At 47.0% G+C, this 121,896-nt stretch overlaps 1 protein-coding gene and 1 non-coding gene across 6 annotated transcripts; both read right to left on the bottom strand.

Annotated features, from left to right (window-relative positions):
- Window positions 1-204: 204 nt before the first annotated feature.
- On the bottom strand, window positions 205-65,641 carry CHD4 (chromodomain helicase DNA binding protein 4). 5 transcript variants are annotated; one of them, XM_085619808.1, is made up of 40 exons: window positions 65,559-65,641; window positions 63,233-63,438; window positions 53,120-53,244; window positions 50,607-50,795; window positions 49,455-49,573; window positions 46,893-47,134; window positions 46,583-46,707; window positions 46,168-46,303; window positions 45,867-46,048; window positions 45,405-45,638; window positions 44,079-44,282; window positions 43,665-43,867; window positions 43,295-43,426; window positions 43,021-43,117; window positions 42,535-42,726; window positions 41,775-41,975; window positions 41,271-41,408; window positions 41,035-41,156; window positions 40,479-40,652; window positions 40,023-40,164; window positions 39,752-39,883; window positions 35,003-35,120; window positions 34,598-34,722; window positions 34,195-34,432; window positions 33,327-33,505; window positions 27,232-27,415; window positions 27,032-27,118; window positions 20,845-20,933; window positions 17,774-17,907; window positions 17,390-17,534; window positions 17,072-17,234; window positions 16,513-16,622; window positions 16,301-16,427; window positions 15,497-15,559; window positions 3,404-3,565; window positions 3,202-3,310; window positions 2,622-2,754; window positions 2,304-2,499; window positions 1,599-1,777; window positions 205-903 (listed from the first exon to the last, which is right to left on the bottom strand). In XM_085619808.1, the coding sequence occupies exons 2-40, from the start codon at window positions 63,315-63,317 to the stop codon at window positions 883-885; spliced, it is 5,736 nt and encodes a 1,911-aa protein (XP_085475934.1). In that variant the 5' UTR covers window positions 63,318-63,438; window positions 65,559-65,641; the 3' UTR covers window positions 205-882. The 5 variants fall into 5 exon arrangements, with proteins under 5 accessions (XP_085475934.1, XP_085475937.1, XP_085475936.1 ...); XM_085619811.1 differs by having other exon boundaries at window positions 3,404-3,562; XM_085619810.1 differs by having other exon boundaries at window positions 27,232-27,412.
- On the bottom strand, window positions 15,738-15,874 carry LOC146812705 (small Cajal body-specific RNA 11). Its single transcript, XR_014967103.1, has one exon.
- Window positions 65,642-121,896: the final 56,255 nt, after the last annotated feature.

Here is a 121,896-nt window from a genome sequence, read left to right as displayed (position 1 = left end):
CGACACCTCCATCACAACCAACACAAACACAAACCATGCAACTCATGGAAGACCCGATAGTTCTCAGCTCTGGATAGGTACATTGGACCAACAGAGAAAGCCTTTCTGGAATAGCAATTCAACCTGGGTACTGCATAGGCAGGCCCAGTGATCTGCATGAAGCCCCCCACTTCACACCACAATTTGCCCCACCAGAAGCCATTGTAACTGTGTACAAGTCTCTTGTTTTATTGATTACTTTACAATCTGCGCAGGGTGTATTAAAAAGCACGACGGAGGTAGCTGTGTCGTTTCTTCAGTTTGATTTTTACAGGTCTCATTTTTTTCTTCTTTCCAAGAGAGAAAAAATGTCTCAAGTGCTGATTCCCACATTTGGAAGAAAGAAAAACACTAAAAACTTTGCGTTTTAAACGGATAGTCTGGGTAACTGGTGTGTCTCCTCTTTATATCCGAAACTGAGAACTGTACATTAACCCCAAGAGCCGGGACAGGAGAACTGGCCTGGAAACCTCTCTGTCGCCTCTCCACCTGCAAGGGCCAGCTTCTGCCACTGGACATGTGAACTATGTACAAATGTTCCGTGGCCCACATCTTCGTCATTTTAGTTCAATGTTAATTATTTTTAAAAAAACAACAAAAAAACAAAAAAAAACTGAAGGTTGCAGTTTCTTGGTCTCTGCACAGGGGCAACTTCTCACGCCCGCACTCTTTATGGAACCAATAGCCGAGAGGGAAAACTGGGAGTTTGGTGGCAAGGGCGCACCTTCCACTCCACCTTTGCCAGAGGGCCTCCTCGGTTTTTAACCAGTAGGAATGTGTCGCCGGGCGGCGGATGCGTTCGGACCTTCAGTCGGCGTAACTAGCAGGAAGAATCCAGGGTCATCACTGCTGCGTTATTGCCTGCTGGTAGAGGAAAAAAAAAAATGAGACACACTGAACCCTAAACAAAGGCTGCATGATGGACATGGCAAGTTTTAGTAGTCTGATCAGTTTGCTACACAAAAGGTAATGGGAAGAATGCTCGCAATTTGTCTGATCACTGGCACTCACCAGAGGTAGCAACCCAACCCACTGTTCTTTTGCTCACCATGCTACCTCAGTTTCGACCTAGCCATTTGCAAATCAGTTTTGATCCAGCTCCTCATGGGAACAGTTCAATCCAAACGGCCAGACCAGGCCCTCCCTAAACCAGAACGCAAGCAACCCAGGACCGGCTTTGCCCATGTGGGTTTCATGAGCTAGCCACAGAAGTTACAGATGTTGGAAGTTAAAGTTTCTGGATGATATTCCCTCCTCTCCACATATGCCCAGGCCTATATTCAGGGAATGCAGAATCACATCATCACTGTTCCGCAGACACTTTAGACACTCCTGGAACAGATAGTTTAATCTGATGTTTGGTAGCCTAATGTTTACCAGGGCCTTCCATTATCCATCCTATGAAGATGTGGAAAATCCCTTTCTACCATCCAGATGGCTTGCACAAGTAGCTCAAGGCAAGGGCCGTTTTTGATCATTGTGGAAATGCAATATGTTGGATAGCATATTGTATCAGAAACAGTGGCACAGCCACTTGCGGCAACGGCTTGAGCACTTACCTGTGGTGGTGGGGGGGGCGGCGGCGGGGGCTCACTGCTGCGGTTGGCCAGTCGGCTGAGTATGTTCCTCTCAGACATCTGTAGGCGCACTGCTACAGGAGGGATGCGAGCGATGGTAGCAGGTAGCCGGGTCACATCGGCTTTCATGTCGCTGAGAAGCTCCTCCAACTGCTTCAGCACTGAAATAAGAAGAGGCAGGGGTCTTCAGGTACCCAAGCATAGACATGGTATCTATTCAAGAAAAGCATCCATCACTGGGCGCTTACCAAACTGAAGCAAGCAGCAGAGGGGCCATGCCAAAACAGAAGCAAGACGCACCATCCCCTTCATGGAAAAACCCATCTGGACTCAGTGTGTCAGCCCAAAAACAAGACAGTAATACTTAAACACACAGTGCCGTATGACCCAGGCAGTAGCTCAGAGTGCAACAGAACTGACCTTACCCATTACCCCATGAAAAAAAATAATGGGTAGTGGCAGATCAGCAACAAAGCCAAATCAGAAATCTTAACCCAACAAGGTAGTTGAAAGCAGGAATGTCCACACTAAAACACTGCACTGCAAGGTAGCAACAAAACTCAGCTCTGCTGTGAAAAGCCCAGTTAACATTCCGTTCATACAAGATGGTACAGCACAGTGCTAACACTATTTCGAGAACTCGAATCCCTTGTGCAGGCCTCATGGATCCTGGGTTGCAGTACTTACCTTTATGGAGTACTGCATTTGCTGGCTTGTTCCCGGCCATGGACTCTTTGGAGAGGTGCTGGTGGCTCTCTGCCAAACACTCAACCTCAGCGAACCTGGTATTGAGGGCCATGGATGGGTGGGAGGGGTCCTCGGACATGTTCAAGTAGGCAGCCCTCCGTAGCTGCTCCTCGATCACCAGGGCCTGCTCAAGCAGCTATTTCCATTGGAGGGTGAAGAGAAAAAGGAGTAGTAAAGGAGGAGGACTCACTACAGAGGCAGAATTAACTAATGAGGCATGACATCTTCATGGCAACCAAGAGGAAAAGGCCCACTTACCTTGAACCGACGTGCCAGGAACTTGTTCTTAATTTCCAGGAAATTGCCGCGGTTCATCTCCCCCTTAAACGGCTCATTGAGGATTGCATAGCGTGCATCGTTCTGGATATCCTGCCAACGGGCATATCCATGACTAGAACGAAAAGTTAAGGAGTCACAAGATAAAGCACAAGAGATCACACAACATAGTCCATTACGGGGTAAACCAAAGCCTTGCTCGATTACCTAAGGGGACTAAAGAGTCCTGTTCAGTCGCCTGTACTACTTAGACACCGTAACATGAGCTAAAGCTTTCCTTGAATACTAAAAATTCCTCGTCAACTTACAGCCCATTTTTATGGTGATCCATTGCAAACATGCAGCTTAGGAAAATAATCCTTTTGAGGCTCAACTTGGAAACAAAGACATTCTGCATAAAATCTAGTGCACATTGCCAAGCACGCTTAACATTACTACAAATTGGATAGCATACCACTAATGTGCAATGTTCTCAGAACCACTCGTAAATTGATTTGGGCGGCACTGCACACATGCACAGCAAAGGCGCTTCGCCTGGAATAGGGCAATGCAGAAAGGATACTTGATGATACCAGCCAATAGCCAGTAATCATGCCGCCGGTGCCAAATTTCATAGGTCTTCTTGGTCACTGTGGCCGCCCGCTCCTCATTCTGCCACAGCGAGTGCAGCTCTATCCAGAAAGAAAAAGAGGGTTATCGCGTAAGAAAGTTAAGCTTTATAAAATGTATTCTGTCCACACATGGTACCCTTCTCATGCACATACCTGTGAAGCCACCATCTGCAATGTTGAACATAAATCGCTGCTTGGCTGCAGCAGCAGCAGCTGCTGCCTTCCTCTGCTTTTCCTCAGCCACCTCCTTGGGTGTCTCGCCATTGGGTAGCTTGAGATCCTTGTCCTTCTCCTCCTTCACCTCCAACTTTTCTTCTGAAACACAAATGTCTGATGGTCATGCCCTGGTGTGCAGATCTACCCTCATCCCAGAGATGAAAATAGTTGCTGCACTGCCTCTTCCAGGACAAGTCTTATTGTCCTCTGTTAGACTAAATAAACTACTTGGCCATAACTAGGCGTTAGCAGCCTGATTAACTTAGGGTACATCTCCCACCATCTAGTAGGCAGAGTCCTAAAATGCAACTTGTTTTTGTTAAACAAACTTTTGGGCCTTGCAAACAGTCGCTTCTAAACCCAGACACTCCAAGGCTAGGCTACAAAAGCCTTGTTGTGTGAACAATGCTACTCATGCTAATCATGCAGCAGACTAATCCAGTCACTCGTACAGTTACTCACAGGTCCATTGCGTACTTGTCAAAGTAACTTCCGGACCAGAGCAATAGGCCAGTTCTCATGGTACAGCAGCCAGCCACAGCACATTAGTATAGCAAAGGTCTGTCTCCAATTTGACATTCAACACTGACCAACACTCAAATCCCAACCCCTCCAGCATTCCCCCTACCGCCACCAGAGCAGTCTTGCAAGGCAGAACTGTAAGTACATACTGAGTAAGGATAACCTATCATTGCTAACAAGGTTACATTACAGACACACCTAGAAAATAAACCTCCCCTTTTGCCTTTTTCCAGAACAGTCTGAACATGGGAATAGCTGTGGTGCCATCTACGGTGATCTAGAAAATGGCAACAGTATTTTACCATTCCCAGTGCAATACTGTAGCTATGGATCAGTACATTACCCGCCAAGGCAGCTTGGAAGAAAAAAAAGCAGCACCTTTCGTATAAGAGCTCATAACGGCATAGCTTTGTCTAGACACAGAGGACCATGCAGTAGAAAACGTATGCAAAACGCGTTGCAATCCTAGGGTACAGATGCTACCTTGGGATGGACATGCGTGCACATAGTAGGTAGTATAAGAAGTAGGCCAGGTCTGTAAAACAATACTTAAGAAAAATGCAAGCACGCTCAGCAGAACAATAATTATAAGGATTACTTTTGCATTACCCAAAGAGGAACTAAGACGACTACTCCGGGGTGACTTAGTTCTGGGGCCCCCGCAACAATAACTACAAAGCTAATGTACTTAAGCTACCAAACACTAGAGATAAGAAATGAAAATGAGGGAATAGTGACAGAACAAGTTTCATGGTTCTCCAAGACCAACAAGTCAGCAACTGCATTTAGATGAGCAGTTGTGCAAAAGTCTCTAGGTAGCTCCGGTACCCAGATGAGTAATGAAAGGCCATCTTTAAAAGAAGCAGCTTGGTAAACAAGAACGCAACCGAGATCTCTGTAAGAGACGCCCTTTTTGCGGCGCTTTTTTTTTTTTTTAAGGATTAGGACGACTTTTACCACAAATGTAATTGTTAAATCAAATTGTTACCAATTCAATTTAACAGAGTTTTTTCTCTGGTTCCAAGCAAGTTCATGCAATTCTAACTGTGATCACAAGCATGGACGATCTCGCCAATTTTACTTGAAGATGTGGTCTTTCAGTCTACAGAACACTCAAGGATTGGAGGGTAGCCTTCCCTAAAACAGCAGTAGCAATGGTCAAGGAAAAGGAGAGGATGTGTGAGACGCTTACACTTTGAACAGTCACATGGGGTGACAAGCTAAGGGACGTGGGAGGAAGCACATGAGGTGATCTAGCCATCTGGACACAGGCAACAGATCTGCCTAGGAAGACGTGCAACAATGAAAAGGCAGACAACGAATAAGGGTCTTATGATGTAATCCATCAACATGGACTTGACTGACAGAGTGAGTGTGACAGACTGCCACGGCTGTCGGGACACACAGAAGCAGCTATTAGCAGGTTTGGGGACAAAAAGTGCTCTGCATGGCTTGAGGAAACCATTCTGCCCTCCACTCCATTTTCTGCCTTGGCCTATGGAATACAGATCAGACTTTTCCTCTGAACTGCACTACTATATTGCATGGCCTCATCTCTATAGAATGACCCATGAGAAAGAAGTTGGGCGAGGTGCAAGAGGTTCAGGAACATCCTACAATAGCGTAGCATGCACTGCAGAAAAGCATGCACTGCAGCGCTTCAATATGTAATGTTGTGAAAGTTATGAGGAAAGGTGCAGATAAAAACCTACATGCAAGCTTATTTGTACAAATTATATTTGGATTATTTTTGTTGAAATTATGAACAAGAATATGCTTTCTGGAACAGAAGGATGTCATGTCCCCTTATTCGATGAATGTGGAGTTCCAGAGTCTAATTGTATTGTATTGTATTGTAAAATCACTTGTATAGCGCATGGCTACCCGTAAGCATCCCAGCGCTTTTGGTACAAAGTGAGCCTAGGGTTAATTCACATCACATTGTTTTACCGCATTAAATTCTGGGGAATAAAAATGTTTTAAGTTGCTTCCTAAACTTAAGGAAGGTATGTTCCAGTCTCAAATAATCCGGGAGGGAATTCCATTCTTTTGCTGCTTGCAGAGAGAAGAGTCGGCCGCCTGAGCGGGCTCGTTTTATCCTCGGGATAATTGCCAGATTATGTTCGCTCGATCTAAGCTTACGTTGGGGCCTATAAGGACTTATCATGTTTTCCAATATGGAAGGACCTTCTCTATGTAGGATCTTATGTGTAATGCAGAGCGATTTAAATCGCACCCGCTCCTTCACCGGGAGCCAGTGGAGCGATCTCAAGGCTGGCTTCGCCGACATATCTACTAGTGCCCGTTAAGATCCTAGCAGCATAATTCTGGGCCACTTGCAAGGTTTTAAGAGTGGAAGTTGGGGCCCCAAGATATATAGCATTCCCGTAATCGATTCGTGATAAGACCAACGCCTGGACTACGGTCTTCCTTGCTGTTTCTGGAAGTTGGGGCAAGATTTTGCGTAGGGATTTCAGTATCCCATGACAGACTGCAGATGTCTTTCTGGCTTGATTCTCAAAAGATAAAACATTATCAAGCCAAAAGCCTAGGCTCTTTATTTCTGTCTTAGGTGATGGTATAGCACCCATACTGGTAGGCCAGGCAAGATGGTCGGGAATATCCTGTCTGCCTAAGAGCATCAGCTCCGTTTTTCCTCCATGGAGTCTCAATTGAGACAGATTCATCCAATTTACCACCGTCTCCAGAGAATTTGCCAGGTTGTTCGGCGGGGACTCTATTTGTTGCAGAGAAAACACCAGCTGGGTGTCGTCAGCATAACTTATTAGCTGGATGCCAAACGGGGCAACCAGTTCTGCTAACGGGGCCATGTATACGTTGAACAGTGTGGGGCTGAGGGATGAACCCTGTGGTACCCCACACTGTAACGGTAACAGGCGAGAACAGCTATTGCCCTCAAACACCTGGTAGTATCCATCCTCCAGAAAGGATCTAAGCCACTTCCAGGCTTTTCCGGTTATCCCAAGATTCCGAAGTCGAGTCAGCAGCAGCTGGTGGTTAACTGTGTCGAAGGCGGCGCTGAGGTCCAGAAGGATAATGGCAGCGCTGCCACCTGCGTCCAAAATCCTTCTGGCCTCTTCCACCACCTTCAACAATGCTGTTTCAGTGCCTTGTCCCCTTCTGAATCCTGTCTGGGATGGATGGAGGAGATTATGCTTCTCCAGAAATGCCGCTAATTGGATGTTTGTCAGTTTCTCAATTAACTTCCCCATCCCAGGTAACAAAGATACCGGGCGATAATTCGCTAAGTCTTCGGGGTCGAGGTTCGGTTTTTTAATTAGAGATCTGACCATGGCCACTTTCCATACCTTGGGAACCGTAGCCAACTCCAGAGAGGCGTTAACCATCTTGGTTACCGGTTCACTAATGGCAGGGAGTGCCTGATTGAGAATTTTCATAGGAGCTGGATCTCGTGGCGATCCACTTTTTATGCTCCCCATCAGAGGGAAGAAGCTCTTCCGTAAGGGGGGCAAACTCTGAGAGTGTTGGACATTCCCTTCTTTCCTCCCAAGGAGGAACCGGGTGGCATACAGTAGAATCTACTACCGGAATCGTCTCCAGAATCTTATCTATTTTAGTCTGAAAATAGTTTGCCATGTCCTCACATCTTGTATTCAGCTCACCTGCTATTACAGGAGGATCCGGGATTTTATTAAGGAGCTTCACGATCTTAAACATTTCCCTGGGGGCATTGGCGGCGGATTCAATCTTGTTTGCAAAGAAGGCCGTTTTAGTAGCGATAAGAGCATTTTTATATTTCTTCAGTAGGATTTTATAACTGAGCTTCCTGTCAGTACTAAAGTCCTTCCTCCAATGACGTTCTGCCCTTTTGCATTCTTGTTTTAGCAGCCTTAATTCTGAGGTGAACCATGGGTGTTTCAACTCTCCCTTCCTGATAGTTGAGGGTTTTTTAGGAATAAGTTTGTCCCAGGATTGGGTAATCCATTGATTAAAGTTGTTAGCAGCCACCTCCACATTGGAGTTATCCAGAGGCTTGCTGCCTTCTAATAGTCCCCTCCAGTTGTCCACATCAAGTTTGGACCACGAGCTTATTAACACTCTGAGGAAGTAGAAGTACTCATTCTGGGTATTTTCCAGTGGAAAGGAATCACCGAGTGATCCGACCAAGGGACACGATAAGGCTCCGAGACCTTTATGGTCTCAACATTAGTGAAAATGGGGTCAAGGGTGTTTCCTGACTTATGCGTGGAGCTCCGCACCCTCAAATTGAGGTCATAACTCTCTAGGTCATTTTCTAGATCTTTCGCTGATCTATCCTCTGGCTTGTTAAAGTGGATGTTAAGATCTCCCAATAGCAGGAAATTCGTGGCCGTACAGACCCCTCCTATCACTGCCTCCAACAGGCTTTCCTGAAATGAGCCAAGAGGGCCTGGTGGTCGATAGATCAGAAGCCCTGTTAGTGAGCTCTCATCTGAGGGGTGGAGAGTAAAATGAGTGCTCTCACATCCCTGGATATTCGTATTCTGTAGACGGCAACTTATGTTCTCCCTGTAAATAATTGCGATCCCTCCCCCTATTCTTCCTGGTCGGTCTTTATGCTGTACTCTGTATCCTAAGGGTAGTGCCTCGACCAGATCTGGGGCAGAGTGTTCTCCCAGCCAGGTCTCCACCAGAAACAGGACATCAAGGTCACTAAAAGTAATTAGGAGTGAGATTTCCTCCTTGTGTCCAGGCAGGGATCGGCAGTTAAGTAAAGCCATCCTCAGGTTTTCCGACGGTATATTTTTGTCGGGTACCTGTTCCGACGTGAAGAAAGGACACCGATTACATGCATGGTGGCCTTTCGTCAAGTCTAACGAATGTAAACATCGGGGAGAGGTCGTTCCCTTATACCCTAGCAACTCAGTGCGAGAGTATACTCTTACCTGCCCGGAGCATCCAGGCCCGAGGCTCGATCGTGCGCGAACGGGCGCAAACGGGCTTTCCTCTGGCGCTCCTCCGGCGCTCATCAGGCGCTCCCGCTGCGCGTAACCGCTGCGCGTCCTCATGGCCCGGTTATGAAGGCTCTCCTTCCAAGCGTCAGAGCGCTAGAGCGCTACAACAAAGATGGCGCCGACAAACGGCGATCCTCCCCAGATCCTCACCAATGATGGCGTCCTAAGTGACCCGGGACCCGCTCTAGAAGCGGTGAGTAACTCGCCAATGCGGTATTTTACTGTGCAAGTGGGGGGCAAAGGGTGCGCTCGCGGCGCGATTAAAATCCAGGGAAAAATAAACAATATTCAACCTAGATACAAAATAGGGATTATTATTTTTAAAAAGTATGTTTCGCTAGCGCAATGCGCTTCTGTCCTGCAGTGATCAAAATAACGCAGTTGTACAAATGTAGCGCGTCAGTGCCCCAGCGGGCTCCTTGTTCCAGGTTGCACCTACCTGAGTCCTCGGCTTATGAAGGCTCTCCTTCCAAGCGTCAGAGCGCTAGAGCGCTACAACAAAGATGGCGCCGACAAACGGCGCTTCCTCCCCAGATCCTCACCAATGATGGCGTCCTAAGTGACCCGGGACCCGCTCTAGAAGCGGTGAGTAACTCGCCAATGCGGTATTTTACTGTGCAAGTGGGGGGCAACGTGTGCGCTCGCGGCGCGATTAAAATCCAGGGAAAAATAAACAATATTCAACCTAGATACAAAATAGGGATTATTATTTTTAAAAAGTATGTTTCGCTAGCGCAATGCGCTTCTGTCCTGCAGTGATCAAAATAACGCAGTTGTACAAATGTAGCGCGTCAGTACCCCAGCGGGCTCCTTGTTCCGGAGAGGCAAATGCTACTTACCAGTATGCATCTGTTCTGGGCATGTAGAGCTGCAGATCTACACACTGTGCATAGATCGCCATCTGGTGTTGGGCCCGGATGTTTGCAGTTGTTTTTCCTCTTGGAAAGTCTTTGGAAGTCACGAGGTCTGTGACTCCTCCTTTGGATCGTATTGCGCATGGCCTTCGGCTCCATCCTCAGATTGTTTTCCCCCAGCAGGAAAAGATGGAGCGTAGTAATAACAGTGAAGATGCCCATGTGTGTTGTATCTAAATAAGATAAACTGGAACAGATAAAGGTAGCCGGGGAGGCGTGTGTAGATCTGCAGTTCTACATGCCAAGAAGAGATGCATACTGGTAAGTAGCATAAATATAGGGAGTAAACTGCCATATTTTGTTGATTGGTAGGCACTGGTTCCATCGCACCCTTTCGTAGGAGGGAGATTACCCCCTGCTTTAGTAGTGCTAAATGTTCCCGTGACATGGGGCGTTGTTTGGGTGGAATGTTTGGGGGGCCGTAGATGTTAGTTCGAGGCAGTATTCTGACCAAATTATTTGAATTACCCATTTGTCTGAGGTGATAGTAGTCCATCCAGTCAGGAAGCAAATTTTGGAGTCTGCCCCCGACCGCAGTGGAATGGTCTGGGGGGGGGGGGGGGGGGGGGTGAGTGGAGGGAAGTCATTGGGTAGGGGTGGAGGCAGAGCAGGAGATGTTTGTCTTGCCTCTGCCTTTGTTATTGTTGCCCCTGTAGCCGCCTCTTTGGCAAACCCTTGTAAAGGTGGATTGGGTAGGGGCTTTATAGGAAGTGGAAACTGTCAGGAGTAGCCTCTGGATGTGCTTCGAAAGGAAGAGCGGCGAAAAGAGCGCCTGGAAGGGTGCAATTGTAAGGCTCCCATAGATTTCGCCGTATCAGTGTCTTTCTTCATTTTTTCCAGGGCCTCATCTACTTTTGGGCCGAACAGATGTTCCTGGCCAAAAGGGTGGTTCAGAATGGAAGCTTGCACCTCTTGTTTGAAACCTGAAATCCTTAGCCAGCCATGTCGGAGGAGGATGCTGGTGTTAATTGCCCTAGAGGCGGTGTCAGCTGCATCTAGGGCACAGCGGATGGAGGTATTGGTGATGGTTTTGCCCTCCTGAATTAACTTATTGGCTCTATTTTTAGATTTGTCAGGGAGGTGTTGCATTATGGCTTCTAGTTGGTCATAATGTGCCCTGTCAGATCTTGCCAGAAGCGCTTGTGTATTTGCGATGCGCCATATGTTGGCAGCTTAGGATGCAGTGCGCTTGCCCGATACGTCCAAGAGTTTTGACTCTTTGTCAGGTGGTGGTGCTTCGCCTGACGCTTGGGAGTTTGCCCTCTTTCGTGCTGTAGACACTGCTAGGGAATCTAGTGGTGCCGGCCCTCTGATGTAGGCGGGATCTGTGGGGGCGGCTTTATATTTTTTTTGTCTATGCGAGGGTTAATGACCCTGGCTCTGACTGGGTCTTTAAAGACCTCCGGCTCGTGTTTGATAACTACTTTGAGCATGGGCAGTATGGAAGTGGCCCTATGTGTGGTGTCGAAAGTATCAAGGAGGAAGTCCTCCTCCACGGGGTCGGTATGGAGATCCACACCGTGGTAGCGTGCAGCCTTTTGGAGTAGGTGGCTGAACCCCAATGAGTCCTCTGGTGGGGATGGTCTCGAAGAGTAGAGATCATCTTGCGGGACGTTAGGAATGTCAGGAATGATAGTCGTCCCATGGGTCTGGGGAGCCTGTAGGAGTGGGGTCCCCTGCAGGTTGGTCATGGGGTTCGTCCCCTATGTCATCATAGACATCATCATTGTCATCTGGAGAGGGTGTGGGGGAATGATGAGGTGGGGGGGGGGGGGGGGGGGAAGGGGAGGGAGGTGCTGGAGGAGGGGGAGGGGGGGGGAGGGGTGGAGGAGGTGGCGAAGGTATTCTTAAAGGGGAGGTAGCAAAGTCTTTCCTCTTTGGAGGTGGGGCAGCTTGTCCAGCTGCCTCTTTTTGATGCGGAGCATCAAAGGTCCGGTTTTAGGATCCTTGACCAGCGTTTTTTGCAATGGATCAGGCGTAAAAAGTTCTTCAGAGAGTGGCTTGTCCGTCGGCGCCGAAGGCACTGGGGCCGTTGGTTTGTTTTAGAGTCTGCACTAGTCCGCTGTTTCAAACTATGTGGTTTGGAAAGGGCTGGTTTGTTACTCGGTTCAGAGATTGTTTCCAGCTTCGCGATATGGGTGTCGGTGGCCTTGTGTTTTTTGCTCGGTTCCGGGGGACGGGGTCGGTACTGAGGAACTGGTGCTGGTTATCGGTGCAGAGTGTTTCGGTATGGAGCTCGGTGCCGAGGAGGAAGCCATTTTCTTTTTAGGCGCCGGTGCGGAGGAGTGTTTCTCGACACCGACTGTGGGCTGGCTCGAGGCAGAGCCACCGGAAGGCTTAATAGGCTTCTTTACCGGTCCCGAAGGTGCAGTGTGGGAAGCAGTGTTCTTGGTCGTGCCCAGGCTCGGAGGCGTGACCCAAGCCTTTTTCGATGCTGTCGAGAGTGTGTGTGTGTGTGTATTTCGATACTCACGACCCTCTGTGCCGGAGTGATGTCCTCCACATCTGAATCATCTGCTTCGGAGGCGCTGACGAGGCCCTCGTCGGTGTGTTGTCCTTCTGGAGCGTCGACGCCTTCCCCGAAGATGTTGTCTGGGATCGCCGTTGACGTTTGTGCCATAGTTCTTCGTGCCCTTCGGTCTCGAATGGTTTTCTTGGACGGAAGGATTTGCACACCGGACAGTCTCGAGCCTCGTGTTCAGGGGAGAGGCAGAGGTTGCATACTTTGTGAATGTCGGTGTGGGGGGGGGGGGGAATTTGGACCCACATCGAGGGCACTTTTTGAAGGGAGTACATTCCATTAGCCAGGACCGGAGCTTGGGTAGGCCCGAAGGCAGTCGTCGATGACTAATCGAAGGTCTTGATCGATGAGAGCCGTGTGGAGATCGCGATCGATAACAATACAGCGAAAAGGGGTGAGGATTGCGCGTCGATTAGAGAACTGGAAACTGTTCGGAACTGGAGCGCGAAGATCACATCCGAGCCCGATGGCGGAAAAAAAAACAATCTGAGGATGGAGCCGAAGCCCATGCGCAATACGATCCAAAGAAGGAGTCATAGACCTCGTGACTTTCCAAGAGGAAAAACAACTGCAAACATCCGGGTCCAACACCAGACGGCGATCTATGCAGTGTGTAACCTGCAGCTCATATGCCTCGAACTGAATATGCTACTTACCAGTATGCATCTGTTCTTGGCATGTAGGGCTGCTGACATTCATATCTGTGCATAGATCCCCGCCTAGTGTTGGGTCCGGATGATTGCACATTATTGTCCTGGAAGAGTCTTCGAAGTATCACGAGATAGGTGGCTCCTCCCCTGGAAGTTTCTTTCAGGGTGGTGCAAGCATGGAGTGTTGCCGTAGTCAAGTCTGCTGCTGAGGAGTGCAAGGGTGACCATTTTCATGGACTCGGTGGGGATCTACTTAAAGATCTTTCGAAGGAGGCAGAGCGTGTGGAAGCAGGACGACGAGACTGCGTTGATTTAGCGGTTCATTGAGAGCGAAGAGTCCAGGATGATGCAGAGGTTTCGTGCGTGGTCCGTGGGGAGATTCAGAGAGCTGCTGGCCACCAAAAGTTGTCCCAGGCAGAGGGAGGAGCAGCCCAGGATGAGGACTTCATTCTTGTCACGAGTTGAGCTTGAGGCAGCGGTCCTTCATTCAGGTGGTGACTACCTTCGTCCAGTCATGGAAGTTGCGCTTGGCGGCTGAGGATTAATCTGTGAGGGGGAGAATCAGCTAGGTGTCGTCAGCATAGGAGACTATGTTGAGTCAGTGGTTTGTGACAATGACTGCAAGCCGGCCATGTAGATGTTGAATAGGGTGAGGCTCAGGGAGGATCCCTGTGGCACTCCGCACTTGATATCGGTCGGTTCTGATTCAAACGGTGGAAGTCCGACTCTGCGTTCAGCCAGTGAGGAAAGAGCAAGTTCATTCTAGGGCTTTGTCCCGGATGCCAGCATTTGAGTTTTGCAGGGAGGGTGTGGTGGGAGACTGTCGACAGCGGCTGAGAGGTCCAGGAGGATGAGGGCTGCAGTCTCGCCTCGGCCGTGGAGGGTGCAGATGTCTGCTGTAGCAGCGAGGCGAGCGGTCTCAGTGCGGTGGTTGCTTCTGAAGCCAGATTAGGAGTGGTCCAGGATGTTGTTCGTTTGGGCAAACTCAGAGTTTGGCATTGATGGCTTGCTCAATGACTTTGGCTGGGAAGGGAAGCAGAGAGATGGGTCAGTAGGTTGGCTTGGTCAGAGCAGAGGTTGCTTGCTGAGATGTTGGCGTCTGTGGTTGGGTCTTACTGAGGGAGGTGGTGAGCCGGTCTTTAGTGACGTTCCAGCTTCTGCGAGGATCGCAGTAGGCATGGGGGCATACGGTGGGTTTGGTGAAGGAGCAGTGGACGCAGTGGTGGTCGGTACGTCCAGTGTGGCTCGGGGGTGTGGCTGGCAGAGATGTTGCTTGTGGAGACGATAGGGTTGAGTGTGTCCTGCTGCATCAGTTGGTGGTGTGACCAGTTTGAGTCAGATGGGGTTGCGGTCTTGGAGGTCGCCCAGGTGGAAATAAGGAGGTAGCCAAGGAGGGAGGCGAAGGATGTCTGTACGATGGCGAGGAGTCCCCCCCCGGTCTGTTGATACAGTCCATGTGGATGATTTTGGACCAGTCAGGGATGGCAGTTGCGAAGTACGGGGCTGAGCTGGAGTTCATTTATTTCTGTGAAGGAGACTTCGGGGGGAGGTGGGGATGAGCAGGTTTCAAATCTCCACGGCATGTCTTTTGAAGGCGTGGGTGTTCAGTAGGATACATTGGAGGAGGTCGGGTCCAGTTCTTGGGAGTCATGCAGTCGGTAGATCTGGTAAGCAGAGCCCGGCCAAGGGGCAGCTGCAGCAGGTGAACGGGCCATTGTTGTTCTTCGGCAACACAAGGCGGCATCCGGGATGGAGGGCGTGGAGGGTGCTGGTGTCGTATTGGTGGATGGCACAACAACCAGCGCCCGAGGTAATAGGCACGGTCCAGGTACAGACAGGCTTGCCTTTAGTGCGTCAGCGACTGCCATTAAGTAGCGTGAGTGGGGGCGCAAGGGACAAGTAGCGGCGGGGACAAGGAGAAAAACAAAAAAAAAACAAAAAAAAAAAGGGTGCAGAAAGAGAACAGATAGGCAGAAAAAAAGGAAATTAGGAAAAAGAAATCTGTGGAGAAAAGGCAGAAAGCCGAGAGACAGAGGGCAGAGCAGAAATGCTCCTCAGAACTTGCGGACCTGCAAGGGTCCGGGGCAGCAGCTACCAGAGAAAGCTATGGGGAAGGGAAGCAGTTCACTGACAAGGCCCTTACGATCGGCTGACCCAAATCAACGTAATCAAAACTCATGAACTTTTCGCAGCCCACTCCAATTGCAAGTATAAAGGCTTATAAAGTAGATACTGCCTTCTTATTTCAGACCAGCATCATGACTTTCACTGGTGTTTAAAGTAGATCAAATTCAAAATAAACATCAAATTTGTATAGTGTAGGTCTAGAATATCCCTCCAAAACTAGCATAGCACTCAGCTATAGAGCAGACTGAATGAAGGCAGTCACACTTGCGCACACAGACAGGGCCACCTCTAGTAGTTGACACTTGAGGCAGATAACTCACCTTTTTTGTCATCTGGGATCACAATGGGAAGCTGTGCAGCCTTTTCATCGGTTTTCTCCACTTCTACCGTAGAGTGCGGCAGGGGAAGGGTGGGAGGAATGGAGAGGGAGAAATGTTGGCATTAATATACAAGTACACACACATGGCCCAAGCTCAGGAAATGGGTCGGAAAAACTTCTGTCTCAGTCTAGGGTACAGCCAGGCATACATAAAGCCCTCTACCAGCAGCCACTTCAGACTACATGTTCCATCATGCCTTTAAGAACTTGCCCACAGCTCAGTGCAGCTCTCCGAACCAGTTGAAATTTCTCTTTGTCCGTCTGTCAGCTCTGCCCACCATGAGTAGGGTGGGAAAGTCAAGCAATGCAGATCAGACACACTCCACCACCCTCTCCTTCACCCAATACTTTTTGGTACTGAAAGGCCATAAAATGTTCTACTGTTCAAGTCCTCCTCAATAAAGCATCCACTACTATAAATGACCTGGATACTTTTATAGGAAAACTGGCAACTGTAAACAGTGATGATTTTGGCTAAATTCTGAGTCATGATCTGCCCCACAGCTCTATAACACACTTTGCATTGCTTGAGAGAAGTTGCTTTTCGTTTCAAGGATGCCTTTATTGGTCGAAGCACATTTACCAATCCCTGCCTCTTTAGTAAAAATTGAAATGTAGATGCTTCAGCTCAAACAAAGTGAAGGTGTCCTCTTGAAAGGGAGAATGATACATTGACTGTTGTAGGGTACCAGTAATGCACCCATGCTCTGTAATGCACTTATTCTTAAAATATTCAGGCTCCTACCTTTTGTCTCTACCTCCATAGGCTCTGCCTCACTCTTCTCCTTCTCCTTCTGCTCCACCTCTTCTTTTTTCTCCTCCTGTTCAGACTTCACAGGGGAAGCTTTCACATCCTCCACGGCTGCGGGAACCTACATCAACATATGGAAGTGAGCATGGAGGTCGCTGTAGGCTTATTGAATAGACCAGGTAGTATAGAAGCAGAGGCACTCTTACCTCTGCTGCTGCCTCGGCAGGAGGCTTTGCTTCCTTTTCAACCTCTGGTGGATTAACTGGGCTCCCTTCCTTCTCTTTTACTGCCACTTCTTCCACCTTCGTGCCATCCTCTAGAATAAAAACACAAAAAAGCACACAACACAAAAAAAGTTAAAGAACATGTATCACCACCAAAACTTGAACCAGTCAGAGTTTAGTTCTCACTCCCCCCTTTCATCTCCTATGGCAAATCTTACTGACTAAATTGATTGTAGAAATCATCTCACAAAGCCTGTCCCAGTAACCAACTCCTCTCCACCCTACATAAATGCAAGAGGAAAGACCATGCATTGGTGCATGGGGTTCTAGAGCAAGCAAAAAACAAAGACAACCCAATGTTATAATGGGGAGGTTCTGCTGTACATCAGGAAGTAGCCTTCTGTAAACACCAGTATATACATGTAACCAGATGAGTAGTTGTTCCTCAGCGGGGGAAAAAGACAGACAAGGTCAAAAGCAGTCACTACAGAGCAGAGAAGTGCAACGTGCGCCATGGCAAATAGAACAAAGTTCAACTCACCAGAAGTGATAGGTGCAGGAGTGTTAGGCTGCGTGTCACCTGGAGTTGAGGGAGTGGGTGTTTTCGGTGATGGGGAATCTGGATTTGCAGCTTTTTTACTCTCCTCTGCTTCAGCCAGCTCTGGCATGCTCCAACGGCCATTGACATGCTCAAACTCTTGAACCTGTACCCAACAGTGTGGATAGAGGGGCAAAAAAAATAAAATATATATATATATATATATATAACTGGGATGGACACTACCTCAATGAAGAGTTCCTGTATCATAAAAACAGTACAACACAAATCCATAAAATGCCACCAGAGTACCACACCTACCTTCTTGCGGATGAGAGACATGACACCAATTCTGGTTAGCACGTGTTGCCGAGACAATCCCTCACGGGGGACACCATCAGCAAAGGTTTCCGCGCCATCCGCACCCGGCTCGCACAGGTGACGCATGAAGAGGGAGACATAGGCCCTGGTTTAAAGAGGGACAACAAATAAACATTGTAGTGCTTGGAGAACATTTAAACTCCCTTAAAAAAGCATAATTGCACAGCTTTCACTATTTAAGCAGCAGGGTTCACTCAAAGATGTGAACCCCCCCCCCCCCCAAAAAACACAGAACTGCCAAGTCAGATTCTCCCATAAGGCAATGCAAATGTCCTCATGAGATATGTATCTCCTATGATAGTTCACCTAATTATCAGCACTTACTTAAACTCCTTCTCGGATTTACCGCGTAGATCCCGCACCAGCCACTGTGTGGTAAAAGCGTCTTGTGGCGGCATGCCATATCGCATAATGGCATTGAGGAAGGCCTTACGTTGACGGGCATTGAATCCTAGAACCTAAATGGAGGAAGGAGGGAATGAGACTTTCACACGTGGTGAAACAGAGATAAAAGGTCACACAGGCTCAAAGCAGAGCAGCACTGAGAAGTCAACATGCTGCCGCAATGAACAACCACACTGAATCAACCTTTATTGTTCCTACCAGCTCTCTCAACCAGCAGAGGAAAGAGCAATTCTAAAGTAGAACTGGCAGCGGAGGGCTTCCTGGCTGCATTGAGGGGAGGAAGGGACAGTTGGTAGACTGGCCTGAACTACATAAGGTACGTGGGGGGAAGGGGGGGGGGTAGAGGGGGGGGGGGGGGGGGGTAGAGGGAGGGAGTACTGGGCGTGAGGGTGTGTGTGTGTAAAAATGATAAAATGGGGTGGCAAGTTGCTACGTATGGCTGGTTAACACATTCAGTAATCAGGCACGGTGGTCTTAAGCTAACGCAACACATACTGTTCTATTTACATTTCGTGGCATAGGCGTACCCGCCGTCGCCACTACATCTCCCACAGTCCTTTGGGGCAACTTGCTGGTGTGACGAGCAGTGTGCGACCTACTTTTCCTCAATTTAATCGGCTTCCTTAAGCTAACGGGCTGACGAGCCTTGAGTCTGCACCTGCGCGCCAGGAGAGGTACTTGACCTGCTTTTAATTACATTTTGGCAGTCCACACGGCACCCCTTTACACTGACCTGCTCCCTGCTGACGAGAGGCAACTACCTCGAAACACGTGTCCAGGGATGGCTAACGCAACACATACTGTTCTATTTACATTTCGTGGCATAGGCGTACCCGCCGTCGCCACTACATCTCCCACAGTCCTTTGGGGCAACTTGCTGGTGTGACGAGCAGTGTGCGACCTACTTTTCCTCAATTTAATCGGCTTCCTTAAGCTAACGGGCTGACGAGCCTTGAGTCTGCACCTGCGCGCCAGGAGAGGTACTTGACCTGCTTTTAATTACATTTTGGCAGTCCACACGGCACCCCTTTACACTGACCTGCTCCCTGCTGACGAGAGGCAACTACCTCGAAACACGTGTCCAGGGATGGCTAACGCAACACATACTGTTCTATTTACATTTCGTGGCATAGGCGTACCCGCCGTCGCCACTACATCTCCCACAGTCCTTTGGGGCAACTTGCTGGTGTGACGAGCAGTGTGCGACCTACTTTTCCTCAATTTAATCGGCTTCCTTAAGCTAACGGGCTGACGAGCCTTGAGTCTGCACCTGCGCGCCAGGAGAGGTACTTGACCTGCTTTTAATTACATTTTGGCAGTCCACACGGCACCCCTTTACACTGACCTGCTCCCTGCTGACGAGAGGCAACTACCTCGAAACACGTGTCCAGGGATGGCTAACGCAACACATACTGTTCTATTTACATTTCGTGGCATAGGCGTACCCGCCGTCGCCACTACATCTCCCACAGTCCTTTGGGGCAACTTGCTGGTGTGACGAGCAGTGTGCGACCTACTTTTCCTCAATTTAATCGGCTTCCTTAAGCTAACGGGCTGACGAGCCTTGAGTCTGCACCTGCGCGCCAGGAGAGGTACTTGACCTGCTTTTAATTACATTTTGGCAGTCCACACGGCACCCCTTTACACTGACCTGCTCCCTGCTGACGAGAGGCAACTACCTCGAAACACGTGTCCAGGGATGGCTAACGCAACACATACTGTTCTATTTACATTTCGTGGCATAGGCGTACCCGCCGTCGCCACTACATCTCCCACAGTCCTTTGGGGCAACTTGCTGGTGTGACGAGCAGTGTGCGACCTACTTTTCCTCAATTTAATCGGCTTCCTTAAGCTAACGGGCTGACGAGCCTTGAGTCTGCACCTGCGCGCCAGGAGAGGTACTTGACCTGCTTTTAATTACATTTTGGCAGTCCACACGGCACCCCTTTACACTGACCTGCTCCCTGCTGACGAGAGGCAACTACCTCGAAACACGTGTCCAGGGATGGCTAACGCAACACATACTGTTCTATTTACATTTCGTGGCATAGGCGTACCCGCCGTCGCCACTACATCTCCCACAGTCCTTTGGGGCAACTTGCTGGTGTGACGAGCAGTGTGCGACCTACTTTTCCTCAATTTAATCGGCTTCCTTAAGCTAACGGGCTGACGAGCCTTGAGTCTGCACCTGCGCGCCAGGAGAGGTACTTGACCTGCTTTTAATTACATTTTGGCAGTCCACACGGCACCCCTTTACACTGACCTGCTCCCTGCTGACGAGAGGCAACTACCTCGAAACACGTGTCCAGGGATGGCTAACGCAACACATACTGTTCTATTTACATTTCGTGGCATAGGCGTACCCGCCGTCGCCACTACATCTCCCACAGTCCTTTGGGGCAACTTGCTGGTGTGACGAGCAGTGTGCGACCTACTTTTCCTCAATTTAATCGGCTTCCTTAAGCTAACGGGCTGACGAGCCTTGAGTCTGCACCTGCGCGCCAGGAGAGGTACTTGACCTGCTTTTAATTACATTTTGGCAGTCCACACGGCACCCCTTTACACTGACCTGCTCCCTGCTGACGAGAGGCAACTACCTCGAAACACGTGTCCAGGGATGGCTAACGCAACACATACTGTTCTATTTACATTTCGTGGCATAGGCGTACCCGCCGTCGCCACTACATCTCCCACAGTCCTTTGGGGCAACTTGCTGGTGTGACGAGCAGTGTGCGACCTACTTTTCCTTAACAATTATGGGGAGACCTTCCACACTACCATCTACACAATAAACTTTAACCTCTACCACTGCCCTCCTATGGTATAGATTGAGACAAGATTGTACAATGGAAGTGCTGAGCCTAGTGACCACAGGCCCTTCAGATTTAGTCTCGAAGCCACAGTTGGTGTATAGACTTGGGAAACCATTAGAATTGGGGTGTGCTTTCAAGCTGCCAGTGGAGGGTAGGATGGGCTAGAGGGATACTCACCTCAATGTTGCCTCCAACACGTGCCAGCAATGGCGGCAGCGGCTTGTCCTTGTCGTTCCTCAGCCCCTTTCGGTTTGGCCGCCGAGTAGCTGGGAGGAAAACAAAGTAGCTTTAGCAGAGCTAGCTTTCTTCTAGAAGGAATATGCTACTTACCAGTATGCATCTGTTCTTGGCATGTAGAGCTGCAGATCTACACACTTTTGTATAGAACGCCATCTGGTGTTGGGCCCGGATGTTTGCAGTTTGTTTTTCCTCTTGGAAAGTCTTTGGAAGTCACGAGGTCGGTGACTCCTCCCTTGGATCGTATTGCGCATGGGCTTCAGCTCCATCCTCAGATTGTTTTTCGCCAACAGGGAAAGATGGAGCGTAGTAATAACAGTGAAGAAACCCATGTGTGTTGTATCTAAATAATATAGACTGGAAAAGATAGAGGTAGCCGGGTGGGCGTGTGTAGATCTGCAGCTCTACATGCCAAGAACAGATGCATATTGGTAAGTAGCATATTCCGTTTGAGGCATATGAGCTGCAGATTACACACTTTTGCATCGACTATATAGCAGTTCCCAACCTTAGCGGCGACCACCGGTATCTGTTGCAGGGTAGTGTTTAGTACAGCCTGGCCCACACTAGCTTGTTGCTTGGTTTGCACATCTACACAGTAATGTTTAGTGAAAGTGTGCGGTGTTTACCATGTAGCCGATTTGCAGATATCATCTAATGGGATGTTCCCTAGAAAAGCCACAGAAGCCCCTATCTTTCGTTTAGAGTGGGCTTTAGAGGGAACAGATAGCGTTTGTTTTGCTTTGTGGTAGCAAATCTGTATGCATTTTACAATCCACCTAGCTATCCCCGATTTTGAGATGGGGTTGCCTTTGTGTGGTGGAGAGAAAGAGACACATAGTTGTTTGGTCTTTCTGAAAGGTTGTGTTCTCTGGATATAGTAAAGTAAGGCCCGTTTAACATCTAGCGTGTGTAGAGCCCTTTCTGCAAAAGTTTGAGATTGCGAGAAAAATACTGGTAATTCTACCGATTAGTTTAGATGAAAGGGGGAAATGACTTTGGGTAGGAATTTTGGGTTGGTACGGAGAACAACCTTGTTCTGGTGCATTTGGAGAAAAGGTTCTCGTATAGTAAGTGCTTGTATCTCACTGACCCTTCTAAGGGAAGTGATGGCTACAAGAAAAGCTGTTTTCCATGTGAGAAATTGCGGAAATTGCAGTTCGCATTTATGCAAAGGTTTGAAGGGCGGTCCCATTAGCCTTGTGGGAACTATATTTAAGTTCCACACAGGTGAGGGTGGTACTCTGGGGGGAATTATTTGTTTAAGGCCTTCCATGAAGGCTTTAATGGCAGGCCCTCTGAAAAGGGATAGGTGTTGTCTGTTCTGTAGGTAAGCGGCAATTGCTGCGAGGTGTAGCCGAATGGATGTATATGCTAGGTTACACCTTTGTAGATGGAGCAAGTAGCATATGATGTGCTGTATACATACGTCTAGAGGATCGATTGTGTTGTTATGGCAATAAACAACAAATCTTTTCCACTTGGCAGCGTAGCAGGCTCTAGTGGTAGGGCGTCTAGCTTCTCTGATGACGTTCATACGGTCAGGGGGAAGGTTAAGGTATCCGAATTCTAGGATCTCAGGAGCCAGATCGCAAGGTTGAGCTGAGCTGGGTCCGGGTGGCTGATCTCTCCATGGTTTTGGGTTAGGAGGCATGGTGAGAGGTGTAGCTTTTGGTGTGGTACTACCGAGAGTTCCAGCAGCGTGGTGTACCACGGTTGTCTGGCCCACGTTGGAGCTACTAGGATCAGTGTGAGGGAATGCTGTTGTAGCTTTCTCACCACTAATGGAATTAGTGGGAGAGGTGGAAAGATGGACGCAAATTTGCCTGACCAGTTCATCCATATCGCATTGCCTTTGGACAATGGGTGTGGGTATCTGGCGGCGAAGCTTGGGCATTTTTTGTTTTCGTGGGTGGAGAAGAAGTCTAACTGTGGATGCCCCCACATCTGAAAGAACCTGTGGGTGAAGTTCCCACTCGTGGATCTGCTGCGTCTGTCTGCTGAGCAGATCTGCCATGGTGTTTTGGACTCCTGGGACATGTTGGGCTAGGCGAAAGATTTAGTGTGGAATTGCCCATCTCCATATGCTCTGTGCTAGTTGAGAGAGCTGTGGAGAGTGTGTGGCGCCTTGTTTTTGAATGTAGTACATGGCCGTCATGTTGTCTGTGCGAACGAGGACTGCTTTGCCTAAAATGTGTGTTTGAAAGAATTTTAGGGCTAGAAAGATTGGCAGTAACTCCAGATGGTTGATATGGAGTAACTTTTGTTGCGGCGTCCATGTGCCCTGCACTGTGAGGTGTAATAGAGGAGCTCTCCAGCCGGAGAGCGATGCGTCTGTTAGTATTATTTGTGGAACCGGGTCCAGGAACGGTAGACCTCTGGAAAGATTTGTGGGGTAACACCACTGCAGAGAGCGATGGGTGCGACCGTCTACTAACACCAGATCTGTCAGTCGCCCCTGGGCCTGGTTCCATTGGCGCGCTAAGCACTCTTGGAGTGGACGCATCTGGAGTCTTGCGTGAGGCACTATGAAAATGCAAGAGGCCATCATCCCTATCAGTTGCATAAACACTCTTGCTGGAAGTGTGTGTTGAGGTATGAATCTTTGACGCAAAGCCTGAATGCTTGCAATCCTGGCCGGATTGGGGTAGGCTATGGCTTTTGAGGTGTCTATGGTGGCACCGAGGTATTGCTTTATGTGGGATGGTGTTAGCTGGGACTTTTGGTGGTTCACCGTGAAGCCTAGTTGGTGTAGTAGTTGGATTGTAGTGGCAGTGTGGTGTACACATTGGTTGTAGGACGTGGCTTTTATCAGCCAGTCGTCCAAATATGGGAAGACGTGAATGAGCTGTCTTCTGAGGTGTGCCGCCACTACCGCTAGGCACTTGGTGAATACCCTTGGTGCGGTTGTGACCCCGAATGGGAGCACCTTGAACTGGTAGTGTTGCCCGTCCACTACAAATCTGAGGTACTTTGTGAGCATGGTGTACCGGAATGTGAAAGTATGCGTCTTTTAAGTCCAGTGTGGTGAGAAAGTCGTTCTGGGAGAGGAGCGGAAGTACCTGCTGAAGGGTTACCATGTGAAAATGGTCCGAATGTATGTATGTGTTTAGAGGCCGGCGATCTAGAATAGGTCATAGAGTCTCGTCTCTTTTTGGTAGTAGAAAATCTAGGGAGTAGACCCCTAAATTTTGCTGATTGGCAGGAACTTGTTCTATTGCCTGTTTTTGTAGGAGGGAGATTACCTCCTGTTTTAGTAATGTGGAATGTTCTTGTGACATTGGGCGTTTGGGGGGTAGATGTCAATTCTAGGCAGTACCCTGAGCGAATAATTTGGGTCACCCATTTGTCTGAGGTGATGGTCTCCCAGACCTGAAGGAAATTTTGTAGCCTGCCCCCGACCGGAGTTGGATGGTCTGGAGGGAGCGGGGGTCATTGGATAGGCGGTGTGGCAGAGCGGGTGGTATTTGTTTTGCCTCTGCCTTTATTGTTATTGCCCCTATAGCCGCCTCTTTGATAACCCCTTGTGAAGGTGGACTGGGCAGGGGATTAGTAGGAAGTGGACGCGCTGAGTAGCCGCTAGCCGTACCCCGAAAAGAGTAGCGGCGAAAGGAACGCCTAGGAGGGTGTGACTGCAGGGCTCCCATAGATTTCGCCGTATTCGTGTCCTTCATTTTCTCGAGGGCCTCATCTACCTTTGGGCCGAATAGTGTTCTTGGTTCAAGGGATGATTTAGGATGGAGGCCTGTACCTCCGGTTTGAAACCGGATACCCTCAGCCAAGCATGGCGACGGAGGAGGACGCTGGTGTTAATGGCCCTGGAGGCTGTGTCTGCTGCGTCTAAGGCACAGCGTATGGAGGTGTTATAGTCTTACCCTCTTGAATTAATTCATTGGCCCTATTTTTGTATCTTTCTGGGAGGTGGTGCATTATGGTTTCTAATTCATCATAATGCACTCTATCGTATCTGGCCAATAGCGCTTGAGTGTTGGCGATACGCCATATATTGGCTACCTGTGACACAGAGCGCTTTCCTGACGCGTCCAGTAGCTTTGACTCGGTCAGGTGGTGGCGCTTCGCCTGGGAGTTTGACCTCTTCCGTGCAGTGGAAACCACTAGGGAATCTAGTGGCGCTGGCCCTTTGATATAGGCAGGATCTGTGGGGGCAGCTTTGTACTTTCTCTATGCGTGGGTTAATGACCCTAGCCCTGACTGGGTCCTTAAAAACCTCTGGCGCATGTTTTACCACCCCCTTGAGCATAGGTAGTATGGAGGTAGACCTATGTGCGGTATCAAAGGTGTCGAGGAGGATATCCTCCTCCACTGGGTCAGTGTGTAACTCTACCCAGTGATAATGTGCCGCCCTCTGAAGTAGGTGGTGGAAACCTAACGAGTCTTCCGGTGGAGATGGCCTGGAAGGGTAAAGGTAATCTTGTGGGACGTCTGGAATGTCTGGATTATTGTAGTTGTCCCATGGGTCTGGGGATCCTGTAGGGGTGGGGTCTTGGGGCACACCCCCCCCCGGATCGTAATATGTGTCCCCCTGATCATCATCGTCTGGAGACTGGGTCGGGGAGCAATGAGGTGGGGGTGGAGAAGGCGGAGGTGGAGAGGGTGGAGGAGGTGAGGAAGGCATTCTGAAAGGGGAGGTAGCAGAGTCCTTCCTCTTAGGAGGTGGAGGCGGAGCCGGTTTGTCCAAATGTCTCTTTTTAGAAGAGAGTGCCAAATGTCCAGTCTTTGGATCCTTGGTAAGAGTCTTTTGCAAGGGATCCGGTGTAAACAGTTCCTGTGACAATGTTTGTTCCGTCCGTGCCGAAGGTTTCGGGGCCGATGACTTTTTAGGCTTGTCCGTGCAGTGCTTAGCAATGGGCTTGGGAACCTCCGATTTCTTGGGTCGGTGTCGAGGTGGGCTTCGGCGTAGAAGTGTCGGTGCCGAGGGCCTTATGGGGTTTGGTCGGTACCGAAGATGGCGTCGGTACGGAAAGGCTGGGTTTCAACACAGAGGACTTTGGTGCAGAGCTCGGTGTCGAGGTAGAGGCCGGTCTCTTTTTCGGTGCCGAAGTGTGTTTCTCGGCACCGCTGGAGGGCTGGCTCGAGCCCGAGCCGCCGGAAGGCTTATTTGGCTTCTTCACCAGGCCCGAAGGTGGGGTGTTTGAAGCAGTGTCTCTGGTCTTGCCTAGGCCCGGAGGCGAAGGCGTGACCTAAGCCTTTTTGGGTGTTGGCGCGGGAGGGAGTATAATACTCCTGACCCTCTGCGCCGGGGTGATGTCCTCCACATCTGAGTCGTCAGCTTCGGAAGCACCGATGAGGTCCTCTTCGGTGTGCTGCTGTCCCGGATCTTCGACGTCGTCCCCGAAGAGGTCGACTGGAACGGAGGTCGAGGAGTGCGCCATGTTTTGTCTGGCTCTTCGATCTCGAATAGTCTTTTTCGATCTGAAAGACTTACAGGCCGGACAGTCTCGAGCCTAGTGTTCAGGAGAGAGGCAGAGGTTGCACACCTCATGAAGATCGGTGTGGGGGAATTTGGACCCACATCGAGGGCACTTCTTGAAAGGAGTTCTTTTCATCAGCCGGGACCGGAGCTTGGGTAGGCCCGAAGGCCGCCGCCGAAGACTGGAATCGAAGAGAAGTGATTGAGGAGATCTGGATTTGAACAATACCGCGATGAGCGAGGATTCCGCTTCGATCGTCGAACTGGAAATGTTCGGAACCGGAGCGCGAAGTATTACATCCGAGCCCGATGGCGGAAAAAAAAAACTATCTGAGGATGGAGCCGAAGCCCATGCGCAATACGATCCAAGGGAGGAGTCACCGACCTCGTGACTTCCAAAGACTTTCCAAGAGGAAAAACAAACTGCAAGCATCCGGGCCCAACACCAGATGGCGATCTATGCAAAAGTGTGTAATCTGCAGCTCATATGCCTCGAACATAATTTTCCACGCATCATATGCCCTCCAAGAACCCTTCCTTCCTGCCATCCACACACCAACATTTTACATGTTTTTCTTTTACCTTGTCTTATCCTAATGCTTCTCTGAATCTTTCCTGGGATTCAGAAAGGGCAGAAGACTAGACACTCTCCTCCACTACACACCAGTTCCCACTCAGCATGAAACATGAACCAACCTTCCGTTCGTTCATCGAAGTCCTCATCACCTTCCTCAGAGGCCACAGAGTAGTCAGACTGGTTGTCGGACTGGTCATCTTGCCAATCTGAAATTAAAAATAGAGAAATTAGCAATATTGACACAATGTGGAGAGTAAAGGGCAGAACACTGGTGTTGCACACAAAGAATTAGCACTGCTGAGTCCAGGAGTGCACAAACCTCGATCTTCCTGAGAGCCATCGTTGTAGTTAACCTGCTTGCGGATCCTCTTCCCTTTACCAAGGTTGCGGGCAAGGTCCTCCTGTTGCTGCTCATAGTGGTGCCGGAGGAGCTTTTCCCAGTAGTCCGGATCCACACTCTCCTCCTGCTTGATAATCTCACGCTCCACTTCCTCTTCATCCTGCTGTGAGGTGAGAAAGAGAAAAAGAGCAGAGAAAAAGAGAAGGAGAAAAGAAAAGAAAAAAAAAAAAGACGTAAGAAGGAGAGAAAAAGAGACGTGTATTCAGAGAGAGAACTTTACCTGAAGAGAAGTAAATACATGTAATGGATAAAATAAGCTACTGTCAACCAAAAAAACAAATGCTACCAAAACAACCTGCACGAGGAAACGAAGGGGCCAAGTTACCTGGATGAATGTGGATTTATACCAGCCTGGTACATACATCTGAACTGCTAAGCCAAAGAAACCAATGATAGCTGCAGTTGACTGTGGATGCGTGCAGTCTATGAAAATTATTGAAAAGGATACTAAATAGGAAGGCTCCAAATGATTATTCTCACTTATTGGTCACATGCCGCTCAAGAAATGCAACGACGGATAAAAATGCAAAAGGCGACTCACTATTTCGTCAAGACTCGTTCACAAACTATCTTAGGCAGAAGTCTCGCTAAACAGATAGGTGGTTGGGAATAAAAAAAACAAAAAAAAAAAAAAAAAAAAAAAAACAGAAAGGAGTGGACTTACCCAGGTTACACTTTGTCAAAATATTTAGTTATTTTTCTAGAAGACACCTGGGGCAGAAGTCACCAAAAGGAGTAGCTGCAGTTGCGTTTCCTGTGAGACCTATGTATGCACTAAAGGACTTCCCTTGGGGGAAGAGGACTAAACGCAGGGGATGGAGCCCTCAGCTGTCAGGGTAGGAGTCTGTCTATTAAAACAAACATCTGGAGCCGTATGAGAGACCAGGCGCATTTTCATTTTTTGCACCGGGCGCACCTTTTAAAAGGTACTCCCGGGAAAACACTGAAAATGCACCCTGTTACGATGAATGGGCAGCCCCCAGGGCAGCCATGAACTAGCACTGCCCTGGGGCAGTGCATTTGGTGAAAAAAAAAATAGAGCAGCTGCTTTACAACTGCTCCGTGTTTTCACAGTGCAGGCAGCAGCCGTCCTGCACTTTTAAAGGGGATTAGAGATCTCCCTACAGGTGGGTGCACTCAGTGACTGCACCCGCCTGCAAGAGGATGTCTGGGGAGTTCCATTGGACCTCCTTTCCCTCCGCCAGAGGGCGGCTCTTCTGGGGTGGCACACCTATTAGGTAAATCACTGTGCGCGCCCAGTTAGAGCTTTTTTTTGTCTCTGCGCCAGCGTCTGTAATACGGCGTCGGCGAACAGGAAAAGGGATTGCCTCATTTGCATGGGGCACGCCTCCATGCAAATGAGGGAAAACCCCCTGAAGATAGCGCTTTAGGTGCGCCAGTGCTATCGTTACTACAGAAGGGGCTGCACATGCGTCTGCGGCCCCTTCTGTAATACCAAAGTGCTCCAGGGGCACGCAAAGTGGGCACAAACGGTTGGTTCAGCCCCCCCCCCCCCCCCCCCCCCCGTCCCCCCCCCCTCCTGGGCACTTTCTGAAATATGGCCCCCGATGTTCAACAAGCAAAAGAGGCCAACCAGACAAAGGGACAAGACAAACCGGACCTTGACAGGCCTTGGGAGTGTCAGGGCCAGCATGATATGAATAAATAAAGGGAAAGAAGCCAAGATTTTTGTGATCTCATATGGCTCTTCCCAATTCTGAGGCTCCTGTAAAATTTTGAAGAAATTTTAAGCCCAGATTAAGTAGCAGAGAAAGCTGAAGGGATAAAGGAAAATTAAAAGAGCCCTGCATCCCCCCAGCTGCAGTAAGCTTGAACACATGTACTGTCATGCCTTTAAGGGATTGACCATAGCTCGGTGCAGCCCTCCAATATAGACAGTGTTTTTCTTCATCCGCCTGCAGACTCCACCGGCCATTAACAGGTAAGGTAAGCTATGAACCGCAGGTCAGAAGCATCCAGTAGGAAAGTGATACATTTTGAATATGCTACTTACCAGTATGCATCTGTTCTTGGCATGTAGGGCTGCTGACATTCATATCTGTGCATAGATCGCCGCCTAGTGTTGGGTCCGGATGTTTGCACGTTGTTGTCCTGGAAGAGTCTTCGAAGTATCCTTGGATAGGTGACTCCTCCCCTGGACTACAGTGCGCATGGGCATCCCCTCCATCCTCAGATTGTTTTTCGCCATTGTGGCAGTGATGGAGTAGATACAGAAAATGATGACCATGCTTGCAGTAATTCTGAGAGCTGCAGCTGCGACAGGCGCCGGGGAGGAGGGAGGGCGATATGAATGTCAGCAGCCCTACATGCCAAGAACAGATGCATACTGGTAAGTAGCATATTCAGTTAGAGGCATGTGGGCTGCTGAATTCATATCTGTGCATAGAATACATAGCAGTGCCCTCTATTGGCGGCGGCTACCCGTGCCAGCTGCAGCGGTCTGAAAAAGTGTTTTGAGAACAGCCTGTCCTACAGCTGCCTGCTGTTTTGACTGCACATCTACGCAATAGTGTTTTGTAAACGTGTGTGTAGTGGACCATGTGGCTGCTCTGCATATATCGTGCAGGGGAATATTTCCTAGGAAGGCCATGGAAGCCCCCAACTTGCGGGTTGAGTGGGCTCGTGGTGGAATAGTTAATGTGCGTTTTGCCTTTTGATAACAGATTTGAATACACTTAACTATCCATCTGGCTATCCCTGCTTTGGAGATGGCGTTACCTTTGTGTTGTGGGGCAAAGGCAACGAACAGTTGTTTTGTCTTCCTGAAGGGTTTAGTCCTGTCGATGTAGTACATGAGGGCCCTCCGTACATCTAGTGTATGTAGTGCCCTTTCTGCAACAGTTTGTGGGTTTTGGAAGAAAACGGGCAGTTCAATAGTTTGATTCATGTGGAACTGCGATATTACTTTGGGCATGAATTTGGGGTTGGTACGTAGCACGAGCCTGTTGGCGTGAACCTGTATAAATGGCTCTTGAACGGTTAGTGCCTGGAGTTCACTAACTCTTCGTAGGGAAGTGATCGCTACAAGGAAAGCCACTTTCCAGGTAAGGAATTGAATCTCGCATGAGTGTAGAGGTTCAAAAGGTGGACCCATCAGGCGTGTGAGGACCAAGTTGAGGTTCCACATTGGAGCCGGTGGGTGACTAGGTGGAATGACTCGTTTGAGCCCTTCCAAGAATGCTTTGATGGCAGGTACTCTGAATAGAGAGAGGTGCTGCCTGGTTTGCAGATAGGCTGAGATCGCGGTCAAATGGACACGTATAGAGGTGTACGCCAGATTGCATCGGTATAGGTGTAAGAGGTAACAGATGATGTTTTGGATGGATGCGTCCAGCGGGTTAACGTTATTATTACCGCAATAAATGACGAACCGTTTCCATTTGGCTGCATAGCAAGCTCTGGTAGTGGGTCTCCTGGCCTCCTTGATGATGTCCATACAGTCAGGTGGCAGGTTGAGATAGCCAAACTCTAGGACTTCAGGAGCCAGATCGCCAGGTTCAGCTGTTGCGGATCTGGGTGCTGAATCTCTCCATGGTTCTGCGTCAAATGCGCGGGTTTGATCCGCAGCCTTTGATGCGGCACCATGGAAAGTTCGAGGAAGGTGGTGTACCACGGCTGGCGTGCCCACGTGGGAGCAACTAGGACGAGTGTCAGGGAGTGTTGTCGGAGTTTGCGAGCTACCAGCGGTATCAACGGTGCTGGGGGAAAAGCGTACGCAAATCTGCCTGACCAGTTCATCCATATCGCATTGCCCTGCGACTGCGGATGTGGGAATCTGGCGGCGAAGCTTTGGCATTTTGCGTTTTCGCTTGTCGCGAATAGGTCTATCTCTGGGTGACCCCACTGCTGGAAGTACGGTTTGAGTACCGATGGGTGTAACTCCCACTCGTGCATCTGGTGGCTGTGTCTGCTGAGCAGATCCGCCATCTGGTTGTCCTTGCCAGGGAGGTGTTCTGCCATGAGGAACATGTTCCTCTGAATGGCCCACTTCCACATGCTCTGAGCCAGATGAGACAACTGTGGAGAGTGTGTTCCTCCCTGCTTCTGTATGTAGTACATTGCGGTCATGTTGTCCGTCCGGATCAACACGACCTTGTTGCACAGGTGTACTTTGAAAGCCTTCATGGCCAGGAAGATTGCCATCAGTTCGAGAAGGTTGATGTGCATCTTCTTCTGTTGTGTCGTCCATAGTCCCTGCACTGTGTAGTGGAGTACATGAGCTCCCCAACCCTGGAGAGACGCGTCCGCTGTCAGTACTATCTGTGGGACAGGCTCTTGGAACGGTCGGCCCTTGCAAAGGTTTTGTGGATTCCACCAATGCAGAGAGTTGTACGCCCGACCGCTCACCAACACTAGGTCTTTCAACTGTCCTTGAGCCTGATTCCACTGACGTGCTAGGCACTCCTGAAGTGGGCGCATATGTAACCTCGCGTGCGGGACTATGAAGATGCAGGAGGCCATCATGCCTATCAACTGCATAAACACTCGCGCTGGAAGTGAGTGATTGGGTTTGAACTTGGAGATCAGCAGTTGTATGCTGTTGATCCTCACTAAATTTGGCTGAGCTGTGGCCGCCAGAGTGTCTATAGTCGCACCTAGGTACTGTTGTACGTGTGCGGGCTGGAGATGGGACTTTGGGTAATTTAGTCAGAATCCCAGACTGTGAAGAAGGTGAATGGTATCTTCGGCGCCAGTGGTGCATCGAGTCGAGGTGCGGAGACCACCGTCGACGTCTTCGACACGTGAGGTTTTGGTGTCGTCGAGGGAGTGATGCGAGGCGTAGCAGGCGGTACGGCCCTCGGTGTCGGCGGCGGCGAAGCCGGTAACCGAGCAGGTTTGTCGGCGCCGATGACCTTCTTCCGTTTGTCGACTCCCACGTCGCCCCTTTCGAGTTCGGCACCGAAGTCTCTCTTGGTGCGGTCGGTGCCGACACGGTGCGCCGGCGTCGAAGGTGTTGAAGGCTTCGATCCGACTTGCGCCACTTTCAGTTTCGGTTTCGTAGGAGCTTGAGCAGCTTTCGGTTTCGGTTTCGTGGAAGGGAAACCAGCTGATTTAAGCGGTAATGGCTGCCGCTGAACATCCGAGGCCGGGGCCGAGGGCGGGGCCGAAGGACTGTGTGATAGGTCTCGGGTAAGGCCCGAAGGCGATCCCTCGACCGGAGCCATAGTCTGTGGCACTGGTGAGTTTTCGGTTTGAACAGGTAGGCCTTGTTCATCATCGGCGCTACTCTCTTCGGCCCCTAAGGCCTCGTCGTCGTCTCCTACCTCGGTGTCGTCTTCACCTCTGTGGAAGAGTGACTCGTCGGCCTCGTCCGAACCGGGGTCGTGGTCGGAAACGGGACCGGAGGGTAAGACATCTACTTCTTCGACGTCGTCGGCTTCGTCGAAGATGTCAGCTGGGGCCGGTGCCGCGTGCTGCGCCTCGAGCCTCGCCGCTCGACGATTCCGCAGAGTCTTCTTGGAACGGAATCGGGCACAGGCCATGCATGTCGATTCGTCGTGGTCCGGCGAAAGGCATTTGTTGCACACCGGATGGACGTCGATGTGTGGGTACTTCGCATTACATACCGGACACCTTTTGAATGGCGTCCTCGATTCCATCGTCGAAGTAGTCGATGGACAGGTAAATGCGAACAAAGTCGGTGCTGAAAGTCAGTAAACTAACAGATAGTATCGAAACCCGATCGATAAACAGTACCGACGCGAACTAAAGGCCTTGTGGCCTCGACAAAAGTTTTTCCTAACTTGAGCTAAGATAGCACATCCGAACCCAATGGCGGAAAAAAACAATCTGAGGATGGAGGGGATGCCCATGCGCACTGTAGTCCAGGGGAGGAGTCACCTATCCAAGGATACTTCGAAGACTCTTCCAGGACAACAACGTGCAAACATCCGGACCCAACACTAGGCGGCGATCTATGCACAGATATGAATTCAGCAGCCCACATGCCTCGAACTCAGTGAACTTTTTAAGAAAGAAACAAATCCACTCACCGCATTGTCCTCCTCGCGCACCACATACTGAGCCACCTTAAAGGAGCTGAGGTACTCATTCATGCCCTGCACATCCAGCTCTGGCTCCTCAACTTCATCCTGGTTGCGGTCCAGTAGGCGGTCAATGGCTTTTTCGTCGTAATGGATAACGCTCAGATCATCTCCATCCTTGTTGTCTCCTGATACAATGGAATCAATGCAGTGGTACCATATAAATCGAGCAGAACACAAAGCACTTCCATGTATGCAAGCATTACAAGAGGTAATTTTAAGATGCAGAGCCCAAGTATAGCCTCATGTTGAAGAATTTCACATTTGTGCAACACTCTCACAATAGTGGGGAGTGGGATTTCCTAAGGGAGCCTGGATACAATGCTTGAAATTAAACCACGCAAAACGACCGCATGACAAAGGCGTTATCAGTTAGTGACTTAAAGAGCTTTTGAGACCTAAAGACAGTTAACGTGAAAAACATGGTTTAAGGCAGAGGTCTTCAAACTGGGGGGCCTTAATTCATCTCAGTGGGGAGTGCTAGGCTATGGCAAAATAATTATCATGCTGTTAAGTGTTTTGACCTGAATAGTATGTTTGGCAATCATGTATTTGATTGCATTTTCACGCGTTAACTGAACTTAACAGCAATGTTTAAATATGTTTAGACATTTTAACATTGATTAATTTAGTAGAATTGTGAAACTTTGGAAAGCCTGATGATTATTCATTATTATTATTTTTTTTACAAGGGGTGGGGGGGTGGGGGCATTAAAAACGTTGAAGACCATTGGTTTGAGGCCATAACCATGGACTGTTCAGCTAACAAAGGGAATGGAGAGAGAACAGGACTTCTCATAACCGCTCCTTTTCTCACCTTCAGGTTGAACCTCTTCCTTGAAAAGCTCCTCTGTCCCAAACTTAAGGATGTCATCCAACTCCTGTTTGGACATGGAGGCCGTCTTGGATCCCAGGCCAGGCCTCACCACCAAGTGGGTCAGCATCATCTTCTTCTTGGCTACCTGTGTAATGCGTTCCTCCACCGAGGCACGCGTGACAAATCGGTAGATCATCACCTTCCGGTTCTGTCCAATACGATGAGCTCTGCTGAACGCCTGAAAAAAGATTGGAGGAAAAGTGGTAAGCGGGGTAGATGGGTAAAGTAAATACGGAATGAGCAGGGACAGAAGTAGCACCAGTTCACCGCAGGTTTTAAAATCACAAAATATTTTTACAGAGAGCATCTAGCATCTTCTTTTCCTCTTCTCTCCACCACTTGCCTGGATGTCATTGTGCGGGTTCCAATCAGAGTCATAAATGACAACTGTGTCAGCTGTGGCAAGGTTAATCCCAAGGCCACCAGCTCGAGTGGACAACAGGAAACAGAACTGTTGAGCACCAGGAGCTAAAAACATGAGAATGAGGAGATTAGCTGTAGAGGAATGGCCCAGGCATAATATAATTACTTGACTTTTTACTATTTCTTCAACTGAGGTTCTTTAACTTTGGCACCACCCAGAGATTGGTAGCAATGTGTACATTACAATGTGTGTCCCTCCAAAGCACCATTATTCAGGGCTAGTTAACGTATGAGGAAAAACACTGTCCAACACTAAAGATACATTTCAACATATGTCCCATCACTTGCTTAATCCTGGCTGAGGCCCCTCTTTGAGCATACGTACCATTGAAACGATCAATAGCCTCCTGCCTCATGTTCCCTGTAATCCCGCCATCAATCCGCTCATACTTGTAACCTTCGTGGTCCATAAAGTCCTCTAGGAGGTCCAACATCTTGGTCATCTACAGGGAAAGAGAACGAGATGTGAACTGAGGAAGGGAGGAATAAATACAATTTGGGAATATATTACTAGTACAGGACCAGAATATCTGGACCAAACCCTCGCTGTAACCCTACTAGTCACTGTAATCAATAGCCCTGAAACCATTAACTATGTTGGCTTTGGGTCCAAGCAAAAACCGACATAAGCAAGATAATGAGTACAAAATATTAAAAATGTGTATTTCAAAAAGACAAATCTAGGCAAGTTGACCAATTTAATCTAAACCTAGGCAGTAGATTAAAAAAACTCTGCTTACTAAGCAAACATGTCGTAATTTTAACATCCATCTGCGTTTACCCCCTACATTAGGATAGGCAGCATGGTTCTGTCACTTCCATTTATGGCAAGTCATTAAGTATGTATGTTGTCGTTGGCATTTCTTGGTGGACCTTGGAATAGGCGATAGATTAAACAGGTTTCACTGCTGTGTATAGCCAGCCAACATCACAAAATAAAATGGATGGAGTGTTGAAACTTTTCAAACACTTAGTCGCAGATCGGAGTTTAATCTATTGTTATTTTGCTCGCTACGTCACCCAAGTTTGGACCCAGCCATATGTAAATTAGTCTTGACCCTGTTGGTTTGAGGGCCCTAAGTGGCTATGGGTTTGCCCAGACGTGACAGGAGCAAAGGGGTAAAAGGTGGTTACCAGTCAGGCAGCAACCTAGGCCTTTCTAGACAACTTACCTTTACAAAGTTTTACTTGGAAGCATCAGCTGCAGAGTTTTGCTTTCTCAGCTCTGCAGTTTGACAATTACTAAATTTTGATAATAATTGGCAACAGGGTGCCAGTCTCTGGATGCAAATCACCCTTATGCAAGAAGGGCTGTGACGAGAAAGGAGGAGCCAATGGTTGGCTAATTTTAATTGGAACAGTGGAATGTTTAGCGCTCCATTGAAGACAATGGAGTGCTCCCGGCTTCTAATGGCTGATAGAAGCCAGGAGCTCCAAAATTACAATGTTTGTTCACAGCTGTTGCTGTGAACCAAGGTCTCAGGAAACTGGAGGGGATTTCAACCCCCTCAGGCTCCGTGAGGACTTTGCTATACCAATAAGAACATTCTGCCCTCTAGGGGTGGAAGTACCAATAGCCTTAGCTTCCTGCAGCGATCTATACCAGCCATTTAAGGCCTGCCCGTGTGTTAAAGAACCAGAGCCGAAAAGGCTGGATCGGGCCTTTAATGGGCAGTAGAGCCCACTACGGAGGGCTCTAAGGCTATAGAAGTCTCCGCACTTATTTGAATTAAGACACAAATATTTCATCATAAGCAACACAGTGACATGTAGTGGGAGGGGATGATTAAGAACACAACTTAATCAGCTCCTCCCAAATAACACTTTAATGACAATACAGCAACAGCACAGAATTTAGCCATGCGCCCTTCAAGGCCTTCAGAAATTGGTCCCATATCTCGTGGACAGTTTTAATACCAAAATGCAGTAGCAGAGTTTCTCCAAAATAGAGAGGCCATAGTCTCTAATGAAACATTAGATAAGACACTTTAGGAAGGCTTCAAACGTTTACTAGTAAGGACGTGGCCACAGCAGCAACATTTACAAGCCATGTATTCTGAAACGGTGTTGGATGGGTAAACGGAGCAGTCATTCAAGATCGTCATTGATGGATCTATTGTGATCTTTTGATGTAAAACCAACAAGGCACATTCAGTAACACTTGTGCGGTGTGGCACGTTTACAGCATATGGGCGAGATTAGCTTAAGAGGACTCTTTACACAATGAATTACTTGGGCTTATCTGAATTGCTTCCATGCAGCCAAAACCTAGCTTGATGCCGAATAAAAAAGAGGTTAACCCAAATCCTAAATTAGAAACTGGACCTTTTTTTCTGATGAAGGCTGGTCTGCAGCCCGACAAAATCCCAAAAAGATGGTTTCAATGGCTTATAGAAAACAGGTTACTGAATACAGAAAAAATGGTAAAAGGTTCACTTCACTGTATGAAGTGAAACCCAATGATTAAGAGTCAATATATTCTACCTTGCAATGTTAAGGTCTATTTAACATTTTCACCCCATCACATTTGAAGCAATTACATTTTTCAAACATCCTCGCTAACTAGATTGAAGTATTGTTTTACCACGGCTCTAGACTGACTTATTTTTTAATCATTAAGTTTGATCTGGACGAATTATTGATCTAACCCGAAAATGAAAACAAACCTTTCCACAAGATATAAAAAGTGGGATTGAAGTTTGAGGTTCATAAATTGCTAACAGCATATAGTCTACTGAAAACACAACGTTAAATATTCATAAAAATTAACAACACTGCCTTTAATTGGGTCTGTTACTTCTAGCAGCGAGAACGAAAAGCTCTAGGGATTAACTGAGCAAGAGGGAAAAGCTCATCTCCATTTGTAAGGCTGCTTCCTCTGAGCAAACTATTGGCATGAATGGCAACTGTGGAGCATTCATAAAAATAAAGATTAGTGCAGCATGACTGTTCCAGGTTCATTCTTTTTTAATAATTCTTGATACTACCACAACCTACAGGATCACAAGCCTGTTCTGCAACTAACCACACCAACAGATCTTGCCTCTCGACAAATGCCGGTTAAGCATATTACGTGCATTATTGTTCCAGATCCCTTTCTAATAAAAGGCAGTGAGCTCTGTGCACCGAGTTACCGAGAGAAGCCAAAATTCCTTTAATTTTCCCCAGAGTACCCTTTGCGTCTCAATTCATTAATGGCATGAGCCTTCAGCTGCTGTAACCAAAGGAATCTTTATCTGGTTTTGAATGGCCGATTATCTGCACCTCTTTCATGGAATTTGTAATTGTAGTTCGAGAAAAGCAATCGTTGGACACTTTGACCAACATAGATGCAATTGCTTTCAAATTTTATGTACCGATTGGGGCAGAAAATGATTCAATCTACCCAGTTTATGAATATTACTATCTGAAACAGCTCAAGCTACTTCAGTTTCAGAATTGGTTTAGGTGATAAATTTAAGTTTGATCACTCAACCTAAATAGTTTTGTTTGTATGGTAATAATTTGTCCTGTTGATCACTTGGCAGCCCGGCGTGTCTGATCAACAGCAGGGTGGAGGAAGATATTGAAATAGAAGGTACTAGAGGTACAATGCTTTACTACCCCTTGCGAACTTTAAGAGTGGTCATGCCGCTATGCAGTCTATTATAGAAGTCTTGCTGGGTTCCTAGGCACCCTTCAGAATACATGGTTAGAAGTGGGTGGGTAGTAGTTTGGCCTAAATGGGACAAAGTTTGGTCAGGTGTGCAAGATTTGAAGACATGTAATAAGGAGGATGTTGCTGAATATTAGTGTGGATGTTGCACAGTGAGAGAATAGTTTTAGTAATGCATACTGGTACTCACTGCCTTTATGAATGGACTGTTCTACAAGTAAAAACCGACCACTGGTGTGCATCAGTGGGGTTCGCCAGAGTATGTATTTTATTGATTCCGCCTAGGAGCTCTTTGAAGGCACCATCAGATTCCTACATAGAGCATATGTAGGAGCAAAGCATCCAAATCCAGAGGGCACAGTAGTCTAACCAGCCTGCATGAACAGGGTGCCTACATACTTGGGGAACAGGTAAGCCACCTAGTATGTATTATATGTAGTCTACGCTGAAGAGGCCAGGGCCTAGCCTCTTGGAGGCATTGTTTTTCCATCAGAGAATACTTAGCAGATGGACAGTGGACAGTGGACAGTGGAGAAGTGTGGCTCAATGATTAGAGTGGCAGACCCCGATGCAGAGGTCTAGCCCGGGACCAGGGTTCAATTCCCCACCTCGGCGGGTCTTGGGCTCAAAAATTCCACGGACCTGATAATTCTCGCCTCGGTGCCTATTCCAATCATGGAGTCCCACTCTGCAACTCTGGGCAATAGCTTGCTTAATCTCCACAACGGCCCCCACAACGCTAAGGATGCCTGGCCTCCACCTTGGGGGTGCCCAGGAGTGGACGCCTCACAGGGAAAGCCAGGATGGGTTCCACAGCGGTATTCGTACAAGCGCCTTGAGACCCTTGCGGGTGAGTAGTGCGCTATACAAGTATCAAATTTACATTTTACATTTTACAGTGGCCTTGCCACTGGTAGCAGAGTTAAGATACCAAAAACACAGCCTGCGTAAGAGTTGGGTCAAGGTCATAAGTAGTGGTTCTATACACCTCAAATTAATAGAGGGATCAATCAATCAGGATTTATAAAAGCGTGGCTAATCACCCAATAGGGTATCCAGGCGCTTGCAGGTCCCAGAGGCTTATTCGAACAGCCAAAGGGATAGTAAAGAGGGAGCAAAGGAAAGAGGAGAATGAGGAGAGGATAGAAAGGAGGAGAGAGAATTGGGGGCAGGGTAGCAGGAAAACACATTTCCAGCCACTGACCATTGTAAGACCCTCCCCACCCCCACCCCACTGCCATCAAACATCTTTTCTATTTTTCCTATTACTTAACGCTCCTTCCTTTTGCTCACGCTTCTATTCTCGTAAGGATCTTAAATAGCCACACGGTGATGTTGTGTGATGTGAAACGGGGAAAATGAATAATTAACAGGTCATGTAAGGGTACTCTGCTTTTCACTAAAACGGCTTGGATTTACCTGAGAGAAGATGAGCACTCTGTGTCCATCGTTCTTCAGTTTCCGCAGCATTTTCTGCAAGAGCAGCAGTTTTCCTGCTCCACGAATAAGGGCAGTGCCATCGTACATTCCGTTTGGCATCTTTGGGGCCTCCTGCGGGGGGGAAAAAAAGATCAAATCATGGGGAAAAGTAATAGCACTTCACGTGAAAAGGAGAGATGCAGGTATAGATAATTCTAAGTCCTTTAGCTTGTCCCCCACCCAAATGGTAAACTTCATAGCTTAAGCATACCATAGCTGCAACTGGAAACAAGTAGGGGTGGTTACAGCACTTCTTCAGGTCCATCACCACATTGAGAAGCGACACCTGGTTGCCTCCTCCACGAGTGTTGAGAGCTTCGAAGTTTCTGGTCAAAATGAACTTGTAGTATTTCCTATGAAGAGAGATGGAACAAGATGGGGAAATGGGGGTAAGCAGCTTCCACAGCTGTTTCACAGGGCTCTGTAGAGCCAACAAAAGACCAAGAAGGATAGAACGAGTAGGCCCCATAGACCAGACTAAAGGCTTTTAGGGGGTACGCTTCAGAGAATCCCTGTGACCACCCAGTCCATTAACTATCTCCAGAGACTCTTATCCTTATTTCAGCTAGCCAACAGTTTGGAACTCCAAAGCCAAGTGACCATTTCATTCAAATACAAAGACTTTGCTGCCAAGTCTGAATGTTCAAGGAAAGAGATTGGGACTTACTTCTGCATAGGACTGAGCTCCACACGGACTATTAGCTCGGTCTTTGAAGGCATGTTCTTGAAGACATCAGCCTTCAGTCTCCTCAGCATGTGAGGCCCCAACATGTCATGGAGCTTCTTGATCTGGTCTTCCTTGGCAATATCTGCAAACTCTTCAAGGAAGCCCTCCAGGTTACTGAGGAATAAAAGAGCAGGGAGAAGGAAGTTTATATCAGTGAAAGCAGTAATAAAAGTAGAGAAGCAAAGAAACGTCTCTAGTACGGCCTAGCCATTAAAGGAAAGGAGATCAGATTCAAAAAGAAATGGTGAAAAGCCCTCCAGGTTAGGGGGAAGAGGACAATCGGAGAACAAAAAGTACACAGAGGAAGGGGGCGATGCATTATGGATAAAAGTCTTCATCAGGAGGTGCTCCAGATTACTGAGGAAGGGTAGGGGTGTGTGAACAAAACTTAAGGGACAGCCACCTTAGAATAGGAAAGGCCCCACCAGTTCAAGGACTGAAATTGATGCGAAGAAACAGAACAGGATGCACTAGGGCACAGAAACGATGGTCTTACTGAAATCTCTCTGGAGTCAAGAAGTTCAGCAGATGGAAAAGTTCCTCCAGATTATTCTGCAGCGGAGTGCCAGTCAGCAGCAACTTGTGCTGAAGCGGATAGCCATTCAGGACCCTAAAAAACTGCATAAGGGGGACAAATTACAATTCAGCCAGGCAACCACATACATTTTCATGTAGCCTATTTCCTGACATACAACCACGTTACTACCTGGGGTCCAAATAAGACACCCTTACCTTGGACTGGTTGTTTTTCAAACGATGGGCCTCATCAACAACCAGGCAGGCCCAGTCGATGGAGCCCAGCACCGCGGTGTCGATGGTGATCAGCTCATAAGAAGTCAGCAGGACGTGAAACTTCACGGACGAATCTTTCTGCATGTAACAAAGTTGAAACAAATTAAAATCGAGGCTGAGACGGCAAGGCAATTTCAGTTTTTTTAACAAAAAAGGACCCTTCTTAATGAGTTAGGAATTATTGGAGGAGGCTGGCTGTGTGCAAGGTTCAAATTCAGCAGCATTTTCAGCTAATGACAATGGAAATATCCTCCTCCTGAATGAGGACACTTCTCCCAAGAGACCGGGAACTCATTCTGGCAAGACACATCACTCTGTATCACGTTCACTAAGCAGTCTCCATTTCTCCCTCCAATGCAAGACTTGGCAAAGCAGAAAAGGTGTGGAGGATACAAAGACAAGGATGCTATGGAAGCGGTCTCCCGTCCCATCATTCGTACTCACCTTCATACGAGAGGCCTTCTTTCCACCACGGATGGCGTTGTCTTCAAAGGAGAACTCGTTCTCACGGATCACTGCACGGCTGTCCTTATCACCAACGTAGGTCACTACGTACATGTCAGGCGCCCACATCTCAAACTCGCGCTCCCAGTTGATGATGGTGGACAGTGGGGCACTAACCAAGAAGGGGCCCTTCGAGTGACCCTATGGGACAGAAACGGATGTCAACGACGGGCCTGCACAAACCTGTCAAGCATCCTTATGAACAAGTTCTGGTCTTAAATGGCCACGGCTCATCTGTCTCACTCACCGCGCCAGGATTACTTACTATATTAAACTAGCACCTGTGAAGAAGAGTCATTTGGCTATACTATAAGTTATGCTTGTTCTTCTCCCAGCACGCTTTTGTATTAGCTAAATGATGTTCTTTGATACCCCCCGTCACTGTTTTTGCCTGCATTCTTAAATGACTTTTTCCTTTCTTCTTTCCTAACCCCAAATTTTGAGGAGCTCCGATACCCATCGGGGTCTTCTTCGCGCTATATAAAACTTTATAAATAAATGCGTAACCCAAGAGGGAGCTCTTTGGGCTGAGTGGCCAGGGGTTCTGATCTGCTGCTCATGCATTTCAATTACACTTCAACTCAGAGACTGCTACAAGCTTATGAAAAAATGTGTAGCCCGAGAAAACTAAGCCTTTTTACAGCCAGCGATATAAAAAGTCTACCTTCATCACAAATTCCAGCTAGCAGCATTGCTTTACCTCTTTGTACAAGGAGTACAGAAACACCGCTGTTTGCACTGTCTTGCCAAGGCCCATTTCATCAGCCAGAATGGTGTCTGTCCCCTGTGCCCAGGAGAAGCGCAGCCAGTTGAGGCCTTCCAACTGATAGGGATGCAGGGTCCCGCCGGTCACGTCAAGATACTCCTGCTGCCGATCATATTTAACCGTTGGCTGAAAGAAAAGAGGGAGAAGAAACAACATTATAAAAAATAAAAAAACTGGCATTATAAAACGTGTCCAACCACAAGTGAAAGGAAGGCATTTTTGTGAATGACCTTCACTGGAGACACAAGGTAAGGGATGGCGATGTTCATCTCAAAAGAACACAAAAAAAAAAATCCAAATGGCTAAATCAATAGTAACAAAATAGCAGATAGAAGTCCTATTTTGCACATTCCAGTGACCGAATATTTGCTTTTCCCTCAGATGCGTAACAGTATGCACTACTTTCACCTAAAGACTCACATCAACAATGGGGGTCTCTGGGGGGCGTTCAAGCTTCTGCAGCTTCACCTTCTTTATCTTTTTCGGGGGTCGGCCTTCTTCACCAAGCATCAGCTCCCTGAGGAGGAAGTAGCCGGGTGTGATAAGCAAGGGTTCAAAATCAAGGCTGAACCAACAACAATTCTAGACATGCAATCTCCCATTTCCAAAAGTTCCTAACAGCCCACCATTCTGGTCTAATCAGCACCAGCATAAGAACAAAGGCTCTTAAGAGCAAGATAGACGGGGTGGGTACCTGTGAGTCCAGTACGACTGCTTGAAGATGTCAAAGTCTTGAATTTCTATATCCTCTAACTCCCAGGAGGCCTGATCATAGGCCAGGTCACGCCACTTGATCAGGTAGTGACAATTGCCTTTCTTGTCAATGCTAAAAAGGAAAAGAGAAAAAACTCAGAACCCAGAGACTATGGGAAGAGTTTGATAAGAGGCGGAAGCAGGGGATAAAGAGAGGAGATCACATCTAAAGAGACCAGCAACAGGTAGATAACCATGAAGCAGGACATAGGCAATAAGAGCAGCCTTACTACATAGAGAAGAGAGAGAGGTGGGTAGGCAGAAAATAAAAGCAGGCATCTGATAAACGATCAGGCAGGCATTGAAGTTACCTGTGGTTCAAGATGCGGTGAATCATCATCCACTCTGGTTTGATGCCGTAGCGGTAGAACCTCTCCTCCATGTCCACATATTTGGGGTCCTTGTTCTTCCTCTTGCGCGTTTTCTCCTCTTCGTCGCCGTAATCTACAGGTGGCTCATCCATGTCGTTTTTGCGTTGGTAGTTCCTGAACATGACCTGGCAGTGAAGCTCCAACTGCAGAGAGGCACAAGGCAAGCAGACTTGTCAGAAGGGCTCCAACCCTCAAGACCCTGCGACCCTCCCACCCCCCATTAAAGTACTGCCTGGATGATGCGGTCACATCCTAGCCTCTGGGCCAGTTCCACAGCTCCACCCCTGGATCTGTTCCAGGACATATCCCCCCAATTCACAGCCCCCAAACCTCCAGCCTTGCCTGGTACCTCACCTGAAGCTCTGTGACCCAAGAGCAGTGCCAGTAGGACATTGCGTGCCACTTCACGAAGAACTCGCGCTCTGGTCTGCCCTCTAAGGACTTCGGTGGAGGGGCGTCCGGATCATCTGTTGGAGGCTTTGGGACCTGTGTGGGTGGGGGGGGCTGACCCCACTTCCAGGTCAGGATTTTCTGGATCTTCCCCTTCAGAGGTGGGCACTGCAAGATTGAAAATACCATACAAGGGTCAACACAAAAGCCAAGGAGCTAACAAAAGGACCAACAAAATAGAAGTAGGACGCAGAACAGCAGATCTAGTTTAGAGAACGAGAAAGGCCTTTGCCTTCGGTTCAGGTCGACCTGCTTAAACTGAAAATGCAGTACAAAAATAATGTGGATCACAGGGCTTTCGCTGGATGGAGAGGGCAAGAACTGATCAAGAGGACCATCATGCTGAAAATAGTGCTGTATAGAAAGTGAAAAAAAACACAGGGTAACTGCCAGCCGCTATGTAAAGGGCAATCAGTGAAATGTTTGTTTACTTGCGAAATGGCTTGAGTAGATGTTAAAATGGGGGAGGGAGGATAAAACAGCCTTCAAAGTTTTTCTTTTTTCAAAAAAAGGATTGCATTGTAAATACTTGATTTAGTAAAACTTTAAGGAGACTGAGCTTCCCATAGCGTGTTGGCAATGGTGTTATATTGCAGGTGGAAATGGGGGGTGGAGAGGGCTGGGCGACATAAAAAGTTGGAAGACCACCTACGTAGACTGTAGGCTTTCACCAGTCTTGATCATGCTGAACCAAAAAGGGACTTGAAAAATCGACACATTCAACGCACTGGATAGCACAAGCAGATGAAAACTTGTGTAAAATGTTCTGCAATTGAGATTAACCAAGTGTGCTTTTAACATATTAAATAGAAACTTTGATTAGCACTATATCCGTTTCAATATCATATAATGGAGCCCTTAAAGGTTCTCTAGTTTGCATTAAATAATATCTGTTTCATAGGTTTTGTGACTGGTTTGTAAATCTTTTTTACAAATGGTCTTGGCAGAGACACTTTCATTCGAAGGCACAACTGCACTTCCCATCTCTCGTTTATACCTGCATGCTGCCACTGTACAACATCTCTGCCAACAAGAATCTCAAAAAGAAGAGCGAATTACAATGTTCAAAGGTTGCTGCAGTCTGAGACATCAAACCCAACAAAATGCCCAATACCATAATAATACAAGAGTATTCTGAAGTATGAATAGGGTGACTGCTTCATGTGAAATGTACAAATAAAACATACATTAAAGTTGCATGGCTTAGATGCTGTGAATGGAGGCACTTACTGAGCAGCGTGGGCAGTGCCACTCTCCATTGGGGATCTCTGGCAGAGGTGGGTTTAGGCAGTGGATGTGGTAGGACGAGGGGCAAATGTCACAGCACAGCAGCTCTCCCCCATCTTTGCATACGCGGCAGAACTCCATATGGTGGTCATCTTCCTCTGGGTCCCCTGCACCTTCTTCTAGGTCTTCCTCACCTTCAGAGTCTTCCTTGGCCTCCCACTGAACTCCCTCCTTTTCCTGATATGTAGGGATTGGGGGGAAAGTTTTAGATAAAACACTTGCATTCTGACCCAGAACCATGCCTCAAGCTTCCAAGAGGTCACCAAATGCCTCAACCAGTCTTCTGTCACACACTAGATTCTCCAAATTCACCATTCAGGTCCCCAGGAAACACAGCACCCAAGTTGTCATCAAGCTCACTTTGACCATACCATGGGCCTTAAGAGTATAACCCACAGAACTCACACAGTGCGGGCAGCTCCACTTGCCCTCAGGTGCCTTCTCCATGTCGGGGTCTAGGCACACCATATGATAGGCACGGGGACAAGTGTCACACAAGATGATCTCTCCACCTTGCTGGCACACCTCGCAGTAGTCCTGGTGGTCCGTCTCATAGCCATCAGGAGGCATGGGAGTGTCGTCATCTCCTGGCAGGGACGAGAATTATAAAGTAGTCATGTCGCGGCAGGGTGTGGTTGAGAAGCAGCCTGGGGTAGGTTTGGATACAAGAATGGAGCAACAGGCGGAGTGTGGGATCAGCTCTAACCTTTCTTCTTCTTCCTGCTAGCCCTCAGCTTCTTGCGACTCCGGCTGCTTCGACTCGTGGAACCGTCAGAAACTGAATAGCTGTTGATGCTGGCGTCATCAAAGTCAGACTCCACCTCCAGATCTTCCTCCTCACTCTGGAGTAGAAGATAACAAGTCAAGTCAATGGAAAGTCTTAACGCAAATAACCAGATATCCTCCATCGTGACCCCCCAAACCCCATTATCTACCTATCCATACTAGAAAACCAAACACTTGCCCACCCCCCAGGTCTTGCCTTATGCTCTGCCTCCTCAGGCTAGAAGCCACATGGGCAGACATCCTCCAGGTGCCCAGTATTAAACAGAGCTGGACAGCATCCCAAAGATCTCTGCTCCGGTACCCACTACTGTTGTAGTCTAATGCTGGCCTCTTACCGAAGAGCGTTTGCGCTTGGATCCAAAGGCTCCTAGTTTGATTTTAAGGGGGGCCACCTTCTTGGCTTTTGGCTTCTTCACCTCTGGCACGCGAGGGCTCTTAGGTTTCTTTCTGGCATTGGGCCCTGAGAAATAAGAGGTAGACTTGACTCTCACTCAACTAGGATTCTGATCATGTAAGCAAGCATTTCTAGGAGTGTGAGCACAAGACACCGGGGGGGGGGGGGGGAGGTGGTAATAGAAGGAGAGCGACATAGGTGAAAATTAAAAAAAAAAAAATGAAGTACAAACCACTCTTAAGCTGCCTCACCTTTGCCTTCCTTCGTCTTGGCTTTACGGAGAGGAACATCAACCGGCGGTGCTGGTGGGGGTACCTCTGGGGTAGACACCATGCTCTCGACCATGGCAACAGCAGCAGCTGCAGCAGCAGCTACTGATGCCCCAGAGCTCCCTTTAAAGGGGTTGTTTGTGCTGAATTCCCGCCATTTGGCCCCCAGGACCATCATCATCTTCGACACAGCAATCTTAGGGTTCTTGGCAGCTATTAGAGGCCTGGAGAAAGAGGAAATAAAAATATAACGTGGAGAACAGCACATCAGGGCCTCATGACTCAGTTTGGTACCCCCAAATCCACCCCCTTCATAAAACCCCATGGTTTAGACTCATAAGTGGAGAAATGTTTAGGTCAGTGGAGATCAAAAGGACTGTAGAAAGCAGAACGACTTTCACCTTCACCCCAGAAGAGCAGTCTATACTCAGCCCTTTGTCATTGGTGGAACCATACATGCAAGGGAGTGACAGGAGAAGGGAGGTGAGCCCAAGGTCATAATGTCAATCAAAGGCATGGTCGAATCAGTGGAGCAGCTTGTGAGACTAGAATATCAGCAAACATTAGCTGCGGAGCAAAAATACGCAGACAACCAAAAGGAGGAAGTGGAGAGTTGATGTCCTACACGAACACCTGGGGTTGATTTAGCTTCCCCTTACAATTATTGATAAACAAAAAGGAGCCACCCAAGAAGAAATGCAATTGATGAGGTTTGGTCATGGGTCAAGTGCGTTTCCTACATTGGTGGGAAGCACTTTGTGTTTCTTAAATACCCCTCATACACCAAAAGGGCCCTTGGTGTCATGTTTCATCATAGGGGTATTCGCATCCCTCTACGGGACGCAGCGTGCTACTACCAACGAATACGCAGGAACACTGATGTTCTCTCTATCTGTGGTGTGGGAGGTAGGGTCAGGAGTGAATGTTAAAAAACACCTAGCATCATAAGAGTAAAAAACTTTAATAAACCTTGGTGCCGGTATTATTACAAAGGTGGGAGGTGGAGGCATGTTGTATAAATGTACAAGATCTCCTGCGTGTGTCAACTGGTTTCGAAGCGTGCTGCTTCTTCAGGACGGGTACACAGATCCCTACCCTACTCACATAAATGAAATGATGAAGTCAACAGTTTAAATACTATGTGTAGATAGTACCACAATGGGACACAATGGTCTTGAAATTATATGCCAAAAGGTAATTCCTTAGTTGCAAACCTGAAAAAGAAACAAGGTATAGGAAGAAACAAGGTATAGGAAGAAACATCAGGTATACAAATTACGTTCCAGATGTGGCATTCGTGACCTGTATACGTGATAAACACAATGCCTATGAATGTAGAGAACTACATAATCATCGTGCCAGTGAAGTGTCCTGTAATAAAATGGACATGTACAAGACATACACACATGTAACAAAAACACACACTAAAAGGATTATATCCCAAGATAGTTCCTGCAGTGCCTAGGGAGTTTTTAGAATCAGAAATGAGATATAACAGCCTGGAATTTAAAAACATACTTGCTGTATTGAGGCCAATGGCATAATGAGCCTTAGAGCGAAAGGGACCCTGTGCTAATTGCACTCTGTAGATAAAAAAAGCTGCATTAGGTCGGTTTCCAAATTCGGTGGAGAATTAGAGCAGGTCTCTCTGTAGCGGCTATGCCGTACTCGCATATACCAAGGTGCTGCCTCCGATAATCACCCCCCTCGTGGCTCAGTCAATGTGGTTGTGCCGAGCGGACAGTTTATTTATACTGTACTCAAATTGACCCCAAAGTTCCCGCCACCGTCTGTGTCTACGTGCGCTCGCGGAGCACTTCATCCTTGCGATTAGGGAAAACGGGGATTGCAGTAAACCCGGAAGTTACACCACTTCCGGGTGAGGGTACACGCTGTAACTTCCGGGTTAACGGCAATCCCCAGTTTCCCTAATCGCAAGGATGAAGTGCTCCACGAGCGCACGTAGACACAGACGGTGGCGGGAACTTTGGGGTCAATTTGAGTACAGTATAAATAAACGCTCCACTCGGCACAACCACATCGACAGAGCCACGAGGGGGACGATTATGCAAGGCAGCACCTTGGTATATGCGAGTACGGCATAGCCGCTCCAGAGGCCAGCTCTAATTCTCCACCGAATTTGGAAACCGACCTAATGCAGCTTTATCTACAGAGTGCAATTAGCACAGGGTCCCTTTCACTCTAAGGCTCATTATGCCATTGGCCTCAATACAGCAAGTATGTTTTTCAATTCCAGGCGGTTATCTCATGTCTGATTCTAAAAACTCCCTAGTCACTGCAGGAACTATCTTGGGATACAATCCTTTTAGTGTGTGTGTTTTTGTTACATGTGTGTATGTCTTGTACATGTCCATTTTATTACAGGACACTTCACTGGCACAATGATTATGTAGTTCTCGACATTCATAGGCATTGTATTCATCACGTATACAGGTCACGAATTGACCCATGACCAAACATCATCAACTGCATTTCTTCTTGGGTGGATCCTTTTTGTTTATCAAAAAGATCAACAATACGCACCTGACGAACTGGCTAAAGGCCTTGTAGTTGGTAAGTGTCCGGTAGTCCTCTTCAGTAAATACATGGTCAATGTCCTCCATACCCCAGTCTTCCAATAGCTGGCCAGAAGATTTTGGCTCCTACCAAAAATTAAAGGGATGGTGAATGCTGAATATTTAGACATGGAAAAAGGGGCAAATACTCTAGATGAGCCACCAATTTAAACAGGGGCAAGAGCAGAGACAACTGTACACAACCATATGCAAAAAAAGATCAGCACCCACTATGCGTCAATATTCAAGATAATCCGTTCTATTCCGATATCAATTAATAAAATAGAACACTAGTTCTGGATCTTGTTCAATTTGCTAAATTCAGTTCAAATTTTCAGATGTTCATTAAGAATGCTGCAAACATGTTATGTATTCAAAATTCTTTACTGGTGGTTTATAGAAAAGTTCAAATCAGCGTAGCCAACGCGTTTAGTCTTTTCACAAGACTTCTTCAGGGCTTTGTTCTTCTAAAGATGCATTTATCACAGCATCAGTTTTTGTTGGTGTACACAGAAAGAACCTTGATTGTTAGGATAAGTGTCTTAGTTTTATGAGAGAGCTCAGCACCCAAAGTAATGCAAGTTTCTTATATGGACCATTCCGTCATGTAGGCCTACCTAGTCAGCAATATGCGGTGTGCATCGACCATCTCCGGGTTAAGAGTCCAAAAACCAACAAAACTGATGCTTTGAGAAGTGCATTTTTAGAAGAACAAAGTCACCAATAAAGAATTTTGATCACACAACATATTTGCAGCATTCTTAATGAGCCTAAGAAATTCTGAAGTGAATTTAGAAAATTGAACAAGATCCAGAACTATTGTTGTATTTTATTAATTGATATCGGAACAGAACGGATTATCTTGAGAATATTAACACATAGTGGGTGCTGATCTGTTTGTGCATATAGAGATGTGTGGATTGTATCAGCTTATGGGGACCCAGAAGGCTGCCTTCCCCTGATCTGAGCACCACTTATTTACATTAAACACTATGTTTTGATGGGCGCGGCATTAAGAGTAAAGGCCTCTTTCTTGTAAATCGACAACTGTAAAAAAAAAAATAAAAAAAAAAAAAGTCTGTTGAAACCGGAGGAACAAACTATGGACTGTGCAAAGTACCTTGGAGTCATCATCATCATCCTCGTCCTCCTCTTCTTCCTTGCGCTTTGGTTTGCTTTTTTTCTCCTTCTTGGGTGGCAGTTTCTTCTTCTTCTTCTTGCCTGGTGTGTAGTCACTACCTTCGCTCTCAGAGCGAATATCCTCATCCTCGCCAAATTCAAGGCCCTCACCAGAACTGTCACCAAGGTCCTGCAGAAAGAAGGAGGAAGATCATCAACAGAAGCCGATGATTCAGACTGCTGCAGGAGTCAGAAAGCCAAAACGATCAGGCGACTAAATCACTACTCACAAGAGGCATGCATCTCAAGGGAGCTTCACCTGTCCTGATGAGGACCACACACAGCCAAGAACACTCTTTCCAACACAGGAAGAGGGATGGAAACCACACAAGAGATACAGTGGAGTCCACACCCTCAGTATTGGGACGCCTTCCTTTGAGTCCCTTCGGACACAAGACCTGCAATACATGTGTCTGCGATCCTTCGGAGCAGCGGTTCTTAACCTTTTGACCCCACTGAATCACAAATGGAGGGAAGGAACCTCAAAGCAATTTCTACAGTAACAGAATTACACAAATAAAAAAATTGGCAGCGCCAACTGGTCTCATATTTGCCACCTACTGGTGCTGCCAAGCAAAGCAGGAACAAAAGTAAAATAAAGGTGCGATGATGTAGCCGCATATCACTTTGGAGGTGTGCACGCATGCATCATGACCCGTGTATGTATGTATGTATATATATATATATATATAAATAAAACAGACACCCCTCTGGGCTTGTGGTTTGGTGGTGTGCATCCAGACAGTCGGTGGTGCAAGCCTAAGGGCGATACCACCATGCCTTTATTAAACTTAACTCCAATTTTCTCCAAAGTAAAAAGAGAAAGCCTGCACTAATATATATATATCAAAATGAATTAGGGCAGAAGTGCCTTTATTTGGAAAGTGGAAGGGCTGGCAGCAATTTGCTGCCTGGCTCTTCCAAAAAATAGAAATCTGGGTGGAGACGGAAAGTAAATTTTAAACAAAAAAAGGCAGAGGAAAAGTAGCACACTAGGGCGAGCAACACAGGGGAAGGGGAGAAGCACACAAGCAAGAGACAGGGAGAGCAGTAGATGGGGGAGCATTCGAAAAGCACATAAAGAGATAAAGAGAACATTGCGTGCGAGGAAGGAAAAGTACATGACGGCACATGCCCTCTCATGGAGTGTTTAAGCAAAAAAAATAAGTAAGTTGGTCCCTAAAAAGTGGAAGAACATAAGTAAACAGACTTTGCTCTGTGGAGGGACAAAGATAGACATAGCAAGCTATTGAATAAGAAGCAAGTGGATTAGAACAACAATAAAGGCAGCTAATGGTAAACAATAGGCGGACTTTAAGCCCACTGTCAGTTATTGGTAAGCGAACATTTTTTGAACCAAACAACTAATAGGCTCGACCTAAAAATACACAAACAATACACTACATGAAAACAGCACATCTACTTTTCTCTGCAAATACGTGTTTACATACAAGATAGCCTACACATCCGTTTAAGACCCAGGACACATTCCTGAATCAATAGGTAAAATCAAAGCTGTAGTAGTGAAAAGTTTTAACTGGACTGACATTTGCCAGTGACAGACAAGGCAGCAATCAAGCTTGGTATGGACAAAGCGGGAGACCAGATGCCAAAGCACAGGCTGCCAACTGAAGAGTGGGATTTTGCCAGTGAAAGTATTTCAGCTCTGCTGAAAAATGCAGGCATGCACCCTTTTCAATACAGGAAGTTAAAGTCCTTCGAGTAGGTAAGGGCCTGCCTATGTAAAGAAGGGAGAAGAGCAGCCTGGGTGGGCTGTACCCACGCTCAGATCACAGAGTGCCAGGAGCCCTGGCTCTCCAAGTGTGCAGATGCGTATGATTTTTGAGAAAATCAAAAGAAATTTAAAATGGTTTCTAGTAATTGCTAGTTCATATCAGAGCAGTCAGTCCACACATACTCATCCTTGAACTAGGAACCAGATTCGGATTTAAAAAGTTTAAATGCTCATGATTTTTAACATATCTTCATTGATTTTATTAAGCCATTAAATACACTGGGGAGGCGATACAGTAGACTTTAAGTAATAATAATACTTGAAACATGTATTCTCATAGGAGGAACCATCTAATAATTACTTAGTGCAAAATGCTTACGATTGATAAAAATAATGTTGACGGTCGGTCCACAAAGCCCCTGAGGAGGTGCAGTGGATCCCCAGGGGCCCGCCGACCACGGATTAAAAACCACTGCTTCAGTGCATTAATACAAATACGGCTCACTTTTTAAACACTAATTTTTTCTAACTCTCCTTCCTCACTGTAGGTAAAAGGACCCCCAATGGCCAGAGACGTTTGGCACAGTTAGACACTATGCAGATACCATCATCTCACCGCAGTTATTACTCCTGGTGCAGCTCCTCTATAAACAGTTAATAACTTTGAAAAAGCAGAAAACATTTTATAAATAAACCAGTCATGCAACATTAACACAGACCTCCTTCTTCGAGCGCTTGGGCTTGGTGCTTTTGGGTTCTCGCAGTTTTTTCGGCTTCTTCTTCTTCTTGATCAACTTGGGCGTTTCTGGCTCGGATAACTCCTCATCCAGATCTTCCTCAATCTCTGCGGAGAGACGCAAGAATCATTACCACAGCCTGATGTACATCAGTGGCGTCCAAGCCATGGGCATGTGATTGATAAATCAAGAAACCGCAAATAAAAGGAAACTAATGCTCATAGTGGCCGTCCAAAGGCACACTCTGAAATTCTGCTCCTTTTCTTCTAAGTATTAACTGGCATTCCACCAAAAATACTGATATGGCATGCAAACTCAGATTCACAAACACCACAAGGTGTGCGACCACTAAAGAGATTTTACAGTGCAAACCAGCCTTTTAATAGGTCATAAATTGGGTTTTGAGCATTGCAATATGAGAGGGCATAAAGAGACTTCCAAATCAAAATTACAAGTTGCAAATGTGTGCATCAATAGCTTGTGAACTTTAACTGCGGCTCCAAAACCAATGCTCAGTTAGCAAAACCCACTGAGCTGGGATAGCACCTGATCTGCAAAGGAGAACTGTCGGCAGCCCTAGGGGCGAGCAGGCAGAGGCCGGTACGTCTCCCCCCCCCCCCCCCCCCCCCCATGTCTTCCCCAACAGACAACATGTTTGTTAAAAAACCAAAAGAGAAAAGAAAGTGGCACAAGGCAGCTTTTTGTTTTTAAAAACAAAAAAGGGTTTCTCGTTCCGGAAAACAAACTCGGGGATGTGGGCCTTGGCACGCCTCTATTCATGTATTTGAATATTCCTTAGGCAGGTCGTTTACGGCCCCCAGAGAACGGACAATTCGTAATGTGACCCATCAGAACATAGGTCGTGCTGCAAAGTGCACAACCATTTGCAAAATAATCGGTGTGCAAACTGGGATGTGCATAGATCCAACCCTAGGGAACTGACTCGAATCAGCAAATCATATCCAACATCCGCACCCATAGTTACCGCGATCAAAGCGTGTCTAGAGCCTGCAAGCTAGGCAGCACGTTTTCATTGAACAGTTCGTCCTAACCCAATGCTTCCCTATAGGAAACACCGGGCCTTATATAAAACGTTTTAGGCGAGAGATTATAATGTGCCACTTAAGTGAAGCTTTTATTTCAGTATATAGTGTTTGCAGACAGTGTTAAAGGGGGGGGGGGGGGGGGGGGGAGAGAAACGAAAAGAGGGAAACGCACACAAACTTATAAGATGCCCAAAAAGTACATCGCTAAAAAGGACAACATACTGACGCTCCAAATTCCGTCAGTGGTTCCAAGAAACTATTCCGCTGGTATCCAAGGGCTTCTTGGAGTGATGTCACTGATGTCCGCTTGAGGGGTACAAATCCTTCAACGAAGTCCAATGGTGGTGGTGGTGGAGGAGGGGGCTAGAGAGAAGCGTCTGGCTACCCTAGCCATGCTTTTGACTGGGAGAGGTGAGAAAGGATGTGCGTGGATACCCGTACTTCAAAACTTACTGGTAGAGGAACCCCCTAAAGAGAATGACTATTCCAGTGTACAGAGCCTATTGGCCTGGCAAGGAGAGGTTGACAGGCCTTCCAAACATCACGTATCCGGAACCACTGGGGATACAGTTATAATACAAATTGCCTCAGAATCAAGGCAGCTCCATCAACACATTAGACTGGTCCACAGGGAAGATGAAGTCCGGAGGATTAATTCCTCCCGGAATGGCGGGAGAGGTGGGATCAAGCACCTTTCCAGGAGGCATGAGAGGATGTAGGCTGTGAAGAAAACCGAGCAGCTCTACCATCCAGATGGTGCAGGAGATCCCTGTGCAGCTAGTTAGAGTGGCCATGTTGTTCTGGACAACCTCGGTCAGTCAAGATGTTCTCCACACGGGTCCCTTGAGCGAGCCGAGCCATTGCCGTTTACAGCCATGAGGACACTCTCCCTGGAAACCAATGGCCCCTCACACCACGATATACTAACATTCAGGAGGCCCATTTGAGAATCCCACACAGTAGACTGGGATGGGCTTCCACACGCTTGGCCTGTTACACAAAGAATCTCAGACAGCAGAGTGGTGTGGGTTCCACATACAGCGCAAGAAACTGCCAGGGGGAGGCGGGGCAATGCATCACACATAGGAACTTCAGACAAGTGGGTAAGGTTGGCGGGAGGTGGTGGGGGTTACACCACAATGTATGATCTTGTGGAGGAGACGACGCACATTAACGTGTCCTAGAAAGAAAGGGGCGGGTGGGATCTTACAGAGGGGGTGTGATATACCATGGAACCGGACACACCTTTAGAAACCCTGACCTGGCAGAGCAGGTGGGTTCCCATACAAATGGAATCTTAGGATAGATACGGGGACGCCGAGTGACGGAGGGATCTGCGGATGGCGAGGGGCTTGCGACCTCTTCCTCACTTTGACAACTCTCACAAGGTGCTTCAGGCAAGCACCTGCGCCATCATACGAGAGCAAACATCCCCGGACACTAAACTCGTCCCTTTCACGCCTCGGAGACAATAGGACAGGTGGGGACGAACACCTCAGGCTCTTCAATGTTACCAGAGCGTGCCCAGCCCTCAGCCCCCTCCAGGAGACGATGCCCTGGGGGCTGCTCACACGTCTCATTTCACCCGGATAAAGTCACGCCGTGGCATGCCGGGTTCTCGTCTCCCAGAACGCGTTATGTCGTAATACTGAGGAGCGACAAGTCACGTGCACTCGGTAGAGCCCTTGATGCGGGGGGGGGGGGGGGGGGGGGGGAAAAATCAGTGCTAGGCGCAGGGAGGGGAGGCTAGTGTCCCTCGCGGGGGCCGTTCAGACCACGTGGCAGGACCGGGGGTAGTGGGCACTGGAGCCCGCCTCCCCGGGAGTCTGATAGAGCTCTTTGTGCTGAATGGAAGCTGGGCACAGAATGACACCGCGGGAGGTGGGGCGGCTCAGCGTCCATTTTAGAGCCATTAGGAGCAGATCCTCCCCCTCCCACCCCAATCACAGCCGAGCCAACAGGAGGGAGAAAAAAAAAAAACACGAGGAATGAAAGGCAGCTCCGACCTGAGTCGGGAGCCAAAATGGACGCCAGCAGCAGGCCAACCTGTGACTGATTTCAAGTCAAACCAGGGGTGACGATTCCCACCGCACAACCCACATGCACGAGGACACCCCAGGAGTGAGGCCACATGGGAAATAGCCTCGTGTGGGGCAACAGCCCATCAACACAACCTGGAGATGGGCTGCCCAGAGAGCAGCATGTCTTTCCAGCAGAAACATGGGGTGCCTGAAGTGGCCACGGTCATGAAGCCTCAAGCTCGGCCCCAGGACCAGCAATGCCCACAAGACTAATGAAAGAGACCCAACTGAAGGCCCCACCTAGCAAGAACCCTAGGAGATTCTGGAATTTGATTAACTTTGGCCCACACAACCGCTAAACTCAGAAAAGATATAGGCGTGATGGACTTTCTGCCTTGGGTGGCCTCATGTGCTTTGTGAGAGTTCTTCATTTGTGTAAGGCTATGCAACTGGTCGTTCCCTGGGAATAGTCTAGGTGGCCATTCTAAGTGGTTCGCCACCGGGTATGCCCAGACATGGGTCTTAGGCTCTCTGTGCTACTAGATTCAAGCTAGCCTGGCTAATGAGGGGCGATACCCCGGAACTGGGCCCAGGAGGCTGGTTTCTGGTTCAGTAAGGACCTGGCCTGGCAGTTTGTGCTGGACTGTTCCCAAGAGAGCAGGGTCAAGACTGATTTGTTTATGGCTGGGTCTAAACTAGGGTGGCATGGTGAGCAAAAGAAAAATGGGTTTTACTCAGCTCTCGACTGGGGGTGGTTGATTTGTTCCGCATTCAGTCCATCAATTGTGTGTCTTTTGTTCCCTTTCCTGGTGGCAAAGAGATGGAATAGTCTTCCCCTACAGGTTTGTGAAACCACCAATAGTCTGTAGGTCATGACAGCACCACTAGCTGCAAGAGCCATCACAGGCTACAATAACAAATCTTTCCATAAATACAGAAAGGCTAGGTCAAAGCCCAGTCCTGCCAACTAGGAAGTTTGCTCCCAATCTATTTCATCCTTGAATACAATGGCAGTATCCAGATCACCCTGGATAAGTAAAAACAAAATCATTTGTACAGTTTGAGTGAAGGAACCCTACGCAGAATGACAGCTTCAAGCTAAAACAAACATTTGCAATGAGATAGGTCTCGCATTAACGAGAAATGCGTGACCTATTGCATTGCAAATATTAGTTTTTTTTTTTTTAAACTAGCGCCCATGCATCGCCTTCGCTTGTAGGGGCACAGCATTCATGAATGTGGAGTCTAAATAACAGGTTGTGACTGACATTAAAGTGAAACCGGGTCATGGGGGTTTCGACCCCCGCCCCCAAAAAGGAGGCACCCGTTTGTCAAGTTGACAGATGGATGTATTATTGGGGGAAAAGCACCCATGCAGCACTTTCACTTTAATGTCGGCCGCGTACCTTTCTTCAGATGTGGTTTGTGTAAAGAAACAGGTGCGGCCTCTATGAATGTGAAAGCGCCTCATGGGCAATAGTAAACAAAATAAAAAGTAAGAGCGGCTGCTAAATGCGGACGGCGCTACTACAATAATCCAAAAAAAGCAGACGCTATAATTAAAGCAGACTGCCATTAGTAAAAGTTTAAATAAAAGCGGGCGGCGTGCTGCGAGGTAGTGGGTGAAATAGGGGGAAGAGCATTAAATAAAAAGAGTGCTCGCCGACTTATAAAGCAGACCATCTAACAACACCAGTAAAAGGCCCAGTCGCTATGAGAGGTAACAAATGCAGACAAGGTGATACCAAGGAGGGACTAACAAGCCTAATAACGACTCGGAAGCCAGCAGTTATGAAGGAGAATGACAAGCCAATAAAAAATATGGGCCAAGTGTGCCATACACCAACTACTGCATGCCTCGCAGCAGCGCATGAGCTGCCCAGGCTCCATCTAAAAATGTGTTGGGCTAGGAGAGGTGTTAAGAGGAGAAAGGATCTTATTCATATTTAGTGCCCGCCCCCCATTCTTGAAGATCTGGGCACCATGATATTATGGCTCAGAAATCTAGACAGCACTTTTTCGAACACATTTGTACACTACTTCAAAGCATGTTAGAAGCAGCTAACACACAAGGGGCCACGTAGTAGAAGAAGCAAGACAAGTCAGGTGAAGATGTTTGGGTACAATGATTTTGTTATGCAGTGGGAATGAAAAAAACTAACCGTGCAGCAGGAGAAAGGCTTTGACAAGATATGAAGGCCATTCAGTTCAAATTTCTCCACAGGTGCTTCCAAAACACATGCATGTTCAAAGACTTTACGCCCTGCAACTCTGATTTATAATAATCGAAAGTTTGAATAATGGAGTGGAGATGTAATGGCTGTAGGAGGGAGACCACTTGACGTTTCATTCTTCTGGAATTGTAGAACAGCCCTATGACAGGTGAGAAGGCGCCTGGGAGAAGTTCACAGGGGTGCCCATATGTTCGAACTCCGATATGAAGCCACCTAGTGAACTACAAGACAGAGGCAGACAAAGCTTCGTGGAAGAACCCAATGTAAGCATGCTCGGAAAGAACCAACACCAAGACAGAGGCCAATCTGCCCAGAGGTGCAAGATCGCTACATGCACCTGAAGGCAAAACACAATGAAAGCACCCGAATGAAGCCTCATACCAGAGCCAAAGACTTAAGGTATCCTTGATTAAAGCCACAGACAATGGTTGTAAAAGCAGTATGGGAGGAGATCCAGTGCAATTGTTCATTAGCAGAGGTCTAGTGATAAAGAATGTTTACACCTCTTAGAAGAAATGTTTGATGTGGCTCTAACTTTTGCGAGAAGGACCATTCCCAATGTCTGGTTTTACCAGGCCATACATGTTTAATCTACAGATTATACTGGACAAAAAGGTTTTTGTAGTTTGAGCATGAGCAGCACCTAGGCATAGAGGAATGAAGATCTAACAACCAAGCAACGACAACACATCCTCAAACTTCATCCAAGGGACCCAATACATCTAAAGACAAGTCCAAGGTTACTTACCCAAGCAGCAGTACATACAAACAGTCCAGAAGTGAAAAAGTCTAATCTCCAACTCAAGGAATGCACGAAAGCAACACATCGTGACCATGATGATGAAAATCAAACTCCAATCCAGGACTGCCTAGCTCCAAATATAAAGAACAGCAAATCTGATCCAGACGGGTGCAACATTAACACATCTCACAAAGCACAGTCTACCTCGCCAGTGGGTGCAATTTCCCACTTTAGCTTCTGTAGTGTAGGTAGAACCATTTGCTAGAAGGAATAACCCTCATGGTGTAGATCAGATGTGCGGCACTTAGGAAAGTTTAAATAGATAGATTCACATAACGTACACCCAACATTCATGGCATCTGCTGATTCACCTTCAATATTCCAACTCCAGTTTAGCTGTACAGATACAATATACTAGAAAGGCTTTCCTTTGCTATCCATCTTCAGACCCTTACTCTGCAAACAACCACAAAAGTTCAGACAAACAAAGAGCAGAGGAGTAGATAAAGCAACCTAGCTCCTAGGTTTTAAGTACACCAGGCTGTAGACACATGACTAACAGGACAAAGTCTGCAACTCCTACCCGATACTCCACGGAAGTCTAATAGTCTTACCAGATAATGCTAGACTTTATTAACTGACTCCAATTCACTAGTGTGGCAAGGCAACTTCCAGCTTTCCTTTGGAGCCAGCTCAGACTCCCTGCTTTCTCAGAGCTAGACATTGGATCTGAAGGGAGTCCGATACTAGACAGTGCTCAGGAGAGGCCCGGTGATCCACAGCCCCGGGTCTGGCAAGAGCTTCCTGAAAGTCCCCCACCCAATTCCTACACAAATCGATCTAGCTTTAAATGAACCTCAGGTAGTTAAAGGTTCACCAATCCCTATAGGACAAAAATATGGAAATAACTCACAGATAAGAGCACTAAGGTACCACAGATGCTAGCAGAGAACGTGTTTCAGAACATTAGAAGCTCACTTCCAATGCACGGACAGAAAAGGGGTCCTCACCCAAAACACACCTGATAGGAAGATCAAAACATCTCACATGCTCCCCTAAAACCAGACGAATAAACGCCATTGGTTGTGTTGTACCGGACCATATTATGATTCTCATTGCTGCTCAAATCCTAAGTGGAACAAAAACATAGGAATGGTTCTATTCAAAAGAATAGCCCCCCTCCCCCATTTATCTTCCTCAAAAGAAGTTAATTCATCATACTTGGTATTTATGAACTACAGGAACTACTAATTTTAGAAGAGATGGACGCCCACATTTATTTCGCAGGGGCAAACCGTAGGCAGGTTAGCAGGCCTGGAGATATGTCCCTTAACTCCTCCTAAAAGCAGAACAGATATGACCTACTCGTCACCGGGAAACCCTTCAGGGTAGCTGTGCGCCCTACACATTTTAAATAGCTTCCAATCCCCTGGCAGGTGAAGCCACTACATTTAAGTGAGCTTTAAAAATTTGGGAGATGGAAGAAGAAGAATGAACAATTCCTAACTAACTCGATAAACCTTAAGTGGAATCACAAGGCAATCAAAATTACGCACCGTGGTCAAAACCAAGAAACATATCTATGCCAAAAATACATAAAACACACACCCAGTGTAGTGATCAAAATTACCCTACTACTTACAAGTGTAAAAATACTGCCAAGAACAGTCACTCTCCCTAATGTCTGGCAATTGTAGACCTCACTCCAATCATCTCGCAAGTCTAGACACAACCCAAACATACTCCAGGAAGTAAAGCTAGCGTCCACAAAATAGACTACTCACCCTATAAAGGGGATTAACAGACTGAAGACGACCATTGCGCTCAAGTCTAGATGCCAACATCTGCATTTAGACAGGCCCATTACAAAGTTTTCTAGAGTACCTCGAAGGCAACACAGTGACTAATATCCATCTTCAGTGCTGATAAAATATTTGTGGAATCCACACAACTCAGAAATTAACACAAGTAGAAAAGGCACACACTAGATGTGAATAAGACACCTGTCCAGCACACCTTGAACAAATCAATTGAACCAAACCTATCAGCCACTCAAACCCCACCACACTCAGTAATCTAAGAACCAGCCAACATTGTACAATACCTCTTTCAGCAACCATGAACCAACTGAAAGCACAATATTCTTGCCACCAGCCTATGGATCAACTGGCTAGGCACAGAGGTTCCCCCAGAATTTTATGAACCAGCTGACCTTGATCCATGTATTTGACATAATAGACCATCCCACCATCATACCCACCCTGGAGTCTCGAAATAGACCCAGCAGCAAGGTCTTTCATGGATTCTCCTCTTACCATTCCAACCAACACTAGTTTGTTGACATAGGCACCTCCATGTCGAAAAAAGATTCACATCACCTGCAGAGTCTCCCAGGGTTCCACACTTACTGCCACCTTTTTTTTAATAAACATTTTTATTGATATTTGGTGGAACAAACAGTTGGACACATTTTATCATTGATGAATGGTGTATATAGTTGACACAACAGGGCGTACAGCAGTGTACTAGTAGATACATCACAGTATGCGGTAGGCACACCGACTACATCTCGTGGGTCAGTGGTATATAGTTCATCACAGCACCAGTCTTATCTTGGGTCGCATCAGTCACTCTTACTGCCATCTTCAACCTTTACATGGAGCTGGTTGGTACTTTAGTCACAGATAACCGCACCAAGATTCTCCAATATCCCAATGACATAACTACTTGAAACTCATCTGCTTTAGATATCTAATGCGACAAACACTAATTTAGGTCACCCAAAACAAAACAGTTCAAACCTGGATAATACATGAACCTTGATGGCCTTGACACCCAACATTCACTAAAAGCCATGTCACATGGATTTACCCAGAACACCAAACTCACCCGCAAGGAACATTATGCCCCAAAAAAAGCAAAAAACATTGAAGGTGGCCTGGTACCAGCACTCTCTTCTAAAAGAAAGAGAAACAGTTTATTTTGGAAAGCGACTTCAGAACTGCTGTTCAAGCCCATGTACTCTGACACCTAGATGGTCGTAATGTCCTTTTCCAGATTCCTCGCCTGGCACAGCATCCCTTAGGGGTATCCCATACGCTACAGTATGTCTCACCTCGGTCTGGAATATGATCACACCACTCATGCCAATGGAACTTTAATGGCTTCACTTGCAGTCCCTCCCGATCTTCAAAAACTAGACGTACAATTTACAAAATCATCACGACCAGCACCCCGCTTATCTCACAAAAACTCACCATGTACGGTGGTTCTCAGCACACCCTGAGCAAGGAGGCCATGATTGCAGACTAAGAAGTAAAAGTAAAAACGAGACAGCTGGCCTTTTTCCATCTATACACCTAGTATCTGAAATAACATCATGCCACCCCAATGCGGCTCCAATTTAGGAAGGAGTTGAAGACTAATGTTTTTAAAGAATACTACATCACAATGCATTACCCTTCCACAACCCAGCATGGGTAACCCATGTTTATGCTAGTCTTTGACCAGGTACAGCAGACATAGGTTTGCACTATAAACATGCAATATACTAAACACATTCATTAAACCAATACAGAACATTGCAACACATAGGATAACCCTTTACAACCACTTTAAAACAGCCAGGTATTCCAGAACCCCGTGAGCAAGCCAACTGTGCTGGACATTCCTCTACAGAACCATGCAAAAAAGACCCTGCTGGGTCACATTGTAATTTACCGACCCAATATTCAATTGGCAAATGGAGCCAGACACGTGACATCCAATGACAGCCAACTGGGCCCAGAGTCTGAAACCACTCCATTTACAATCATAAACTGGAATCCCCTATACTAGCCAAGTAGGGTAATGTAGAGGATCAGCAGACCTCTGAATAAATCATCATGCCCAACTCCCTTTGGGCCACAGATATAATGCTCATCTAGCATCAAACACCCCCCAGACCCGAACTACTACTTCACAAGTCTGACGTAATTGAGTACTCTATAATAGGCCATTGACTAGCCACAAACACCCCTTGAATCGGAGAGTTTGAACACACTGCCTCTCACCTGGGAGTGGAGGCACACTGTGCGTCATGAGCAGGTCCATTTCTTCTTCCTCACTGCCGGAGCCTGTGGACAGTGGGGACGCCATATTTCTCCAAGATGAATCCACGTCTGCTGTCTGTAATGTCTGCAGCAATACTCAAGACCTGATAAGATTGCACGGCGAGCTAGGGTTCGTTCTCCTGGGGGGGGCGACTTTTGTTGCCAGGCTGAAAGAAGGGTCGAACAAGTTAGGAAAAGTTCCACTCAAAGAAAAAAAAAACGAACATAAAAAAAAAAACACCCGATACTGACTCCAAGTTGCCAGCTACCAAAGCGGACGGATGTCATCCCTTAAGTCAAACTGAAAAGGATGTTGCCATCTCAAATAAGTGGTATAGATTGCCGACCTGGGCCTTGGCTGAGGTGGCTGTCATCTCAAAATGTTGATTGGGAGTCGTCTCATGAGGCTTGTCAGTCTCTAATAAACGCTTGCTGGCCATAGGGCAATTTCAGTGTTAACTTGCATGAGATTTCCAGAGGGGACTAAAATCTTAGGAGTAGTATACTTGGGTGGTGTAAGTGATATGAAGGGGGCCTTCTTTGCGATAAAAGTTACTGTAATCGTTAAGAAGGCTGGAAGACCTGCATGGGTTTCTCACATGGCCTTAAAAGTCCATTGTCGGCTGAAGGTCAGTGAAGTCAGACAACTGAAAAGGGAGATGATGGGGGAATAAAGTGCTATGGTTATGCCCCAAAATAGAGCATTTAGCCGAAGACGATGGAGAAAATGTTTGGTAGTATCACCACTGCCCTGTTGTGTGAAGTAGGGAGTCTCCAATGTGGAGAGTCAGAATCCTCAGTGGTGGAAGTTGATAGGTTGTGTAGGAGACATGGTACGAGTAGTGTCAATATACACTACTTTCCATTCTAGTGTGGATACAGTGAGTGTATGGCGGCGGTATAGCCTTTCTCAACAACGGCTGGTGCTAGCATCTGCTTACCACATGATTTTTGGGGAGGCATCTACTTTTTTTGTCACCTGGCCGGGGGAAATAATTATTTGAGAGGACTTTTGGTGATACTATTACATAAAACTCAAAAGCCCCGGACGTCACAATTGGCGAGGTCAGTACGAGGCACTTTAAGCACTAGTTAATATAGGGTTCACAGCTGGCGGGGGGGGGGGGGAGAGAGAGAATACATCTTTGAGAGGACATTTTGTGATACTATTCAATAAAACTCAAAAACCCCACACGTCAGAATTGGAGAGGTTCGTGCGAGGCACTTATACGTGAACTATTTAATACATGGTTTACTTCTGTGGGGTACTCAGATTGGTTTGCAAAACTACGGAATGGGGCGGGCACCTTTCCTCAAAGGTTTTTTCCGATTTAGAGGATTTGGGTGTTGGGACGCCCTGTGGCAGAGCGGCTCCCTTTGGGGTGTCACTCTCTGTGGAAAGATGCACGTTGGGAGTATAAGGCAGCTATATGACAAAGACAGTTTGGAGTGGAGTGGGTCACCAAGGAGTGGGTTCCTTTAAAGGGGGCGGGGGGGTAATTGTGAATGGATACTGTGATTAATATTTCTTTATACTGACGGGGGTGCTCCTCTTGATGGGAGGTGTGTTTGAATGTGAGGGGGTTCTTTGTTCTCGGGTCTCTCCTGGGGGGGTTGGACACGTCAGTGCGGTACTGGCCCTGCAGGGGGCGCCCAGCAGCTCAATGTGTGTAGGCGGTTTGGGGTGGGTGGGGGCTCTCCTGGCAAGCCTTCCGTTTAGCTGGAGAGGAGGCATGGTCCTCTGGGGGGGGTAGGAAGGGAGGACTTCCTCCAGTGACTGAGGCCTGTCACCACCCCTCCCCTCTCGGGACTCCCCCACACACTCACACCCCCGCGGCCGCCATTTTGTCCCCCCGGATCTGCTGACAGGTGCGCCTCATGTCACCACAGCCCTGCCCTCGGTCACTGCTGACCCCCCGGCCCCGAGTCCTCACGGCGGCGGAGGCACCTCAAGTAACCCCAGGAGGTGCTCCGCTCCCGTACCCCTCAATTGTAGTCCCAGTATCCCCACTCCCAGGTCGGTCAGTGTCCCACGGGAGTCTGCCCTGCCACCTTCCGGTGCCCCCTTCATTGTCCCAGGTCTCACTTCTGTCACCCACCCCCGGGCCTCATCCACCTCAGCCCCGGTGCCTCGCTGCAGGGTCTCACTCCCTAACATCCCCCCACCTCCGGTACCACCGGAAGAGGTCTCACCTCTCCTGACCCCGGCGTGGCCGCTGGCCGCCCTCCCCGTGCCCGGCACCCCCTGCCCGGTCACCACTTCACCACGGTGTGGTCCCCCCCTCACCTCTTCGTGTCCCGCTCCCTCCTCTGCTCCTCGCCGGCTGATCTTCCTCCTCCTCTTCCTCCCTGACCCCCCCACTATGCCCCTCCCCCCCTCTGTAACCACGGCAACCGCCGCCCGTCACCCTGGAGACCGCCCCCTCCCTGCACAGAGCGCGCGCTCTCAGTCGGACATCCCATAATAGTCACCCCGGGCATCCCATAATACTCTCCCGGCTCTGGACATCCCATAATATTCAACACAGGAGGGAGGGGTCAGAAGGGTCAGCCTCGGGCATCCCATAATACTCATGCACTCCAGGACATCCCATAATACTAACACAGCAGCCTGGGGTGTGGGGGTGGGCTGAGGAAAGACTACTCCACCCTCTCGGCATCCCATAATATTCAACACACATAAGCGTGGGCACTCCAGGATATCCCATAATACTGACAGACAGGCGAGCCCCAGGACATCCTATTATATTCATACAGGAGCATGGGAACCTCAGGCTCACACACAGAAAGATGATGGACCCTAGGACTTCAGGTAATACCAAGGAAGAAGGGACACCCGGGGCATCCCACAATAGAAATAAAGTACCATGTACTACCCATACCAATACAAGAAAAGTCTGGGGTACCACGGATCTCCGATAATGCCCATACATTAAAGCATGGGACTTCACAGGTCAAGGCATATCTCTAATTTATGCATTTTACATTTGAATGTAGTGCTGTAGAACCATAGGTCAGGTGGGTATTAGAAGCACGAACATCTTATAATGCTGACAAGAGAGAATGGATCTGGGCTTCCCTGGACATCATTTGATGCTTACTTGCAGCAGCAAGGGAATGAAAGGGCTTCCCATCATATTCACACTCCAGAGGCTGGGTACCCGGGCAAAAACGTGGGTACTCCACGGAATCCTGCACCACTAACACACAGGAGCCTACGAACACTCAGGACATCCTCTAATACTAACACAGACGAGCATAGGGACCTAGTACACAAAATACTACAATACTCTCGCACACACATACACACAGCAGTATGGGAACCTTATGGCAACACATAGGAGAAAATATTTACACACAGGTGCTTTGGGTACCACTGAACATCACACAGCACTCTCCCAAAGGAGCAGAGCGGCGTCCCCAAACGCATCCCATAATGAGCACAGGAGTCGAAGCACACAAGGACGTTCCCTATTCAAACAATGGAGCATAAGCAGCCCAGGATATCCTTTAACAGAAAGGTATACGTACACCCACTACTTTAGAAGAACAACTTGGACCCAATGTGTGTTTCCTTAGCAAACTTATGAAAAGAGCAGCCTTTTGCCAGATCTCAGAATTCATAGAAGAAAATGAACTTCTCTCAGACTGGCAAACAGGATTCTACCCAGGGAGCAGGGCCGGACTGGCCGTAAAGGGCACCAGGGGTTTTCCTGGGTGGCCAGAAGGGTGGGGACCGGTTTTTGACCCGTGGGGGGCCGGTTTTGCAGCAGTGCTGCAATATCCTCCCCTGTGATAATGGCAGCAGTGCTTCCCCGGGCTGGTCAAGCGGAATTGCCAGGGCTGGTTCCTGTTCCCAGTCTGGCTGTGCCTGGGCGCAAGACAGAATCTGCCCTAATTGCAATTTGGGCCAGCTGCAAAAACAGTTGTCAAAATGCTGTCGATGCATTACTACTCTGGAACTTTCGGTAGCTTCTGACACAGTTCACCATGACACAATTACTTCTTAGACAGAAAGCAGCTGGAATAGATGGCATCACCCTTGTTTGGATTTTCTCATCTCTGCTAACCAAATAGATCATAGCAGATTCACACACCACTTTTCCTCTTCAAATACTTACTGTGCTAAAACGTGAGTTCCATAAGTACCTATCACCTCACCTCAAGTCTTTAACATATACATAAAACCATTACTAAATGCCATCAACAGTTTCAAACTTACCTGCTACAAATATGCAGATGATACACAGATAATTCTTGAACTGGAAAACCATAAGGACCTAAAAACATCAACACTTCGACATACAATAATTGATGACTTGGAATCACCTCAAGCTACATGCTTCAAAAATTGAAATACTGACCTGCAGTGACTGAGAAAACTATGGGCCTTTATCTTTCTGGCCAAAGGAACTGGGATCACTGCCAAAAATTGCCACAAACATAACACAATCTTGGAATTTTCTTTAACTCCACACGTTCCATGAATACATAAGTGGAGAGTCTTGTCCCAATCAACCTTCTACACAATGAATACATTTAGACACATCTTTCAACATCTTGTATTTGTACAAAAAATACAAGCAACATCACTCATCCTCTCAAAACTTGCTAACAGACTATCCCACAGCACTTCACTCTCAACTGTCAGGCGGCTGCAAACAATACAAAACCCAACATCAAGGCTACTTCTAAAAGTGAACATACAACCCCACATCTCTCCAGTCCTGAAAGGCACTACACTCACTCTCAATAGCATAACGTTTCTGTTTTAAACTACTGTGTACAACTCATAGAGCTATTAATGGCAAAGGGCCAACATTGATTCAAGTAAAAATCATAAAATATTCCCAACCCAGGAACTTTCATTCCAGACTGACATCTCACCCAATAAGTCCTAATTATCGGAAGAACACCATTGGCGGCATCATTTTCTCTGTGCAAGGAGCAAAACTGTGTAGGTCCCTACCTGCAAACATCAGAGTCACTGAGAATCACCTAGTGTTCAGAAGTAGGGTTAAGACGTGGTTAATCACAATGTAATCAAACAATGAATAAACACATTCTTATTTCCTGCCTACAGAAAGATTTCTTCAAGGAGCCTCTAAGTTTAAGTAAGTGTTAAATCAGCAGACTTCCTTAACAAACCCTCATATCAGGAAGAACCACACCCTCTAGAAACTCAACACCAATGCATGTTTCTCAAACACATAACCTTATGATCAATGTAAACCTTATTGATTGCCCACTCCTCAAAATCTCAATAGACATAGCTAACAGCCCACTGTACAGATATACTAACATAATTCTCTACCCCACATTGAAAACAAGTACAAAGTGAAACAAGTTCAGTAATGTTCAACATCTATGTAGGAAAGAACAGAGAGTATCAATGCCGTCAACAGGCAAACAGAACAACCTAATGCGGACCAACTTATTTCACCTGCCCACAGGTAATCAAATGTCAGCCTTTGTTTCTGCTCTTTATACTTCCTCACATTGCATCCTACCTCAACATTCCAAAAAACCCTTGATTAGAGCTAGAGGTTTTTCTGTCTCCTGCCTTTCAACTTGCATGATTCTCCCCTTAAACTCCATTCTCTCCATGCCATAGTACCTCTAAGTGTATCATACTCTTTCGCACGTCAACTACAATTCCTAGGTAAGTGTTTACTCCCTCCATGCTAGAAGTGTCTCTCTGTGGGACTTCTACCCAAGCGTAGGCACTTGCATAGAATATGCACAGGTGCAATTCCCTAAAAGCCTGATTTAGTGTCAGGTACTGTGTCTCAAATGTGACTGATATCCTACCGGCCTTCTTGCCTGTGTCATAGTATTTAATGCACTTGTAATAAGTAGGATTAGATACTCGGGCAGTTGTACTAAGCCGAGTGGGATATCTGTTACAAAAAAGTACCTGTCCGCCAAACGTTATATCAGGTCCAAGGACTCTACTCGTGAAAAATTGTGGAATATTGTGAAGTTCATTTCAACAGTTTGTCCCCAAAATGGGATTGCTTGAGTAACAATCAATGCACCAGAACAGGGTCTGCAAGTTTAGCTCAGTGTTTTGTGAGACCCTGTTACCTGCTCATATTGCTGAGGTTGTGCAACACTAGCAAGTGTTCTCATGGCAATGCTTTCATCAGTGGCGCTGTAGACGCGAGACCATGGTGGCAGCTTCACTCACAAATTAGGCCACAGTAGGTGAGTATGACACCAGATCTGTTCAGCGGGCGCCAATCCTGGCAAATGCAGTCTCCAAACTGGGATCCAAAGAGCGCTTCTTGCACGCAATTTTGGGCAACCATCCGAGACTGCACGGGGTGCTCATCTTGTATGGTATGGCCTCCAGGCTAGGACCAGGCTTGCGCTTCAGTGATGATGGCAGCTACTCTCCTGGATTCACCCGGGATCAGGCAGCAACAGCATTAGGCCTTCAGGTAAAATAGAGGGTGCTGAACAGCACATAGTTACTTCTTTGATTTCTGTACACGACCCAAAGTGGGGACCAAAATGAGAGACCCCAAACTAAATGGGTCAAGTCTGGCTTCATTCCCACGGGTAGTCAGCAACTTCAAGGTGCTCGCATGCTGGCAAATAGTGGGTTACTTCTCATAGACAGTCTTGTCCTGTAGGGCCAGTCACTCTTCTTCCCCCCGCCTCCAAGCTGGGAGGCATGCTTCTAAGAGCTAGGCAGACCTTCAGCTTCTCCAGCAAGTCGTGTACTCTTAAGGTAATGTCCATTCACCTCTGGAAGACTGGCTGCCAAGCAGACACCAGCCCTGGTCACATAGCAGTCCTTCAAGTACTCTTTGGGGTCATGAATAACTTGGCACTGAAATAAAGTAGGCTGGCTTAGATGATACTTTTATACACATTTTCCACACAGGAGATGTGGAACCACTTTCAAAAGGTTTCAGTACCTCAGACACAGCCTTTGTGCAAGGAGATGGCTTTCATACCAGATAGAAATGAGAATGCCTCCAAACAGTAGTGTCACAAGGACACAATTAAGTTTAAGATGTCTGCACCTGGTTGTCATCAGCCTTTCTCAAGCAGAAAGGCGGAACAGACAAGGCCTTACTCAGAAACCTTCTCATCTTGAACAACATAAACTGCATTCCCACCACATGCCTCTACCATCTGATAGCACTGCTCTGAAAGAAACAATCAGCAGCCTTTTGCTACCAATGTCCTCATTGAATTTTCTTCCAGCAGCCCCGTCTCCATCCTCCCTCCGATAAGAGTCTGGATTCCCAGCCAGAGGAATGAAGTCAGTACACTTCTGCCCTCTGGGGAAGCCGTACCACCCACAATGTGCCATGGTAGACCAGGGGTACACCCAAAATGGATCCCACAGGTCCCAGTACTCAGACTCATAACAGACACATAGACCTACTCTCATACATGTGTACACACTTACTCCACATCACATACTCGACAAGCACACAGAACTCAGTACAAGGTTCTTGGGTTTCCATAACAGTGGAGCTTACATAAGAGGGGTAAGTAGAACCTCCTCTTCCTAGAAGAATGTCTTGTGACACTGCTGATCAGTAGGCTGCTACCTTCCCTTTATGTGATTCAGCCAGAGCATGGGCAGTAGTCCTACTTCCAGTATGAGGGCACACTTTGTGTGCCACTCCAGGTCACAGAACAGGTTCTGGACCTTGCGTTACCTGGGGCAGGACTGGGCCTCTGAACACACCCAGATTGAGGTGATGCCAGGGTACCAGTTTCACATGTAATTGGCACTCAGGACAGGGGAACAAGACCATTTACCATGCAGGGGACATTCTCATCTATCATTTCAACATACACATAGGATCGTGGTGTATAAAGGAGATGCCATGGACTTATGCATCTGTGCTGCCTTTTTTTGGGGTACCGGGGCACAGGGGCAGTCAGTGGTAGCTGCGCAGTATCTTACATGGGTCTGTGATTTTCCACTGGTGCTGCATGGTCACAAAACTGGTGCATTTCAATTGGATAGCCAAGAGAATCCTTTTAAGGTAATGAGAACAAGTAGTTAAGGTTCACTCCAGAAAGATTTTCTGATGAGCCTGGCAATAGCATCGGAAATGCTGTGATTGCTGAGTACCAAGGCCTCCCAGTCCTGATACCCCATGTCTCTTTCTTACACCACTTTATTCTTACAGGTTCATTGGTGGTTTCTCCATTGTCACTGTTTTTCTATCTTTCTCTTCCTTTCTTGTTCTCCTTTTTCTATCTGTACCATGCCTTGGGACAAAGTCTGATGATAAAAAATAAGTTCTGGTTCCCAAAAATAAGTGCCTGTGCCCACAAGCATACATTGCATACAGCATATATTGTGCTCTGAAAGAGAGGGATAGAAACTCATATTTAGAAACTGATATTTAGAATTACATAGTAAAAACCCTTCAAATGCCAATATCCAGTCAGAACTCCACTTTGTATAAAGAAATGGACTTTCTCAACAAATAAATACAACAGAACAACTAAAATTAAGTTATACATATGAATACAGTAAGCACCTTCTGCTTACTAGATACAAACCCAAACGTTATTACAGCCATTAGCAGTACATTGCCCCTGGACTTAGACTCTGTAGGTTAGCAAAAAGGAGTCATTTTCTGGGAGGAATTTAGCAATAGAGAATTCTTTGCCCGAATTTGTTTTTTAATTATGAAAGAAAGCTCTCTCTTCCCTTCCTTTACACAAGAGGGTTTGATTGGTTCAGAGGAGCTATTTAAATTCTTTTCAACATACTTCTATGAAAAAATAAGTAAAATTACTCGAACATTTGGACTTGGGCGAAATGAAGTAGCAGAAGAACAAGATATTTTGCCCAGTATAGGGTCAACATTATCAAGGTTTGAGTATTTGACAACTGAAATGGTGAAACCATCTGTTTTAGCCATTAAATCCGGATCGACATTGGACCCTTGTTCTGCCTCCTGCTCTCTTATGGCCACATTTGTTTTTGTTCCAGTGATGATGAATTTATGAAATGCTAGCCTTAATACATCAACGTGTTTGCAAATATAGAGGGATGCACAGATCCAGCCATACTTTAAAAACTTCTGCAGAGCCTCAGCAATTGAGTAATTTTAGGCCTATTTCACAACTCCCCTTCCAAGTGAACATTCTGAAAAGGGAAGTTGATAGACAAGACAACTTCAAACACACATTAAAGCTAATAATGTTCTTGATAAGACTCAAGTAGGCTTTCAGCCTATGCATAGTACAGAAACTGCTCTGCTAACAGTACTCAACGACCTAAGAATGCTCTTGCATAAAGGCCATAGTGCTGCATTGGTACTATTGGATCTCAGAACTGCCTTCGATACAGAATCTCATACTGTCTTGATACGAAGATTATGTACAATGTGCAATCATAGGGAGTGCTGGACTGGCTTAACTCCTTTCTATCAAACCGTACCCAGACAGTAAGTATATAATCTTTCTCATCTAAAAATAAATTGTTGTCCAAAGGAGTTCCCCAGGGCTCAATGTTGAGCCCTATGCTGTTTAACTTGTATATCTCTCCTTTGGCAAGATTGATGCTGAGCTTCGGCCTTTCCCTTATGTTGAATACGGATGACACTCAAATTGTAGTTACTATGATAGATGAGACAGAAGCTTCAAATAATGTTCATACCTCCATGGTCATAGTGATCCAATGGATGTGCAATAATGTACTAAAATTGAATGGGGACAAGACAGAACTCTTGAGTTTTGTTCCGCTATCATTTACCGGTAGTCCAAATTGGTGGACGACAGAGTTGGGAAGCCCTACTATATCGGCACCTTCTGCCAAATACTTTAGTTTTAGAATCGACAACAAACTCAACCAGGAAAAGCAAGTGAATGCAGTTTCAGCATCTTCCTTTTTGCACTTAAGGATACTTCGCAAAGTGCTTCATATGCTGCCAATACAGGTGCACAAGCATATAGTTCAATCTATCATTCATGCTCGACTGGACTACTGCAATGCTCTATATTTTGGGGTTCCATCCAAAACTGTAGCCCGACTGCAAAAAGTCCAGAACTGGGTGGCTAGAGTCCTAACCAAATTGAAACGCTATGATTCCCTCTCCAAGGCACAGAGATGCCTGTGCTAGCTTTCAGTGGAAAAGAACGTGTTGTTCAGGATCATGAGTGTGGCGCATAGAGCTTTCTATAAGCAAGGTCAGGAGGTCCTTTTCTCTAACCCTCAAAGTTAGATGCAGCTAGGGGAACAGCCATTACAACGCGGGTTTTACCACGCGTTGCTATTACATCGCATGCGTTACAACGCATGCAATGTTACAACGCGTGGTAAAACCACGCATACCATTACATCACATGCGCTTTTATAACGCATGCGATGTAATGTGGCGGCGGCGGCTATCCAAGTCGTTGTAAGGAAACTCAGGCTGTTTCCTCACAACGACGTGAAGCAAGCAGGAAGGAGGAAGCAGGATCCGACGGCGACGCTGGAGAGGAGAGAGGTAAGGGGGTTTGCGCTTGGGGTTAATTGTTTGGGTTTAGGGTAGTGTAAAAGTAGTGTTCTGTGTGGTTTTTTTAACGTTTTAGTGTGGTTTTTTGTAGTGTAATGTAGCGTATTAGGGTTTAGGGTAGTGTTGTAGTGATTTAGGGTAGTGTTGTAGAGTTTGTGTAGTGTAGTGATTTAGTGTTTTAGGGTTTAGGGTAGTGTAGTAGTGTTTGTGTAGTGTAGTGTTTTAGGGTTTAGGCTAGTGTAGTTTTTTAGGGTTTAGGGTAGAGTAGTAGTGTTTGCGTAGTGTAGTGGTTTAGGGTAGTGTCGTGTTTGTGTAGTGTGGTGTTGTAGGGTTTAGGGTAGTGTAGTGTTTTAGGGTTTAGGGTAGTGTAGTAGTGTTTGTGTAGTATTTTAGGGGTAAAGGATAGCGTAATTTTTTAGGGTTTAGGATAGAGTAGTAGTGTTTATGTAGTGTTTGACGGTTTAGGGTAGTGTTTGTGTAGTGTAGTGTTTAGGGTAGTGTAGTGTTTTAGGGTTTAGGGTAGTGTAGTAGTGTTTGCATAGTGTAGTGTTTTAGGGTTTAGGGTAGTGTAGTAGTGTTTGCGTAGTGTAGTGTTTTAGGGTCTAGGGTAGTGTAGTAGTGTTTTAGGGTAATGTTGTAGAGTTTGTGTAGTGTAGTGGTTTAGGGTAGCGTAGTAGATTTGAGTAGTGAAGTGCGTTAGGGATTAGGGTAGTGCTGTAGTGTGCGTGTGTTGTGTTGTGTTTTAGGGTAGTGTCGGGTGGTCGTGTAGGGTAGTGTAATGTAATTGTAGGGAGAGGATTGGGGGCGGGGAAGGGTTGTGTAGGGGTAGGGTAGTCACTTACCATGCAAACTAACCACGAATATAGCTTTACTACGCATGCCTTTGCGTTGTAATGGCATGCGTGGTAAAGGCATATTCGTGGTAATAGTTTGCGATGTAATGGCATGCGATGTCATTGACATCGCGTAGTAATACCCGCGTTGTAATGGCATGCATGGTATTACTATGTGATGTGATGACATACATCCCGCAGCTAGGATGTTAAGATCAGCCAATGCTCTACTACTTGCTGTTCCCCAAATGAACCATAAGCGTATGGGTGGGAGTGCCTCTCCATATTGGACCACTAAGTTTTGGAATACCATCCCCTTATGCCTGCATGCTGAACCTAACCACTTCAAGGTCTTAGCATTAGGCTTAGCATTTCAATCGCCACCAGGAGACCCTTTTTAAGGTATTTGTTGAGCTTTATTAATACATCATCATACCCTATGATGCTTTCTTCCAGTGAATGCAGCCAGTTTCTGAAGCACTTGGGCCAGTAGCTCTTAGATGGACCAACAATTTCAAAATGGGGCTTTAAATGGAGGTATGGGATTCAACTCTGGGCCTTGGGTACCAGTCTGGTACCAGCGATGTTATCAAAACATGTTTCAAACAATCTTAGCTAAAATAAAAGGTCTCACCTTGAAAATGTAGAACACAACATCCACCACCCAAACAGCGACTAAGCCATCCAATAAAAGTTTAAAAGAAAATCTCAGGTGCTCCTGGTCCTCCCAGGGAGGGAGTGGAGGGGTATTGGTGTCCCCATATACAGACACCAGTGTCTGTTTAAGGGTCTGTTTAAGGACACTGTCCAAACAACTTAAAGTCAGGGACCAGTAAACAGCCCATCATGGTCACTTCTTTTTAGTGGAACAAATTAAAATAGTGGGTGACCTTCCAAAGCAGAGTGCCAAAGGTGCCTTTACCTTTAAGAGCCTGCAGCAAGAAATCTACCAGTCGCAATCCAGTTTGCAGTAGCATTGACACCACGGAACGGGGAAAACGAATTGCAGTCTCCAGTCACAATCGTGAATCGGTCAGTTTTGAGTTAGGCTTGATAGCCTTCAACCAGCGATATCATTGGAACCAAAAGGGTTAGAAAATGGACTGAACAGTTCTGAAATCAGGATGACCACCTTCAGTCAGCAGGGCCAGGCCCTAGCTGGAGTTCTGAAGACCAGCTGCCTCCTAGTTCCTCTGTGGCTGGAGAACGGGGGGTTAACTTGCTCTGCTGGCATGCAATATGTCGGGTGGTGCAGAAATGACCTTCCCAATGTGTAAAAGCGGATGGGCCAGTTCCTCAACAAATCTATTTTTGCTTTGGCCTGGGCTGCTGGGGTCGGGTGACCATGTGGCTTCTGTGCAGACGTTGTGGCTTCTGTGCAGACGGAATCCATCGAGGTGTTTTCATGCATGGCCTTCACTCTACTGATGATTGTGCAGAGTATCTTCAGGATCAGGTCTCTTCTCAAAGCCGGTGAAGTGCAGCTTCTCAGCAGGCAGGTAAGTTCTCCATCTTCCAATCAAGTCACATCAGCGTGGTGACTTCACAGGCTTTCCCAGACTTAGGACCAGTCTGAGGAGATGCTACCAATGCAGCAGAGACTCTACCACTGGTCTATTGTTATCCCTGCCTGCACTTGTATGTAGGTCATTGCAATAGCAAATATGTACCAAGTACTGTCTGGTGGGGAGGTAAAGTACATATCTGGTGGTGATGAAAGAATGCCAGAGCCAGCCACAAATTCTACAGCACTTAAATGTTTTTAGACTCGTCCAATCCTGGAAACGCATCATGTCTCTGCTGCAAGCCAGATTTTGGGGTTTCTTAGTCTAGTCTATAGACAAACAAAATGTGTCTAGCTCAAACAGATCAAAGTTACTCAACGAAGTGCCGCAAAGGTTAAATGGTCGGTTTTGAGTTGTTAATTGCTGAACTTGGGTGTTATACTGGTCCTGATGAGGTGAAACCTTTGCCCAAACAGTATTAATATATTTTAAAATAACGAATTAGCACTACCAGAAAACGTGCCGCGTGAATTGGCTTTTCCTGCCATATAATTTATTCAACCATGCGGTATTATTTGACCCTCCATTTCTGCATAACTCTGGTGGTCTGCTCATAACCAATCCGAGAGGCTCACGTCACACATGCTATTACTGTGTGTACCGGACAATCACACACGTCCCGACACCTACGTGTCTGCAAGTAGTCAGAATTGCATGCTACCCAATTATTTACATATGTTCACACACAGTTATGTGACTAAAAAAAGTCACACACAACCATTGTACTGTATTGTGTTCCTTCAAGGGGGGTGTAAAACCCCGTAAAAGTTTATTCTGTAGATAGGATTATTTGGAAATCTGAAGTTTACACCCTTCAATCTTACTGACCAAGTTACTCCCCGGATTGTAGTTGCATTCATATAGCAATTCATACCCCTGGTAAAGCGCCTCGGCGCACCAGTGGATGGGTAAGCCGCTGTATGTAGGGTATGCTTGGGTGAATGCGCATGGGATTGCAATTTACCAGGTCACAGCCATGGCATCCATGTGCAGTCGCAAGCACCCCTACGATTGGTGTGACCTTTCACACAATGAAGCCGGTGTCACGCCCGATCACGCAGCCGCGGGTCACAGCCACGTGCTCCACACACCTTTGTGTGCCCAAAGTCGCCCAACACACCTCCGAACACTCCAGTAACAACACGACTTGCCCTAGTGATCCCTTCTCGACGCTAGGCCCCTCATTCCTTTCCTGTCGCGCGTTGTATACTACCCAGCCACACAGGCATCCCATAATACTCATCTACATGAAAAAAGCAGGCCATCCCATAATACTCACACCGCCCCCTCCCTGCCTGCTGCCTCCTCCACACCCTGAGGCCACCAGGCCAGGAAGCTCTCCCTCCTCCTCTCCCGCCTGGCAGCCATCCCATAATTCCCTGACACTGTTCTGCCTCCCCCACGCCAAAAACTGCCAACCCGGCCCCTCCCCCTGCAGCATCCACTCACAGAGAACTACAAAAACCCACACGCTGCGTAGCGAGCACCTCTCACAACCTCAGCCACCCAGTCAGTCATGCTCTGCACCCGCTGCAAACCCCCACCCAGCAACAGCCTCTCGCTTACAGAGAACATTCCGAAGCAGGGACACACACCTCATGTAATATGACAGCGAACACCTACTCAACAGGAACAAGCACCTCATATTACACAAAGAAAACCCTGCAGCTGGAACACACACCCCATGTAATATTAGAGTACACCCCACTAACCAGGAACACGCACCTCATATTGCAGAAAGCACCCTGCAGCAGGGATACACACCTCATGTAATATTACAGAGGACATCCACTCACCAGGAACAAGCACCCCGTATTATAGTGAACACCCTGCAGCTGGAAAACACATCTCAGAATATTACAGAGAACACCCCACTCAACTGTAACATGCCCCTCATATTACACAGAGAACACCCTGCAGCTGGAGCTCAAACCTACAGAGGACACCCCACTCAACAGGAACATTCACCTCATATTACAGAAAACATTCAGAAGCAGGGACACACCTCATGTAATATTACAGAGAACACCTACTCAACAGGAACAAGCACCTCATATTACACAAAGAAAACCCTGCAGCTGGAACACACACCCCATGTAATATTAGAGTACACCCCACTAACCAGGAACACGCACCTCATATTGCAGAAAGCACCCTGCAGCAGGGATACACACCTCATGTAATATTACAGAGGACATCCACTCAACAGGAACAAGCACCCCGTATTATAGTGAACACCCTGCAGCTGGAAAACACATCTCAGAATATTACAGAGAACACCCCACTCAACAGTAACATGCCCCTCATATTACACAGAGAACACCCTGCAGCTGGAGCTCACACCTACAGAGGACACCCCACTCAACAGGAGCAAGCACCTCATATTACACAAAGAATACCATGCAGCTGGAACACACACCTCATGTAATATTAGAGTACACCCCACTAACCAGGAACACGCACCTCATATTACACAGAGAACACCCTGCAGCTGGAGCTCACACCTCATGTAATATTACAGAGGACACCCCACTCAACAGGAACAAGCACCTCATATTACACAAAGAATACCATGCAGCTGGAACACACACCTCATGTAATATTACAGAGGACACCCCACTCAACAGGAACATTCACCTCATATTACAGAAAACATTCAGAAGCAGGGACACACCTCATGTAATATTACAGAGAACACCTACTCAACAGGAACAATCACCTCATATTACACAAAGAAAACCCTGCAGCTGGAACACACACCCCATGTAATATTAGAGTACACCCCACTAACCAGGAACACGCACCTCATAGTGCAGAAAGCACCCTGCAGCGGGGATACACACCTCATGTAATATTACAGAGGACACCCACTCAACAGGAACAAGCACCCCGTATTATAGTGAACAACCTGCAGCTGGACAACACATCTCAGAATATTACAGAGAACACCCCACTCAACAGTAACATGCCCCTCGTATTACACAGAGAACACCCTGCAGATGGAGCTCACACCTCGTGTAATATTACAGAGAACACATCACTCAACAGGAACAAGCACCTCATATTACAGAGAACACCCTGAAGCTGGAACACACACCTCATGTAATATTATAGAGGACACCCTTCTCAACAGGAATAAGCACAGCATATTACAGAGAACACCCCGCAGCTGGAACACACAGCTCATGTAATATTACAGAGAACACCCCACTCAACAGTAACATCCCCCTCATATTACACAGAGAACACCCTGCAGCTGGAGCTCACACCTCATGTAATATTACAGAGAACACATCACTCAACAGGAATAAGCACCTCGTATTACACAAAGAATACCATGCAGCTGGAACACACACCTCATGTAATATTACAGAGGACACCCCACTCAACAGGAACATTCACCTCATATTACAGAAAACATTCAGAAGCAGGGACACACCTCATGTAATATTACAGAGAACACCTCACTCAACAGGAACAAGCACCTTCATATTACAGAGAACACCCTGAAGCTGGAACACACATCTCATGTAATATTATAGGGGACACCCTTCTCAACAGGAATAAGCACAGCATATTACAGAGAACACCCCGCAGCTGGAACACACAGCTCATGTAATATTACAGAGAACACCCCACTCAACAGGAACACGCCTCTCATATTACACAGAGAACACTCTGAAGCTGGAGCACACATCTCATGTAATATTACGAGGACATCCCACTCAACAGGAACAAGCACCTCATATTACAGAGACCACCCTGCAGCTGGAACACACATCCCATGTAATATTACAGAAAACTGACTCAAATCCACACACTGCGCACTGAGCACCCCTTACAACCTCAACCGCCACCTTATGTCATGCTGTAAAGTATAACTCCACCCCCCCCCTCCCCCCACCCCCAGAACACCCCAGACAACCTTCAGCAGGAGCAAACACCTTACGTAATATCAGAGAACTCCCACCTCGACAAGTACATGTACCTCATATAATATATTACAGATCACCCCACCCACGCAGCAGGAACATACTCTGGTTTAACGCGTCACACCCACAGACACGAGGCCCTCGTGCCAGCTCTCACACCATATCCCTAAAAGACCCCTTTAATAGCCTGTGCAACACGCTGCCTTAAAACACCAGAACTCCCTTTGAATGTAGGGTTGACTGCGGTTTTCTATATAAACACATAACTTCGCCGCAGTGACCCTCTGAAAATAGTCATTTTGGCATTCAAGATGAAGACTAGGCCAACCCTTCAGTGAGAGATGACCCTAAGGGCAGCTTTGGAACGTTGCCCCATGTGGTCTTCCGTCACCGAAGGCGTGTACACAACACGACAGTCACACCGCCCCCTCCTCAGCAGACACCACGTAATGCTAACACAGCCCGGAGCTTAGACAGGCCTGGCTGGCCTTCGATAACTCGCGAGTCACCAGCACACAAACGCCCATGCTTACGCAACCCAGTCAGCATGCACTGATTGGAGCATTTGTATAGCGCTTCATACCCCTTAGGAGGCCTCAAAGCGCTCCGGCTTCCGTCCACTCCTGGGAACTTTGGAGGTGTAGTGTTGGAAAGGTGTTGGATATGGTACAACCTGTGAAGGAGGTTTTGGTTGAGATATCTGAGGGTCGAAGACATGCAGTGCTTAATTTGTAAAAAAATAAAAATAAAAATACAGAAGTGCCAGGGTTCTCGAGAGGATGCTACTGTAACTTGCACCACTCGTTGCCCATGCTATGCTGCCAATGATAGTAACAACACAACTACTAACCAACATGCTCCTACAAGTGTGACAATGTGGAGTATTTCAGGCCACCAAAGCTAAAAGAATGGCTTGGGCGGCAGGTAATAGTCATTTTAATGTATATTGAATTAATAATTAACTGTTGTTGCGGTAATTTCTAAATTAGGCAGACAGCACCACTTGTGGCAGGTTGTCACAAGCTTCGGTGTTGACAATTAAGTGCCAGTGCCGAGCACCAGAAACCACCGGCTCAAATTAAGCACTGCATGTTCCAAACATGGTGTGGCTTGCGGTGAAGCCACTCTTAATGGCTAACCAGTTTCTATCAGTGGGGGCTGGCATCTATCGGAGAGGGGGTCAGGCCCTCACGCAAAATAAAATAAATATAAATAAAACTTACCGAACATGACGTCCTCTGCTCCCGGGTCTCTTCTTTCCACAGGAACTGGATGCAGCAACTCCCTTGACCACTCCTGGCACTGCTTTCATGCATCTAGAGAGCAGCGCCCCGATTGGAGGGAGCGGCCTCACTCGGCGCTCCACAGGTCTCTGGAGGTCTGCACTTGCTCTAACCCAGCTGTCTTAAGGTAGCTGGGTTAGAGATGTTTAAAGTGCACATGTGTGTCTGGCCGTCGCAAGATGGCCGGCCAAAAAGACATGCGCATTTTAACCGGTGTATAGACAGCCCATCTTTCTCCCTGCTGCTGTCACTCAGCAGCAGCCTCGCCTCTGCCATGACCCTCTGTTCGGAACGGGGGTTGAAAAATAAATTAGTAATAAATTACCATTTTATTTTTCAGCTCTGGGGTGATTTTAAGTGGGCTGACGCTCCTCCGCTCCAATGGAGGAGTCACCCTTGGTTTCTATACATGTAAATCTGCATCTTATGTTAGACGTTACATGATAGTCTCACAGCCCACACCTCATGCGGATACCACATTATACTCAAACTGTCCACACACAGGCACCGTATAATGCTCACACAACTCCATGCATACACAGATGTTGCACAATAGTCACTTAAAACATTCCAAATGGAAACATCATAGAGTACTCACAGTTCCACTCGAAATGCACACATCACACACCCACACTGCAATTGACATGCCATCCCTTAGTCACAGAGACGACTCCTCATGCAGGTACTCCCATAACAGTCACAACTTAACACACAGGCATCCTCTAATGCTTACACAACCCTCTCCACATGCAGACATCACACACTATTCACACAGTCCCACTTACATACATTGCATGATATTCACATAGTCACATACAGATACTGATGATATTCACACAGTCCAAGTCACGTACAATATTCCCACAGTCACATTCAGACATTGCATGAAATTCACACAGTCCCAATCACATACAGACGTAGTATGATATTCACTCAGTCCAAGTCACATACAATATTTACACAGTCCCATACAGAGACGTTGCATGACATTCACACAATCACAGTAACATACAGACATGGTATGATTTTCACACAGTCATAGTCACATACACGGCTTGATTTTCACACAGTCACAGCTGCTTACAAACACTGCATGATATTCAAAGTCATATACAGACACTGCATGATACTCACACAGTCCCAGTCACATACGGACATTGCATGATACTCACAAAGTCCAATGTACATACAACATTCATACAGTCAGTCACATACAGATGGTTATACCGTTCACAGAGTCCAGGGGTTCCCCAAAAGTGCACAGGGCTCTAAGTAGAACCCAAAGTGCTCTATCATTGGTAGCGTGGGCGAGCAACCTTAGGCCTAACACAGAGGAGTGTAAGACATTTATTGCACAACATTGAACAATAATGGACACACAACTCAAGAAAGAGATCCAGACCAATTTTAGAAAAATAAACTTGGTTTGTATTTTATTTCAAGACCAAGATCTTTGTAAAAAGGTAAGCACGTTATTAAATAAAAAAAATACTTTTCACTTTGAAAAATCAACACTTAGAAACTTTTCAGTACAGTTCAATGTTATCCTATGGGGAAAACAATATTGCGGTTAAGTAATGCACTTACAATTCCAGTCTTAGGGACCAAAAGTCAGCAAGGAGCAAGGGTCAGATGAGTACCAAAACTACACCACCAGCGGCACAGTGGTGGCCAGGTGCAAAGGTCAAAATCGGAGCTCTGCCTATGCTTTTCAATGGACACTGGGGGTGCCTGGAGCCACACTGATTGCCGGTAGTTTAATCGGTTGCAGGGGCCAAGCTTTGAGGGTTAGCACAAGCACAGGGGGGCCCCAAAGCTGCAGGAAACATACACCACCAGTGGCACAGCGGCCGCTGGGTGCAGAGTGCAAAATCAGTGCCGGGTGCCCAACTCTTTTCAATGGGGTTTCTTCTTTTGGCAAACAGGCTGCAGGCGTGGCACTGGAGGTTGCAGAGGGAGACCAACAACAGCAGACGTAAGTCGAGATGTAGGGGGCCATAGGGGCACTGTTGATTCAGCTCACCAACGCCCCGGGGCCTTTCGACATCGAAGTCTTCTTACCAGAGCTGGTTGTGGTCAGGGGAAGCCTCTGGATTCACACTGCAGGTACCGCTGAGGAGATCAGGAGAGGTCAGCCAACACTAGACTCGAGTCAGGATCACTGGGGAGACTTTACTGCACAGGGAAGCCACTCAGACTCGGGCCGTGGGCGTCGGGTGCAGAGTGGGCAGGACACGTGGATCAGCCTGGATCCAGAGTCCTTGGAGTTGGTTTCTTCTGGACAGCTCTGCTGTCCACAAGAGTTTGGAGTCTTTTTCAAAGGCAGCAATTCCTCCGCAGGTTTGAAAGGTCGCTGGCTGCAAGACAAGTCGCAGGTTCGCATAATCTGGAGACCGGCTGGTAGGGCTGGGTACAAGGCAGTCTTCGTCTTCAGTCTTCTCTGCAGGGATGTCTTCTTCTTAGGTCATCGCATATCTAATTTCTAGGTCTGGGGGAACCACTAAATACTAGATTTAGGGGAGTAGTTGGTAGGGCCTATGGCCCCCTACATCTCAACTTACGTCTGCTGTTGTTGGGCCAATGGGCACCTCACCTAGGGTGACTACACCCTCTATTATGCCACCCTCCTGTGGGAGGGGGCATAGACCTAGCCCTGATTGGACAGGGCCCCCATCTTCAAAATGACAGGGACTGAAAGATGTGCTTCAGCTTGCCTCCCCCACCTTAGGGTGGTCACACGTCCTATTCTCCTGATTTTTTCCGCTTGTTTTCCCGCGTAAAGTGGGGGTGTAAACCAGGGGCTGCCATCTGTTGCCATCAGCAAAGGCTGGGGGTCACATTACAAAGGTGGCAGGTCTATGAAGTTTCTCCCTCCGAGCACTGGCCCATCCTGGGGGAGGAGGTGTGACACCTCTTCCCACAATGTGCATTGTGTCTGGTCCCAGAGAGCAGGGGCTCTCTACGAGGGGTCCAGAAACATGTCTGGTGGTGGCTGGCTGCTTACAGCTGGTCACAGTTGGTAGGTTTTCAGGGGGCACCTCTGAGGTGCCTTCTGGGTACACAGTGTAATAAATCACACACTGGCATCCGTGAGGATTTATTGAGAGGAGTAGTTTGGTACCAAACGCTCCTGTGTTCAGTGAAGCAATCATGGTGCTGTGATGCTCGAGTTGTCGCGTTTCCAGCCCATGTACTCTTTATGTCTTCACTGGCACAATATGAAGAAATGGACCCCAATATTGTAGGGGCATATCTGCTCATGGAGATATGCTCTCACCTGTGGTATAGCGCACCCTGCCATAGGGCTGTGAGGCCTGCTGGAGGGGTGACTTACATAAGCCTTCAGGCAGTGCTGGCTTGCACCCAGGCAGGGTGTCATGCCCACTTTGTTGTTTTCTTCCTGAAAAGGGCTTGCAAGCTGCAATGGCAGTGCCATGGTCCTAGTGAGGGGGGTCCCAGGGGACCCTCTTCAGGTCCCAGTCCCTAGGTACCAAGGGCACCACTTACTTTGGGACTTACAGGGGGTAGAAGTACCAATTGGCTTTATGTTTGTAGGGAAAAAGCACTGGCACAGGGGACCTGGATGGCAGGGACCCGGTGCACTACAATCAAAACAACATCAAAACCAGGCAAAAAGTGAAGGCTAACCATGCGGAAAGAGGCTCTTTCTCACGCCTAGTAATATATAGACATTGCATGGTGTTCACACAGTCTCAGTCACATACAGACGTGTGATATTCAAATTCACAGTCACATACATATATTGCATAACATATTGACAGTCCCAGCCACATACAGACATTGTGTTATATACACTGATTTAGATTTAGGCAGACGGGTTACTCTTTCATAACGGTGACGGATATCCCATTCATCGAAATATAATTTCCCATAGGATATTATGGGATTTATATTTCGGCGGACGGGATGTCCGTCACTGTTGTGACAGAGTAACCTGTCCACCAAAATCTAAATCAGGCCCTAATTCACATACATACATTGCATGATATTCACACAGTCACAGTCACATACAGATGCTGCATGATAGTCACAGTCCAATTTACATACATTGCGTGATAGGCACACAGTCTAAGTCACATACAGATATTTCATGGTGTTCACAGTCTTAGTCACATGCAGACATTGCATGGTAGTCACAATCACAGTCACATACAGGTATTGTGTGATATACACACAGTCCCAATCGCATCCGTTGCACCATTTTCACACAGTTCCAGTGAAAGGAAATGTCTCTTATTTTTATCACGTGGCCAAATTTTGAAGTGCATTTGGTCCTGCTGACCAGGTCCCAGTTCATGTGCTCTGACCCCTCAAATGTATGTGCAATTGGCTAATCCCTTATTGACATTTTTAACTAACCTATAAGTCCTTAGTATGTGGTACAGAGTGTACCCATGGCCTGTAAGTTAAATGTCACTAGTGGACTGCAGCACCGATTGTGCCACTACTGCTGCGACATGATTCTAGATCTGCTATTGCAGCCTAATCTGCAGTTTTTAAACTGCCAACTCGGCATGGCACCATAACCCTTTTGCCAAGTCCCAATATTCCTTTTTAACCCCTTGTGTGCTTATGACGAGCCCAGCTCGTCATGAGGCACAGTGGAGCTGTGCTCATGACGAGCTGGGCTCGTCATAACGGTCGCGCTCCGCCCACGCGCGATTGATTCCCCGCCTGTGCGGGAACATCAATTAGTGGGCGGAGTCGTGAAGAGCTCAGCTCTTCATGAGCACAGCTCCACTGTGCCTCAACGAGCACAGCGCCGCCGCCCCCCGCGGCAAAGGGGTTAATATTTATAAGCCACCCCTAAGGTAGGCCTTATAAGCCGATAAGGCAAGGTGCCGAATATTAAAAAGAAGGACGTTTCTTTTATATTTACATGTCCCAACAGTGAAAACTCACCATTGTCATTGTCACAGCAGTGAGGCTGGTGGTCTTATTGGCTGGCATGGAATTACGCTGGCACAACCGTTAAGTGGTAACTTCTATTTCAGAAAACCAAAAATAGTACTTTAAGGTATTGTTCTGCTTGGGTTTTCGGATCAGATAGAACTCGCTCATCAGAGCCTCACTAACCCAGCCAGAACGTTACCCCCTCCCTAGAACCTATTTACAATCCTACAACCACATATATCTATCACCTAAGGACAGGGGATTCCTACTATGCATACCAAGATCTCACAATCGGCGGCCTCGCGATCCCATACGGATCCAGACCTTTCTGTCCATACGACAGTATCACAAGTGGCGGCCTCGCGGTCCCATACGAACCCAGACCTCTCTGCCCATACGACAGTATCACAAGTGGCGGCCTCGCGGTCCCATACGAACCCAGACCTCTCTGCCCATACGACAGTATCAGCGCAATCGGCGGCCTCGCGATCCCCTACGAATCCAGACCTCTCTGCCCATACGACAGTATCACAAGTGGCGGCCTCGCGGTCCCATACGAACCCAGAACTCTCTGCCCATACGACAGTATCAGCACAATCGGCGGCCTCGCGATCCCCTACGAATCCAGACCTCTCTGCCCATACGACAGTATCACAAGTGGCGGCCTCGCGGTCCCATACGAACCCAGACCTCTCTGCCCATACGACAGTATCAGCACAATCGGCGGCCTCGCGATCCCCTACGAATCCAGACCTCTCTGCCCATACGACAGTATCACAAGTGGCGGCCTCGCGGTCCCATACGAACCCAGACCTCTCTGCCCATACAACAGTATCACAAGTGGCGGCCTCGCGGTCCCATATGAACCCAGACCTCTCTACCCAGACGGCAGTCTCAGCACAATTGGCGGCCTCGCGATCCCCTACGAATCCAGACCTCTCTACCTAGACGGCAGTCTTATACGACAGTTCATCCTATGATCACCATAACATACAAAAAGGGAATCAGTCTCACTATTCATCAGATCACACAAGGATTGCCAGTTCGGGCATAGCCTGTTCTCAGGTTTGAGGGGCTCCTCTTTCCCTTATTCAGTTACCACTTACCTGATCAGGGTTAACATCTGTTCATGTAGCCGCAGCTGACTAGAAGAATAGGCTACCCTCTTATACAAGAACACACAGCACATGTTGGTTCACTACAAACTGGATACTTTATTACTCATTGCACATACAATCACATAACATTACGATATAACACATAACCTGCAAAGAAAAGTGAAAGATTAAGTTGTACACTCTAATAAGAAAGGGTCGACATCACCTTAGTAGTATGTAGCCTGCACTCAGTGGTCATCTAGGCTCCCTTCTCATCTGTGCCTCGGCTCGCCTGGAATCACCCTTCTCCGAGTCACTGGGACCTCTTCCTTATCGGCTACTCTCTCCTCTCTGGTTATTCTGTTAGGAAAGCATCTGTCTCTCAGTTCTTCTCCGTCGTCAAGATGGCGTCTGTCTTCCCTGGAATAAGTAGTAGCTCTACTGCTAACGGCTAGATGCCGCCTACGGACTGAACATGTAACTGCCTCAGACTTTCACTAATATAGAGGTGCATTTCCTCATGGAAAATTCCGGCCGGTAACCTGCCGCCCACCAAATTCTTGTACCTCCCCGTACCAAGGACACGTTCCCAGCCGGCCGGCCTGATGTAGTGTCTTCGGCATGAAGAAAAATACAATCCTTCGATAAGGGCCGGCCTGAACCGGTTCTCTCCAAGCGAATAACACCTCATAACTAAAACATCACATTTGACCTAGAAGCATCCCAAGCTGCCGGAGCAGAAAGAAAGATGGAGTCTCTCCCGTTTGAGGCCTACCAGGCCTGCATTCAGCACGGCTCCATGAAATACCCTCACTACAGGACAGGTTATCCCTAATACTAACGAATCTATCCCCTAGGCTATATGTGCAAGCCCTGATCTATGGGGAAGAGCACAGAATCATGTCGAAGTGCCTAGTAAATAGGCTCCATCCACTACTCTAACCCTTAGGCTTGAATGGTAAGAGACTGAAGTCACATTCAATCACCTGTTAATACAAGAAGACCGGGAAAATCGAGCAGAACATTTCACCCTTGACTTCAGTCTATTATACATTCATTAAACAGAACTAACATCTGTGGAAGAATAATATGAAACAAGACTAACTGATCTATGTCTAGTACCAGGTGTGCAGAATTGAAGTAGTGAAGGAATACACTGAATAAAGCAACAGATAGAAATCAAAATGCCGATAGTAATCAGAATACCTCCTAATATTTGACGTAACATATGTAAATCAGGTAACCAATTAAAGAGCCAGTCAAACCAGCCCTGGTCTATGTGTTTTCTAACTTCTTCTGTCAAGTCATGTAATTTGTCAATGTGAACCTGAATGGATTTTGTATGATCCGACAAGTTAAAACAACAAAGACCCTCAAAATCAGAACAATCGTGTCCATGTTTAAGCAAAAGATAATCAATAGCCGCTCTATTTTGTAAGATAGCCCTTCGTTCACCCTGGGCGTCTAATAGCATGTCAGACAGGATTGTAGAAGTATGATTGATGGATTTTACCATCCAGCAGGCCATTTTCCCAATAGATTTGGCATTATAAACTGCCAAAGCAGGAACACCAACAATTGAAACAGCCAGGCTAAGGTATTCAGACTTGGAATATAAATGCAAAGATGAGTCACAATCCTCCTGTAACCTCATTGTATCTCGGATCACACGAGAGTTGGCATTCGGATGTGAGGAAAACATGAGTAGGCTCAGTCTAGTAATGGCACAAGGGCCTCCAGAAATATTTGCGGGGATATATGGCCAGGAAGTATTACCACATGAGAAAAGCCATCCGGCAGGTAGTAACATCGTGCGATAGTGACTGGGGGTAACTACCATACTCTTACAAGTCATGTTGTTCTGAACAGAAGTACATGTTTTCGGTGTCCTTTGAAAGCACAAAGTTCGTTCATGAGCGGTGAATGAGGTGGCACCTTTCAATTTTAAACGCATACATTCAGAAATCGCACTAGGATCACAAGTAAGGAAAAAACATAAATCACCTTGTGTGATATTATAGGTAACTATTTGGGACTGGACAGGCGGTATCGGGTCTGACAGTACAGTACACAAGGGGCAATACTCATGGGCAGCGAAATCGCCCAGAAGAACATTGGGACGAGCATTTGTTATATTAAAAATATGAGTCAGGGTCTCCAATGAAGCAGGGACAGCAACCAAACAGGTTGCCAATATATCAGTTACCGATCTCATCGGTGTCAAGCAGAAATGAGGGGTCTTCGTCACTTGCTTGGCCAATGTAACCCAAAAGTTTGGCGACGAATCCCACGCAGCGAAGGAACGCGACACTCGGGTTCTCAACTCATCCCGGGTTGATGGGATCCCTCCTCTCTCGTCGCACCAGCCCGAAAACAGTCCGACGCCGACACATCCTGCAGCAACAGTCCAAAGAATGATCTGAAAGAGAATCAAATACAGGCATTATTCATTCTCGTAAGTAACATTTGTCAGCCGGGACTGCTTCCCAGCTATCTTTCCCTGGTCTCATAACTAAAATGGTGTTATCTTGACCGGTTGCAATGACCTCTGCTTGTTCAGGGGGATTCTTAGGCGACTGCACCCAAACTCTGGCCCCAGGATTATCTGTGGAGCCAAAACCTTTCTGGCCTCGTACAGTTAGCAACGTTGGGGCAGTGCCTTTTACCATCTCACCACTGAAGACAGGCATTATTAGCAATTGAGCCACTCGGTCAGTTTTATGTATCAGTAAGTCAACCTCACTGCTATTCAGCAGGAGCACCTTAATCTCTCCCTGATAATCACTATAAATGATTCCTCCAAGCACCTGAATGCCTTTTACAGCCAGCCCCGATCTAGGGGCAATTAATCCGAAATTTCCAGGTGGTATCTGAACACCAACACCTGTCTCAATGATGACTCGATCTTTACTTTTTATAATGGTGTCATCCATGGCATGCAAGTCTAAACCTGCCGATCCTGGGGTCGCTCTGCATGGAGCCAAAGCTCCGGGAGTAATCTCCCAGTACATCACAGTCTCTCTGATCTCGTTAGGTTTAGCATCAACATTCGGAGGAAACAAACGCATAAGTGGGGATTCAGCATTTAGAAAAGGACGGTTATTCAAAATCAATAGCGCTTGAGGCAAAAAATCTCGCCAATTCTTATACTTGTCATCTGTTAATTTGCGAAGTTGGTCTTTTAGCAGGCCATTCAACCTCTCCACAAGACCCGAGGCCTGTGGATAATATGGTATATGAAATACCCATTCAATATTGTTTTCCACACAGAATTCCTGTACCAATCTTCCACGAAAATGGGATGCATTATCAGATTGAATTTGGAATGGCACACCATAATACATCATAATCAATTCCAATGTTTTAATAGTATTCAATTGGGTAGCTTGCTTACAGGGAAGGGCCACCAACAGGCCACTGTATGTATCAACAATGGTGCAAACATATTGACAATTCCTACTCATAGGAAGTGGACCAATGTAATCAATCTGCCAAATTTGAGCGGGCAATTTCCCGCGATGTAAATGACCTTTAACAATTTGGGGCACTTTGCGCTGCCTGATATGCTGACAAATGGGACAATGTAGAATAACATTTTTAATTAAATCTAGGGGAATATAAATTCCTCGATCAGCAGCCCACCTGCTAGTGGCTTTCTCTCCAAAGTGTCCTGCTTTCTGGTGGGCCCATTTCGCCAATCCCGCAATATCAGAATCTTGCGTGTCCACCACTGCCTCAGCAATTTTAGATTTCTCATCTGCAATATTATGAAAGAATTTGTCAAGAGAGTCTATCGGGGTATGAGCATCCACGTGGAAGATTGTAACAGTACTCTGTGGGAGCATTTCCCAAATCTCCTGCCATAATTCTTTTCCCCACAATTCCTTGGAATGAATTTTCCAACTATGGGAATGCCAAGTCGGTAACCAAACTGCCAGTCCATTGGCAGTAGACCAAGAATCGGTAAAAATATGACATGTGCCAGGTAACTCTTGTTTCAGAACTTGATAAACAGCATAGAGTTCAGCAAATTGACTGCTCTTACCCTCACCAGTTGTACTCAGCAATTTTTGTGTGATGGGATTATAGGACACTGCCTTCCAATGCCGTTTCGTCCCTATGAACCTTGCTGAACCATCCGTAAACCAGACATGGTTTCTGTCCTCTGCAGACAAATCATCAAAAGGTTTACCCCACTTAACAGGAGACTCCTGTACTAAGGGTACGGAACATTCACTCTCAGTTTCAGTTGATGGCGCCCGTGCCACCTGCTCATGCAAAGATGCAACTCCTTTTTGTCCCACACGTGCCCTGTCTTGTATATACCATTTCCATTTAATCACACTCGCCTCTTGAGCGTGTCCAATTCGGTGAGTTTTCGGCGAACTCATAACCCACTGCATGATAGGAATTTCAGGTCGCAAAACTATATCATGTCCCAAAGTCAATTGCTCGGTATCCACCAGAGCCCAATAACATACAAGTAGCTGTTTCTCAAAAGGTGTATAACGCTCACCAGCATCAGGTAACTTTTTGGTCCAGAAACCTAACGGTACTCTACTCTTACCTTGTTTCTGCCACAAACTCCAATTCGCATAAAGGCCTTGTACAGACACATTCAAATCCACATCACCATCACATACAGGCCATAAATCCAGAGCATGCTGAATTGCTTCTTTTGCCAGACTGAACGCATCTTGCTGTGGTTTACCCCATTCAAATGCATTCTTTTTACGAGTGACCTGGTACAAAGGGGCCAATATTTGACTCAAATGAGGAATATGCTGGCGCCAAAATCCAAACAAACCAATGAAGCTTTGGGCTTCTTTCCTATTTCTCGGAACTGCAAAATCAAGAATTTTCTGTTTAACCTGAGGGATCACTTCTCGGTGCCCTTCATGCCAATTAATACCCAAAAATTTCACAGCCTGGGATGGACCTTGTAATTTATCCGGGTTGATTTCCCAACCTTTCTCACGCAAGCACTCAATGACTCTATCCAATTGGGTCTGAACTTCCTCTTGTGATTCACCTTGGATCAAAATATCATCAATATAGTGACATATCTGAATTTGTGGATGAACTGGTACCTCAGCCAGATGCTCTGCCACCAGCCGGTGACATATCGTAGGACTATGCACATAGCCCTGAGGAAGACTTCTAAACGTCATCTGACGCCCGTTCCACGTAAAACTGAATTGTTCCTGACACTCAGGGGCAATCGGAATCGAAAAGAAAGCATTAGCAATATCAATGGACGCATACCATGTACCTGGATGTTTCTGGATTCTTTCAATTAGGGTAATAACATCCGGTACTGCAACAGTCAAAGAGGGTGTGTGTCTATTCAATTCTCGATAATCAACAGTCATGCGCCAAGAATTATCACTCTTACGTACAGGCCAAACAGGATTATTCCAAGCAGAAGTAACTGGGGTTATAACTCCTGCATCCACCAACTCCTGAATAGTGGTACTAATCTCTTCATGACCACCTGGAATACGATACTGCTTCTGACGAACCACTTTTGTCGCCTGAGGAACTTTTATGGGGGGCATTCTTAAACGACCAACCCGTACAGGCCTGGACGATATATAATGTTTAGTTCCAAATTGGTAACATCCATCATCTAAGTGCAAAGTCATTCCTTTCAAAATATCAATTCCAATTATGAATTCTAAGAGTGGCACCACTAATACAGAGTATTCTTTTCTAGGAATTCTACCTATTCTCATTTCAAGTAATGTTTGAACTGCGGGAGTTTCCTTTCCACCTAATCCGGTAATTGTAAAAGGCTGACCTTTAAACTTCTTTGATTTTCCATGAATAAGAGTGGCCTCCGCTCCTGTATCTACCAATGCTCGGGCCCTTTGGATATTACGATGTCTCCAATAAATATCAATATCTACATAGGGTCTATTATCTCTGTGAGCCCATCTGTGTACTGGAGCTTGACCTATTTCCTAGTCCTTTTTATTGTGTTCTGTGTACCAGGATAAATCAGGATAAAGACTCTCACGGTTCCTAGGTATCGATACCTCCTGTTCATATCCATCTCCATTACGAAATGGATTACTGTTCCCTGCATTGTACTGCGGGTTTCGATCGGCCAATATGTGTCGATCCTCTCTCCTTCTCAACTCAGGGGATTGATCCCTATCATCTCTATGTCTGCTGTTAACATAATCATCTCTCCCCCTCTCTCTTTCCCCCTCTCTCTCCCTGTCTCTCTCACGACGGGGGGACAAATCACGCGCATAACGTCGATCATCACGACGATCAGAGCGCCCACGGCGGTCGTCATCACCGCTACCGTCAGAAAAACCACGATCACACTCAGTTGTCCGAACACGCCGGGCACCCTCCTTTCGATCCAAGCCACGTTTGCGAAACATTTCCCACAAACGAGAAGTAGTCTCACCATCAATGTCCTCCTTTCGCACACCATCAGCCAGAAGAGCAAGAAACATATCACGTCTAGTAAATTTATTTTCACCAGGAGTACGAGTGTCAGGCCGGGACTGCCGTTCAGGTTTAAACCACTCACCCAACTCACCGAGTTGGCGTACCGATTCCAGCACCACAGATAACATGTTACCAGTCTGATTAATCAATAAAGTCATCATGACCTGCTTATAAGCAACAGGGGAAGAACGAATAATACGATTCCGCACAGAAGATGTCAATAAAGCATCAAGCAACCGGTCAGCAGTATTCAGAAAAATTGCCGTTTTGATCACCTCCTCTTTGAGACGTTGCGCAGCATCGCGCAAAGTATACCACGGTTTGTCATTCACAGGCCAGTCAGACTCAGTAGGATATTTTTGATTACAACCCTCAGTCGCCAATTGAAGCAAAGAAATTTGACCACCACCATTAAAGTTACGAAAATGATCCTGTACAGTAGAATCCGAACTCAAGGAACAAAACTTCAAACAATCGCCAGCATCCAACATAATGCCAGCAGCGCCCAGTTCATAAAGGCGCACCATCCATGTGAGCAAGGGCTCACCAACTCGCTTCCGAAATCGCTGCAAAATATCACTAAATTTCTTGTTGAGTAAAATCCTCCAAAGAGTCTAAAGCAATACCATTCGGAGCACCGGGAGCCTGCTGCACCTTCCGTCGAAAAACTGTATGCGCCGAGACCGCGGGATGAGCATCACAAGGAGCTCGACCAGTACACGTAGAGGAACAATCAGTGGAAGAAGCGTCGACCCCGCTCGAAGGACGAGCGCAATCACGGGGTGCACCATCAGAGGCGCAAGAAGCAGATTTACAAGCACGGCCGGAGCGAGAGGACTCGCGCTTGGCAGTCTCCTCACCTGAGGAAGGAGAATCACTCGAGTTCCAGATATTACCATCCCATTCATCAGGATTCCAATCCAGTCCGGCTTTCGCCACGACCAGACGCACCTTCCGCGTCGAAACCCGACCACGCCGATCCTTGTATTTATAACGAGCAATTCGCACAGCCGCTCTCTCGGCAATAGTTTGGTACGTCTCAAGTTTGTCAGCAAGCAACTTATTTTGACACCGCAACAAAGTACGAGCATTCTGAATCTCAACAAAGTTCACTTCCAAATCCTTATGCAAGTTCTGCAACTTCAACAACCTCTCATGGAGAATCCTGTACGCAGACAGAACAATCCAACCTCTGCGCCCTAAAACGGGAAGCTCATCACCCTTAGATACCGGCGCCTTCTGTAAGCAAGTAATCACATTAGCCGGCTCCGCCAGCTCCAAAAAAGAATTCCAATTCTCACTCAAACCAGTAGAATCAGCCCACTCACGGGCTAAGGCTTCATAAGGCGTTGAATCCCAGCCGGGAATATCAACGGGCAACTTAAAAGTAGATTTCGACTTTCTAGAAAACATCTTTGAAAAGAAAGAAAAAGAGAAAAAGAAAAAGAAGAAAGAGAAAAGAAAACTACACGCAGGTATATACAAATAATATAGAAACAAAACCACGCACACGCCGAAGACAAACACAATACAACCACAACGCACACAGGTTTCGTAAACGGTTCGTGACGCCAAATGTTCTGCTTGGGTTTTCGGATCAAATAGAACTCGCTCATCAGAGCCTCACTAACCCAGCCAGAACGTTACCCCCTCCCTAGAACCTATTTACAATCCTACAACCACATATATCTATCACCTAAGGACAGGGGATTCCTACTATGCATACCAAGATCTCACAATCGGCGGCCTCGGGATCCCATACGGATCCAGACCTTTCTGCCCATACGACAGTATCAGCACAATCGGCGGCCTCGCGATCCCCTACGAATCCAGACCTCTCTGCCCATACGACAGTATCACAAGTGGCGGCCTCGCGGTCCCATACGAACCCAGACCTCTCTGCCCATACGACAGTATCAGCACAATCGGCGGCCTCGCGATCCCCTACGAATCCAGACCTCTCTGCCCATACGACAGTATCACAAGTGGCGGCCTCGCGGTCCCATACGAACCCAGACCTCTCTGCCCATACGACAGTATCAGCACAATCGGCGGCCTCGCGATCCCCTACGAATCCAGACCTCTCTGCCCATACGACAGTATCACAAGTGGCGGCCTCGCGGTCCCATACGAACCCAGACCTCTCTGCCCATACGACAGTATCACAAGTGGCGGCCTCGCGGTCCCATACGAACCCAGACCTCTCTACCCAGACGGCAGTCTCAGCACAATTGGCGGCCTCGCGATCCCCTACGAATCCAGACCTCTCTACCTAGACGGCAGTCTTATACGACAGTTCATCCTATGATCACCATAACATACAAAAAGGGAATCAGTCTCACTATTCATCAGATCACACAAGGATTGCCAGTTCGGGCATAGCCTGTTCTCAGGTTTGAGGGGCTCCTCTTTCCCTTATTCAGTTACCACTTACCTGATCAGGGTTAACATCTGTTCATGTAGCCGCAGCTGACTAGAAGAATAGGCTACCCTCTTATACAAGAAAACACAGCACATGTTGGTTCACTACAAACTGGATACTTTATTACTCATTGCACATACAATCACATAACATTACGATATAACACATAACCTGCAAAGAAAAGTGAAAGATTAAGTTGTACACTCTAATAAGAAAGGGTCGACATCACCTTAGTAGTATGTAGCCTGCACTCAGTGGTCATCTAGGCTCCCTTCTCGTCTGTGCCTCGGCTCGCCTGGAATCACCCTTCTCCGAGTCACTGGGACCTCTTCCTTATCGGCTACTCTCTCCTCTCTGGTTATTCTGTTAGGAAAGCATCTGTCTCTCAGTTCTTCTCCGCCTTCAAGATGGCGTCTGTCTTCCCTGGAATAAGTAGTAGCTCTACTGCTAACGGCTAGATGCCGCCTACGGACTGAACATGTAACTGCCTCAGACTTTCACTAATATAGAGGGGCATTTCCTCATGGAAAATTCCGGCCCGTAACCTGCCGCCCACCAAATTCTTGTACCTCCCCGTACCAAGGACACGTTCCCAGCCGGCCGGCCTGATGTAGTGTCTTCGGCATGAAGAAAAATACAATCCTTCGATAAGGGCCGGCCTGAACCGGTTCTCTCCAAGCGAATAACACCTCATAACTAAAACATCACATTTGACCTAGAAGCATCCCAAGCTGCCGGAGCAGAAAGAAAGATGGAGTCTCTCCCGTTTGAGGCCTACCAGGCCTGAATTCAGCACGGCTCCATGAAATACCCTCACTACAGGACAGGTTATCCCTAATACTAACGAATCTATCCCCTAGGCTATATGTGCAAGCCCTGATCTATGGGGAAGAGCACAGAATCATGTCGAAGTGCCTAGTAAATAGGCTCCATCCACTACTCTAACCCTTAGGCTTGAATGGTAAGAGACTGAAGTCACATTCAATCACCTGTTAATACAAGAAGACTGGGAAAATCGAGCAGAACAGGTATCAAATTAATTGTTACATTAAACCTGACATAGTGCTAAAGTCAGATTTAAAGTAATTCATAAGATAAAGGTGACTTTAGAAAGTCACCACTTTCTTAACCAAAGTTCTAGTAGTGTTCCTGATTAACTATAGCAGTTGTCACCTGAGACAGCCTGCTGCCCTCCAGTCAGGAGGTGTGAATTGCTTCTAGGGACAGGGAACAAAAGGGCTGTGCCCTCAATTGTGTCTAGGTAGACAGGCTTGCATCTTTTCCAGCGGGGGAAAACCTGTTACAGAACAGGTTTTCCAGGAGGAGTTGCTCGTTATAGTGGGCACACCTCAGGGTGGTGCCCATAGCTCTGACCAAGGAAAGAATGATTCTGACATCTTTGACTTGAGCAGAGAAACACTGCGGGACTGTTTAGTGCCAGTCCCCATGAAGTGATGTAAGAGTGGGTAGGATTGCCTGTGGGAATCTTACCTTGATTGGGAGTGGAGACCTCCCACCCTCAAACTCAAAACTGGCACCCCTGGGTACTAACCTCAGAACACTACTGGACTCGTAAAGAACAGAAGAAGGACAGCACCTGCTGAACCTCCGGACTTCATCAAGAAAGGCTGCACCAAGAAGGACTGCACCTGCTGAATGAAGAGAAGACTTTAGAAAGAGAGGACTGCTCCTGCCGTTGAAGTTGTGGAGAAGGACTCCAAGGATTGGGCCTGCTGCCACTCGTATCAAGGACCAGTGAGTGAACTCCAAGGGCTAGTTGGCTAGCCTGCTGTTAAGCTCCAGGAACACAAAACTAGAACAGTCCTGCATCTACAAAGTGACCAGATGACCAGTTACAACTGGACTCTTCCTGGACCCTGCTGAAGCAGCCCACAAGATCAACTTTTAGCCCCCAAGAGCTGCCCCGTAGGTCCTGGATTCTTGGGTCATGCAAGAGTGTACTCTTTCTACTGACAATACCTGCAAGTTGTGAACCTAGAGCTCAAAGATAATGATTTTTGACAAAGAACCAGAGGCTTACACACTATTGCTGCTCAGCACCCCGTCAGCGTCAAGGCATCCCTAGGCACCCAACTTCAAAATGTAAGTGCTGAAAGTTTTGCCAGCTTTGGACAGCCTCAAAGCCCAGTCAAGACCCATGGGTCATACCGGGCCGCTGGACTTCGCCCATCCACTGATGTCGAGCCCAACACCGGCCCAAGCTGCAGAAGGCTCTGCGAGTGAGCCTATTGACAAGAAAAAGGTCTAAAAAAGTTTCAAAGTGCGGAGGTAGAAGTCCAACTAGGACCAACCCGCCTCGTGCATCTACCTGGAGCTCTATCAAAGTCGGCCTGAAACTTTGACTTTGGCCCAGACCCTCACGTTCGAGGCTCATAGACTACAGCTACATGTGAAAAGCATTGATTTATGAAACTTTTTGAGTGAGTTGAACTAATCTATGAAAACCTTTAAAAAATCATAATTCCGGTTTATTTCATTAGATTTTTGTTGTTTTGGTCTCTAATTAAAGATAAAAATATATACTATTTTTGTAAATTACAGTGGGTTTTTTATTGTGCTGTGTTTCTTACTTCTTAACTGTTTTAGTGCTGATAAATGGTTTATACTTGTTTTCCTTTCATTTAAGCCTGACCTCTCTCTGCCACAGCTATCCGGGACTGAACTAAGGCTTAAATTGAAGTGACCTGATTGGACGTGCTACAGATGAGTGACATTATTACTTGGTGAGGTCTCACAACGGCATCAGCTAATAATCTACATTTTCACACCCAGTCACATGCATTGTATGATATTTACGTGGTTGCAACCACGTACAAACATTGCATGCTATTCACAGTCCCAGGCACATGTATTACATCATATTCACACAGTCACATACCAACATTGCATGATATATACAAAGTCACATAAGGCATTGCAAGATATTCACACATCTAAGTCACATACAATCTTCACACAGCCACAGTCACATACAGATATTGCAAGGTATACACCTAGGCCTAGTCACATACAGACATTGCATTCTATCCACACACCCAAGTAATATACATTAAATGGTAATTCGCAGTCTCAGTCACATACAGACATTCATTTTATCCACACACCCAAGTAACATACATTACATGATAGTCACACAGTCTCAGTCACATACAGACATCACATGATTTTCACACAGTCACGATATCCACATAGTTTCAGTCACGTATAGGCACTACATGATTATCACACCGTCCCAGTCACATACACAACATGATTTTATCACATTCCCAGTTACATACATGATTTTCATACAGTCACAGAAACATACAAAACCTGCATGAAATTCTCAGTCACACACACTACATGATTTTCACACAGGCCCAGCCACATACATTGCATGATATTCATATTGGAACTGATTATGCGTGGTCATGAGAAGTAGGGGTGGGGGGCCTAACCAGTGTAGATGAGTGGGTGGGGGTGTGTAACCTGAAGGAAGTTTAAAACAGGTTTGGAAGTACCAACGAAAACAATTTTAATCAATAGGTCTCCCAACCTGATTAAAAGAAACAAAGGTGCACGTCTGAGATTATGTCTCAGGTAGGGCGCTCTATTGTGTGGTCCACATCTACACTGGTTAGGCCCCTCACTCACACGGCACCAAATGGTAATTTGGAATAAAAGATCTCCTCCAAAGAGCCCCACATAGGGAGCCCATCATGTACTGCAGCGCCGACCTGACGAGGAGCAGCCCTATGATGAAGCATGACACCCAGCTTGGTGTGTGAGGGCCCCAAATTCCAAGAGGAGGAATCCCCGTCCTCCTACTTTTCATGACCACGCAAAACCGGTTCCTCTAGTTTTCCCTTGCCTCGTAATTAGGAACAGCATGCTTTCTGTATCTTTACTAAGTTTGGGCACGTATGCTGGACCTGTCCAAAAAGCCCAGAGTCCCTCCTTTGTGATTGATGATATTCATAGTCACATGTAGACATTGCATGACATTTACTCACGTCAAATTACATAAAATATTCACACATTCACCGACACATACAGGCATTGCATGCTACTCACACAGTCACGGTCACTGCAGACAGTGTGTTGCTCACACAGTCCCAGTCACATACAGATATTGCGTGGTGTTCACATAGTTTCAGTTACATACACACATTGCATGATACTCCCACTGCCCATCTACTCAGAAATTGTTAAAAAGTGGCTCTGTATATACTGTTCCCAAATAGGTACAGTGTGCACAGAGTCCACAGTCCCCAGAGGTTTGGCAGAGGCTAAAGTTAGATATAACCTTACTCTATAAAGTGGTAGCTTGGTCGAGCACTAAGGCAGTATCAGAGGACAGTGTAAAGCATTTGTTGTACACACTCAGTCAGCAAATGGTCTCACACACTCAAGAACTGAGCTCTAGGCCAAAGGTTTTTGTATAAACATATATGCTTGTTTTATTTTTGAACCAACAATTGGTATCAAAATATACTTTCTCACAATGAGATGCTTTAGATAAATACTTTCAATAGGCAATGGACTTTTGAATGCAATAGTTACAGTTGTTGCAATAGGCAACACAATTTCAAACACAATATAACATTGAGCTCAATGGGAATTTCTAGTTAAATGCAATAGATTACTTTTAGGATTACTTTTCTTACCACAGGACTGGCTCCTGGATTCAGTCCTGGGACATGTCCTGTAAACAATTGAGTAAAAGCGTTTTGGTTACAGTTGTGATTTTTAAGCAATATTTTTGTATTTTAAGCGTTAACAAACTTTTTCACATTGAATCACCAATGTTATCCTATGGCAGGAAATTCACTAAGCAGGTAAGTGGGGTTATGGTTACTTTTTCTAACTCAGTGGTGGATCCTGGATCCAGCACTGGTGCATCACCTGTAAACAGTTGAAAGAATGTGTTTTGTCTATACAGGCGATTTTTTATGAATATTTGTAAGTTTGTAAAATCGACACTTAGAAACATTTTCAGCAAAAACCAGGCAATATTATCCTATGGAAGGAAAATCAAATTACAGGTAAAGTATATTCTCATTACTTCTGGAATCCAGTGCTGGGCTCCTAGGTTCAGCACTGGGACATCTATCTGAAACAGGTAAGCAATTACATTTTCACACTTGGTGCGATTTTTAAAGAATATTTGTAGTTTGTAAAAATCGACACAGAAGAAATTTCACAGAAAAATAGTCAATGGTTCCCTATGGAAGAAAATTGGGTTAGCGGTAAGTATGGTTGTAATTACTTTTCAAGGTCAGTGCTGTGCACCAAGATCCAGTACTGGGATCTCTCCTGATAGCAGGTGAGTATTTTCGTTTTCGTTTCTCGGTTGATTTTAGGTGAATATTTTAAAGTTTAGAAACTCCACACTTAGAACAAATTTCAAGTGAAACCAGTCAATGTTACCCTATGGAAGAAAAGAGAGTTATCGACTTTTGGGTAAGTACTCGACTGGCAGAGTTAAGGTTCTGGGCATAGACTCAGGGGTCTCCCAGGGTCAGGTAAGTACAGTTGCTACACCCTCAGCGGCACAGGGGCAGCCGGGTGCAGGGTGAGTTAGGCCCACTGTTATCCTATGGGAGGCAGGGGCCTTTGGTTGGTGGCTGCTGGCTAGCAGGCCACGCGGCTGTGGGAGCTGGGCTCCTGGTCACTTGCCCAGGGCAAATGGGGAAGTAGATTAGAGTAGAGGATGCACTGCCAGGGGCACTCAGGCGGCTGGTTGCAGGGTGCTTTTGAGCCATTGGGCGCTCAATGGATTGCAATGGAGAAGCTCAAGAACTAACAAAGGCTGCAAGTTCGGGGACGAAGATTCTTCAGGTGCGACCACCACTTCGAGAGGTAAGTTGGGTAGTTGGAGGATAGGTAGGCACCCAGGAGTTGGGCACAGGGGGCCGCAGGTCACCGGGTGCAGGGGTTTCTTTTGGTGTCGGGAAATCTTACCCTCTGTTGGTCAAGGTTGGAGGGGTCCCTGGTTCTGAGGCTGCAGGGTCGTCAGGAGCATCGAGGTGGGTCCTTGGGTGCTGGATTCGGGGTCACAGTCGCCAGGGGGACGTCCTTGTGGTCTTGGTTCACTCCGGCACAGGCCAGGATTGGCGGGTGCAGAGTGTGCAGGGTTCGCAGTTCCTGGCTGATGCCAGGGGTCAGTTACTTGCTTTGAGCAGTACCACTGCTCGTGGGAGTCCCAATTGCTTAGAGTCACAAGGTAGCCAGGTCCTCCGGAGTTTGTGAGTTTGCTGACCACTGGAGACGCCGGAGTTTAGCAGGAGCAGGTTCGAGGGTTGACAGGCCTGTAGGGCTGGGGCCAAGTCAGTTGGTGTCATCCTCTTGTTAGCAGCTGCAAGGCAGGTCTTCTTTCTTCTTGTTCTTCTTTCTTGTTTCTGATTCGGGATCTGAGGAAGGAAGATTCAGGGATGTCCCCTGTCTCGGGAAGCCTTGGGTAACATATCAAAGGCGGCCTTTGAAGCTTCCTGCCTTGATATGTTGATCACTTAGCCATCCTGCTTGCAGGGGGTGACAACACCTCCGGGCGGAGCAGGCATTGCTTCTGCCCTTAGAGAGCACGGTGTAGGAAGGTGACCCTTTTTAGGTCGAGCCTAGCACAGCGCGCATGCACTGCTCTAGGAGAGGGCCTCTTGGAATCACTCCAGACATTCAGAAAGCTTTCTGAAAGCTTGTATGTCTGGTTGTCAAATTCTATTGGCCTTTGCGTGTGGCTTTCAAAAAATTAAAGCACGCAATTGGCCAAAGGCGGGTGCATGTCCCACCTCTTCTTAAAATGTTCACTCCCATGGCGTTTTGCTGTCGGGAGCGAGCAGCAGCGCACAGAGTGCCATCTGTTCTGGATCAGGTTTCCAATTTGCTTTCAGTTTTGCGTGCAGCGGCGATCACAATGGCAACTGCATTCCTTACAGTGCGCCCACTCGCGCGCACCACTCGCTGGCTTGTTTGCGGCTCATATCCCCACAACGCCCATGGTCCACACCATAACGTCCTTTTCTCCCCACTCCTCCACTCTGTTTGTGTGGACATCCTTTACTTGCAGGCACCTGGTTAATATGGGTAGGATTTAAGAGACGGGATAGCCTTTGTGTACAGCATTAGCGGGGCTGTTGACAATGAAGCTTTGATTGCTTGGTTAAAGGGCAGGTGAGGTAGCCTCCAGGGCGAGCGGGCGGGCACAGAGGTGCTCGGGCATGGCCTCGATCCTCGAGAGGCTGCTGAGTGCCTCCAGCGTCAAGCCGGACATAGCTGGGATTTTATGCTTGGCTGTCTCCCTATGCCTGGCCTATGTTCTGGTGACAGCGGCCAGGGTCTTACTCAGGAGAAGGAAGCTGCTCAAACTGCTACAGAGGTTCCCTGGGCTCCCCGTCCACTGGTTGTATGGAAACGCTCACAAGGTATGCTGAAAAGACCGGTCCTAAATGTATGCTTTTTGTCTGTGAAACGCTGTAGGTGTTGTGCTCACTTTGTGCACACCTGTGGAACAAAGGTGAGATGGGATGAATGCACTGAAGTCTGAACGACATGCAGTGAGTGTGTTATCACGTTAGGTCACACACAGCAGCCATTTTAGAATGTAGATAAATCAATGTTTGTGTAGGTGCCAATATGCCAAGTAATTAAATAATGTGGAGCTATGTGCTGACCTATACAAATATCCAGTGCCATAACATAACAACATAACACAGATGAGGCAGGAGAAAAAGTATACATGTTATCCTACATACCTACACGTGCATTTAACAACACACAGTTCACATTTGCTTGGGGGTCCAGATGGATTGTTGCAGCGCCATCACCGGCCCCCGCCTCTCCCACCGCCTGTAACGCGATCCACCTGGAATGAAAAGCTAAGATCTTGCCGAGAACACGCTGCAAACATATTTTTAATGCTGCTGCTGGAAAGCATGAGCAACCGCGACCACTCTGAGTGAGCACGGCTTGTTTGTTAAGCCTCTGCCCTTGCAGGGTCTCCTCTGTATTGTGACGTCATTTCTTTCTCTTCTGCCTTCATCTATTAGCGCGTGCACATGTGTGCCTCACACATATCACTTTATCTCCTGCCCTCTACTTTTGTCATTGCTGCACATCTCGGGCTGATCTCTACCCTCCACGAGACTTACAAAGTCCTAAAGGCGAGAACTATTGGCTATGCCAATACTTGTTTGCGTGGTCACCACCTAGCGGTTTGCCTGATACCTGATGCTAACTTGACTGAGTGTGTCCTGGGAACCTTCTAACCAGGCCCCAGCACCTGTGTTCTTTCCCAAAACCTGTGCCATTGCTCCCACAATTGCCACACCTCTGGGCCACCTTTAAGTCCCTTGTAAAAGGTATCAGTGGTACGAAGGGCCTTGTGAAAAGAGAGGGTCCCTTAGGGCTGCAGCATGTATTGTGCCACCCTAAGAGGACCCACATCAAACATTTACACAGCCATTGTAGGCTATGTGTTGTAGTGTGACTAAACTAAAAGAGTAGACATGGCTCACCTACCTGGGTGCTATGCCTACCCACCACTGCCTGTGGCATAAATAAGTTACCCCTCTGGTAGATCTTACAGCCCCAAAGCAGGGTGCACTATACCACAGATGAGGGCATAGCTGCATGAGCAGTATGCTCCTATAGTGTCTAAGTCCATTCTTGGACACTGTAAGTGTAGTGAAGCCATTTTGAGTGCATGGGCTGGGAGTTTGTCAACACGAACTCCACAGCTCCATGATGGCTTTACTGAAGACTGAGAAGTTTGGTATCAAACTTTTCAGCATAATAAACCCACACTGATGCCAATATTGGATTTAATATAAAATGCACTCAGAGGGCATCTTAGAGATTTTCTCTTAAAAACAACCACTTCTAGTGTATTGACCGGTCCCTGCCAGCCAGCCATCACTAGACAGGTTTCTGACCTCATCGGGTGAGAGCCTCTGTGCTCTCGGAGGTCAGGACAAAGCCTACTCTGGGTGGAGGTGCTTCCCACCTCCCCCTTGCAGGAACAGCAGCACTTGGCAGTGAGCCTCAAAGGACCTCACCTTGTGTTATGTAGATTTGGGCAGCTCCAACTAGTGGAGATGCCCAGCCCCTGTCCCAGCTCCACTTTTTGGTGGCAGGACAGGTGGGAAAATTAGTAAGCCGAGTAGCAGTGTCTACCTTAGCTTTGTACACCCCTAGGGTGGCCAGGAGCTTAGGTGAACCTATCCATTAAGAATTCTCCATCTTGAATTGGAGAATTAGGCCCAATAGGAATAGGTATGTGCCCCTCTCCCGAAAGGGAGGGGCCCCCTGAGGCGTGTAGTCACTCTGCCAGCCAGCCGCCATCAAACAGGTTTCTGACCTCATCGGGTGAGAGCCTTTGTGCTCTCGGAGGTCCGGAACAAAGCCTGCTCTGGGTGGAGGTGCTTCCCACCTCCCCCTTGCAGGAACAGCAGTACTTGGCAGTTAGCCTCAAAGGCTCTCACTTTGTGTTATGCTGATTTGGGCAGCTCCAACTAGTGGAGATGCCCGCCCCCCCTGTCCCAGCCTCACGTTTTGGCAGCAGTACAAGTGGGAAAAATAGTAAGCAGAGTAGAAGTGTCCACCTTAGCTTGGCACACCCCTAGGGAGGCCAGGAGCTAAGGTGAACCACTCCATCTTAGCTTAGACAATTAGGCCCAATAGGAATTAGGGATGTGCCCCTCTTTCAAAAGGGAGGGGGCACCTGAAGGATGTAGTCACCCTAGAGAGCAGTAGCCATTGACCACTGCCCTCCAACCTCAGTACCTCCCTTAAATTTAGCATTTAAGGGCTCCCCTGAACCTTATTCGTCATATTCGACGACCTAAGAAGAAGAAGAAGGGCCAAAGAGCTGTGCAGCAGCGAAGGAGGAAGCCGACAAGTGACTTGTCCCCAGCCCTACCCGCCTGTCTCACGCTTCAAGGACCCTGCTCGCAGACAGAGGCATGTCCTGTAGCCAGCAACCTCCAAAAACCCTAGCGGCCTAAGCTTCCTTCGACAAGGACTCTTTTCTCCAGTAGACACCGGATTTGTCCAGAAATAAAGAAAAAAAGGACACCGGATCCAGGTGGATCTGCGAGCCCTGCACCACTTTGCACCCGTCCCGAGTCCAGGTGACCCAACGATCCAGTGAAGTCTCCAGGCGATCCTGACCTGGGCTCCAGCTGTGGATGACCTCTCCTGAACATCCCCACAACGCCTGCAGCGAGACTGGGTCCAGTAAAAGAAACCTGACGCCAAAAGACACCCCTGCACCTGCAACCCCCAGCCCTTGAAGTGCCCAACCAACGGTGTCCCAGCATCCCCCCCCACTATCCAACTCACCTCTCCAGTTGTTGGATTCCTTCGGCCAGTCTTCAAGACCGAGCCTGCAGCCCTTTTCCCTAACCGAGGATGTCCATTGGTTTCTATAGGGCACCCGACGCCTCCTTTGCACCCTGCACTCGGCAGCCCCTGTGCCGCTGGTGGTGCCGCTTTGGCGCTAGTTGGTGGCCCCTTCAGTGCTGACCTCAATCCCCAGGGCCTGCTTCCTTGAACTGCAGGCACTTACCTATAACTGGTTCCTCATAGTGGTGCCCCCAGCTCCCATACAGTAATATTGGGCCCAGTGACCGCTGCACCCATCCGCTCTAGTGCCGCTGGTGGTGCAGGCCCTACCCTTGCCCTGAGTTGGTCAAACCCCCCGAAGCCTGAACTTGTAAATCGAGTGCTTACCTGAAATTGCTTACCTGTATTTCCTCCTATAGGATTGCATTGCTTTCACTCTGTGTTCCACTAAGAGTTGGTTCGGAGAAAAATACAAAGTATCTCTTTGACCTTGAAAATAATTTCGTGCACCTGTAAAGTATTTTTTATGCTTATTACATTTTTCAACTGTATATTGAAAGTATTGCATTTCTGAAAAGTCTACTTACCTGTAACTGAGTTTCACTTGGTTCCTAAAATAAAAGTAACTAAAGTAATATTTTTGTAAACATTGGCCTGGAGTTAGTCATTGTGTGTGTTCCTAACTTGTATGAGTGTGTACAACAAATGCATTCACACCACCCTCTGATAAGCCTAACTGCTCAGCCCCGATACCACTAAATTAAGAGTAAGGTATTATATACTTTATCCTCTGCTATACCTTTGGGGACTTAGTGGACTCTGTGCACCCAATATCTCTTTTGATATAGTATATACAGAGCCAGCTTCCTACAGTGCGCTCTCACCTGCAGGGGGGCAGAAACCTGTCTGTGGTGGCAGGCTGGTTCGCACAAGTCAGCCAGTACACTAGTAGTTGATAGGTTTTCCGGGGGCACCTCTAAGGTATTCTCTGGGGGCTTGTATTAATAAATTCATCACTGGAATCCGTGTGAGCGTACTGATACCAAACATCTCTAATTTCAGTGAAGCCATACTGTAGCTAGGGAACTCGTATTTACCAGTATTCAGCACATTTGCTCAAAATGGCTTCCCTGTTCCCTTGTAATATCTAAGAATTGACTTAGACATCACAGGGGCAAATATGTCTACACATGAAGTATAGTGCAATGGCTGTTTCCTGACAACTGACTGCGTTTGCCAGACTCCTGCTGCCTACCTGTGTGGCCCTGTGATCCTTGGGGCTACCTGTTCTTCCACTGGCTTTCACGTCTCCCTCCCGCCGTCACCCGACATCGCGACCGCTGTGTGGGGGGAGTGCTCGACGGGACGGGACTACAATACCCAGGTCCCCTTGCGACCCGGAAGCGGAACAAACGCATTTTGCGCGCCCGGAGGCGCTACTTAACTGATCCCGCCCCCGGCAGAGCGGGGGCTGTTTCCTGACAACTGACTGCGTTTGCCAGACTCCTGCTGCCTACCTGTGTGGCCCTGTGATCCTTGGGGCTACCTGTTCTTCCACTGGCTTTCACGTCTCCCTCCCGCCGTCGCCCGACATCGCGACCGCTGTGTGGGGGGAGTGCTCGACGGGACGGAACTACAATACCCAGGTCCCCTTGCGACCCGGAAGCGGAACAAACGCATTTTGCGTGCCCGGAGGCGCTACTTAACTGATCCCGTCCCCGGCAGAGCGGGGGCTGTTTCCTGACAACTGACTGCGTTTGCCAGACTCCTGCTGCCTACCTGTGTGGCCCTGTGATCCTTGGGGCTACCTGTTCTTCCACTGGCTTTCACGTCTCCCTCCTGCCGTCGCCCGACATCGCGACCGCTGTGTGGGGGGAGTGCTCGACGGTACGGGACTACAATACCCAGGTCCCCTTGCGACCCGGAAGCAGAACAAACGCATTTTGCGCGCCCGGAGGCGCTACTTAACTGATCCCGCCCCCGGCAGAGCGGGGGCTGTTTCCTGACAACTGACTGCGTTTGCCAGACTCCTGCTGCCTACCTGTGTGGCCCTGTGATCCTTGGGGCTACCTGTTCTTCCACTGGCTTTCACGTCTCCCTCCTGCCGTCGCCCGACATCGCGACCGCTGTGTGGGGGGAGTGCTCGACGGGACGGGACTACAATACCCAGGTCCCCTTGCGACCCGGAAGCAGAACAAACGCATTTTGCGCGCCCGGAGGCGCTACTTAACTGATCTTGCCCCCCGCGTCGCGGGATCGCGCGCGGGTCGGCGCCGGGAGAAGCCCGGGACAAGGGCGGGACCGTCTGTGGCCGTCAGGGGCCGGAAGAGGCCGGGCTGGGCCACACCCTTTTCGTCCGGCATTGGAAGTAAGCCGCTGCTAGTCCCAACACCTGGACAATTGATTATTACTTACACACTGTCTATTATTTCACGTTTGGTTCTGTGAAAAATGGCAGGGAAGGGGAAACGTCCCGTAGCTCCCTCCACAATTGCAGGGACCATGGACCAATTCATCACCCGTGCTGTCTCGGTCTTGGACCATGAAATTGCCATTACTGAAAGACGCCTCTCGACAGACCCCTCATTTATTAGGCGTTCATCATTGGGCCCCCTAGCTCATGCAAGTTCACCAAGTAATAACAGAGAGCAGCCACGAGAGGAGGCACCACGATTTACATTAGACACAACTGACTCAGTGGCTGCATCGCCAGTAGAGGAAGTAGTATCCATACTTGCACCTAAAACCCCTCGCCCCCAGACTAGAGCAGGGGCCAGATCTTCCACATCCACTAGACTAGTTGCACAGAAAAGCAAAAGGGGGGGGACGACGGATCGCTCTAGGCCAGCAAAAGTTTCCAAAGTACCTAAAAACACTGTTCCTCTTGACTTACCAAATATTAGCCCCGGCACTTCTATGGACGATGCTGGTAGACTTGTGTTACCCCCATTTGATCCAAGTAACTTTGCTCTTCAGTTAGAATGCATTGTTCGCACCTTAATTTCCCCTTTAATGGAAAGGATCGAAATGGTTGTATCTAAAGTAGATAAATTGGAACAAACCATTCTGGATAATTTTTGCTCGTTGAAGAATGTCGTTAAATTATGCACCAAGGACATACCTAAAATTAATTACTCTGTTGGTTCTGCTGGTCCTGTTCCACCTACATCTGTTATACCGCCTGTCCCTGCCCCTGCTCCAATTGCTGTAGATACTTCAACCTTAAACAGCAACCAGCCATTACGGCAGGCGGGAATGACACAAAACTGTAAATCTCCGAGGCGTGAGGGTAGGTTAAGTAAAGCTACACAGGACACCAATACAAACACTATGCACTTAGGTGGTTCGAGCACTAACTTACACAGCCTAAACGTTGCTCCCCAAGGTAATGACTCCAGGCCATCCTCGATCCAACTCCATCTCCCTCATGAATCCTTCCCCTATGTTGTAGTTTTAACGGGTGTTCCCGAACTTCCCACTAACAAAAATGAATCTTATGAGCAATTAAAAAACAAAGTTAGTCACTGGCTCAACATTCATAGACCACTTCCAAATGAACTGAATGGTCGAATTCTATTTGTTAGAAGGGTCCAATGGGTAGGATCCCAACCTAAAAATACTCAGGGCGATTGTGTCATTGTTAATTTCAAAGATGCGCGCCTTTCAAGGTTTATTACGGAAAACACTCCCTATGGTCCTAGATCTGGAATTGAGGTGCACGACCTAAACTACTTCTATACCTCACCCACCTGTCATTGACAATTTTATAGTATTAATACCCCCTTAATTCCTATGGTATCAGGGGCTACTGATAATTTAACAATGGATGGATTAGCAATCACGTCTGAGATTTCATTGTCGTCATCGCATACGTCGGAAGTGAGGGCAAATGTATCTGGAGGGGAACAACCTTTACAACGCAACTTTTACAACGCACTACCTTTACAACACATTTTTTACAACGCATAATCCATTACAACGCATGACATTACAACGCATGACACTACAACGCATTTTTAAAAACTACCTTTACAACGCATTCCATTACAACGCATACTACCATTACAACGCATACCATTACAACGCATAATATTACACTACACTATCCAACACTTACCCTACTGTTGCACCCCCTGGAGTTAGAATAGTAATTTTTACCCCTATACTATCCAACACTTACCCTACTGATGCACCCCCTGGAGTTAGAATAGTAATTTTTACCCCTATACTATCCAACACTTACCCTACTGTTGCACCCCCTGGAGTTAGAATAGTAATTTTTACCCCTATACTATCCAACACTTACCCTACTGTTGCACCCCCTGGAGTTAGAATAGTAATTTTTACCCCTATACTATCCAACACTTACCCTACTGTTGCACCCCCTGGAGTTAGAATAGTAATTTTTACCCCTATACTATCCAACACTTACCCTACTGTTGCACCCCCTGGAGTTAGAATAGTAATTTTTACCCCTATTCTATCCAACACTTACCCTACTGTTGCACCCCCTGGAGTTAGAATAGTAATTTTTACCCCTATACTATCCAACACTTACCCTACTGTTGCACCCCCTGGAGTTAGAATAGTAATTTTTACCCCTATACTATCCAACACTTACCCCACTGTTGCACCCCCTGGAGTTAGAATAGTAATTTTTACCCCTATACTATCCAACACTTACCCTACTGTTGCACCCCCTGGAGTTAGAAAAGTAACTTTTACCCCTATACTATCTAATACTTACCTTAAATGTAATTTAATATTATGCGTTGTAATGGTATGCGTTGTAAAGGTAGTATGCGTTGTAATGGAAATGCGTTGTAAAGGTATTTTTTAAAAATGCGTTGTAGTGTCATGCGTTGTAATGTCATGCGTTGTAATGGATTATGCGTTGTAAAAAATGCGTTGTAAGTGCATGCGTTGTAAAAGTGTGCGTTGTAACGTCATACATCCGTATCTGGAAGCCTTGCTGAGCCCCATGTCATATGTCCGAGTAAAAACTTGGGCACCCTTTTGTCTTGGAACCTGGCTAGCATTACTACCAAAATTGACACACCTGAATGGGTGAGATTTATTAATGATTACGATGTCTGCCTATTCCAGGAAACATGGTCTCCCGAGGCCCGGTACATGCCGGGTTATCTGAATTTTCATGTCCCAGCAACCAAAGGCCCCAAAGGCCGCCCTTCTGGCGGACTAACTATATGGGCTCGCCAGGATTTGTTCTCATGTGCTACTGGGATTGATACTGGGTCCCAGGATATCCAACTGGTGAGGCTCACGTTCGGCCCCAAGAGGACTGTGGATATATATAACATCTATCTTCGGGGCACGAAGGGGAAGAAGTCAAGCGTGTTGGAAACCCTTACTGCACTCATAGAATCTAATTCGAGTAGTAGGGACTTGATTGTAGCTGGGGACTTTAATGTCACCTTCGAACCCCTCCTAGATAGCGATTCTGAATGGGGGCTTGACCCCGATGAGGACCTACGCTGGGGCATTCCAGCCCTCGCGCTACCTCCCATCAAACGGTAGTCTATGGTGGCAACACAGGTCAACGCACTCTGCCTAGAATTTGGACTCCGGGCATTGAACGGAAGAGTTAAAGGAGATAAGCTTGGAGCACCTACCTTCGACAACGGCTGCTCAAACAGTAGGATTGATTATGTCCTCTGCTGCATGAGGCTGTGGTCCCTCCCCATAGACATGGAGGTGGTGCAAAGATTGGAGAGCGATCACAATCCCATTTGTGTCTCTCATAGCTGGTGGGGCAAATCTTGTTCATTGACAAAAGAACCAATTTTGCCCCCCCCCGCATATGTGCCAACCAATGACCTTCGAAGGCTAAAATGGGCATCAGTAAAGTCTAATGATTCAGTAATAGCCCAGATTAATACTAATCTCTCTGCAATTATTGTAAATCTTGAGGATATCTCGCAAACCCGAGACCAAGTAATTAGGTTGCATGAGTCGTTTTTTGAGGGATTACGTCCCTTTTTCTTTAAGCAAATAAGACAGGGTACTAAGCAGCCGCCCAAGCAACCAAGGTGGTATGACAAACACTGTAAAAATGCAAGATGCACCCTGGCTAAAGCCTTATCCAGTGGTAGCACCCCACTTATTCAATTAGCAAGATCTGCTTACAGGAAAAGCATCACACAAGCTAAAATAAAGTGGGAAGAAATGTTTTGGCAGGACCTAAAGGAGGCCAGCGATTCCCGGGATGCTAGACTGTTTTGGAATGTTCTGAAGTGGGGCAGAGGAGGTCTATCGGAAAATCCTTCAAATCATGTCTCACAAGAGGATTGGCTGGGCTATTTTAAGCCCCAATATGCGCGTGACCCCCACTACATAAGTCAGGGCACAATGCCTCATGCCTTTTATCTGTCCGGGCCCTTTACCCCCGAAGACTCTCTAGCTGCACTGTCCTGTGTAGCTGCAGGAGGGGCCCCTGGGTTGGATGGTATTCCTTCTGATCTCTTTCTAGAGAATAAAGACCCATGGAGCAAGTATATCGCTCTTATAGCGAACGCCGTGGCTGAAGGCGCTCCAGTACCTAAATCTTGGGGGGGCGCCGTCATAATTCCAATCTATAAAAAGGGCGATAAAAGCCTCCCGGGGAACTACAGACCCATCAGCCTAATTGACACAATCCAAAAAGTCATTGGGAGGATGGTTCTGAATGAGGTACTTATTTGGATTGAAGCGAATGAGATTCTTTCTAGTCTTCAGGCGGGTTTCCGCAAATCCATTAGCACCATTGACCAGGTGTTTCGCTTTAAGCAATTGTTATGGAAAGTTGTCGAACTGGGCAAAGGCAGTCTCTATGTCACCTTTGTGGACTTAAGAGCTGCCTTTGACCTCGTCCCCCGTGAACAGCTCTGGAGGGTTCTAGAAAAGCTAGGTTTATCCCTGGAACTCCTGACCTTAATAAGAAGATTGCACGAGTCCAACTTTGCAAAAATTCAATGGGGTGGCCTGGGGGAATCAACCACCGAGTTCCCAGTAGAGCGGGGTGTCCGCCAAGGATGTGCAATGGCCCCAACACTATTCTCTTTGTATATTAATGGAATAGTGGACTATATGCTCCAGACCAACACTGATGCTCCAAAACTGGCAGGTGTAACCACACCAATATTAATGTTTGCCGACGACACTCTTATAGTGTCAAAAACCCCGAGCGGCATGCAGAAGGCATTGGCAATATTCGAAAACTTTTGTAAAGATCATGGACTGGAGGTCAACGTGGCAAAGACAAAGCTTATGACCTTTAACCCACACACTAGCTATAGAGCTGGTAACCTTATGATGAATGGCCAAATTCTCGAGGAGGTAACTAACTTTACATACTTAGGCATTCACATGTCCCACAATAATCGGTGGAATAGGCATCTGGAAATGTCAAGATTGAAACTTACCCAAATATCGGGAACGCTGGTTAAAGAGTTCAAAAAATCCCTTACCAAACCTCTTAAACCAGTGTTACAAGTCTATGAGGCAAAGGCCCTAAACTCAGTTCTGTATGGAGCTGAGTTATGGGGCTTTGATACATTAACACCCCTCACGGTAGTTGAAAATACATTTTTCCGCTCCATTACAGGCTTGCCACAAAGTACGCCAATGGTCCCACTGCGTTATGACCTAGGCAGGAAGTCCATCAAAGATTTGGCCAATCTCCGCCCAGTTTTATACTGGAGGAGATTATGGACTACTCCGGAGCTTCGATCTTACGCAGTGGGTATCATGGACGTAATTCAGGTTGATAAGTTTCACAAAATTAAGTGGCTAAGGAACCTCCGAGAATCATTAAAAGCTTTGGGACTGGAAAACCTATGGAACGATCCAGCGGCCGCTGACTTTCCTATAAAAAAGCTTTTGAAAAAACTTTATTGGGACAAGGTAAATCACAGGGTGTGGGCAGCCTCTACTTCCCCTTCTATGACTAGCCGCTTCCTAGAGGCAAAGGTTACACCCCTTCTGGAACCCTATTGGGATTTGATAACATCACCAAAGGATAGGAAACTCTACTTTCAACTTAGAGCAGGCTCCCTCCCACTAAGGGCTTTAACTTCTGGTTGGTTTGGTGGAAGTACATGTACCTGTCCTGCTTGTGGAGTCAATAGAGAAACCACTGGCCATTTCCTGTTTGTGTGCCCTGTATATGCCGCCCCTAGACGTCACTGGCTCTCCCCTTTATGCAAATTGTTGGGTACTAGGAGCTCTGTTGTAGCTATTCGAATTTTATGCACGAGCACCTTACCAGTCCATTCATTAGGCCTAGCTAAATATTTGGGGTGGGCATGGTCACTTAGATTAAAAACCCTTCATTCTATAGAGAATGTATTTGGGCAGGCTTAAAGCTTTTAAATGTACTGCTGTCATTTTTGCCTTAATTACCCTTTTTAATTCATGTGTATTGCACATCATTTGTCTGCTGTATGTTTAATATTTTCTTATCAAAAATGTTTTTATCTATTTATTGGAATGTATTTATTGAATTAGTGATTGTGATTTTTATATAGTTGTGATTTGTTGTGTCTTGTATGAATTATTTTTAATTCGAATAAAGACTTATGATGATGATGATGATGATGCAATGTGCCTAAGAGCTTTAAGGCCTGCTGTAGAGGTGGCTTACCTAAACTGCATGTAGTGTATGCAGGCATGGCATAAATGTTGTGTCTTAACTTTCCTCTGTACCATGGCACCATTCTGGTTCTCTATTTTGCACTTTACAAATTTACATTAATTCATCCATCCATTCACAAATAAATTTGGTACATTTATAACATAGAGTTAGAGTGCAGTTCCGCTTCCCTTTGGCCTACAAAGTCCAGTGACATATCAAAATGGGTTGGAACATGTGCACCAAAATCAATTGTGTGAGTTCAAAGAAGCTATCTGTACAACTAATGGGTCATCCCGAATTTTCATATTTATCTGGCTCAGCTCATGATCAGAGCCCAGGCCTTTGTCACCTTGTTGTGCTAAGTTAATTACATTTCTCTCCAGCAGCAGGAACTAAGGCTGCACCACACAAACTGAGTAAATAACAGTGCTCCCCTTAATTCCTGATTAGCAAAGGGTGGGAATAAAAAATCTGCATCTGTTAATCAACTGCACCAGGGCTGGGGACAGTCTAGACCCACTGAACAAAGGAGGAACACCAGACAACTGGAGCCAACCCAGGAGGGGGCTCCTCTTTGAAATTTTGGTAGGAAAGGATCTGGCAGTGATGTAAGTGAGGGTGCGAACTGAGACCACAGGAGCTGGTGTGACCGGTGACTCCTGAATTATGCCATCTAGTGTCCCAGCATGCTGTGTAGGAGGGTTGGGACAGGGGTGGATAGGTGATGTGGCACTCCAGGGTTGGCCGGGGTGCTTGGCTTCTAGACCCTTCCACTCCCTTTTAAAAACTCTTGCACAAGTGGGAGCGCTCTCTCTTGGTTGTGCTTTTTGCTGGGCACAGGGACTGGAGGCAGCAGCCATGGACAACTGGTAGCAGTAACCCCTGATGACCATCTGGACTAAGAACTTTGCTCTAGAGTTGACCCCAGGACCAGTGTGTCTCTCTTCAAGACCAGGGAAGCTGGTCCCCTAATATCCAAAGGACTAGTTGGGAGAAGAACTGAACTACTGCTCCGAGGAGAGAAGCACCAGAGGAAAAATAGCAGAAAGGCTGGTGCAGGGAGCCAGCTCCCTGCAAAGTTTGCCCTCTTAGTGGCCAGGAGGCTAGGGAAAGCACTCCAGGGGGTAGGGTCTCGCCATCGGGAGCCAAATGAGCCCAAGATCAAGTCAAAAGGCCCACTGTAACCCAAGATACAGGAGGATCAAGGATTTGACCTTTAACCTGCCCCCAGTGAGGACATGGGGCGTGTGGAGCTCTGCTGCAGCCTTGATAATGGAGCAAGAGGCATGCCCAGGTGGGCACCCCAGACGAAACCATGAAGAGAGGAAAAGCAGTGCAGTAGATGAAAAGGAAAGCTGCAGGGCACGAAAAAAATGCGGCTGGAGCCGCAAATCAATTATTCATACTCTGTGAGGGAGCGTCCCATAATGCCCTGTGGGTCTGATGTTGGCAAGCATTTTTTTGCTGTAGGTAGTGGCCCGTGATGGAAGGGGCTGCACCAGGAACAGGGAGAGAGCGCTGGGGCGCTGCAGGAGTGCAGCAGCTCTACCTCTCCAAGGCATATGGAGTCTTTTGACAAGGAGACCCTAAGTTGGAAGGGTCTGAAGAAGGAGAACCATCCCAGTGGTCTTTGTGGGTTTCAAGTACTCCCCAAGCTGGTGCACTACTGCAGGAAATGCAGCACCACCTAGGGACTGGAATAAGGACTGCATTTTATATGGCCTGGGGGTGTATAAAGAAGATTTATGAAATGTAGCACTCTCTAGGAGTTGTATCTAAGGTTGCATTTTAGGTGGTCTGAAAGTGCACCCTCTAGGGGCTGTTTTTATGATTGCAGTTTTATGGTGTGAAAGTATATAGAAATTGCATAAACACATTTTATACTTATTTTACAATGTTATATTTAAATAATAATGCTGACAGTGATTACTAATGAAGGATGATATGCTTTACTGACATTAAAAATATTGCATTTACCCTTGTTTTTAACTGATCATTACATTTACACAAAATGATGGTGTTCTTAACATATGGTTTGTTGTTACTGTAAAAGGGTGAACCTTTGATAATGCTATTAGGCTTGTTTTATCAAAATTGACACCCCCTATATTGTGATATATCTGATATAGATGGAGGGTTCTATCAAAAGTGACACCCCCTATATTGTGATGTGTTGACTGATATAGATGGAGGGCACTGTGATTTTGAGGGTCATGACCCTTTGGGGTCGAGTGTGATTTCATGTTGTGATCTAAAGTATTTTCAATCTGCTTATGCATATATTTATAAATGAATGCATAGTATTTAATACTGTGTGTGTAATAAATGTATTTTTCTTTTTTCCAAAGAAAAAAGAACTGACTGGGCACTGACTGGACAATCATTTATTGAGTGTTATTATTGCGTGCCAGGGAAAGGTGATTACTAGCCCACACCACCTTCCTGAGTAGGCCTTGGACTTCTCTGCTTAACTACCTTGAAAGAGCCAAGCGCTACAATGGGGTGCTCGGTTCCCAGTAAGGAGAAATTGCGGACCAATTACTTGTGCAAGACTCACATCCTGCACAACTAATAACCCAATGTCCTACACTACTCATCACCCATATCAATTTTAGAAGGTTTTGTTGAATGTATTCTTGTGTTTATCCTATAAAGTATTCAGCTGGGGACCGCTGAGCATCATATATCACAGCGTTTAAGAACTTAGAGATGATTTTATCACAATCATTCTTATCACCTCAGCTTACATGAGCTTCACGGATGAGGCCATTTTGTCCTGAGGCATTGTATTTTTGTCTTCCTTTTGTGTCCGATTCCCTAATAGCTATTGTAATTGTAAATGGCATTTATATATTATTTATTTGCCTCATCCACATTAAAGTTACTCAGGGTCACCCTTATATGCCATATATTCAGGATTGAGTATAATCTAGACATAGTGGAAAGCACAGAATATGCATGATGCTTTCAACCTTAGATGCTGACTGAATTAAGATAAGAGAATACACTTGTTAAGGGGGATTATCCAACCAGCACATGTTTAGGTATTGCCTCAATACGAAATCCCAGAATGCAAAATATTTTATACAGTGCGCTAATGCCTGTAGGTGTCCGGGTGCTGAATCAAGAGACAACAACATGAAGGAGGCCAGTTAAGAACTAAAAAAAAGGTCCCTCTAAACTGAATATAAAAGGTCAGAGTACGTAACTTAAAGGGAAAAGGAGCCCAAAGAGAGCTCATCTTGAAAGACAAGGCGTGACTTCTTCAGCACGTTTTCATATTCCTGGGTATGAATAATTACAAGCAAGCATGGGCAGAGTAAAGAGGACGTGACGGAACATACTGTGTGAACAGTTGTTATAGAAAAGAAGGGCTGTCACAGCCAAGCAACTTAAAATGAAAACACAAACTTTTAAACATAGCTCGTTTATAACATAATGTGTATTTGTAAAGCGTACGTTTACCCAGAAGGGTATCTTGGCACTGAATAACCAATGTTTATTGTTACCCAACTCAATGGTACTCATTTTATTGACCTCAGAACGGTGAACGGCTGAGTGGATTTGCCGGGATGTGAACCGGTGAGGTCTAACACAGGCCCCTAGAGGGGACGCATTAGTCTACTAAACCACCAAACCCGGCTGAACTGGGCCACAATGCAGTTTCATTAGCTGATTAGAGATGGGGCATGCCAAGCAAGGTGCAGCAGAGTCTTGCCACTGCATTTTGGACCGTCTGCAGCGAATGAGTAGAAGGCGGCAAGCCTGCATGAAGGTAGTTGAGATAGCCCAGATGGGAGCCAACTATGGCCGAATGATATTGGAAGTGAATGTTTTCAGGAAGGAAGGTGAAAACTTTCTTTAAAACTTTAAGATGGGAGAAACAAGCAGCCCAGAACCAAGGAGCCATTTTATTTTCCCTGCTATAGTGAAACTCCCTTCTTGTGTTCCCCAGTAACCATGGCCTTCTTTTACAGACTTTCTAGGATAATTTTGCATCAACATCGCAACAAGTTCCAACTGGTCTGACCAGGACAACTTGCTCAAGCAGCCTGCAAAACAGAGAAAACAGAAGAAAGTTAATCTTCTCCTTGACTGTGAGAAGATCTTGAAATTTATAGATTGTAGATCTTTGGTTCTCACAGATTTTCTGCAGTGGCCACAAAAGTTGACAAATGCAGGACCCTCTGAGCTAGTAAAACACACAAGATGATGGACGGAATGTTGCACATTGGCAAAACATTCACCCCCAGTCACAGATCTGGGTTTAATCCATTGTTATTTTGCTCACCACGCCACCTCAGTTCAGACATGCCCATATGCATATCACTCTTGACCCTGTGCCTCATGGGAACAGTCCAGCCAGCAAGTAACATGAACATCGTCTGGATATTGATAAGACTAACATTATCAATGCTTGGGAGATGCATTGGTAGGGACTGAACCCCTGATGAAAGCTGGCCTTCCTCAAGTCGGGGCCTTGCTGGAGTAACCAGTGGGAAACGAGGAGCATGGTTGCTCCGCAAGTGGCCAGGCGTCCCGTAAACACTGGTAAACCTGTGCAATGCCAGCTATCTGAATCTGTGGGTGAGGAATGACTCAAGCAACCAAGACCATCAAGGGGCCATGAGATCCATGGAACCCAGTCACCCTGGCTGGAGGAAGAACCAAAGACCACAGAATGCAGATCGACCATCACAGGGAGCTGTAGACAGGCTCTTCTGCGTCTGAACTGTTGAGCTCGCATCATCTACAACGTACCCCTTCAGCCCCTCTCACAATCTTGGAGGAGTCTCTATTCCTGTTTGGGTGTGGGGGGGGAGGGGTGGCACTTGACATTTTGGATTTTTTTGACAGAAAGCCTGCAGAACGGTCATAGACTCACTGGGTTGCTCACCTGAACCCATTGACACACAGGTCCTGACATATAGTAGCAAGTTTGGCACATATTCTACATTTTGGCTGTCACATATGTTCTATTGACTTCCTCTTGTTTATAAACCCCATAGTAAACCCTACAATGTCTATGCACATCCCCATAAGAAGACTTCTGCATAATAGACAATGTTATAAAAATCTAGTGCTAAATACATAAACACTCTAAAATTATTTGTGGTTGTATCTCCGTCCCAGAAGATACAAGCAATAAACAGTTTTCTTATTGCATCACAATTGTAACTGTGTTATGTAGTACACCAGGGAATACTACAGAAATATTACTTACTTACTACAAAATGCAATTCACACACCTACGAGTGTAAATCACCACTTCTCCTTTATTTTCTCTATGAGCAGATTATCACACATGTAAGTTTACTACTTAGTGGTAACTGTGGGAGGGACCGGGTATGTGGCTGAAAAAGGGACATACTACTAAATGGGAGGGGCCTAGTGAAGAGTAGGGAGGGGTTCAGCAAGGTTAAGGGGTGTTTAGGGAAGGACATGCACGCATCCAAAGAGTAAGGTAATTGCTGCTCACAGACTGCACTTCTAAACTTACTACAGTGAAAAAGGAAGCAAAACAGTAGAAAATGTACTCCAGCTAAGAGATGGAGTAAGTACAAAACAACACATGGCCAACTACTGGTACAGCAACACCCTCCCATGAAAAATAATGACGGTAGGGACTTAAAATAGTGCCCAATAATATTTGGGTTTAAATTAAATTAAAATACTTAAAGTCCAATTACATTGTTTAAACTAGTTAAAAATATAAAGACATAATTTAATGTTAACATGATCTGAAATAAAATATAGTACTGTTTATTTAAACCATTTTAATAGAAAAATGAATGTAACATAACTGTTTATTAAAAATATCATAGCGAACAAGGAAATGATGGACGGAGCGCGGAATCTTTTCAGAAACTCACCCCCAGTCACAGATCTGGGTTGAATCCATCATCGTTTTTTAGCTCACTTCGCCACCCCAGTTCAAACCCAGCCGTATGCAAATCAGTCTTGACCCTGTGCCTCATGGGAACAGTCCAGCCCGAACTGCCAAGCCAGGTATTCCCGAGACCAGAAAGAAGCATCCTGGGACCGGTTTCGGGGTAACACCCCTCATCAGCCAGGCTAGCTTGAATCCAGGGGCAAAGTGAGCACCAGAGGTAAATGACAAACCGAAACAGGACACTACCAACCATTGACAGCCTCTGAACTGCAGAATAGGACTTAGAGCTTGTGAGACCCCTTTCAGGGGGCCACGGGGCAGACAAAGGCTGCTTGGCCCCAACCGTGGTGGTGGAGGTTGTTTGCTACTTGTGTCCTGGGGTCCGTCCGTCTGGGTGTTTCTCAAGCCAAGAACATGCGGGTCCTCTCCTCCTGTACAGTTTCTCATCCTGAGGGGCCAGGCATTCTCCTTCTCTTCTCTTGGCAGGTTGCCGGGCTTCAAGGCTCTAGGTAGAACCTCAGCTCCACTACCAGAAAGTGAAGACTTCAGGTCATGTCCTCTCACCTCTGGGAGAGACTGGATGTCAAGAGGATGCCAGTCCAGTCCACACAGCTGTCCTTTGAGTACTCAGAGAAGTATTCCCTTCCTTGTTTACGAAGAACTTGAAACTGGAACATAGTGGGATGGTTGGATCCCACCTTTCTATACATTAGCCAACCAGGGTATAGGGAGATATGGATTCACTGCCTGAGGTTTCATAA

The sequence above is a fragment of the Triturus cristatus genome, chromosome 7, assembly GCF_964204655.1.
Source record: "Triturus cristatus chromosome 7, aTriCri1.1, whole genome shotgun sequence".
In the NCBI taxonomy this organism is placed as follows: domain Eukaryota; kingdom Metazoa; phylum Chordata; class Amphibia; order Caudata; family Salamandridae; genus Triturus; species Triturus cristatus.
This window is presented reverse-complemented; position numbering and strand designations above follow the sequence as displayed.

Excerpts from the sequence above, each read along its gene's own strand:
- CHD4 (XM_085619808.1), bottom strand. The coding sequence starts at position 63,317 with ATGGCGTCCCCACTGTCCACAGGCTCCGGCAGTGAGGAAGAAGAAATG. Across the intron at positions 42,727-43,020 it reads CAGAGACCCCCATTGTTGAT|CCAACGGTTAAATATGATCG; the intron begins GTGAGTCTTTAG and ends CTTTTCTTTCAG. Across the intron at positions 39,884-40,022 it reads TGTTTCCAGTTGCAGCTATG|GAGGCCCCAAAGATGCCAAA; the intron begins GTATGCTTAAGC and ends TCCCCCCCGCAG.